At 45.5% G+C, this 144,179-nt stretch overlaps 1 protein-coding gene and 1 long non-coding RNA gene across 3 annotated transcripts; one reads left to right on the forward strand and one right to left on the reverse strand.

Moving 5' to 3' along the window:
* Positions 1-9,642: 9,642 nt before the first annotated feature.
* On the reverse strand, positions 9,643-93,847 carry PPP1R14C (protein phosphatase 1 regulatory inhibitor subunit 14C). The gene is made up of 4 exons (XM_026505043.4): positions 93,398-93,847; positions 37,781-37,864; positions 36,396-36,428; positions 9,643-11,225 (listed from the first exon to the last, which is right to left on the reverse strand). Exons 1-4 carry the CDS (start codon positions 93,713-93,715, stop codon positions 11,151-11,153), a joined length of 510 nt encoding a protein of 169 aa, XP_026360828.1. The 5' UTR covers positions 93,716-93,847; the 3' UTR covers positions 9,643-11,150.
* Positions 93,165-113,176, forward strand: LOC113259557 (uncharacterized). Of its 2 annotated transcripts, none has more exons than XR_006410175.3 (5): positions 93,165-93,393; positions 95,159-95,328; positions 98,486-98,644; positions 108,097-108,204; positions 111,269-112,682. It is a non-coding gene; the product is annotated as an uncharacterized LOC113259557 (long non-coding RNA). The 2 variants fall into 2 exon arrangements; XR_006410176.3 differs by having other exon boundaries at positions 93,173-93,393; positions 95,239-95,328; positions 111,269-113,176.
* The last annotated feature ends 31,003 nt before the right edge of the window (positions 113,177-144,179 follow it).

Below are 144,179 nucleotides of genomic sequence, written 5' to 3' on the forward strand. Positions count from 1 at the left end.
AAAGAACGCAAGCTGAGGCAGCAAGAAGAAATCCTACAGATGACGCTTCCAGAGACTGAGCTGACAGAGAGAGGCAAGACCTGTGAATAAAACCTCGAGGCCAGAGGGAGGTCTCTGCTAATTGGAGTGTATAATTTAAGAGGTGAACACAGCCCAAAGCCCTCGAGGGACTGACTGCAGGTTTAATTAAAGATGATCTTCCATAACCTTGTCCTTCTTTTAGGAACGCTGGCCCGGAGAAATGCTGGGAAAAACAGGTATGCCTTGTTACATGAATCTCTCTTTCTGTGAACCTCGGATACGGAAGGCCATTTCCCCATCTATAATTTGGCCCACTGGGATGGCTGCTGGATTTAGGATTCTTCTCAACTGCCACCTCCATACCCCGGCCAAATATGGCCCAAGAGGGAGAAATAATATAAATACATTTCAATATTAAAAAGCAGAGAGTCTAATACGCAGACAGCAATGATCAAAACATGAGTTCTTTTCAGGTCCTCTAAGCATCTACAGAATTGGAGAGCGTGTCCCTCACAGGCCAGGGCTCCTGACTGACTTCGGATGACCCTCCTCGGACGACCTCAGTGCCTTCAAATGTGCCATCAACTCCACTGAACTTCCTCCGGCTTGCACGCTTGTGGGCTAGCAGAATCAGATGAGCCACGGGACCCAAGCAAGAAGGAAAAGGGAGGAGGAAGACGAAGAGCCTTAAGGGTGGCGATCGTTATTTTTCAAACTGAAAATGAGCAAGAGAAGTATTCTGAGTAACTACGTACGTGCAGTGTCTTCCTAATTATAGAACAGTAATAAGGCGTTTCTTATATAACAGGCTTATATACGTGTAAAATCTAATCCTGTTATTTTCCTAATTCATAGATAAAGAAAGCAAGGGGCGGGCACCAAAAATCACGTAGAGAGTAGGCAGCGTGCAGGACGATTCCAAGCCCAACGCTGCTGAGTGAGGGAGTGACAGGCACCACATCTTTGCAGCCACTCAAGCTTCCAATCTGACGAACATCCTCCCTTGTTTCTACAGGCGCTTGCCCAGTGCTGGACCTTCTCGCATTCATCGCTCCTTTGCTCCTTTCTACGCCCGGGCAGAATCACTTGTCCTAGGACACCAGGCTGGGTTGTGATGGGTGCAAATGTTCTTCTCACTCTATCAATCTCCAGGGCCCACCTGATGCCCACAGGAAAATCACAATAAAGACCATATCCTTCCCCACCTACTCCCTGGCCATTTTCTGTCTCACAGCCCCAGGGGTATTTTCCTGAACTAGGCCTTTCTCTGCGATATTTGCATTGTGCAAAGTGTCTTGTGAACGAAATATTCAGATCAATAAACCAGAATCACAGACTGCTTAATCTAGCCCCAGGGCCTACCTCAGTTTATGCTTCGTTTTGTTATGTTTTATTTTCAATACAGAGGGATGCCCAAACTTTGTCTGGGGAGGCCTAAATCACAAGATGGGAGCCAAAAGACACGATGGCCCCTACTTCCCTAGCCCAGGTCAGTGTCTCACTTGGAATCTTAGTGAGAGCTTCAGCTTCGACAGGGTTTCTCTGCACAACGAGCACGTCATGGTGGGAGCCGGACAGGCAGGGCCTGCAGAGGCTGGATGCAAGCTGGAGGAGTTACCCAAGATGAACAGCAGAAGAGCCATCTTGCCCCTGCTCTAGCCACCACCGCTTTTCTGGAGAAAAAAATAAACCTCTCCGCCTCTCCCCAATTCTTCACCGTGTCTTTAGGGATATAGTTTCACCCTCTGCAGTCTCAGGGTCTGCCCTAACCCTTCCTGCTGGAACTGGATGCTAGTTTTGTCCTGTTTTCTCACATTACCCACAGGTGCCCTTTGGGGATCAGGAAATTGGGTTCCAACTGACCTTCGGCCTCTTCTCTCAGAGGAAAAATGCCTCTGGCTAAACCTTTCCTGCCAGGCCTGTTGGAAACTTCCAGACTCTCCGTGCAGTCACCCAGGCCCAGGTACACAGTCCAGGCCGTGCGAACCACACTCAGCCAGCCATGGACACAGGTGTGAGGCTCACAGAGGCCGTGGGTGAGGCACCTTCCACAAACGTGTCTTATTCAAACTTTGTTTCCTCACTAAAAGTGAATATGGTCTCCTTTTCAGAAAATACTCAAATGTGGGGTACCGGGATGGCTTAGTCAGTTAAGCATCTGACTCTTGGTTTTGGCTCAGGTCATGATCCGAACTGAGCCCCTCGTCCAACTATGCGCTCAGCTTAGAGTCTGCTTAAGACTTTCCCTCTGTTCCTCCCCACCGCTCGCTCTCTCTCAAATAAATAAATAAATAAATAAATAAATAAATAAATAACTTTTAAAAAAGAAAGAAAATACTCAGACACTACCGAAATGTAATCCATAGTGAGGGGTCTCCCCAACATCTGACCCTATATTCTTACCCCAAGATAATGATTGATGACAAAGTATTATTCTATTTTTTAAATGTATATAATCATATGTATATACCGTTTTTAAAAAGTGGGATTACATTAAATCCTCCCCTGTAATTTCCTTTTCTGCCTTGGTAACCAAAACCATGTTGGTGTATTTTTCTTCGAAAACCTATATAATGTGTATCGAAAGGCATGAGTTGGTTTCCATTTTTCTCTATTACAAAAACACTAATAAAGAAACTTCATATATTTGTACAAATATATAAACATATGTATATTTGTACAAATATATATACATAAGTATATTTGTACAAATACTAGGTACATTTTTAAAAGTATAACTATTGAATCAAAAAATATTAGCATTTTATATTTTAATGACTATTTCTAATTTGCCCTCCTAAAGTGTGGTATCAGTTTATATGCCTACCTTGCTCAGTCTTTGGGCAAAGAGTTCGGCCTTCTCTCAGCTTGGCTTCTACGTGTAAATGGGCCATTAAGCTGCTCACATCACAGGGTTGCTGTAGGAGGTAACTGAAATTCGAATGACATTCAAAAGAACATTGGTGGGGTCCCCATTCCCCAACTTTAGCCCTCACAACCTCACATGCCCAGACCTTCCCCCAGTAAGGAACTGGACGAAAGCAAACGTGATCACTGTTTAAGGCTCCATCCAGGGGTATGTGCGGGTTAACCCGAAGGAGAATGGGTGTCTGATCGTGGGGCCTCCAGCACTGGTGTGGTGGGGGGATTGCAGGATTCGAGAGGAAGGAGGACGGGACGAGAGGCCTCCCGTGGCTGCTGAAAGCTCACCTTCTGGTGCCTGCTGCCTCCACCAACTCTACTAACCTAAGCTTGTTCCCTAGAAGATTCTTTCTTTTGAAATCCAGGGCACATAGCTCAGCCTCCGGGCCACCATTTAGGGAGAGGACGGAGGGAGCCAGGGCATTCTTTGAAAAACCTGATATGCAGTATAGTGGGCAAGTTTCATCCACCTTCTTGAGGAAACAATCCGCTCTGACAACTACAGGTAATTTAAAAGCTTTTATGGAGCCTTGGGTGGAACCCAATGAAACTTCCAATCTCGGGCAGTTCAACACAGGTATCTGAAAAGTCAGTCCTAAAGCGTCCTTCCCTCATCCACCGCAGACGTTAACGTTGACTTTCCCAATGACCGATGAAAGACCCTCAAGGCCTTTTCGCTATAACTGACAACACAAAAATTATGAGCCCCTTAGTAATGAAATCAGTATCTGAGGGAGACACTGGATTGATTCTTGGTTAGGGTTTTAAAGCCCCTTCATTTCCGCTTGGTTCTCCCTGGACAGTCGTCACCGAACGACTGTTAAGTTTGATGTTTATTGTCGGCAACAGAATGGGAATTCCAGTTCTTTCGGGGCTCTGCAGGCTCTGGAGCTCGTTAGAAATATCGCTTTGGCTGGTCCGCAATATGGATGGATGAGTCATTCTGAACCTCAGGGGATGGAAAGGTGAGAAAGCACTCAGGCTGGGGCCATTTCTGCTGCTAACGTGACGTGTGCAACTGATGTGTGCAGAGGCATTAAGAAGGATCTTTAGCATTTCCGCCATACAAAGATCATAAATCATGGACCAGTGCTTTGGATTCCATGAGACTCATGATAAGACACGAGCAAAACAAACAGTTAAGAGCTTCCTTCCTCCTAGAAGGTATAAAATACTTTATGGGATGTAAATTCCCAGCCCCAATATAACACAATAGCTTTCTGTCTTTGCACACTTATGAAACAACAGAAGAATGCTCAAAAGAAGAGGTTTGTCAAGGAAGAAGACATTGCTCTTACCTTCTTTTCCTTTTCTCCTGCCTGTTGCCCTGCCCTCTACGCCAGCATTCACGTGCTCGTCTCAACGTGTTTGTTCGGTAACCTAAACAAGATGGCAGCAGGGAGTGGGAGCAGGGGTATGGTGAGGAAAGATCTTCCTGCAGGTGCCCTTGCACACCAGCGTGCTGGTTAGGCAGTGGTGTTGGCAGTTGAAGCGGACCGCGGAGCTGGGCGTGTGGGAGGTGCATCTGCTCCGGAGGCTTGAGATCATGGGAACCGCTGGGCAGAACCCAGCACGGAAGGCGGAAGAGGAAAGACACCTGGAATCTATCTCCTAAACAAGCCAGTGTGTGCACGCGAGGGGGCGCGGGACCAGCCCCCTCCCAGGCTTCTCTGCCAGGCAGGCCGTCACTTGCTCCTGGGGCAGCGTGTCTGGGAGAACCTATCATCCGTGGAAGGAATTCGGCAAAGTGGAACATCTGAGTGTGAGGTGGGAAGGAAGGAGTTCGGGCAATGCATTCAGGGAGGTCTGAGGCCCAGGAGGGGAGCTATGCTGAGACTCCTGGCAACCCTGGCTTCCTGCATGGCCGTGGCCTCCAAAGTTCCAGGCCCTGGCTCTTCACCAGTTCTCGGTATGGACATTTTGAGAGCCCAGTTGATAGCACAGACCCTCTCTTCCCCAAATTGTTTGAGCCTCTCTGCCAATTTCTGTGTCCTTCTCCTTTCTGGCACTCTCTCTGGCACACGCTCTCTCTCTGCTGCTCTGGGTGTGGTTCCGTCTCAGTCTGTTCTCCTCTCTCTCTCTCTCTCCTGCAAAGTTTCAGAGGTTTCGAGGACCCCAAAGCCTACAGGAGCTGTAGCCGTAGGAACACTTAGCTTAAAGATATTGGCAGTGAGTTCTCAGCACACCTGTTTGCAACAGAAGGGCCTCAGAGGGGAGGGGGGTGAGGGAATGGGATAGACCAGTGATGGGTAGTAAGGAGGGCACGTATTGCATGGTGCACTGGGTGTTATACGCAACTAATGAATCATCGAACTTTACATCAAAAAATAAAATAAAATAAAATAAAAAAACCCTATGCCGTTTTGTTTTGTTTCCAAACTGGGAGGTTTGTTCAACTTCTCACTCACCACTAATTTTAGAAAGAGGGAGGTCTCTAGGGCTTTGGGGTATTCTGTTCCGGTGATGCAAGCCTACACTATAGATCGTACATTTTGCCTCCCCCATTGGAATTATAGCTAAAAAGGGTAAGGCTCTGTGCTAAGTGCTTTAAAAATACTTCTTAAAGATAAATTTTCTTATTTATTTCTTTATCCGTGAGCGATCAGAAAGGGGGTTTTGTCAGTAATGTCCCCTTTCATGAATATAATCGGCAGCAAGGGAGCATTTTCCTGCTACTAACAATAGAAAAACCAGATAGCAAACCACTTAGGCTCAAGCAACTTGTGACCCAGAAGCCTGTGTTGGGTTACACTTTCTATGAATCATCCTGCGAACTGACAGGAACCAACCTGGTAGGACCAGATATTCCATGAACTCATCTCCTATTTTTGGTTTCAGAAGCAACTGGGTGGACTGAGGTACACAAAGAAATGATGAGCACAAACCTGCCGTTGGAGCTGAATTTGGGAACTTCAGAACAACAAGCAATAATGTGCTATTTGTATTTTCCCGGCCCTGCCCGCTCTTTGTGCTAGAGGGAGAAACGTACTTCTCTCTTCCGATACTGGCATTAATTAAAGCATGCAGAAACATGAGAGACCTGTGTAGAATTGTCTCCTAACAACGATCACACTGAATTAAAAATATGCATATAAACGAGACCAAGTCTATATAGCCGTGACATTAAAAGTGCACTTTTCTTTACCCTCATAGGCTTGCTAGGACTATCTACCTCTAGAATCCACCAGAACAAGGTCAGCCCCAAGAAGGCCATCCAGCAGAGTCACATGACACCCTCCTTGAAAATCCTGAAGATGACGGAAAACTGTGCCAGAGATAAATCTGGTCTTATTTCTCCAATGGATCCAATGAAAACACTAGAAAACCAGATTTCCAGGATCTAACTTGTAGTTGCTTTAATATCAGTGTGTCATTGAAATGCCTTATCTGCCATGTTGTAGTGAGAACAGCCATGAAGCCAAGGGAAGTGGGGAGCTATCCAGTCTTATAAAAAAATTCATCCCCAGCCAAGATACACTGTGATGGCGTAAGGACACTAAGAAAGTGAAACATTTCCAGCACTTGTGTCCGAATAGGGCTGGGAGGAAACTCCATGAAGTCTGGATAGGTCTCACTCACAGAGGACTATGAGAAGCCACCCAATTTTTCACAGGCAAATTGCAAACACACAGTAAGGGATATCTTGAATCCCAAAGGAAATGGCACCAATTCTTAGTAAAAACTCTGTAGGCTCAAAGTAAATTCAAGAAGAGGAAAACAATGGGGGAGACTACTGGTATTCCTGTCTGTGTCCAGTTTGAAACTGGCTTTTCACAAAGTTCCAGATTCTGAATACATTGAATTCTTTTGGTTTTTTAGACTGCAGACCAGGGGTCCCCTCACCCCAAAGTACTTCCCACCAGCCCTTCTTAGGCCGTTTGTGCCATGAGAGGACCCTAAGTCTAATGACCAAAGACAGGGGAAAAGGAGGAGACAGTGGGTTTGGGAAGAGGGGAGACAGCACCTCCAAAGTGGCTGATGTCAGAGAAGTTTCCTGAGAAGTGGAGGGAATCCCCAGGATCTTTGACTCAAGCAAAAATGACGTAAGGATAGAGAAGTGTCCATCAGCTGTGGGGCCTGCCTTTCCTCAAGCTGTTAGTCACATGAAAGGCTGGCTCAGGGCCCAGGAGTCTTGCTGAGCAATACTTTAAGATTAGCAGAAAGTGGCCAATCCCAGCAGGCTGGGCGGGAGCGGGGCCCACCACAGAACTAAGCCACAGAGCGCATTTCTGGACCCCACTGGCAGCCTCGCCTGCGCCATGAAACGGGAAGGGGACATCTCCCAGATGCTATCCCACCTGCTTCTCCAAGTGGTGGGCCAGGTGCCTGGGCCAGACTGGCTGCTCTCGTTGGTGGCCCCTTCGGTCAGTGTCCCTTGGGGACATGGTAGTCATGGCTCCAAAACAGCTCATGCTCCCAACCGCTGTGTCTTCTTGGAAAGAGCCGATGTAATCGCGTACTCGTCTATTGTTGATGGCTGATTCTGCCCAGCACACCATCTTTTATGGGGATTTTAGGGAGTAAATGAAAATCAGGTATCTCTGTGTTACAGACATTGAGAAACACCTTTCTCGAGCTGTTCTTCCTCCCAATTTTGCCTCCTCTGAAAACTGATGGGAGTTACTCCCTGCTGAGCCTTCAAGGTCAAGTCCAGGAGCTTTCTGTCAGGGGAGAAAGCAAGAAGAGCCTGGAACTGGGGGAGGGGCGGCAGCAGCACAAAGCCTGGGAGCCCCTGTTCTCAGGAGTGAGGGAGAACCCATAGGGAGCTGAGGACCCGCTCCAACCACAGAGCCTCCCACACCCCACCTCTCAGCTCAGGGGCTCGGCTCGCTTTCCATGCAGCTGCTGGCTTTCACTCCTGTGGGGAGAACTGAGAACAACCCCCTCTAAGGGGCAAGAAAGCCTCGTGGTCAAGGGGCTTAGAGTCAGATAGCCGCACTGGGTTTGAATGGCAGCCCTGGGACCACGTGACCTCCAGGAAACTGCTCAACGTGTCTGAGCTTACTTTCTCTTCTCTAAAGTAAGGGTGATGCAATCTACCCCTTAAGATTAATGGCAGGATTAAACGAGATAAGGCAGGTAAGCATTCAGCACAGTGATCAACAAATGGGGCCTATTATGATGATTGTTATAAATGGATCAAGTTTAAACTTCGATTTCTCAAGGCTCAAGTGGAGCACTGAACTAGCAGTTGGGTCCTTTGGAGTCATTCCCCTAGTGCTGGGCTGTTAACTCCTCTCCAGCAGAAGAGAAGACGAGAAGTAGTCGATGTGTTAACACCACAGCTGCCACCTGCTGTAACAGCAGCCACGGGGGGTGGGGGGTGCTGAGGTCAATGAGGTCAGACTTGTGTGCCAGACTCTGCGAGAATGATCCAGTGGCCCAGCGGTGCTCAGTCTGGGAGCTTGAAAAAAATGCCTAAGGTCTGCTCCTGCAAATCTGTGTTTAAAGCTTCCCAGCTAATACAAACACACATCCAGGCCTAAGAACCACTATCCCCGCCAGAAAGGGAACAGTTGAGTTCTCTTGAAGAATCTTTTATCATATTGTTCAGTTGGCAAACATGTATTGATCCCTTTGACGGGCCAGCCTCAGGACTAGGTGCTTGATTTATAAGACTCAGTCTCAATCTCAAGGATCCTAGAGTCTAAATGAAGAGACAAATAGGTTCATAGGCAGTTTATTACTGTCGGGTACATGCTGTGATGGGGTAAATACTAGAAGCTCCGGACGTACTTAGGAAGGGTTGTAGACCAGCTTTCCAGAGACAGCCTGCGCATGATGAGGGCATTCCAGGCCCAGGCAACAGTTTTTGCAAAGCCTCAGGGGAGAAAACACCAATGTTCCAGAAGCCCTAGTTATTCAGTCGGACTGATGTCAATGGAAGGCCAAAAGATGAGGTGGGAAAGGCAGGGACTAAATCCTTGTAAGGAATGCAGAGGAGTTTGGGTTTTAAGTAGGGGGTGGAGTGATCCCAGCTCTCTTTCAGAAAGATTATTCTGGATACTGGGTGGAGAACGGATCAGAGGTAGGCAAGACTGGACGTGGGGAAGCCAATCCCAAGACAGCTGCAGATATCAAGGCAAGATTTAACAAGGGATAGGTATGAGAGGCATTAGCAGAGGAGGAAGAGCCTGGTGTTTGAGGGTGTGTTGAGGGCAGAGATGTGGAGTCAAGGAGGAGGTCCCGCTCAGGGGGAGTCAGGTGATGCCAGGCCCTTGGCGAGGGAAGGAAGAGAGCGTGTTATGTGGTAGGATCAAAGGGCCTCTTGCTTCATCACCCCATAACCTGGGCTGATCAGGCCTAACGGAAATCCTGCAAATTCAGTATTTGTGTGTGTTTATAGGGTGCATGGCAGTCTCACATAACTGGAATATCTGATTAATTTGAAATTTTCTCGAGAATCTATCAGATGGGTAAAAGGGAGTTTTAATTAAATGCAAAGCACAAGGCCCAAGAGAGGGTTGGACTAGAAGCCAGGCGGGACCAAATACACAGAGCTCATTCTCAGTTTCCTTTCCAACACAGGAATGTGTCCCAGCAACTCTGCTCTCCTCAGGAGAGAACGAGGATCAAATGCCTGAAAATACCTGGGAATGAAAAGCTAGATATAGGGGCTCGGTCCCCCTGTCTGCGGAGCATCTCCCAAAGTAAAGTTATCCTTTGAACATGTCTTGCAATGCAAAGGTGTAAGCAGAGTTGTAACCAGCTCCATTTATTTGAGTAAATAGCTTGTAAATAAATCATTGGTAAACATTACAAAATTAAATACATTTTCAAAAGCTTGCCAGTATACATAAAATTCACAAACATAGTTCTTTTAAAAAATAAAATATGTTCAGAGCACCCTTGATATAAAACGACTGACCCCTGTCCCCTGACAGGGCCATTTAGAGACGCCTTACAGAGGGTGGGGTTTCCGTGGGAGGCGGTGGAGGCCACCTTGGGGGAAAGGAAGAGCTTCAACTCTGACCTTTGACCCAGCCCACATCTGACTGAATTTTGATCCTTCTCCAAGGAGCTGATAGATCACCGGGAGGCACGGGGCAGGCGCCCCACATCTAGCTCCAAGCAAGGAGACCGGGGTGCGTACTTGGGGCCAGGAGCCAGAATCCTCAGCACATGCCATTGAGAGGGGCCAGAAATGCAATCCTATCACCCTTCCAAAGCAGCCAGTGCTCCTGTAGCAACTTTCCTGACAGCAGGTGAGGCTTTCTCACCTCTACCGTGTCCAACCCTCAGTTCACCCGCTCGGGTCTGACGCTGCCCAGGCCCGGGGGGACCAGATCTACTTCTAAGGAGGAAGATACATGATTTGCTAACTTCCTGATGACCTGCTTTCATGGAAAGAGAAGAAGACACAGTATTTGGTTGAAAGCAGAGAGTTAATTGCTACACAGTGCTTCCTTTCTCTGCTGCAAAACACCACTCGGCATGGGCATGTCTCGACTTCTGAATAGTTCTTCAAATGAAGGGTTCATAAAACTTTAAAATACCATGAACGAGGCAAGAAGTACATGACCTGGCAAAGCATCCCAATTAATGAAATAATATCAAGTCCATGAATTAAGCCCTTGACCAACTCAACTTTCTGTGGCGTAGCTCGTTAAGAAAACGGATACACTGAATTTTTTCACTTTGGTGCATAAAGTGAACGCTGTAGGTCAGCAGCAGTCACATGAAGAATATCTAGTGGCCTCTTGAAAATCCATGTGCTGTGACCTCCAGTTCAAGGACAACCACAAGTTTCTTCCATCGATGTGAAATAAAACTCACGTCTACATTTTAACTTAGTCGTGTGTAGATATATACAAGTACGAGAAATTTGACATCTGAGACAATTGTACAACTCAAGAAAAAGTATCACCAAACTAGTTGTAAGAAAACCATCATCCCTGTATAGTTCGGTCCTAAACCTGCGATTTCTCAAAGAAAATGCTGGCTGGATCAGCCCATTCCTGCGTGTCTGCCTGGTTTGATAACCCCTGGTTGGGCTGAAACCAGAGTCGTGATGTTCTTGCTATTAAAATATTACACTAACAAAACCTTTCAAAACAAAAAAGGAACACTCTCAAATAAATGTCTAATAGACACCCCCCCAAAAAAAAGTTTCTCATAAGGGCAACTATGCTTTAATAAATGTCTTCATGAAGCCCAAATCCCAGGACCCTTCTTCGTCTCTGGGAGCGTTCCACCCTGTGCCAGAATTATACGGTCTTCTTCTGCGGAGGGCTCAGTTTCCTCATGCCTCTTATCCGAGAGAGCAGCTCCTGGATAAATTCCTAGAAGAGATCAGAAGAAGTTAATATGACCGGCTCACTCTAGTAAACTTGGGGATTAAAATCTGCTTGAAGTCGTTAAGGTCAATTGCAGTTAACTTGAGTTGACGAGTTTGGCTGGAGGTGTCAACCCCAGCGGCTTCAACAGAGGACATTTGTAAACAAGTGAAGCGTGCTTAAACCTCACATCACAATCAATAGGTCTCACGGCTGCTGTCTTTGGGGGAGAAACACAGGCTGCCTTCACTCACTGCCATTATCTACATGGCCTCTGAAGGCACATGTCGTTTAGATCAGCCTTCTCAACCTTTAAGAAACCTTTAATATGAGCATCCAAGTCACCCAGGGATCGTGTAGATTCTGATTTAACAGGCCCAGGTTGGGGCCAGAAATTCTGCATTTCTAACTGGCCACGAGGTGATGCCCATGTTAGTCTCTGGACCACGCCTGGAACAGCAAGACTTGACCAGTGGTTCTCAACTGTAAGTCCTCATCAAAATCACCAGGGGAACTCACGAAACCACAGCGTGCTGGGCCCAGGAATTTCTGATTCAGCAGTTCTGGGGTGGGGCCCGAGAATGTGCGCCTCTGACGTTCCCAGGTGACACGTGCTGCTGGCTCCAGGATCATTCTGAGAGCCACTGATCTAGATCTCAAAAGAGTCTTTTGACCTTTTTTGACTGCAAATCAGTTTTTTAAAAAGCCAAACACATTTTACATTTACAATTCTATATATTCAAACGCATATCCGAAATAAAAATCGAAAGGATGAATACTTAACATATAGACTCACCCTCTATTTTCTATTCTATTCTAATTTCATTTAAAAGGTAATGCAGAGGGGCACCTGGGTGGCTCAGTCATTAAGTGTCTATCTTCGTCTCGGGTCGTGATCCCAGGGTCTTGGGATCGAGCCCTGCATTGGGCTCCCTGCTCGTCGGGAAGCCTACTTCTCCCTCTCTCACTCCCCCTGCTTGTGTTCCCTCTCTCGCTGTTTCCCTCTCTGTCAAATAAATAAATAAAATCTTTAAAAATAAATAAATAAAGGGTAATGCAGAGGGAGATCCACTAAAATGATTCCATGTCCTAGTCATAGATGAACACCCAACGACTAAAGAACAATCTAGAATAGTCCCCATGTTATATCATCAGGAATCTTTTATTGTTGCCTTCTGTTTTAAATTATTTGGCTACCAAAACAGTCACATTTATTAGATAATAACTACTTTTTCCTCTTTTATATTTGTCACAAAGTGGACAGCCAGACTTTCTGATCAGCAAGTGGCAGTTGGTGGGTATATGAGGAATTTACTGAGAACAACAACACTAAGAAATCTTCCTCTCCATTTGGCCTTCTGAGAAACCACTCTCAGTCTCCCCTGCCAATCACAGCCCTTGGTCACAAGCTCCCAGGCCAAGTGATCCCCACAACTACTCTCCAGCTCTAAAACACAATAAGCTAAAACATCTAGTATTTTGTTAGCCACCCAAATTTTTTTGTAATGTTTTTGCTATCATAAAGTAATATGTACTTTTTCTAGACAACGTAGAAAATACAAGCCAACAACAATTACCCCTCAGAATGAACCACTAATGTATTTTCTCCTATGAAAATGGTTTTTTACCTAATTAAGATCACACCGTATAAATATGTCCTTTTCTTCAACTTAGCCAGAAGTTTTCTCCCACAACATTAATAGCATTCCCCAAAATTAACTTCAATGGTTATACAATCCTTTATTATACGGACATTCTACAATCTGTTTAATTCCTCCATTATTGGATATGTGGTTGGTTCCGGACTTTTCAGAATTAAGAAATGATGCCACAATTAACATCTCTGTGCAAAAATCTGCAGTTTTTGATTATTCTCTTTGGAGAGCTTATCCAGAAAGGCATCAGAGCACAAAAACGTTTTCATCACCACCATTTCTGACCTTGGGCAGAATGGAACACATATGAAATAAAATGAGGCCCTGTTTTAACTTTCTGAACACTATTTAATCTAATTTAAAGAATTTTCTAGAATAAAATAATGCCAAATTTTCACCTATATTCCATTTTCATTTTGTAAAGTTAAATGCATTTCCTATTTTTCCTCTTTCTATGTGGTTTTGACAATATAATGTGAAACATACAGTTTCAGTTTCATTGTTTTTGGAACCTACTACTCAAATGACTCCTGTAGAAAGTTTCAGCATTTGAGTGTAGGTCTCTTTTTTTTTTTTTAAGCAAAGGTCAGAATCACAAATCCTATCACTTATCTTGTTAATAACTAGTAATTCTTCTGCATTATCTCTATATTTTTCATAAAAATCATTATACAAAAATAAAGATTAAATATCCTAAGGAATAATATACCCTAAACTACAGACCTTTTTTCTTCAAGACCAAAGTAATTTGGTAATTTAAATAAAATTCAAATTATCTCAAAAAATCAATCATGATGTACATTAATCTCAGTGATTAAAAAGTTCAATAAATAACATATTTATAATAAATTAACATCAATGAAACTCTTAAAATGTTATATTAACTAGTTTATGTCTATAAGTTAATATACTGTATTACACATATTTTAAAGTGTTCATTAAATTTGCATAATGAGGTACTCCGCTAAGTTACAAAAAATAGAAAGACCAATACTTATTCCCCATATAGAAGCTTGCACAGAAGGATTTTAATGATTACAGATGATTCTTAGAGAAGATTCAAGAATCTCCAATCAAAATTACTTTGATGGCTTTTGTTCCTATTACTCAAAAATTCTCTACGCAAATAACAATATAGCTCATTTACTTCCAAAACAGATCACTGAGACTTGGGTTGCGGATACTAATTGAGTCAGAGAAAGGCTGCCCCTTTGAGGCAATGACATCTAATGTGAGACCTGCATTAACAAAGAGAGGCCAGCTCAGAGAAAGTCTGGGGGTCTGGGTCACAGCACATGTGCAAAGGCCCTGCAGAGAAACAAGCAAGGAAATGGGTGCTCCTGGCACAGAAAGGCCAAGACAAGTGGGGCAGAAGCCATGCTGAGGGTGCTAGGGTCAGCTTGCCAGGGCCTGGCTGGATGCGGGAAGGCGCTGAGACAATATTCTTGATGCAATGGAAAGCCACTGGAGGCTTTCAAGGAGGGAAGCAACACTGTCTGATTTCGGCTTTTCAAAGCCCCCTTTGACTGCCGTGTGAAGAACGGGTTGTAGAAAGACAAGAATGGTGGTGGTGATGGGTAGTAAGGAGGGCACGTATTGCATGGTGCACTGGGTGTTATACGCAACTAATGAATCATGGAACTTTACATCAAAAACCAGGGATGTAATGTATGGTGACTAACATAATATAATAAAAAATATTATTATAATAAAAAATAAATAAATAAATAAATAAATAAATAAGAAAGACAAGAATGAAAGAGAGGCCAGTTCGAGGCCGTTGCAGGGATCTATGGTGACCGGCCTTGAAGGTGATGGAAATCAAAATGGAAATTAAGTAGGATCCATTTCAGGGGCAGAGCCACTAGACTGTGCTGCTAGACTGAATGGGGCCTCCAGTAAAACAGTGAGAGGGGACAGGGAAAAGGGGGATTAAGGTCACCATTATGCTGAGATGAGGAAAAACCAGAGGGGGAAACAAAACAGGTTTACAGACTGAGGAGATCTCAGGAAGACAGTTGAACATGACTTGGTGTCTTGGCTCATGGCATCACTAGCACCTAAATCAGCGGCTTTCAACTAAAAAACGAAACTCCTTCGGGGCGCCTGGGTGGCGCAGGCGTTGGGCGTCTGCCTTCGGCTCAGGGCGTGATCCCGGCGTTCTGGAATCGAGCCCCACATCAGGCTCCTCTGCTATGAGCCTGCTTCTTCCTCTCCCACTGCCCCTGCTTGTGTTCCCTCTCTCACTGGCTGTCTCTATCTCTTGTCAAATAAATAAATAAAATCTTAAAAAAAAAAAAAAACTCCTAAAAAACTACATGTGATCTGTACATAGTTTTAGCGACCTAGTCCACAGAGAGATGAGACTGAAACTAAAGTTTCTTGAGAAGATATAACTCTTACTATATGTGATACCCCTTGATATTTCACTTTGAAAAAAAATAAAGGTCAAGGCCAGCTCATGGGTTACCACCCACAGTCTGTAAATACAATGATGTAGACCAAGGCTAAGAGATACTGTAGCCCCAACCACAGACACAAGTAGTAGAAATATAAATATACAAATATAAATACATAGTCACAGTATATTTATATGCAATACATATTTCTATATTCTTTTTTTAAAATTTTTTATTTTTATTATTCCCATATAATGTATTATTTATTTCAGGGGTATAGGTCTGTGATTCATCAGTCTTACACAATACACAGCGCTCACCACAACACACACGTCCATCACCCAGCCACCCCATCCCTCCCACCCCCCTCCGCTCCAGCAACCCACAGTTTATATTCTATAATATAAATGACTTAGTGTGACTACTTAACTGTAAATTAATTAAAATAAATACAATTTGAAATTCAGCTCCTTATTGACACTAGTCACATTTCAAATAGTCAGTAGCCACATGAGGCTAGTGGCCACCATAGTAGACACCGGGGCTACAGAATAGTTCCATCATTTCAGAAAATTCTATTGGACAGCGCAGGTGGCAACGCTTTGAATCGCAGGGCTCGTTGAGATAAGCTTGGAGGAAAGTGTAAATAGAGAGGAGAAGAAGGCTGAAGACCACGGCCAGAGGCCCCCTAGCAAGCAAGGTCTGGGAGAAGCACTGGGGCCAGCAAAGGAGACTGAAAAGGAGAAACCAATGAGAAGGGGGGAAAAACCCAAGAGAGTGTGCTGGTAAGAAGTCAAGAAAAGAACACATTTCTAGAAAGAAGAGGTGCTCAATCAAGCCAAGTGCCAATGAGAGGTTAAGTAAGTCAAGACAAATTCAAAACCATCGAGTTGGTAAGAAAGAGGCCATTGTGTCCCGGTTGGGAGAAGTTTTAGTAGAATGTCTGGGATGGAAACTCCCACCACTAAAAGGTTCTCAGTGACTTTTTTTGGTAAACAGCTTTTTCAGGTATAACTGACATGCCGTAAACTGCACATATTTAAGGCACCCAACCACCTCAAGCACACCGTCTGTGCAGTCAACATAATGGACACATTCATTTCCTCCAGAAGTATCTTCATGCCCCTTGGCAATCCTCCTCTCCTCCCCATGCCTCTCATTCCCGGGAAAACACTGTCACTATTAGATTAATTTGCATTTTCTAGAGTTTTATACAAATGGAACCAAAATACGATATACTCTTCAACTTTTTTGGTTTCTTTCATTCAACATAATTATTTTGAGATTCAGCCACATTGTTGGATTTATTAATAGCTCATCTCTTTTGTATTGCTGGGTAGCATTTTGTTGTATCAGAGTACCACGGTTTGTTTATACGTGCACCTGTTGATGGAAATTTGGGTTGTTTTCAGTATGGGGCTATTATAAACAAAGTTGCTGAAAATATTCATATAAAACTCCTTGTATGGAACATGCTTCCATTTCTTTTGGGTAAATACCCAAGATTGGAATGGGGGAATTCCTGATCTATTCGTTTGTCTCTACGGCAACACCACACTATCTTCCAAATATAGGTTTACAAGTCCTAAAATCAGGTAATGTTAGTCTGCCGCCTTTGTTGAACATTTTAAAAAATACATTGTTTTGGCTACTGCAGGTCCTTTAAGTTTCCTTAAGAACTCTAGAATCAACTTGTAAATTTCTACAAAAAAAACCAAAACAAAACAACCCAAAACCTGCTGGGGTTTTGGCTGAGACTGCATTGAATCTATAAATCAATTTGTGGAAAAAACAGTGAATGTTCTCAGCAACGTTTTCTAGACCTCCGTGTACAGACATTGCACATCTTTCATCAGATTGATTCCTCGGTGTTTAATATTGTTGCTGTTATTATAAGTGGTATATTTTTATTCCAGTGTCCAGTTGTTGCCAGCCATAGATTTTCATATATTTACTTCATATCCTGCAAGCTTGCTGAACTCACTTGTTAGTTCTAGCAGCTTTTTGTAGACATTTACCTTCTGCAGATGTTCTTTCTAGAGTTTAGAAATTTCCCTTCTATTCCTAGTTGGCTGAGAATTTTTAACCAGGAATAGAGAGATTGGATTTTGCCAAATGCTTTTTCTGCATCAACTGACATAATTATAGAAAGGGCTTTTTCCACCTAGTTTCTTTTTTTTGTTTTGTTTTGTTTTTTGTTTTTTTTTAAGATTTTATTTATTTATTTAACAGAGATAGAGACAGCCAGTGAGAGAGGGAACACAAGCAGGGGGAGTGGGAGAGGAAGAAGCAGGCTCATAGCAGAGGAGCCTGATGTGGGGCTCGAACCCAGAACACCGGGACCACGCCCTGAGCCGAAGGCAGACGCTTAACCGCTGTGCCACCCAGGCGCCCCTTCCACCTAGTTTCTTAACACAATGACTTACACTGATTGACTTTTGATATTTTTATATATATATATATATATATATATATATATATATATATATACACATACATACACACACACACACACTGTTACATTCAATTTGACAAAATTTTCTTTAGAAATTTTGCAGCTATGCTCATGTGGAATAGTGGTCTACATTTCTTTCTTTTTTTTTTTTTATGTCTTTGTCTGGTTTTAGTATCATAGTAGTGCTGGCATCGTAGGATGAGTTGGAAAGTATTCCTTCCTTTTCAAGTTTCTGGAAGAGTTTGTACAGAGTTGGTATATACCATTTCTTCCTTAAATATATCTGGTAAAAATTCCCCTGTGAAGCCATCTGGGTCTGGAGTTTTTTGTTTTGTTTTGTTTTGTTTGTATTGGAAGGATGTGTCTTTCAAGGCGTTTGTCTATTTCATAGAAGTTATTGAATTTATTGCCATGAGGTTCATAACATCTGTAGAATCTGTAATGATGTCACCTCTCTCATTCCTGATATTGGTAATTTGTCTCCTGTCTTTATTTCCACTTGGACTAGGCACTTATCAATTGTACTGTTATTTTCAGAGAATGAGCTCTTGTTTCACTGATTTTCTTTACTAATTTTCTGTTTTATATTTCACTGATTTCTGCTTTCACCTTCATTACTTCCTTTCTTCACCTTACTCTAATTTTAATTTGTTCTTCTTTTCCTAGTTCCTAAGGTGGATTCTAAAGCCATTTATTAGAAACCTATTTCCCAATATAGATATTTAGTGTTACACATTCACCTCTAAGCACTGCTTTGGCTGCATCTCATGAATTTTGATATAATGGGTTTTCACTTCATTCATTTCAAAATAGTTCCTAATTTCACATTTGATTTCTTCCTTGGCCCAGGAGTTATTTAGGAATGTGTCATTTAGTTTCCAAATATTTGGGGATTTTCCAGACATCTTTCTGTTACCGATTTCTAACTTAATTCCGTTATTCAAAGAACGTACTTTGTATGACTTGAATCTTTTAAAATTTGAGACTTTCTTTGTGGCCCAGAATATGTCTATCTTGGTAAACGTTCTGTGTGCATTTATAAAGATACAGGCTAATTTCAAGCAGACCTTTTACCACTGCACTTATACAGCCTCCTGCCATGTGACTTGTGCACATACAGAACATGCCAGAAGAAGGGATGAACAAAGTGGTTCCCCCCAGATACAACATTTACACAAGGAAATGATTCCTTAACCACAAAGGACGTGATCTTTTGTGATACTCAAAAAAGGTCATTCATGACTCTTTTTTGACCTTTTAATCCCCAGCTAAAAGAATGGGTGAGGATGGAGGCAGACTTCCTGTGGGCTCTGGATTAGGGTCTGGCTCTGGTCATGCTCAACCTAAAGAAAACAAAGGGAATGAACATTTAGGCCTTCTCTGTGTAGCCTACTTATACATATTACCATATTTAATCTAATGTAGTTTTATCCTCTCCTTTTTACAGATGCGAAAAATGGATGTTCTAGTTCATTTTAAGTCATTGTCCAAGGTCACAAAGCAAGTATTTGAATCCAGGTCTCCTGAAGCAAGTTGAGCTCAATAAATAGGCACCAAGCCCCCACCGTGTGGCAGACTCTACCCTACTTGCTGGGATGCAGAGGAAGGGAGAGGCCCTGCCTGACAGGGGCTCCCAGGCCGGCAGGGAAGGAAGACAGAGAAATAGGCTCTGTTGATGTAAGACACAAGCCACAGTGTTAACTGTGTACAAGAGTGCCCCATGGGCGGATGGACAGTGCACACCGCCCCTGACCAGCCCAGGCCTGGGATCATTCCTGCCTCTCACACTCCGCTCTCCCAGTGCATGACAGGCTAAAAGAAGGTCATAATTCCAAGAGACTGTGAAAGATGAGAAGCTTTGTCAATACAAGTAATCTAGAATCCAGAACCACTGCTCTGGAGTGACAGCCCAGCTTCCTCTCCCTCCTTCCCTTCTCCCTCCCCCTCACTCCTTAAAGGTACCCCTTTTATTAGCTGAACATCTCTCTACGAGGGTAAAAGATCTGGCCATTCCACTTTCCTAAGGTTTGAAACAGTATTTCCACAAACAGCCAGAATTTTAAACAGGCAAGCGGACACTGCCCTGACCCAACATTTCAAGACAACTGGCGTCTATTTTGTTAGGCCATCTCAGCAGTTTGGTCCAAATGCTCTTCCTCATGTTCCCCGAGATCCCAGTCTGCAACTCTGAGAGACACCCCCCAGCTATGATGTTCCTGTGGGCTGCCGAGGGCCAGGCTGTGCTCAGCCGGGGAGGGCCCCGAACGGCGGCTGGACAGACCACTTCACACAGTGGCTTTTATTTTTTATTATGTTTTTATAATAATATTTTTTACTATATTATGTTAGTCACCATACAGTACATCCCTAGTTTTTGATGTAATGTTCCATGATTCATTACTTGCGTATAACACCCGGTGCTCCATGCAATACGTGGGGGGGAATGAACCATGAGACACTATGGACTCTAGGAAACAAACTGAGGGCTTCCAGCGGGGGGGGGGGGGGGGGATGGGATAGGCTGGTGGTGGGTATTAAGGAGGGCACGTATTGCATGGTCCACAGCGGCCTTTAATAAGATGGGGGCCCTGTGTCCCCAGGACCGTGAATTGTATGAAGAGACAGAAGATAAAGACCTTGGGTTACAAACCTAAGAGGGCCCTTTGAAATAAATGCCTAGAAAGATCTCAGATGGGTTTATTCCTATGTGGAGGGAGTTGCCCTCTGCACACACAGCAGGAAGCAGTGTAGCCACGTGGTTAAGGGACGGACTCGGGAACCAGGGGACTGGGTTCGAATCCTTGTGCCCCACTGAAGGGCTAATTATGTTCTCTATGCCTTTGCTCACCATAAACGGAGAGCGATGGTAATAAAACGTACCCCCAAGGTTGGTGTATTTAACAAGTTAGCGAACTAATCGCTGGAAGAGGCTTGGGAAGGTGCTTGTACCACAGAGAGCGCCCTGTAAGTGCTTGCTGCCGTCTCCATCGTAGCCGTCGTGGCTATGCTGATAAGAAGAGTTCCAGTCTGGACACATTCTAAGCAAGAACACTGGGGAAAATGTGGCCATCCCCTCCTCCCCACACACACGCAGACACACACCACCACACAGCCCTGCAGCAAACGCTGGACAACTGAGGCAGATGAGAAGTACGTTGTGTGGCATCCAGCAAGAGCGAGGTGCTCAGGTCAGGGGGTAACACCAGGCTGTGAGCAACCCCAGTGTTTCCGGGAAGAAACCATCGGTGACCTCAGCCACGCTCATGTTTCTCCCTCTGTGGCTGTCGGGTCCCCAGCTTCAGGCAACAAGGCTGTAATTGCTGAGAAAAGCCATGCTAAGCCTCTCTCATCCTGCCTGGGCTGGGGTCTCAGGTCCCACAGAACCTTCCTCCAAGATTCCTGCCTTTGACTGTCCTCCCTGAGGTCGAGGCCGCGGCCTGCTCCCCCCGCCGCAGAGCCACTGCCACCGCTCGACCCATCTCGAAAGGCTGCAAGAGAGCATTCGCTCTTCACATCATGAGGTGTTCGAAATGGACTGGAAAACATGCCTTCAGTGCCATTTCCCAGCCACCTAGCTCCCTCTTCCACACACACACGCACACTCAGAGAGGCACACACACGCACTCAGGCACACGCACGCACACTCGGGCACACGCACACACAAACATGCCACCTCCTACCTCCTTTAGCTCTTCCTTCTCCTCCTCTGACTCCTCCGAGTCTTTGACCAGGGTCCCCATCACACTGCAGGCGAAATCCTCACCCTTCCCTCCACCTAACTATTCTCCCTCAAAACAAGGGGAAAACTTGCCTCTTAATAAACACCTTGTGGGGCACCTGGGTGGCTCAGCAGGTTAAGCATCTGCCTTCTGCTCAGATCATGATCTCAGGATCCTGGGATCAAGTCCTGCCTCAGGCTCCCTGCTCAGCAGGGAGTCTGCTTCTCCCTCTCCCCCTGCCCCCCAACTTGTGCGTTCTCTGTCAAATAAATAAAATCTTTTTAAAAAAATAAATAAACATTGGGGTGCCTGGGTGTCTCAGTCAGTTAAGCATCTGCCTTTGGCTCAGGTCATGAGCCTGGGGTCCTGGGGTCGAGCCCCACGTCAGGCTCCCTGCTCAGGGGGAGCCTGCTTCTCCCTCTCCAGCTCCCCCTGCTTATGCTCTCTCTCTGTCAAATAAATAAAAATATTTAAAATAAATAAACAAACAAACACCTTTCTAAATGACTTGCACCCCTATCCCCGACCTCAGTCCTGGGTACTATTTTTGTCTCGGAGAATGCTCTGCATTCACCTTTTCATCCATTAACTCATCTGGGGACGATTCTCTTCCCCCCCCCGCCATGTACAATTCTATTTTTTTTGGCATAGAGCCATGCTCTCACGGGCACTGAAATCCTGTCTGGGGTTCAGACACAACTCATACTTAGTGGGCACCCTTTATGTGACAAGCACTCTGGGCATTTTCATGTACTGTCTCATTTAATCATTGTAACTGTCTTGTAACATGGGCTCAGAGAGGTTTAGAGGTTTGCCCAAGGTCACACAGCTACTGAGTGGTCAGACCATTCACCTGCTGATGGACATGTAGGTTGTTTCAAGTGTTTGACCATGGTGAATAAAGCCACTATGAAGATACACGTGCAAGTATTCGTGTGGTCATATTTTTTCTTTCCTTTGGGTAAATCTCTAGCAGTGCCATGGCAGAGTTCTATAATGTATATTTAACTTTTTATGAAACCCCCAGTTTTCTAAAGTGGTGGTACCATTTTGCATTCCTGCAAGCAGGATATGAGAGTTCCACATCATTGCTAACACTTGGTGTTATCAGTCTTTTTAATTTTAGTCATTCTAGCGGGTGTGTATAGTAATGAGATACTACTCTTTTCTTTTCTTTTCCTTCCTTCCTCTTTCTCTCTTTCCCTTTCTTTCTTTCTTTCTTTCTTTCTTTTTCTTTCTTTCTTTCTCTCTTTCTTTCGGAGCTCGCCCACTCTTCCACACATTATCATTGTAAGTCTCTGACTTTCTCCCCTCACTCCTCTTTGTTGGCCACTTACTTCTGCCCCCTGACCTGCTGATGGAATGCTGGCATTCTCCAAAGCTTGGTTCCCAGCCTCCTTTAGGCGCTCTCAGCCAGCCATTTTCCTCATACTCTCAGGCTTCCTCTCTGTCTTCCCCCTTGAGATCCAGGCCTGCATTTCCTGTGGCTCCCAGAGGTCTCCACAGGGATGTTCCATGGGCACATCAGTCTCAAAATGACCAAACGCAAACTCACTGCTACCTATCCCTTCTTCAAACCTGTCCCTCACCCTGAGGAACTCACAGTTTTTATTATTGTGTCCAGAACAAACCGTCATTTAGATCCCATTTATCTCCAAATTAATCTGTAAGTTTAATGCACTTCCAATCAAAATATAAATATTTAAGAATAGTCAAGATATTTTGAATAAGAAAATCATGGGTTCACCTGGCCCTTGTTAAGAACTGATTATAAAGCCCTGGCAAGGGGCACCTGGGTGGCTCAGTCGGTTAAGTGTCCGCTCAGCTCGTGATCTCAGGGTCCTGGGATCGAGCTGTGCGTTGGGCTCTTTGCTCAGTGGGGAGTCTGCTTCTGCCTCTGGCACTCTACCCTCCTCCCCCACTCATACTTTTTCTCTCTCTCAATCTCTCTCTCTCTCAAATAAATAAAAAAAAATATTTAAAATAAAATAAATCCCGGGCAATTGTGACAGTGTACAGTGACAGACAAACAGCCAGTTCTGCATATTAGGAAAATTTGATACACAACACAAGATGATTACGTATCAGTGGGGTAAGGATGGACTGATTGTGCAATAAATGGTACTGGAACAATACAGCAAATGTAAAGTTAGATCTCTATTTCACATCATACACAAAAATAAGTTCACGATGGCTTAAATATCTGAGTGTAAAAAAAGGTTTTAGAACAAAATATAAGAAGATTATCTTTTTTTTTTTTAAGAGAGAGAGAGAGTGCAAGCTGTTGCATGGAGGGCAGAAGGAGAGGGAGAGAGAATCTTAAGCAGGCTCCATGCCCAGCACAGAGCCCGACCCTGAGATCATGACCTGAGCCGAAACCAAGAGTCAGGGACTCAACTGACTGAGCCACCCAGGCACCCCAAGGAGACTGTCTTTAAGATACTGGAGTATGAACGATTTCTTAGGCACACATCTTTTAAAAGCGTAAGTCATAAAGGATGTCACTGATAAATCTGATTTTGATCAAAATGTAAAACTTCTGTACACAAAAGACAACACAAGCAAAATAAGCTCCACCATGTGTGAAATATATTTGCAACCTACATAAAGGTCAAAGGACTGTCATCCACAATATATAAACAACTCTTAAAAGTCAATAAGAAAAACACAAACAAGTTGAAACAAAGTAGATAAAGGATTGGAAATGGAAATCCCCAAAGAAGGAAACATGAACAACCAATAAGCACATGGAGAAAAAAAATGTGCTCAATCTTACTAGGGAGCAGTCAGAAAAAGGTACGTTAAAACAATGAGATCTCATCAGATTGGCAAAAATTTTACCGTTTGGCAATACCAGGTATGGGAATGATGAGGTTAAAAGAGAATTCTCAAATCCTGCTGGTGGACATGCAAGCTGGTGCCGACCTTTAAGAGCAATTCCATTTTTGGTATATTTCTTGGAGAGACTTTGTTCATGAGTCAACACATCAGGAGTTTTTATTGCATCATTATTCATAATAATAAAAAATTGGACACAGCCTAAATGAGTCTCAGCAGAAGAATGGAGAAGTACATTACTACACTGGAAAGCTATACAGCAATGAACATGAATGAACTAGAGCCTTCTATATCAACATGAGCAAATCTCAGAAATCTAACATTGGGCAACATAAGCAAGGTGAAGAAAATCTGTAAAACATTACTTATGTAGCTGTAAAGCATGCAAGATAATCCACATGCATACCTGTCACTCCTGCTGAGTTGCAAGAGCCCCATTCCTCTTTTCCTAGCATGGTGTGTAATATACAAGAGGTGCTCGGCAAAGGTTTACAAAGTAAAGGAATACACGCATGGTCTAATTAAATCACACAACTGTGGCAGTTAAGTAAAGGAGCAGAGAGGAGACACTAGAATCTCTGTGCACTAATTGTGTGTCCATGCATGTGTGTGTGCGTGTGTGTGTGTGTGTGAGTGTGTGTTTGGGGGGATTGTACAAAGTATCTATTGGACCCAGCTACTATGGAGGAAGGTTCTAAAGGTTCTCCTTTAAGCACTGGAAAACTAGCCAACGTGGGGGAGTTAGGCAAGATGAGAAACATTTGGGGAAGATTGGAGCCTAGGATGCTTGTGTGCGTGTGTGCACGCACACACACAAACACACATGCACACACATACAGAGAGCTCAAAGAAGCAATAGAAAGAAAAGAAACAGTTCCAGTGACCTCGTAAACCTGACTCTACATAACACGCAGCCACCTGATGTATGAGAGACTGACTTCTAAGAAAGAGAAAAGCCAAAGCATGTTTCTGAAGGGATCTGGCAGCCGCTGTGAAAACAGAAGGTCCTTCCTCACTCTGGAGTCTCTGCCATGTGGCACTGTCATGGGGCATGGCATCCCAGTGCCACGTTCTGCTCTGAGCTCTCATCCCCCCATCCCTCCTGGGCCCCATGGCTTTCATCTTCCACCCCCTCCCGCCTGCCCCGGCCAGGGCCAGAGGCAGCAGATGGACACTCATTCTGTAATTATCACCATGGCCAGGCGTCTGGAGCCTTTTCCTTGTCTCTCAAAGTGATTCATCTGTTACACTCATTGATGTACTGTGTTGCTTCAACAAAGATGGGTCCATCAGAAAGTAGGAAGAGGAGAAACCACAGTATCTTTGCAAATCACTGCTTTGTGCATAAGTAAACCACACTTACGTCATTCTTTCATGCATTTAGAAGCATTTAAAAAGACAAATGGATATTATGTGGTAGCCCTTTAATTAGAAGTAATTGCTTACAAAAGGACTTTTTGAAAGATGTGCTTAAAACTGTGGCTCGGTGCGTGGTGTTGCCAATCACAATAATTGTGTAGATCAGGCGAGCTCCCATAAAGGGCCCCCAGCAGAACTCTGAATGCTCAATCTGCTTCTCCAAAAAATATCATCCACCCTTGATGCAGAGCCCAGGGTGGAGTGAGGAGGGAGACAGCAGGTGAAGATTCTGAAGGCTGGGATCCGCGTGGCTCAGTGATGCCCCCATGTACTGTCCCCTCTTTGTCACCCCAATCAATGCACCAGTCACGTCCTTAAAATCCATATTCACAAGGGCCATTTGCTCCAGGTGCTGAGTCCCATTGCCCAAGGACAGCAAAACCAAGTCAACCTACACAACTTTTACAGAGCTACCTGACACTCCAAAAAGCCCGACACGCATCAGAAGACATGGGGATCAGGCAAAGCGTTATCAGGGGGAAGGAAAGAAGAATTTCAAAATCTGCTGAAGTTTAGATAGGTGAGGGCGATGGAAGGGCAGTACTTGCCTCTTTTAAAAGTGGTGGCAACACCTGAGAACTGTTCCAAATGGCAAAATGTCCTCGCCCAAAGAACCAGCTAAGAATTTTAAAATCACTGTGTAAATTTTTTTCAGCTTGCATATCCGGGCCACACGGGAGGCCAAACAGGCAGGCAGTGAGTCAGCACCGACAAACAGCTCTGGGGTGTCCCCAGCCCTGTGCTCCCCGGCCAGGATTTGCTCCCCACCATCCTAGGCATTATAGCACCACAAGCGCCAATATCACTCACCAGTGAATACTGAATTTCCCCCCTTTTTTTCTGGGGGTGGGGGGAGTGTTGTTTATCTTTAGAGAGGTTCATTTGCTCACAGTGCACACCAGAACTGATTCTATTTTTCATTATCTGAAAAGAGGTTTATGAATCTGTTGCGGGTAAGGGTTTGTGCCTGCTGTCACTATAATCCCTGCTGCCAACAGAAATTCCAGAAGGTCTTAACGGCATCCTGGTTGTTTTCTCCTTTCCTTCCTTTAACTTAAAGCCACTTGACACAGTTTTGTCCATTTATTTTCTTGACTATCTGCCTTTAGAGATTAATTTGTTGTGCTGGTGAAAGCAGTCCCATCAATCTATTTTAGAGACTCAGACCACTGCTCTTAGACTAATTACTTTGTACCCAGATTCTAACCTTGATTCGCATGCAGCGGTACAGCTCGCCTGCGCTCCCCACATTCAACCTCACCGGCATGCAAGTCTTCCTTCACTCACTAATAATTGGCTTCTCAGAAACTGTACACTTGTCTTCGGGCACTGTAAAATAAAACCCACCGCAATAAACGATCAGTGGAGTAAATCCGGCAAAATTAAATCTCTAACTTTATAATCACTAAGAAAAACGACAGTAATTTTATCAAGGGCCCCATTATCAACGAGTGAGAATATTATTTGCTACAAATACCTAAACCTTGTTAAAATGAAATCTTACTGAATTTACAAACTGTGAGACTTGTTTTTGATTATGACTCCCTTTGCTAAAGACATAGAAATCCAAAAGTCATGTGTCAAATTGCCTTTAACTTGTCTTCTTTCTTCTGTCCAAATTAAGTCCAAACACAAGAAGAGAATGTGGAGCTGTTTCTAATTAGGGTTGGTCAGCTTTTAAAACCTGATCATTCGTTCTGAATTTAATGAAAGAAGAAAAGGCCATAAAATCACAATCAATCATCAAAAACACCAGCCACTTAAAGGTCCACTGTCCTTTAAAGCCCCTATCTCTTCTATCACGTGTTTTTAAAAAATAACCATTATTAATTACTGTGGGGAAAAAGCATCCAAAGCCAGACCTATGTGGCTCTTCCTATAATAGCATCTACCCCTTCTTTCCATATGTCACAATTATTGTTGTCATCATCGTTATCATTCTTCTCATGGTCATCCTGCTTCTAAGAATGTGCAGTAAAGAATTTCACCTTGCCCCAAAAGAGGTCTAGTCTTTGCCCTCAGTTCCTAGGAGGTGAGCTCTAAGCCCCTGGAATGTCTTGCCTGATCAAAGTATCTTTGTTTACCCTGGGGTAAATACACTAGAGAGTGTGATTAGGGTGGGGGTTTTAGGTCACGTGATATCAGCTCGATATACCAAGGGACTGGTGACTGAAGTCAGCCACATGGGCAGTCAACCATGTCTACGTGACCAAGTCCCAGTGAAAACTCTGGCCCTCAAGGCTCAGGTGAGCTTTCCTGGTTGGCAAGACTCTGCATACAGCGTCACACGTCATAGTTGAGAGAATCACCACTGTCCAGGACTCCACCGAGAGAGGACAGCTGGAGGCTCTGTGTTTGGAACTTTCCTGGACTCTGTCCCATGTCTTCTTCCCTTGGCTGATCTTCGTCTATAGCCTTTGACTGTAATAAAATGAAATTATGGCTACAGAAACTCTCAGTGAGTGTCATGGGTCCTTCTAGCAAATTATCAAATATGAGTATGGTCTTGGCGATCCCTAAACTTACAATTGGTGTTGGAAATGAGTATGGGCTTGTGGACTGTTCCCTAACTCTGCAAAGTGTGCTGCATAAAGACCAAGAGAGAAATGCGTAGTTTTGCCTCATAGTCGACTGCATGTCTTTGACAAGCTTACCTAACCCTTCTGGGTTGATTTCCTCAAGGAAGACAATCTTACCCAGGTTTATAAATATTCCAAAGGGGTGCTGGTGCTGACCTGGTAAGAATTCAGAGAAAGGCAGTGACAGGGAGACAGAGCACAGATGTGGACTCAAATATGGGTCCCCATGCTAGCTCCGGCACCTGCTGGCTCCTTCTCCCTGGGCAGAGGAGGCATGGTGCATAAAAACCCTAAGGAAAGCGTGGGATCAACACACAGACAGGGACCAAAATCCTTTTGGCTACTTGGTAAAGTTACTCTTGTGTCTGGTTCATAAATCCCAGTCCTTTATTACTTACCTGCCTAATTACGCTAAAACATAACAAGTCGTTCCTAGCCAGCGGCTATAACCTCTAGAATGTCATTTTCATTGATTCCAGGCTTTCTTCGGAAGCTCCCAATGCTCTCACTCTTTGGAAACATTGTTCTGAATGTGACAGCTTCCAACAGGTGCATTTCAACTCATTAATCCAGCATTCTAGCTCTCTTTCTCATCCTAGCCCCAAATCGCAGTCTTTTTTGAGGAAACCCCATGAGAGCCGAGAAGAAAAAAGGTTCCTCTGCATGGAGTCACTCTGACCCATTTAAATGGAGTGAAATGGCTACTTCCTTGTCTTTCTCTAGCAAGTATGGTTCCGCTCAAGTCACATTCCATTAGGCAGTCTGTTAACTAACTTAGAAAACCATGGGATAAGCTGACATCTGGTCTTTCTGTCCTTTTATTCCTATTTTAACATCTTTTGAGTGCTTAATTCTCACCGTAGTTAATTGTGAATTTAGGAGAGACTATTTTTCCAATGGACGCCCGGGGTTCACTTCTTTACCTAAGTCCCTACATTAGTTAAAGGCACAGAGATGTTCAATAAATATCTGTTGAGCAAATGAATAGAGAGAAGATAGCAAAATGCCAGGCCATGTCTCCTCCAGTCACACACGCAGCCTTTCTGTGTTATAAATACACAGTTTATCTTTTCTCTCCACTATAGTCAGCTCAGAACAGGAGCTCTGAGCACTACCATTACTTCCACGTAGACACAGCTGAACAATATTTTGCAGAACAGGTTAAAATGCTAAATGGAGCAAGACTGACGTGAGCAAGATGAGCTAACAATGGCCCCCAAAGAAGTCAGTCAGAAAAGTGAGCTGCAGTCACCATGACACCATGGCGAAAGAAGGCGATCCTGCCTTCCTGCCACCAACACGGGAAGAACAACAAAGCACGCCTGCCTTCCCAAAACCACTGGTCAATTTCTACTGCAAACCACGATCGGACATCCATTTCCTGCACCATCATGTGTCCGTGACATTTCTGTGACCCGACAGATTATTGGGACCCAGAAATGCCTCTCACCACCTACTCACAGACTGAGTCATCCTGCATGAACCCCTGATGCATATCAACCTACAGGCTCTGATTGCTAAACGCACAGAAAAAAAATATATGATGTTTATCAGGGAACAATGGCACAGCCATCATCAACTATAAAAAGAGATTTCTATGAGTCTATTGACCGGACTGACAACTCCCCTAAGAGATGGTAAGACAGATGCCCTCAAGCCCATATTAAATGCATTTTCTGTCCACCATACCAGTATAATGGAAGTGCTCCTATGTGATCCTAAGATTTGAAAACCATGCAAAGTAAGAATAAGAAATAGGAAAAGCAGCTCCTCCCTAGCCTGGCTAGCTGGCCCCAACACCTCACCTCAGATTTCTATAATGTCCACCAGGCTGTCACTCCTGACCATTTAAATCCAAATATGAACCAAAATTAAATTACTCCTTTTCTTCTTGCATTATATAGAAACATTTTTTTTCTACATTTAAATCAGCTCTGTTTTAATATCAGCTACAACGGAAATGTCATTTACTCAAGGGGAAAACATTAAAACACCATTCTTACTAATCAACCACAAATACATTATTGTGGTGACCACAATTACATCACTATGTTTTGAAAGGTCCAAGTCAGAAAAGATCTGCGCATTGAGTCCACAGCTAGGAATATGAATCAAAATGAGAAAATACAAGTTCTTTTCTGATTAGACAGGGTCCCACCTAAAATGAAACCATGGACCCAAAGCACACAACACACCAAAAACAGTATCACTTCTGTGAAATTAGCAAATTCTTTTAAGTGTACTCTTCAAATCGAATAATTCAAGAATATCATTTTTGGTGAACTGGGGCATTTTGCATATTTAATATGTAATGGAGAAGTATTACCTTATATAGACCAGATTCGACCAGCATGTGCATATCCTGACTTCTCCAGTTATTAACTATATCACCTCAGGCAAATGACATAGCCCTTCTATGTCTCAAATTCCTTACCTGATAACAATAGTGTCAACTTCACAGCTTTGTTGTAAAGAAGAAATAAGTTAATACATGTGATGTACTTAGATGATTCCCTGACATGTGCTTAGTAATTATTTAGCTATTATTATTATTACTACTATCTCTAAAATTATTATTAGTGCAAATAACTGCACTAAAACCCAGAGAGGTAGTTATTACCTCCATTTTATAGAGGAGGAAATGGAAGCTCAGAGAGTTTGAGAAAATGGCTGAAAGTCACACGTATGCAGGGCTGGTGCTCACATCAAACTTGTCTTATGGGGTGCCTGGGTGGCTCAGTCAGTCCAGCAGCCATCTGACTCTTGATTTTGGCTCATGTCAAGATCCCAGCATCCTGAGTTTGAGCCCTGGGTGGGGTTCCACGCTCAGCAGGGAGTCTGCTTGAGGATTTTTCTCCCTCTCCCCCTTTCCCACTCACATGCACACTCTCTCTCAAATAAATTAATTTTTTAAAAAAGACTCTTGTCTTAAAGTCCAGTCTTCCCACCACCCACCCCACTTCTGCAAGGAGACTATAAATAAATCTCCCTGAATCAGCAAAGACGTCTTCCTTACTTTTGTAACTTCAAAGCGACATAAAATAGTATGCAAAATCCTTTGATCAAAAAATAGCGCCTTCAGGGGCGCCTGGGTGGCACAGCGGTTAAGCGTCTGCCTTCGGCTCAGGGCGTGATCCCAGCATTGTGGGATCGAGCCCCATATCAGGCTCCTCCGCTATGAGCCTGCTTCTTCCTCTCCCACTCCCCCTGCTTGTGTTCCCTCTCTCGCTGGCTGTCTCTATCTCTGTCAAGTAAATAAATAAAATCCTTAAAAAAAAAAATAGCACCTTCAGATAGGACTACTTTAAAAAGAACCTTGTTATCTGGTAGGCACTTAGTGAGACAGGACAAAGTCCTTTTATGTCCTAAATGACTTTCCAAGTCAAGTAGCTTAGGAAGCCAGGCAGGGGGAAAGAACGAGCACAAGGTCAAGTGTCTGAAACTCGGGTTGAGTCCTCCCTTTGCTCACTGCTGTGAGGTCATAGACAAGATAACCTCAGTTTCTTCTTCAGGTCATGACTGTGAGGATTATATGAGATAATGCTTGTTATGGCGATGTGGACTCTAGAGCTTTGGGAAAAGAATAAGCTATGATTTTTATCATCATAACCCAACTGCCAACCTTTTCTGAAATCACCCCTTTAATGGATGAATGAACTTGACTGAAATTCCTTAGCATTTTTCACCATTTTCATCTCAGGAAACCATGAGCTAAAGAACACAGAGATGTTCACATGTAAACACCTTTCCTTCTTTCTTCCTTTGGAACTCCAAAGGGCATTCAAATATTTCATCTTTCATCTTTTAAACCTCCTTATAAAAACCAGATGAGGAATACTTTTGTTCTGGGGGAAGCAAGACCCACCATTTTCATTTAACTGCATGGCTGTTAACAAGTGTGAATGTTTTGCTTTCTAGATACTGCAACAACTGGAAGAGAATAGGGCTCATGAAAGTCCAACCTTTCTTACCTAAATTCTACCAGAACATGAACTGTCCCTCTAGGAGAAGAGGCGAAGAAGAAGGGAATGATTAAGTGAGTAAATGGCATGTCTACACCTACCAGTCTGGATCTACTCTCAGCAGCAACCCTCCTACCCCACATCACATGTGAATTCAGTGACACAATCTACCACTTTTCTCAACTATTCTACTATTCTTGTTTAATCCTTCACAATAATTTAATATAACTCTCCAAATATCTAATCAAACTCTTTTTAAAGATTTTATATATTTATTTGAGAGAGAAAGCACAGAGGGAGAGGGAGAGGGAGAAGCACATTCCCCACGTAGCAGAGAGCCCCAATGAGGGACTCGATCCCACGACTCTGAGATCATGACCTGAGCAAAGGCAGACACTTAACCAACTAAGCCACCCAGGTACCCCTAATTAATTTAACTCTTATATTAATTCCCCAGATAACTATAAGAAAGTTCTTTTCCCAAAAAAAGCTAATGTGAGTTCTCTTGCCTCTATCCTGTTCTTGTTTCCAGAAAGCCTCTAATGAAACTATCAACTCCTCAAGCAGTTTAGACAGTCAAATTCAAAAAACAAAAACAAAACCCAAATCTCTTCGGTAGAAAGATGTTCAAATAGCAACATTTTGAGTGGAGACCACTTCTTACACACATACACACACACACACACACACACACACCACCACCACCACCCAAAAAAAAAAAAAAAAAATTTTTTTTGGTTTGCAACCTAGTCACTCCATGGGGAGACCCACCAATAGACAAGCTGTGCTCATGCTACACAGATTCAATCAGTTTACTAGCTCCTAACACTCACGGACACACTGCCAAAAATGGGCAAGCACAGAGGAAAACAGAAAGAAAAAAAGTGAGATTCAGAGAAAACAGAGACAATGCAGAGAGCAGAAAAATCTTAAAAACAAAAAACAAAGAAATTAAACATCTGATTAATATCCTCAAAGAGAAAAAAATTATAAATCTGTCCATGAAACAATAAGAAATAATAAAACATAATAGTGAACAGAGATCAAGAAAGTGCTCTTAAATATTAAAAATGACACAGCTGAAATTTTAATATATCAGTAAAAAGTCTAGAAAATAAAGTCAGAAATCTTTCAGAAAGGAGAACAAAAATCAAGGAAATGGACAACAAAAGGAGAAAGATAAGATATTAGAGGCTCCACCCAAGAGATGTAACATCGAAACAAGAGGAGAGCCAACATTATAGAATACTGAGGAAGAGATTGATAAAAAAATAACAAAAAATAATAATTTTTTAAGAATTAAAAGACATATATCTTTAGACTAAAAGAGTTTGCAAAGTACCCAGCACATGAATATAAAAGGACCCACACTGAGGCATATCACGGTAAAATTTCAAAGTGTGGAGATAATCCTAAAGTTAATTGAGGGGGAGAAAATAGGTCACATACTAAGGTCTGAGAATGGAAGTGGCATCAGACTTTTTAATACAAGAAATTACAAAATAGGGGTGCGTGGGTGGCTCAGTCGTTAAGTGTCTGCCTTTGGCTCAGGTCATGATCCCAGGGTCCTGGGATCAAGCACCACATCGGGCTCCCTGCTTGACGGGAAGCCTGCTTGTGTTCCCTCTCTCCCTGTCTGTCAAATAAATAAATAAAATCTTTAAAAAAAATGACAAAATAGGATAATGCCTTAAAATTGAGGTTTTTTTTTTTTTTAAGATTTTATTTATTTATTTGACAGAGATAGAGACAGGCAGCGAGAGAGGGAACACAAGCAGGGGGAGTGGGAGAGGAAGAAGCAGGCTCATAGCAGAAGAGCCTGATGTGGGGCTCGATCCCAGATCGCCGGGATCACGCCCTGAGCTGAAGGCAGACGCTTAACCGCTGTGCCACCCAGGCGCCCCCCAAAATTGAGTTTTATCAATAAATTTTATCCCAGAATTCTATACCATCCAAACTATTAATCAACATACATTTTCATACACAAAAGGATTTAAAAAATTTACCTTCTATGCATCTTTTCCCAAAAAGCTACTGGAGGATGTACTCCCACAAAAATGAGGAAGACTGGGATTTAAGAAACAAAGCATCTAACAGGACAACACTGAACAGAAATCTTATTACAGTAGCTACTCAGTAGACCCAGAGACTAACTTTTCCTGATTGTTAGATAGGGGCACCAGGGGGCACCTGGGTGGCACAGCGGTTAAGCATCTGCCTTCGGCTCAGGGCATGATCCTGGCATTATGGGATCGAGCCCCACATCAGGCTCTTCCGCTATGAGCCTGCTTCTTCCTCTCCCACTCCCCCTGCTTGTGTTCCCTCTCTTGCTGGCTATCTCTATCTCTGTCAAATAAATAAAATCTTTAAAAAAAAAAAAAAGATAGGGGCACCAGGAGGAAAGTTTGGGGTGGGGGCATAGTAATGACAAGTTTGAGTATACATTAAAGGTACTACATGTTTGACAAAGATACTGAAAAGTTCAACAAAAAATAGCAACAGGTACTAGACAAAAATAAAAGACAAGACAGTATCAATTCCAGGAAAAACAAAGAGCTATAAAAAAGGAGCCATGGTCATATTTCACTGTGGTTTAGCAGTGAAAAATATCTGTTTAAACCATAATACTATAAACCTTGACCACTTACTCAACAAAATACTGGTCAATACCTTTATTAAGGGGATGGAGGGAAATGAGTTACGTGGAGAGTGAGAGAGCTATCACATTTCCCTTTAAGCCAATACATGAAAAAAATAATTAGTAGCAATTTCATATTTAGGAATACAAGAGTAAAGAGTAGGAAAACAGCCAACAGTGTTGATCTGTAAAACTATTTGGATATAATATATAAATATAAAATATATACCTTTAGGAAGAGGGACTAAAGAATGGGAGAGGCAATGTTACTTTTCTTTTATAAGCCCAATTGTATTTTTGGCTTTCAAAACTATGAAAGTATACTACATTAATTTTAAAATAAATTTAATAACTTTATAATTTTAAAATTAGCATTAAAAATCTCTGTGACTGCAAGATGCAATCAGCATAAAGGAACACTTGGGACTATAAGAATAAAGCTCAAATAAGTAATTGGCCTCAAGCCAAATGATCACAAAACACCCAAATCTTACACACTCTTGTGAAAGTATGCTTTCCTCTCACTTTGTAATTGTATCACTTCAAAACTCAGAAGTCCTACCACCATTGCTTTGATGTTGCAAAAAACATCTGATGGATCTTCTAATTCCTCTGATTTATCCCGGCAACAAATGAATAGGATTTCCTTTACCAATCTTTTCATGACTGATCAAATCCTTAATTTCTACACCATGCTTTCACTCTTTGGAGTACACCTTAAATGCTTTGGTCTATGATGTAAAGTTTACATCAAAAACCAGGGATGTACTGTATGGTGACTAACAGAATATAATAAAAAAATATTATTATAAAAAAGAGAAATGCAAAAAAATAATAAATAAATAAATAAATAAATAAATAAATAAATAAATGCTTTGGTTTAACCAAACTAATACCCACTGTTTTTATACTAATATTTATCCACTTGATGATAAATATACAAACAAAGCATAAAATTTCTTCTTCCAATAAAGGCAATTCTTCTGAATGACAGATTTCACCTTAAGGTTCTTAAAAATGCATCTCTATATACTAAAAGAATGTATTCTCCAGTTATAAATCTAACCCTTTTACCAAAGTGATTCCAAACCCTCTCACAATTACCTTCAAATTTGGCTTTTAGGGACAACTGGGTGATGGGCATTAAGGAGGGCACTTGATGTAATAAGCACGGGGTGTTATATGCAACTGATGAATCACTAAATTGTACCCCTGAAACTAACAATACAGTATCTGTTAGGTAAATTCAATTTAAATAAAGAATTAAAAAAAAAAAAAAAGACAAGCAACACACCCAATTCCATCAGTTTGAAGTCTTCCTGAACCAGATATGCGTGGGCGTACGTTTAAGGGAGTTAATACTAGTCGAGCATGCACTTCACTTACGGATAATCACCGCTACTTAGTACATACATAACCAAACCATGTATTGTTGTTCGGCTTTAAAAAAACACAACTTGGTTTAACAAAAACAAATTCAAACACGGGATTTAGGAAAAGCGATCTGTTTACCTCTGTTGGTTTGTAGCAGTCTACAAGAGCTTCCTAGAATAAAACACACAGAAGGTAAGTTTGATTATTTTACAATTCAGTATCATTTTAAAAGTGAAATTAAAAATCATTTGTCTTCATGGTGTTATTCTGTACATGGTAAATCCAGATTTCATATCAACAATCTAGAATCGCACTTTATTTCAGCACCCGTTAGGTCAGCTTGAAGATATCAAAAGTTGTACCTTCTATGCACGAATGCCTTGCACTCCTCAGAACACACACGCACCCCTTTCCTTCGGCCGACCCACTGGTTAATAAGAAACTATATGCACTGACGTGGAGACAGCCTGTGGGAAATGGTAATAATCACCCCGGACACGGAAAGCCAGGGGCCTGGCTGTGATTCAACCACAAAGCACCTTGTCACACCTCTGCACGCCTCCGTGTACTCGCCTGGAAACCAAAGCTACAGCCCCTTTGAGGGTCTCAATTTAAAAAAAAAAACAACCTTTTATATGTTATCACATCTACAGACCTGGTGCCTGCTTTCTTGTTTCTAACTTTCATAACTAGATGCTATCGTGTCCCAACTAGATTTACCAACAAGAAATGATCACTAAGCTGAGACTGTTCACCACACGAGGGACACTAGGAATTATTAACACATGGAACACACTCAGACATTACAATGTGCCCTTTAATTGCCTTTAGAGATCACTTGCCATTGGTGATAACCAACAGCCATTAATAGTAATTATCAGTGAACATTAAGAACAATGACAGGTCAGAAGCTAATTGCTTTTAGAAACTCCCAAACGCACATTTTAAAATGATAGATCTGACCTCCTGTGGGAAGGGAAATAAACGCTGCATGGCTCTGGACAGAGGAAACAGGAGACATCCCCACACCCATTGCTGTATTAGAACGCTACCCGGTGAGCAGACTCTAATAATGTATCTTTTATTATGTTGTAAACAATTTAATCTGGAAACTGATTTCCTGGGTGATATAATCCACGACCATGGGACCAGAGTCCTGGGCCTGGGTACCCCAGGTCTGGCTCAGCACTCCTTCCTCTCATATAGCTGTGGGACATCACTTCCTCTCCTGGCAAATGCACTCCTAGAGGCAGAACCGGCTCTTCCTCCAAGAAGATGCAGCCACAGAAGCTCACACCCGTCGGGGGGTTTGAGAACTGACTGGGGTCAAGAACTGCTTTAGCATCAGAGACGGAGTGCGGGAGAGCAGATACCCAGCACCCCTCTGCTTTCCTCCCGGCACACTGCTCGATTCCTGGTGCTAACACCGCCCTAGGGTAGGATCCGTGTATGCCAGGTTCTGGAGATCCAAGCCCATTCAAGCATCCGTGACTGGCAAGTTCTAGATTTTGAAAGCTGCTTACCCGTAATTTTAAAGCTCTCTCTTCTTCACTGTCTGCGTCAAGAAGATCATCAATGTCAATTTCTACTTCTGGCATTTCTTCTTCCTGGGGGAGCAAATGGGAAGGCATTCTATTTACTGAGAAACGACATGACACCGAACCAATTTAGTTCACTTACATAAATAACTAGATCATTAATTAAGGGGGGATTAACAATTGGGTGGAGGGGAGACCAGAAGTAAGAAGAGGGAAAGGAAAAGACGTGGAGGAAGTAGGAGAAAGAGAGAAAGACGGGGGAAAGGGGGTAAGTAGAAGGAAGGAGGAGGAAAGGCAGGGACGGGGAGAGGGAGCAAAGAGATCTAAGAGTCACGAAGCAGTAGAAAGTAATATTTCAAAGATGACAACTTCTTGCGTTCTGGTAGAAAACTACAATTATGAGTATAGCATGGGAGTCAGCAGATGACAGAGCAGTAAGAGTTGCAGTTTCTTACCCACCATCTACCCTTTGCTTGGTGGCTACCTGATCTTTATTCTGGTCCACATCTCCCTTCACAGCTCTGGCTCTGGGGGGAGCCTGATTCTGAAGATTTCTGAGGCACGGTGCTTGGGTCAGGATCACCCCAGTTCCAACTACTGACTCAGAGGATGGGAGATCCAACTGAGACCCGTGGGGGTGCTGGGAAAAGATGCTCTTTCCATGAGAAGCATCCCTGCTCGCTCCTTCTAAACTGCGAGTGGAAAGAGGACGCTCTTAGCCATAAATTACTGGCAGCCATCCTGCAACTACAAAGAAAGCGAGCCTGATTCAGGGTGGGCAGAGTTAGGAGAAGAACCCAGGGTCCTAGACAAGTCGGTCACTGAGTCACTGAGTCAAACCACCTCTGAAGCCCGCCTACCTTTAAGTAAATCCCTATTTCTACTTCAGCCAATGTGAGTGAAGTGTAATATTCCTGCAACCAGAGACATCCAATCCAGAACAGAGGGCAGATGAACAAAGTCCATCTGGAATGTGGTGAAAGACGTCCCCAATGTGGAATCTGTACTTCCACGCCCAGGTAGGTCTTTGCTACCTCTCACTTCCTGTTATCTGATCTGCGCCATTCTGAGAACACGGAAATACAATCGCATTTTGGAAAGCGCTGCGATTTTGCCCGTCACCTTCCCAGTAGGAGTCACCCCCTCCCCAGCTCCTCCCTGTCGCAGGCATGTGTCTGCAGAAGCTAGAGAGAGAGCTTTACGAGGGGTGTCCGGGCTTAGCTGCTCGGTGCCGGCTACATCACCTGGTCTTTGCGGGCAAGACTCACTTCCTGAGTATCTTCTTTCTAGTAAAATGCATTTACGAATAATGCACAACCATTCTTTTTTTTTTTTTTTTTTCTATTCCAACACTAAAGAGGACCCAAGCGTTTGGAGGAAACTAAGGAATGTGACACACTGCTGTGAAATGGTAAGAAATGTATATATTGGTCTCTACCCCTGGTTCCTGGCACAGAGCTCCTAAAACCCTTAGAACTCCCTGGCTGGTAGGAACCTCTTGAGTTCTAATGAGGTGACTCTTGGTGGGCTCCTGGGTGGGGGCTGGTCACAAGAAAGACCAAACCATGATTAGAAGCTTGGAACTTTCCACCACACCCCTCACCCATCCTTCTGGAAGGGGAGAGGGGCTGGAAATGGAGGTAGGTACAAATGTAGCCTCTATCCAGGCTGAGGATGCTGGGAGGAGCCCAAGGCTGCACTCCATGGTCAGGATGCTGGGAAAGACCACCCTGGATGTGTGTGCTGCTTCCCTCCATCCATGGCTACCAGCTTCCGTGGCCACCACCACGCGCCCCCCCACCACCCTTGCTGGCGCTCTGTCATTCTGAGCCGCCCATGCCCCACCTCCTATTTTTGTGTGTATGTGAAATTCCGCCTGAGTCACTTAGGAAGCCACAAACAGATGGTGGTACAGCTCTCAAGGGTCTACCAGACTCTCCACAGTGAAAGGACAGGTGGGGACTGAAACACCAACAGAGAATCTCACTAGATTATGAAACAGCCAACAGCCCATGAACACAGACCACAGCTGGGGAGCCACAGTGTGGACGGAGCCCACAGGGAACCTCCCCAGGCCAATGAACGCCAAACCAATGGCCATCGGCCCCTGGAGCAGAGCCCAGTGCACACTGGCTTATGTTCTGGTAAATGTGCTTAGAGATTAATCCAGCTACATCCACAGCATGGTGTGGCTTTAAAAACTCCCCTAGAAGGCCCAAATCCCCATAGCCAGTTTCAGCTGATTCTACTCAAGAAAAGCTAAGCAAAAGAGACAAACCCACAAGTTCCTATCTAACCGTCTACACAGAATCCTCCTCAGTTTCTCCATGCCTCCCCCAAATCAGTCACTTGGCTTTGGCATTAATATTCGGTGTGGACACGAAGTCTATACTTAAGGTTCAGTGTCCTTGAGCGCAGGAAGCAGGATAAAGAACCTCTTCAAGGAATCACAGCGAAGGGAAGCTCAGCGTCTGCTATTCTTAAAGGAAATGAAGGACTAAGTAAATAATGCTCTCCTCAGAGCGGTACGGCGACGCGTTTCCCTGCGAACGTTACTCAGCTTTGCTGCCCTGCCAGATTCAGTCACATGGGCCTCACTTGTGGAGCAATGCCGAGTCCCACCCGTGCGGGAGGCATGTGCAACGCTCTCACTAGGAATGCACTCGGCTCTCCCGCAGACACCACATTTGACCCATTTTCTCCAGCCCTCAACATCTGGGCTGTCTGATATGGCAACCGCGTGTGGTATTTTCATAAAATTCACCACATGAAACACAATTAAAAATTCAGTTCCTCAGTCGCATTAGCCATGTTTCAGTGCCCAGTGGCCACATGGGGAACCTTCCATTCCAGTGGACATGACTGCCCTAGAGTCCACTTACCCCCTGGACCAGACATTGGGAAGCAAAGCCTCCTTCCCTCTCAAGGGCCCTTGACAGGAGTAAAGAAGACACCCAGCATCACAGGGTCACTACCATTACCAAGGGTACACGGCAGGGAAAACCTAGGCTTAGCTTTCCTGATGCAAATTGTCTCCATCGACTAAGTAATTATAACAATCATTGGGCATGGACACTTTCTACCAACCTATGATGCTTCTCGTGACCCCAAGGAGTCTGAGCTCAGTGTGCACACGAGGAGGGGGGAGTAGGGGTGTGTTCTGAAGGTCGGTGATGCCGAAACCAAAGTCCGGGGCACAACGACATAGAGACACAGGCCATGGAGGTACACATGGGAGGGTCCTGGGGGGCAAAGACTGATCTAGTGTCAAATAGAGAATCCCATGTATATTTGGTATTTAAAATTTTTAATGAGGAGTGCAGAAATATTCTACATTTGGTTGAAGTTCTCTTTAGCGCTATTAAATGTATGGAACGATATCACCAAATAATTAACTTTAGTGATGGATCACATTGTTGACAAGGGAGTAACCACAGCCTCAGCTCACTCTGATGTCCCAGAGTTTAGTGGTATTTGAGAATTTCCCCACTTTAAAAACAGACCAGTGGTTATGGTGACGGTAAGTGAAACCATCTCTTCAGAGTCCCTGAAGGGGACCTTGAAGGGCTAAGTCACCAGCTAACATATCCCCCTTTTAGTCAGAGGCCTTCCTGTTGGCACCCGCAGAACAAGCCCCTTGATCACGACCATGCATCTTCCTGTCATACACCTGCTGAAAATCCACTATATGCAAGGTGTGTGGTCAGGCACTGTAAGACTCTGCCTGGGAGGGACCGTCAGTCTAAACTCGAAACAAAATAACATACCACAGCACCAAAAGAGAAAGACAAACCCAAGGGCTTGAGTAACTAAGGAGAGGAAAACCTTCCACCAAGGGCTGCCCGGGAGGGTTTCACCAAGGAGTGTGTAAGCTGGCCTTGAGGAGTGGCAGGATTTGGACAGGATTCGAGGGGGAGGGAGATCACCCACCAAAGGCAAAATGGTACACAGGAGGCAAAAATACAATGTGAGTTGTAAACATGGCGTGTAGAAAGGTCTTGGCCTGGGAGCCAGACAGCTCTGAGCTGCCAACTTCAATGCCTGTGGTGAGCAGACAGGTAACAGCAATGAGCACTAAGGCAGCCTGGGGGGGTGCTATAAGGAGTAGTGGGGAGCATGGGAAACTGGAGAAAATATGCCCTGAAGAAAGACAGCAAAGAACACGCCATTCCTGCCAATTGTGACCTTCCTTTTAGGAATGTGTGCTTAGTGCTGCCAGATTTTCTAACTTTTCAGGAGAAGTTGAAAATACAGATTTTTAATATAAAAAATATCACAATATTTTAAAAGTTGGTTAACAATTGCTTAAAATCCTGTAAAGGACCAACAAAATCCATCACCCTGCAGGCCACAGTTCTTCCTCGTCCTGCAGAGACTAACCTACGGGGGGCTCCAGAGCAAGGGTGGGAAATGCCAGCAGGGAAGCCAGCCGGGCTGCAGGGCTGCGGGCTGCGGGGAGGAGGCGAGGAGATGAGGCCTCTGAGAAACACACACTCACCCCAGCGTGAGCTACCCGGGCTTGAATGAGTTGTAGCAAGAACGAAAAGATCTTAACCGCTGTGCCACCCAGGCGCCCCTAGAACGAAAAGATCTTAAACCATGATTAACAGGGAGGGAAAACAGAGGGCACCTGGAGATGAGCTGGGTGGCGGATGAGCGAGAAGGAAAAGTAACAGGAGATCCAGGTTTCAGGCCAAGAGGTGTTGGAGGAAAACGCAGTAATAAGGGGCGCATCTGGGACCCTGAAGGCAGTTCACAGCCAACAGGCAGTTCAGAGGTAAGCCATCGGCAATGCCCTCTCCCTGCCAGCTCCCAGCGCGTGAGCAGACGGGACCCCCACGTCGCCACCACAAAGGGACACGCTGCAGGGCTGAGCGGCAGAGGCCCAGCCCCGCGCAGGCAGAAGCTGCAGCCTAGAGGAGGCCGCCACGGCGGGGAGCGCACAACAGGCCCGGGCACAAGGATGCACTCAGGCCACCCATGCAGGCTCCCGGAGCACGGCCGGCCTGTGGACACACACACACACCCTCACACACATACACACACTCTCGTGTGCGCACACTCTCACGCATACATACACACCCTCCCATGTGTATACATGCACACTCACACGCACACTCGTGCACCTACACTCACATATGCACATACTCTCATGGGCGCACATGCACATGCTTGCACGTGCTCGTGCACATTCTCACATATGCACACGCTCACATGCACACGCTCACACACACCCACACCCAGTGTTACACGCACACGCACTCTCTCACATGTGCACACACTCCTCATATGCACACTCACGCACACACACATGCACAAACTTGCACACACACTCTCACATGCACACACTCTCACATGCACACACACTCTCACATGTGTGCACACATACTCACATACCATATGCACACACACTTCTAACTTGCCAGAAAATTTACACCATGAGCCCTGTCAAGTGTGATGTCAAGTGTGTTTGTATTAAAAAAAAAATACAAGTGCTCGCTTCTCTCCACAGCAGTGACGGGGGCAGGAATGCTCGAGCTAAAACAGCTGGGACACGGATTCTGGTTTTCCAGCTCTGTGACACTCGGCCTAACGGCTCCCTGAAAGTGCCAGGGGCTCACGGTTCTCAGCAAGTCTCCAGCTTCAATAGGGCTGTGAAGTGCCGCGGGATCAGAGCCTGTGACCCTGGCTGCCGCCCACGGACACACGCGGGGCGGGACACACGGGGCGGGACACGTGGGCAGCAGGGGCAGGGGTGGGCAAGGGCCCAGAGCCCGCACTTCCGAGCACTCCCCCTGCTGTAGGCGCGCAGGGGAAACTGGCTCAGGAAGAACCTAAAAAGAACAGAGGCGAGCTGAAGCCAGGGGATTCCGTCAGCTCCCAAAGAAAATACTTACATTTCATGTTTTCATTTTAATGACGATCCCAAAAATTTCTGTAAGCAAGCATACTTATTCTAAGAATTGTCTGGATGGTCATCCTTTAACCTTTAATTCGACTCTGTGTTTGCACGGTGGCATCCAGCAGAATTACTTTCACTGTCACGGGCGAATGAGTAAAAGGCCAAAGATCTGATACCGAATAAATGTAATACCCGTTAGATCCATACCTCAGTGACCTAGGCCCACCGGGTGAAGCCAGAGGGACGTCTCTCACAGGACATGCAGGGGCCAGGCTGGGCCTCCTTCCTAACCACACGAAAGGAGTGACAGGAGGCATCACACTAAATTCATGTTGTGGGCTTGAATTCCATTGGCTGGGTGCTTTACGGCTAATCTGCAATTGGGATTTGATTTTATAACTGCAAAAACCATAAGCATCAGGAGTTACACCTGGTTTTAAGTGGTACATATTTAAATACTATAATATTACATGCTTCAATCAGCCCTGGAAACTGCAGGAAATCTTTTCCACTTAAAAAGGAGCCCAGCCTGCCCTATGGCACATCGCTGTGGAATTTCAAAACACTGGGGACGAAGAGGAGATCCTGGAAGTTTTCAGAAAGACACAGGTCACAACGAGGCAGTCGGAGAATTGGTGTCATCAGGCAAGGGAGCAGTAATTTCAAAATCCCGAGGGGAAACGATTGCCAAACTGGATGCCTCCATGCCCACACACTGCCAGCTAAGAGTCAGAGCAAGACCACAGCCATTTCAAGACACATCGGGTTTTACATCTTAATAGATCTGCCTCCCATTTGGGGACGAAGTGGTCCAGTAAAACAAAGGAAACACATGGGGTTGTAGATGGTGAAGACCAGAGGGCACACACCCGAATCCTGCCCGAGGAGGGCATCTGGGAGGCCAGGAAGTGAAGAACAAAGCACGGGGGGCCCCAAAGCTGGGAAGCTGAGCAGAAAGAATGGAGCCGAGCCTAATGGGTAACATGGGCATGGGGACCAGGTCACCCCTGCCTGGGTGGCCAGGCATTCAGAGGGGCTGGCAGAGGATGGCCTCACGTGGAACCAAAATGGGGGAAACACATGTGGGTCACCCAAGCTCCAACACCCTTGGTCAATGGTATGGTCCCATGTTACCAGTCTTTCCCCAAGACCCACTTATTTTAAAATTTAAGTGAGCTTCAAGGATTGAAGCTGGCTCAGAGCCGCACAGCAATATCTCCCAAACTCTTCCTTTAAAAAAAAAAGAAACAGCTTAACCAACCTTTATCCTGTGATGAAGGGATGGTTAAGATAATGTCCACAGAGGATGCTATTCTTGCTGCCCAGAAAAGCTAGTCTGTGCCTCCCTTTATCCCACGCACCCCACTGCTGAAGTTCAACTCCGGAGCGCTCAGCACACCCATTATTGTCACCACCCACATCCACCCAGCAGCCCACACAGAGCGCCACCCCTTTCCTCTCAGTCAAGGAAACATGATGTGATAAGGGTGAGCAATACTGACGTTATTTTATAAACACCATAAATCATGTTTTATTATGTCTATAGTTCACTTGCTTGATTTGGTATCTCTCACTATTATCATTGAGCAAATTACTTGTCACACAGCCTCATGTCATAGCAGCCCAGGGGAGAGCTGCTGCCCTAACAATCAACAATATAAAATGACTACCAACTCAAAGACAGGAAGATTCACGTTACTGGTCTTGTGAGATTATTCTAGAACTAGGCACGTCTACAGCAAACGCTAAGAACACCAGGCAGATCCATACAACATCTATTGACTGAATACCTACTACCCGCCAAGCACTTTCTAGATGCCAGAGAGAAGGAACAGACAACTGACAAAAATACCTGTTCTTGTGGAGATCAAACCCTGGTAGGGGAAGACAGACAATAAACACGAAAGGACCATATACAGCAGAGCAAACGGTGATAAATACTTTGAAGAAAAAATAGGCAGACAGGAGAGACAGGGAATAGCAAGGCTAGCATTTGACATAAGGTGAGAGAAATATCTGAATAAAAGACCTTGAAGAGAGTGAGGGAAGCCAGGTCAGATGTGTGGATAAGACATCGTGGGGGGGGCAAGCGAGGCCCAGGTGTATCTGAGACGCTGCAAGGAGTTGGGGGTCACAGTAGTGGGCTTGGGGTGGGGTCCCTGTAAAGACTGACCTGTCCCCTGAGAGAAAAGCCATCAGAGTCTGAACAGAGTGGTGGCCTGATCTGATTTACCCTTTAGAAAGGATCACCCTGCACTGTGCGAGGTAAGGGCGTGAACAGTCCACCAGAAATCACCTGGTAAGAGACAACACTGCCTTAGACCAGGCGACAGTAGCGCAATACCTATTCTCTTCTTACTTGGGTCATGGCTAACCCAGACCTCGAAGAGCGGACTGCATACGTGCAGCCCCACTGGTTCCTGAGGCTGCTGAGCTAGAACATTCCGCAAGGTGCAGGTATCAAGGGCATGCCTATCAAGCAGGAGCAGGTGGGCACAATCGCAGGTGGTAGCCACTGGGATGCAGACTCGGGTGTTGGGGGCCAGCATTTAGGTGAGGGGGTGCCCAGGCTGAGAAGTCAGGGGTGGCCACTGAGATGCTAAGGAAAGGAGCTGTGTGGGAAAGCAGCAGGACAGCACCGAGCCAAGCCAGGGAGGTGCTCTCCCAGATCTGAAGCCCGTTCCCCACCCCAACCCCCCAACCTGTGTCAAGTGTTCTTCTGCTGAAGGGCTATGTGGGGCAGGCCTCTGCCACCCCCCAAATCCCTGCCCCCCCTAAAACCAGACATGCAGCAATTCATTTTCACAAGTGATCATCTCTGGAGAGGGAGGTTGGAGACAGACAGACCCAGGTTCGACTGCATTCCTGCCACCTGCAACCTGTGTGAGCCGGAGCGAGGTAACTCACCGTCCTAACCCTTATTTCCCACGCCTATAAAATGCGGCTGAATATAAAAAGCCAGCGCGATGGCGCCTGGACTTGTTGCACAAACTGAAGGACCAGTTACACGACCTCAGACAGGGCTAAGGCTTCTGAGCACACGTGATCAGCTGATCCCTCTTCTAAAAAGTTTAATGTAAATGTCTCTTCCAGGGCATCTTTCACTCCTTTTGCCTGAAAATTGCACGTAAAGACCTAACACATCACCAACTTACTGAAAATCACAAGGATTAAAAGGGGTAGGGGAAGAAATGTAAGCAAACATCCCCAGAGGCAGAGCCTTCCAGAACAATAACACTTTGCTCTGCATTTCTGCATATGAACGCTAAACATGCACGGCTGGTCGTGAACAATGCCAGAGTGACAAGAAAACCTGAAGTCGTTATCCTAAGAAGGTATCTGACAGTAAGTGAGAGCTAAGGCAGTTCACAGCGATGGCAAGGACGGCCTTCTCAGCCACGGCAGAATGGATGTCCCGAAGGTTCTGGCCGCACTGAATAGATGGCCACCATCCTCATGGCCCCTGTGCTGGTTCACAGCAGTGGGACCCCCTAGACCCCCAGTCCCCCAGAGCAGCACCTGCAGCCCCAGGAGCATCACGCAAGCTCCCGGGCTGGTGCTGAGGGAGCTGAGGGACACACACAGTCAGAAGCACATCCAGCAGAAGACAGGAGGGGTCAGGCGGGTCAAGAGTGTGGACAAGACAGCCGGGCAATGAGCTCAAATTGCTACGGGGCTGCAGGCAACAGCTAAGGACACTGGGAGACACTAAAGGGCTGTTCCAGAAGAGAGGCTGTTCCTTGGTGTCACCCAAGGAGAGCAAGAGGCAATGGGCGGGCAGCCACACACGATTGTGCCCACCTGCTCCTGCTTGATAGGCATGCCCTTGATACCTGCACCTTGCGGAATGTTCTAGCTCAGCAGCCTCGGGAACCAGTGGGGCTGCATGTATGCAGTCCGCTCTTCGACGTCCGGGTTAGCTATGACCCAAGTAAGAAGAGAATAGGTATTGCGCTACTGTCGCCTGGTCTAAGGCAGTGTTGTCTCTTACCAGGTGATTTCTACCACCTTCTGCGTGGACTGTTCACTTCGCTAAGAAGTCACACTTGGCCATGTTCTGCTTCTCATCCATTTTGTAATACAGCCGAGACGGTCTTCTTGATGGAAGATGATCCATTGGCCCCCAAGAGGGCCAAGCAGAACTCTTCAGGCTGGAAACACACAGACCCATGGTGTCACAAAGGCAGACGCCTGTTCTAACTCAGTTCTTAGAAGGCAGTCCTCCCACACCACCAAACCCACACTACCACCACATTGCTCGTGCCTGAATCATTCCAATGGGAATCCGGGGGACCAGGTGTTGGATTTTGGGAACACAGAATATTGAACCCGGGCACTTTCCTATCTCCTATCTTGGGAAAGCTCTTAAATCTGCTAGGGCTACATGTGTTCAGGGTTGACAGGCGCACAAAAGAGTAAGACTGATGGGGCGCCTTGGGTGGCGCAGTCGTTAAGCGTCTGCCTTCGGCTCAGGGCGTGATCCCAGCGTTCTGGGATCGAGCCCCACATCGGGCTCCTCTGCTGGGAGCCTGCTTCTTCCTCTCCCACTCCCCCTGCTTGTGTTCCCTCTCTCGCTGGCTGTCTCTGTCAAATAAATAAAATAAAAATCTTAAAAAAAAAAAAAAAGAGTAAGACTGAGAAGATGATGTGGAGCTGCCATTTGGAAGAGATGCCAGGCACCAAAAAGAAGTCGCGATTTGCATCTGGAGATGTCCAGGTGCGGACCAGCAGGCACAGTGCACTTGCAGTGTGGAAGAGTATGGGTGAGACGAGCTCTCAAGCCACAAAAAGACATGGAGGAACCTTATATACCTATTGCTCAGTGAAAGGCTACATACCATAGGATTCCAACCATATGACGTTCTGGAAAAGGCAAAACTATGGAGACAGTGGAAAGATCCGTGGTTGCCAAAGGCTTAGGGGAAAGGAGGGATGAACAGGCGGAGCACAGGGCAGTTAAGGGCAGTGAGATTGTATGACATTGTAATGGTGGGTAAATGTCATTAGTGGCAAGTCCACAGAAGGGACAACACGAAGAGTGAACCCTAATGAAAACTCTGGAGTTTGGCTAATAAAAATGTATCAAAATCCTTTTTAAGTGGAAGGCATGCAGGCAGGGACAAGGGCTACCCGCCCAAGGAGGAAACAACCCTTAAAAGGATTTTATGTCGCCCTGGAAGGAGCCCTCCACCCTGCCCCATATGATAGAAGGCGACAAAAACCTGATTGGATGACAGGTGCAGGGAGGATTAATCAGATTCAAACAGCTGCCAACGAGCCCATAAAAACCCCTGGTCTTAGAAACTCTGGTGACAACCCCTTCGGGTCCCCTTCCTCCTTGGGAGCTTTGTACTATCACTTTGCTATCGCTCAATAAACCTTGCTTTGCTGCCCACCAAAAAAAAAAAAAAAAGTATCAATACTGGCTCATCTGTTGTAATAAATACACCAGACTAATACTAGATTTAACAACAGCGGAAGCAGGGGGAGGGGAGGGGACACCGAACGGGTGTATGGGGGTACTTTTCGGAAGCTCGGGTACCTTCTAGGGTACAGGTGAGAGCTCAGGGCCACCCACCCACCTCTCTGCCTGAAGAGAACTTGCCAGAAGTTCCTTTCATTACCTCCCTCACACGGTAGGGGAGGGAAGGGAGAGAGGGCCACACTGAGATCAGAGAGCAGGTCCCTGGGCACATTTGGCGCAAACGACTTTGGTGAAAGTCTAGTCTTAGAAAGAAAGGCCAGCCAAAAAAGGTGACTTAACCAGCACTTCTGTGTGACATGAGCAGACCAAAAGGAGTGCTGCTTTGTAAAAATCGCTGTGATCATTTCCATGTAATGAATGCTACTCTGCATAGGCAAGGTCACCATCCCAGGAAGAGTGGCCCCAGCCCCTCCTTCCCCTCCATCCCCCTCATCTAATCCATCACCAAGTCTATCAGTTCTCTGGCTTAAACGGCTTCTGAATCTGCACTTTCACCTCCTCCACTACCCCCATGTCTAAATCATCTCTTGCCTAAATTATTACAGGTTTCTCCCGATGGCTGCCACACACCCATTCTCATCCTTCCCTCAGTCTATTCTCCACTTGGTAGCCAGGGTAGCAACTTTAAGAACACAAATCTGTCACTGCCCTGCTAAGACACTTTTGGTGGCTTCCCATCAGTCCTAAAACCAAAATTCCTAGCACAGCCTACAAGGAGTGCACCCCGCCCCGTCCCCAATCCCTCAACATGCTCCCCACCCAGGCCTCCACAGGGCCTTTGCACATGCATGTGTGGTATGCTCTTCTCATTATCTAAGTCAACAGTCACTTCCTAAGGGAAAACTTCCTTGGTCTCACTTGGGCCAAGGTCACCCTCCCAACTCCTGAAACTGTATTCCTAAGACCACACACTCCTTTGTTGCATGTACCACACAGGTAAAATTTTACATTTGTTGGTGTTCCTCCATAAACCGTAAGTCCCTAGAGCAATGCCTTGCACAGTGCCTGGCACACAGGAAGCCCTTGATAATTTCTTGAATTAAAGAATGAACAATTCACTGAGTTAGGTATTATCCTCACCGTGATTTCACAGAAATATTTGAGTGTCTTGACTCAGGCTGAGGGCTGAGTTTCAAACTCAGACAACCTGACCCCAGTCTGCATGACTTTATGCTAACACGTGTTCTACGCCTTTCAGGATGCCGCCGTACTGAGCAAAAGATTTGTCCCTGCTGATTTCAGTGACTCTGGAAGCAGCACGAGAACGGCAGAGCCCTTCCCGGAGTGCTGGATGGCAGCCAGAGAGCCCTCCGGGGACTGCCTCACTGCCACGGCTTCGGCCGCTCCCACACATCAGAAATAGCCAAGGCGCTCACCAATCTGGAACCCAGGAGGTGATTCCAAGTTTCCATGGAACACACCCTCTGTGAACTACACACGAATGGACTGAGGGTTCTAGGGTAAGTTTGGGAAATGACTTAACCGTTTCCAGAGAACGTGCTAAACCCCCAGCTGGAGACCTGAGCCTCACTCTTTATAAACATGGTGGAGATGGTCGATGTAAGTACTGCTATTCCCTGGGCCTGTCACAGAAAAGCCCACATCCACACCGGAGGAGCTGATCCAAGGGGCCAGGCAGCCGGGGTCTGGGCAAGGGACCCAGTGTCTGCACTAGTCTACACTACCTGCCAGTCAGCAGTGGGGAAGGAGCGCTCCCCAGACTGGGAACAGGAACTGGACAGATCTACCAAAGGGCACCAAGGATAAACCTAAGTCTTGGACAGGGAAGGATTCAAGATTATAAGGGAGGGGGGAAAAGCCACTTGTTCCACAGAAGCAAGTAATTAGCCTGACGCCTTGAGAAGTGGCTGTGATACATTGCCAGTCTCCTGGGGCTAAAATAGAGTTTATTTAAGATCTGGTACTTTGGAAACTTAACTGATTTTTAACTGTATGTCTCGTTATTTTTTCTGTTACTGCTCTCCTATAAAAAGTACTCGATTTCTAAAATGTCAACTGGTTTCAACCATGGCACTGAGTATTTGGAGTGTACTTGAAGAGAATGGTAAAGTGCCCCCACGGGACTCGACTGGGGCAGCAGAAAAGAAATCAAAGGTGTGGAAAATTCCGGGTGTGTGATCAAAGCAGCGGAAATGAGTCAGAATTCTTCTCGGATTGTTGACTCCCCACTTGAAGAGCCTCCTTCCAGAGCACTCCACAGCCAGAAGCAGGAAGTGCTCTTTCTCAAGTCCTGACTCAAGAACACCTGCCTCAGAAACCCCTGTGAAAATGCAGATCCCTGGGCACCGCCCCCCCCCCCCAGAGCCATTGGACCCCAGAGGGTAAGGAGGAGCTTGGAGTCTACACAGGTTACCAGGAGACACAGAGGATTCACTAAAGTTTGCAAACCACTACTTCATCAGGCTTCGAGTATCTTTGCAGAGAGGGAAGACATGCCATGACAGAGGTGACAACGAAAAGGAAGAGCCACTCCTCACATATGGTCGCTGATCTCCACTCCCCGGTTAGAACCTTCATTCTGCCATTATGGGCTGGGTGCTGAGGATTCCACCATCAACAAGACATGAGACCCCCCCAGCTGCCATCTGGGGAACAAGACAAAGGCAGATGGTAGCTACACAAAAGAACAATATGCAACACTGCTTGGCTGTGGAAGCAAAGCTCAGTCACGCAAGCGAGAAGTGGCAGCTCCATCCTGACTTAATCGGGGGCCACACAAGGACCGATCCCTGCCCAAGGCCACTGTTGCTCAGCCATGGCTCATCTCTGCTTCTCCTAGACCCTCTGTGAACAGATGGCGCTGCTGGGTTCACCTGAGTGTCCCTCAGCTCCTGCTGGGGGCTCCATTTTGAAAATGCGTCAAAAAGCCCATCTTCCACAGCGTTTGTCATTGTACAGGTCTTAAACCCAGGAGGAGGCGAGATCAGTGAGAATGCCAAGGAAAAAGAAAGTTCTGGCAAGGGAACTGAGCCCTATACAGCTCTCACCAAGGAGCAGCCCTCCTCTCCCTGTGGAGGGAGGTCTTCTGCCATCGGTAGCCAGCGCACACACAACACCCTGGAGCCAGTCCTCCTCCTCCTCACAGCCTGTGGCAACAGGGGGACAGATGTCATCACCAGATTGTTTCCACACTGGAAAGCAATGCTTCAACCACTTGGATACCCACCACCAGACATCCCATAACAGTCTGGAAATCAGCAATTTGCCAGTCCTATAAAACAACCCGTTAACCCTGGGGCCACCTGCACCCATCTCCCTAATCCCACAGATCCCAGGCCAGCAACGCCCATTCACTTCAGTTCACTTAGTGCCTTCCCCACATGAGCCAAGTGCCCCCTGGAGCAGGAGATCCGCCAGTGTGGACCTTCTGGGAGCGACTGCTGATGGAAGGAGGCACACGGCGTCACTTCCCAGACAAACACCAGCAACTAGAAGGTCAGTCCTCGCCTGAACTGGATCTGTAGTGGGTCCTGCTTGACTTCAACAGGCCAGAGCTGAGCCTCTTACACGGGGCTCGTCTTTTTCCTCCCCAAGAAAATACTCCCCCATCCTCCACCTCTCTGAGGCCTGAGGAAAGCGAGCTCAGGAGATAGTCCTTGTAAACGCTGGACTGAGATGTGAGTGGCCCCCTCGGGCAGAAGTGTGAGCTTCGGTCCGTGGCAGGTGGGAGGTTATGTGTATGTGAAGGGGCGGGGAGGGAAAGAAAGAGCACCCAGACCCTCCTTATACCTAGAAACTCTAGAAACATCTGTCTTCCAAAATGCTTTCAGCCCTACTTATGAGAGAGTTTTACCTTCGATTCCAGGCAAGTAGCACAAAATACAATTCCAGTCATTCTAAAAACGCCAATTCTGTTATTTTGATTCATCGCAAACTACCTGCGACTAGGAAGACACCCAGGTGTTACCTCTTCTACATCTGTCACTTGCGCTACTGGAATAGACGCTCATTTCTGAACACGAGTAATGGCAGACGCACAGAAAGGGATGCCGTGCTTTATTTTTAATTTCCACAAACGGACTGACTGAACTCCAGACCTATTTTTCAAAGGAAAAAAGCAGTGCCAAATAAGAAAGGTGCAAATGCCTCACGCTGATCTGCGGTTTTATTCCCAGGAAGGGGTGTGACATGATCAAATCTTTCCCCAAATCCTTATTTAGTTTCTTCCGGGCAGGGAATGATTTGGATTGAAGATGACTTCCTCAAAACCACCTTGCAAATTAAAAAAACAAAAAACTAACAACAACAACAACAAAAATCCTTGGAACAGAAATCAGATCTAAGAACCCGATGCCCTGCTACTCTGCTAACTTCTGACATCAATGAGAGAGGAAACAGAATGCCGCACACCTAGTGGGCGCTCCATAATTGTCTGTTGAGTGACTGACCGCATGATTTATTCTGAGCCCTGATGGCTCTTCGCACTAGCAAGCTAATTCAGTTGTTATAAAAGCAAGCAGGGGGGAAGATTTATGATTGCCCAGTTACCCCGAATGACCATAAATCCTTGCCAACCTCTAGGCTGTTCCAAACAGCCCAGCTAGTAGTTCAGCAGGCAAAATGACACTATATTGTGATGATTCCCTTTGGAAGGCCTTGGTGGTACTCTTATTTAGAAAGTGAAGGTCTACCAGGACTACGGTTCTCAGCCACCCTCTGTAACACAGAACAAGAGAATCCCATCCCTCCATTCACAGAGACGGACTCTTCAGCCCAGACAGGGACCAGGCTGAAGACTCCCAGGCCTTCTATCCTCGGTATTCAGTGCACATCAGGAGATGGGGTGAAGCTCACTACGGCTGACCTCTGCCCATGACCTGACACTGCACTGGGACCTGGATCTCCTGTCCTCTGGCCTCCCAAAGCTCTGTAGTCATGGGCACATTAAATTTCATCATGATCACTAGCACATTAAAACCCTAAACCCCCGGGGCGCCTGGGTGGCACAGCGGTTAAGCGTCTGCCTTCGGCTCAGGGCGTGATCCCGGCGTTCTGGGATCGAGCCCCACATCAGGCTCCTCCGCTGGGAGCCTGCTTCTTCCTCTCCCACTCCCCCTGCTTGTGTTCCCTCTCTCGCTGGCTGTCTCTATCTCTGTCAAATAAATAAATAAAATCTTTTAAAAAAAAAAATAAATAAATAAAAATAAAACCCTAAACCCCATCAAGATGTGTATCTGTTGTCTCCACTAGCACAGTAAGAGCTCCTTGAAGGCAAGGACTATGTTTTGTTTATTTTGTAACCCTCATACCTATCCAGCCCACATATATGCACAGTGAATTTTTACTGAGCGAATAAACCGAAGCTCTCACCAAAATAAAATACTTAGGCCTGGAACGACCTTTAGACACATTTTCTAGAATATTCAGGTTAAGAATAAGAGGAACTCATCTAACTGCATGAATACTTAATTTCCTCTTGAAATTGACCCAGAATTGGAGATACAAGGGTCGTGCAGGTTTATGTAAGAAAGGCTGGTTATAAATAGCAGCTGCTCTAGCTGTGTAACGAAAGAAAATGCAGAGGGAAAGTAGACATACATTCTTTTTATAACTCTTGCCTTCATTGATTGAGAGACAACGAGACAGACAGCCTCTTGAATCAATTATTATATTTATGAACTGGCTCCATCTCACCTTTAAATTTCTTGTCAATAACTGTATTCCACGTGCATGAGTACTTAAATGAGTAGACGTCCCCCTTTACTCATTGAGATGTCAAGAATAGCAAATATCTACCACCAAGCAATTTTTTTAATTTATTTTTTTTTTACCGAAGTATTGTATTAGTTTCAGGTGTACAACACAGTGACTCAACAGGTATATACATTACAAAGTGATCACCACGGTAAAGGTAGCTACCCTCTGTCATCATACAAACCATATTACTAACTACATTCCTATAGGCCATACATTGTATCCCTGTACCCTATTTATTTATTTTATAACTGGAAGTTTGTACCTTTTGCTCCCTTTGCTCATCTGCCCCCTTCCTATCCCCACCTTGTTCTAGAAACCACGGGATTGCTCTCTGTATCTATGAGTCTCTTTTGTTTTATGTTGTTCGTTTTGTTTTTTAGATTCCACATATAAATGAAATCCCAGGGTATTTGTCTTTCTCCTACTTATTTCACTTAGCATAATACCCTCTGGGTCCATGGTAAACGGCAAGATATCATTCTTTTTTGTGGTCAAGGAATATTCCATTGAATATAAATACCACATCTTCTTTATCCATTCATTATCGATGGACACGGGCTGCTTCCATAGCTTGGCTATTGTAATAAGGCTGCAATGTACATAGGGGTCTCAGGCTAATCCCTGAGACCTCTGATGGGTAAAATTAGAAGTGTGAGAACCCCCGAAGGGACTGGAAAGAGTTCGGTGCCTCGGAAGCCAGAAGAGGAACGTGACTTAAGGAGGAGGGAATGAGATCAACTGTGTCAAACTCTGAAAGTAAGACAAGGACCAAGCCTGGGCCATTGGGTTGAGCAACACGGAAGTCACAGTTACCTAACAAAGCAGCTTCAGAGTGGGGCTGGGGCGGAAACCCAGAGTCAAGACACCATGGGAGGAGACTGGGACTGGTTTGATGTTCAAGAATGCAGTTGTCCCACCCACCACCTGCGGTTTCAAATACCTGTGGTCAGCTGTGGTCTGGAAGCAGATGACCCTCCTTCTCACCAAGCAGCAGAAAGTCAACAGCAGCCTAGCGTTACGTCACAACACTCATGCCATTCCCCTCCCCTCATCTCATCAGGCAGGCAGCATATCGGCTTGCACCATCACAAGAAGCAGGGTGAGCGCAGTGCAATAAGATAGCGAGAGAGAGAGAGAGAGAGAGGCCACCTTCACAGACCTTTTATTACGGTATATTGTTGTAACCATTCTATTTCATTATTAGTTATTGTTGCTAACCTGTTACTATGCCTCATTTATGAACTAAACTGTATCACAGGTAGGTACATACAGGAGAAAAACATAGTAGACACAGGGTTTCATGCTAGGCACAACTGCAGGCATCCACAGGACATCCTGGAATGTATCCCCTGCAAAAGAGGGGTGCAGAAAACTTTCTCAAGTTGGTTTGAAGAGAAGGACAGGGTTGCTAACTAACAGGAGGAAGTGGGGGCAAGAAAGGATTTTAGATTTTTTTTTTTAAGGATGAAGAAATAATAGCATGTTTATACTCTGTGGGGAACGAACGAAGAAGGGAAGTGAGGAAAAATGACCAGAACAATATCCCTGAGTAGGCAAGAAGGGTGGAGTCCACTGCAGAAGGGTGGGTCCCTTTCTTGGGCCGCAGACAGCTCACTTGCCCCGGAGGAAATGAGCAACGTGTGTGGGCACACCAGCCGGCCGGGCACGGGGAATGCCCTCCAACTGTTTTCTCGAAGGGAAACCCTGTTTTCTCAAAGGGAAACCAGAAAGCAGAGGCGAGGCCTGCGGACAAGGTGGCGAGGAACATAGCGGCCGTTGCGGAGAATGGGAAAGCAGCCAGCCCGGGGCCTGCATCCCGTTCGTCATCATAATTTAGTGTGTCCAGGCAGCGTGGTAAGAGTGCATGAGTGAGTGAATTCATCTTTCAGAAGAGAGCCACAAGCCAGAATCTACACAGAAGAAAATTTGGCTGGCTCTTTTTTCCTCCAAGATGAAGTCCCAGCAACACTGGGGACAATATGTAACTGGGTCCTTTCCAGTGGGCCTCAAGCACCTCCTTGCACATTGCCATCCCCCCAACTAAACATTTGCTCTCAAGGAAACAGGCAAATCCAACGTCACTTCTGTCTTCGAGCAGGAATAGTACTTCAAGAACACAGACCTGCAGCCAAGCAGACCAGGGGTCTGGTCCCAGCTCTGCCAATTACTCGCCATGTGACCTAAACCGCTCTGCACCTCTATTTCCTCATCCATAAAATGGGAATAAATAAGAATAGAACTTTCCACACGGGGCTGTCCCAGGGATTAAATAGTATGTCCTGTACCTAACACAGTGTCTGCCTCACAGTAAGTGCCTCACCAACCAGGGCTACGATGAGTCTGAGGAAGTCAACAGCAGACCCAGGCCACGGAAAAGATTAGTCTTGATCCAAATTCCTTACCATACCTGAGCAATGCCTTTGTTTGCAGAGCTCAAAATACAAGTTTTATTATGCAGTTGTTCAGGGTTACTGGCCTCTGTCCAGACGACTGCTTAGTAACCACCTGATCTACACCCTCTCAGAATCAGTAAATCAGTCCCAGAGCAGAGACTATTATGTCCATTGATTAAAAATAAAAAGACCAAGTCTTGAACCATAAATCAGCTACGAATGAGTGACTTAGAGCCCACGTGCACATTTTCTTTAAGAAACGTGTGTAAAACACAAATTATCACAAAGCGCGTTCCTAGGTCTGGTCAAGAAGTACCAAACTGGGTAAGACAGTCCTCTTTTTTTCAAAATAGGAACAGTTCATATTTATGAGTACAACTGTACCAGCTGTGCCAATAACTTTTACAATCAAGAGTTCAATTACTGCTCATCTCAACCCTTGTAGCAGGTGCTAGTGTTACAAACGAGGACATGAAGACTTTGAGAGGTTACAGGACTTGTCCTGGGTTGGGCAGCTTGAGCTAAAGGTCGTGGGAACCAAAACCACCTTTCTTCCCTCTCTGATCTGCAAGCGAAACGGGAAACTAAGATCCGGCTAAGAGTCTTGCTGAACAGTGACCCTCTTGGCCTTCACCTTCCTGTAGCTTCCTGGGGGTGTTCTTGTCCAGGAGAGTGGGGGACTACAACCCAGAGCAGGTAGGATTCGATTCAAGCCCACTAGCGGGGTGGTAGCTGAGTCAGTAGAGAAGCAGCCAGAATTAAGATTCCAAGCTGCGGTTGTCGACGTTCAGGTGTCTATGGCTTTCAAACTCTATCCAGAGGTGTATGGGGAAAATAAAACATTCAATATTGGTCTGAAGGAAGGTATAAAGTTTCCAAATGGGAGTAGCCTAGAATGTGAAGTCAATAAATGTTCCCACTGCAAGAGAAGCTAAAACAATCAATATCAACATGATGAGCTTAGCCATCACCGGAAATCCCTCCAACATACAAGATGGTTGGGTAATATACTGCAGATGAGACTTGGGTATTTTCCTAATCCTCCACGAGGAGACTAGAACTGTTGCCAAATTCAATCAGGGACCCCCAGGTGTCTTCCTTATCCAATCAAGAGACCAGAGTCCCCCTCAAATCCAATAACTGTGACCATGAAAAATGGGATGAGGATGTCAATTAAGTCATCAAAGAACATTGCAAATCTTCTCTATTGCATTATGACCACTGTCTGAGTGGGCACTGCGTCAACAGAAAGAAATATGGGAGGATGGGGAGTGAACGCAAAACACTTTAAATGTATCACTCTTCATCTGGCACTTTTGGGGAAAAGGGATTGCACAGACCTCAAGGATTGATTTCAATTATACCCAGAAAAATGAATTCAAAGGAGTGGGAATTTCACGAGCGAACAAAGGGTAATTTAAATATCCCATGAGAAGGTAGCTCCCTTTGTTCTGTTCATCAGCAATCAAGCTTCTGATCTCCATTCCCGTCTCCCAGGTGCACTGTCTCCCAGGACAGCATGCCCTGAGCAAATGACCACTGTTGCCTTCCTGCTGGACATCACACGCAGCCACTGGCAAGTCCTGTCCATCCTACCTGCAAAGAGCACTGCATCAGCCCACCCCACCCCATCCCCACCGCTAACACCTTGGTGTTCCCCCCGCCCCCCACCTTCACTCTCTCTTGACCATTCCCCACACAGCAGCCACACTGGGCTTTTCAAAATCCTAATCTGCCTTCAATCATTTAGGACCAAAATGAATAGTTTCAGAACGTGTTGTGTAAACATTTGTCTGATCATCTGATTAAGCTATTACCAAAAGAAGAAAGATTTGAATAAATATATGATCTCACCATAAAACCGACAAAACCAGAAATAGATTGATGTATCCTAAATTAGAAACCCTTAACGCTTTAAATCCATACGTCCAAAGTTAAATTTTGACAAGACGACAAACTGTAGCAATCACCTAATGAAACAAACAAGCCCTGAGAATAAACAGGTCTCTCTCTCTGCTGTGACTGAACTATAATAGCCAACTTCAGTTTTCTCACATTGCTAAATTTTCTGTGTGAGTAAAAAAAAAAAAAAAAAAAATACTGGAAATGATCAGATTTAAATGTGGGTATTCCGTGTAAAATAGAACTTGAGGTTTAAAACAGAAACACTGCCGAGAGTAATTAGTTGTGGAAATGTAAATCACACCAAGAAGTAAGGCATGTAAAAAATAATGAACAAATCAAGCATAAGTTAAATTTAAAAATTCAAGGCATTTTGTTTCGAGGCATCTTTGAGCTCGCCGAGCAGACACGATACGCAAAACTCCTCTCCTGAGATGAAAAAAATTACAGGCAAGAAGTTACGGTCACAATTAAATGGTGGCAGACGTGGCCAAGGACTATTGAGGGGACTTGGTCCCTTTACGAATCTTTTGATGGATGAACGTGTGGGGATGGCGCAACCGAACAACGTGGGACTGATGGGGATGGGAGGAAACAGCACCACAATCGTAGAAGCCTTGGCTGGAGCACAGACGATGGCTGTGTTCACCAGCGAAATCCACTACTTCTGTGTGTCCCCCTCCACAGCACCTGTTTTTTCTAGAATATAAAAATCAGGTTGTGTACATTTTCATATTGAACTTTTTTGTTTAATACACTTTTGGAATAGTAAAAAAAATAAAATTCAAATCTGACCACTAAACTAATCTAAGTTTAGTTAGAACTAAACTTAAAATTCTGACTCCCCGACTTGGCCCACAAAGTTCTCATGGTAGGACCCCTCTACGGTCTCTGGCTTCTGCGGCCCTATGGCCTGGAACTATCTCCTGACCACGCCCCTCCTCTTCACCTTAGGCAAGCTGATTTCTCGGCCTTCTAGAATCTTCTTGGGGAGGCCCTCCCCTCCCTGATATCTCCTTTCCTTATTCTCAGGCACACTTCTCTTTGCTTCTCTTTCTCTCAAGCTGCCACCATTTTGCTTATTAGCCACTCTACCACATAACCTTAGAACCCCAGCTCCCAGCTCAGTGCTGAGCACAGGGGCACCAGTCCCCAGAGGCTTATTTATGCTTCCTACAACGATTATCAAAGCAGGAGCTTATCCACACAATGGCAGCCCACGAATGAGTCAGGATTGAAGGCCATATACACCCTGAACACACGAAGGGTCTCAACAAAAGCTCAGTAAAATAACTGAGTGAACTGAGGGTCTTTCCATGTAAATCACTGCCCTTGGAGGCCCAGCTCTAAATTACTTAGGACATTTTCTCTTCAGACATAGAGTTATTTCCTTCAAAGTGGATGAGTTCATTGTTCCTGAGAGCTTTGGAAGACCATCCTGAAGGAAGACTCCACTTGTGAAGCTTCCTGGGATTCATGCCTTTTCTCCCTGACTAAATAATTATTTTAAATGAGGCTGGAGACGCGGCATGGAACAATCCTTTTGAAGAGTGACAGTAACAATAAGGCAACACTCCCGTTGTCACAAAATCTCTCTCTGGTCACAAGCACTCCAGCGGCTCCTTCAGGCCCAGGGTCGGTCTGTGCTCTGCTGAGCCCTCTACAGTTAGACGTGGAGTGAGACTCGCTTTGGCCAAGGAACTAAGAGGTGGGAGTGATGTGTGCCCTTCCTGGTGGAAGCTTTCGGAGCCAGTGGGTGCCTCGCCCTTGCCCTGCCTTGCTAATTACAGACGCATGTTTCTAGACACAGCCTCACGGGTCTGGGTCCCTGAGTGCCAGCGAGGAGCAGAACCCCACACCAGGTCAACACCGGGTACACAGCTAGAGTAGGAAATCAGATGTTATTATTTTTAGCCGTTGAAATTTGGGGTCACTCCTGACTGCCACACAACCCAGCCTATCTTGACCGACACAGCGAGCTGACTTGTCACTGATTGCTAGAATTATAAATAATCATTCGGTTCCTATCACCACACAGCAGCAGCCTCAGATGGGGGAGCCTGGAGCCCCCAGGAGAGGGCAAGGCCAGAAGCTCAACGTCTTCCAACCAACGAGTGTTTATTGGTATGTGTTCTTCGTCAGACACTGAGGTAAGTGCTAGGGAGACAGCGGACTGTTACTAGAAGATTCCTATGGATGCTGTGAGGAGGGTCCACCCGGCAAGCAGAACAAAGTCAGGAAAGCATGAGGTGGCTGGCAAGGCCGAGAGTACAGGAGAGACGGCCTGGGAAGGGCGGCCGTGTGTGCGCACAAGACAGTGTGGGTGACTCGGGGATCGAAACGGACTACGGCAGTCACTTTCTCAAGTGCTTCCCATGCAGTCACTCCCTGCATCCCCCCAGAGCCTAGGCGACAGGCGGCACCACTGCTGTCATTTCCTAGGCAAAGAAAGTGACACAGAAAGAAGTTAAATTAAAAAGAAAGAAAGAAGTTAAATAACACCCCAGCTAAACCGAGAGGCAGGGAAGTTAAGAACACACACATTAGAAATTAGGAACGGGTCATAATAATCTGGAATGGAAAGGGGGCGAGGCCTGCTGCACAGGGTGACAGCAGAGACCCAACCACAGGTAGCACGGGAGCTGAGAGAAGCTGCTGGCGGCCCAGCCAAGGAATCAAGCGTATGACAGGGGACTCGGCCAATCTCCCCCCTGGTGGAGGAGTCAGGACCATGACTCCTTGCTCACGCGTCTCCCAGCTGCGCCATGCGTGCCCGGCTGTGGTCTGCGCAGAGGCATAAATTCATCCATCCATTAACTCATTCACAAATCCTCTGGGGCACCGGCCACGTGCGGGTCACTGTGCGCGCTCTGAGATACCCCAGTGAAGGAACCAGGGCCATGGCTGCTCCAGAGAAGCCTTTCTTGCCAGTGGAGAAAACAGCCCTCGACTGTGGGGGGGGGGGGGCTCCCACACAAAAGGGGGGGTCTCTTGTCCACATCTCTGGCAGAAAGAAGCTCAAAACATGGGTAGAGCTGACGTCGCCCAAAACGCAAGCTATGGTGAGTCACAGCCTGTGAGCAAAAAGGGAATGAGGCAGGGGAGGGGACAAAGGGCGAGGCATCCCTAGGCACCGGGTGACAGGTCGCGCTCATCCATCAGAAGTCAGACTGGGCTGTGAGCAAGAGGCGGAGTCAGGGAGTGAGACGGCTCCACGCTCAGTAAGAGCCACCCCAGCTCAGCACCGTAACAGGCCAACGGCGGAGGACCACATGCCACATGCTCCCTGGGACACCTGCTCACAGGTCCAGCACCGACCGCACTCCGACGTGTGGCCACGCCTGCTACTTAGCTCCTGGACAGCCGAGACATTCAACTTCTGAGTCCATCTAGATCAAAGAAGAAAATTATATTTAACCTGCCCGATTTAGCTCATCAAACGTTAACAACTAATCTTCTTTAAAAGCCTGAAGAAGCGTGTCTGGGTGGCTCAGTCGTTAAGCGTCTGCCTTCAGATCAGGGCCTGATCCCAGGGTCCTGGGATCGAGACCCACATCAGGCTCCTCCGCTATGAGCCTGCTTCTTCCTCTCTCAATCCCCCTGCTTGTGTTCCCTCTCTCGCTGGCTGTCTTTCTCTCTGTCAAATGAATAAATAAAATCTTAAATAAATAAATAAATAAATAAATGCCTGAAGACTCCCTCACCTGACATCAAAGGGGACCACTCAAAACAAGAGAGATATGTGAAGTCAAGAAGTGAGCATTACACCACAGCACATCGCTTCACCTTTTCTAAGGTGTTTAAGATAAAGTTTGCATCAATATGAATCTTACATAAACCACCAAAACTCTTCTATGTTTTTACTTACTCATTTCAAGAAACTCCCCAGTTTGATGACTCAGGTAGAAACCCACCCTCAGATGTGAGACGGTAGGTTTGTGATGACTATACTGTGACATTTGAAAGCACTTTTCTGAACATTGAACTTGCCTGAATTCCTAAGACAAAATGCAAAATTTTATTTTCCATTCTATTTCTTTTCTGTCAAGGTAGAGAGAGAAAGTTGAATTTATAAACCCATTTTCACCAACTCATTTTCCTTTTTATAATTTTAGGCCTAACTGTACTACGGAAAACTCAACTGAAATTTATAACTAACATTAACCATGGTGGCTTCCTGATAGTCCAAGAGAACTCATAAAAAAAAAAAAACCACTCCCTTTCAAAACTGAAAAGTCTAAGTTTCCAGCAATCATGAAAGCCATAATCCATAAACCAGCAGAATATTTATGTTTTAGGGGCGCCTGGGTGGCTCAGTCGTTAAGCGGCTACCTTTGGCTCAGGGCGTGATCCCAGGTCCTGGGATCGAGCCCCATGTCAGGCTCCCTGCTCTGCTGGGAGCCTGCTTCTTCCTCTCCCGCTCCCTCTGCTCGTGTTCCCTCTCTTGCTGGCTGTCTCTCTCTGTCATATAAATAAATAAAATCTTTTTAAAAAGAAGAATATTTATGCTGTAAGGGGGTATTTATGCATTTCTACAATTACATTGTGCCTCACTGGTGACAGGTCATACTCTGCCCTTTACATACACCGTATCATCCCACTTACTCATCACGGTGACCCTATAAGGTACGTGCACACCTGTGTTATTTCCATTTTACAGTTGGAACAAGGCACACAGCCTGGAATTCACAGAGCCGGATTCAAACCCAGCAGGTCTGGACAGAGTGTGTGCACCCTTGGCCACTATACAAAGATTGTTCCACTGTCTACCACAACCCAAAGATCTACACACACCAACCAATTTGGTGAAAGTGGCTGAATTCAGTCAAATAACAAAACTAAGTTTTCTTTTTCTTTAATATCATTTGCACCCGGGCCAGTTAGGTGTACAACCCATATCACACTGAGCATTTCCAAAAAACTAATTTGTACTCTACCCCTGCATCCTATTTCCCACTTTATCTAGCAATGGCTATGGGAGAAGAAGAAGAAAGGGCTAAACATATTGCAAACCATTTACTGCATAAAGTAATTTTATTTCAAGTCTCAAATTAGAGAAGCAATGAAAAAACCTGTCATAGCGCCAAATCAAAAATAAATCAAGTCACATTAATGAAAGATCTTAACAAAGATACACTCAAAGCGTGCTCTGCTTGTCGGAGAGAGGGCTCACGCAAGCTCCAAGCAAACCCCAGGGCACAGCTCTCCAGCGCGCTACAATTAAGGCGAAGGACAAAGCATCTTTTTCTATCTAGAAACAAGACAACTAGGCTCATATGTGACATATTTCCTAATTAAGGTTTAAGCAAGAAAACCATTGTGTGCAAGAAACCATTCTGTAACCTGGGAAGTGGGATACCTGGGGACACAGGAAACGGAGTAAAAGGGAAGAGCTGGCGCGACAGAAAAGAACAATGTTCATTCACAGTTAAATACTCAAGACAAGATTTTTCAAATGTGCTGCCATACTATTAGAATGTCTCCTCTCAGGACAACCCGAATCTTAAGAGCGGAAAGGAAGAAAAAGGTCCACGGGCACCACCCCCTCCCTGAAAAAGCACCGATTCACCGCGGCCGCGGAGGAGCTCGGGTGCATGGCAGGCTAGGCAACGCTCCTCCAGAATCTCTCCTAAAACGCCAGCCTCGCCAGAAGCAGCCAGCCGCTTCCTGGCAAATAGATGAAAATAGAATAAAAATTGCAATTCTGGGGATGCCTGGGTGGCTCAGTCAGTGAAGCATCTGACTCTTGATTTCAGCTCAGGTCTTTATCTTGGGGTTGTGAGATCGAGTCCCGCGTCAGGCTCCACACTGGGCGTGGAGTCTGCTGAAAATGCTCTCTCTCCCTCTGCCCCTCCCCACCCTGCATGTGTTCTCTCTCTCTCTAAAAAAAAATGTAATTTAAAAAATTACAGTTCTGAAGACAGAGTCACTTGATTTCACCTAAAATACACACACACACACACACACATATAAATCACTTACTACTAAATTTAAAATGATCATTAGTTCCTAAGGGGGAAGTTATAGTTTCTCTACCTCCCTTTCACCCAAATCAACCTACACTTTGACATTCTGCCCTTGTTTCAGATGCACGGTGACAAGCATGTGGACACTGACGCATGTTCCCAGTGATGATGCAGGTTGGCACTGTCGCCGCCTGCTTTACCCAGAGCCCCTCTTACACCTGCGATGTGGTCCCGAATCACTGCTCAGCAGCAAACACGCATCGCTCCCAACAGCTCCGCGCCCAGGCTTCCTTCAAATTCAGACCCGCGGTCTGCCGACTTCCCACACCCCTACCCCAGCCACACTGGTGGTGACGGTCCTAAATCTCCACAAAATCATCCTCGTGTCACTCACCTCGAGGAGCTTACACAGACGGCTCCCCCTGTGTCACCCGCCGAAGGGACCCCAGGGAGGTCCTCAAGACACACACTTAAACCAGCTATTCCAAGAAGGGCTTGTGTGGCAGCGACAACACGTACAGCAGAGAAAAGATCCAAAGGCCAACTCAGGAGCTTGCGAGATTTATCTGCAAGTGTAGAGTACCGTACCCAGCACCGGGTAAAACGTGAAGCTACACCGTGCCTGACACCCCAAGGGGCTTGTGTTTCATTAAAGCACCTTCCCCAAAGACGACAGGTGTAGCTCTCACGATTATCCTTTCACGGAGCAGAACTAACATCCCCATTCTACAGATGAAGAAACTGAGTCCCTTATGTGCCCACAGTAACGCAGCTAGAGGGGCAGCCCAGGCCTGTCTCAGTCGGTACTCCTCTGCCTCAACTCTAATAACAGCTAATATTTCCTGGGTGCTTACTGTCTACAAGACCCTGTGATAAAGCCTTTATTACATAGAACACCTTGGTTCATTCTCACATCTCGTTACCCCCAATTTGACAGATGGAGAAACCAAACAGAGAGGCCAAGTGATTTCCCCAAGATCACACAGTTAGTATGTGACTCAAAGCCTCGTCTTCCTCACACACTATGCCTGCTGTGATTCTGGGGTTTCATCACACTTATTCTAAAAATAATAATAAGGTTGTCTCATCTCCCGGATGTAAGAGTCATCATGGATAGGACCAATTATTTGTATCAGTCTGAAAAGCAACAAGATTTAACATGAGACAAATATCTCAAATTCAGATGCTAACAAAGGGTAAATCTGCAGTTAGTTTTCATTTATAAAGACAGGTCTAGACCCTTACTGGGACTCTCCGCACCTGGGCAGTCCCTCCTCCCTGGGTCTCTCCCCACACCCCTCCCCCCCATGCTGGCTCTATGCTCAGGACTGGCAGACACCACAGGCCTCTCTCTTCCTCTCCAGAGGAAGTGGATTGGGAGGGTATTTTGGGAAGCAAAACAGAGCTTTGAAAAGGACTGCACTCATAGTAACAAGCAGATTCTAGAAAGCTAACAAGTACGGCTGGCTGACTTTCCCTGGAGCGCTCGCTTTGCCTGCAGCATTCCCATTTGGAGCCCGTCATCCAAGAGGTACCTCCAAGAGGATCTCATTTTTCTCCTTCTCGTGAATGAAGAAATGAGTCACCTGCGAGATTTGAAAATCCACGAACCAGAGAGTACACCGAGATGCCTCCACGCCTCCCCGAGCTGGGTCGGGGGCTTGAGACAAACCGCCAGTAGCTGTGTCTTCCTTAGATGATCACTTCGTGCATCACACAAGAGCCAATGGCATGAAGATCCTCTGTGGTATTTCCGACACAGTAGCTTATATCACCACGATAATTTTGAAAGCCGGTATAATTTTATCTTTAATGATTCCAAAAGACAAACGAGGAAACAAAGCAATCAAGGTGATGCATCATTACTATGCTTAGGTTAGACACAGAGTCATCTCTTTGGTTGAGATGTTTCCAGTAGGTCTATGAATCAATCATGTTGACTTTACTTAAATCGAAGGAGTGAACTAAAGGGGCTGTTCATGCATATTAGGAGGGTAACGAATCTCCGCCTGCTGCAACTCCTTTCCCCTCCAGGGACAGCCCAGGGTCTCCAGAGATCCCTGAGCTGGTCCTATCGCTCTCTGTCATCCCACAGAGAGCTTCCATTGACCCTGTGGCCCCAACACATGCCCTTGCCGACAGGTGCATTTCCTCCAGCCTCCTCCATGAGCGGGGTTATCAGGCAGACCATCTGGACCCTTCCTCTGGGTCTCCCCACAAGGCTCCCAGGTGGGCCCAAGACAGGTCACGTAAGCCTTTCCAGGGTGGCGGCTGTCCCTGATCATGGGACACACATAGACAAGGACAGCACAAAGCCTCTGCACAAAAGCCCCACAGTGTCTGCTGGTGCGGGGAGGGGCCGTCCTGGGCACCAGGAGACACACACGCAAAGCCCTCTAGGAGATGACGGTTGCAGCACTCAGTTGTGGGGGAAAGCACGTTCACGAGCAAGGTAAAACACGAGACTGATGAACAACCGGACACTACACAGAAAGGAGGGAAAACACAGAGAGCAAAGAGAAGCCCATCTTCACAGCTGGAGATGGGGCCTTGGTGGTGAGGTCTGTCCCCATCTCGTCACTGGAGGAGTCACTGGACAGGTGGGCCCCTGGGGTTCTGATGCAGAACCGATCGGTCCCCTTAACGTAGCTCCCCCCCCACTCACTCTCTAGTTCCCTGTCCCAGGAAGAGAGGGACAGGAGCATACAAAAAGGAGAAGAGAAAGCAAGCCTAGGCATGACACCATTCCATCTTCACAAAAGCTCCATTGCCCCTGGACACTCCACACGTGACCCTGTGTTTACACTCTTTGCTGTCAACAGACAGAGGCCAGTCCTCGGTCACATCAGCAAGAATTCTCACTTCTTATCTACAAGATAGTTCCCTTCCCAATATAAACCGGCCCGAAGGTGCCACTAAGTAAGACCCATATATAGGCCGTATTATCATTTCATTTTCCATCTCTTCTCCCCAGATCACGTCACAGAAACAACAGGTAGAGAGAGGTGATATATCTTAGTTCTTCTGGAACGGTCAAGATACCTCTCTGGAAGCAGAAGCTCATTCCCATTCTGGCCAGCACATGGCGTCAGGGAAAGACCTGCATCCTTTCCGCTGAGCGTTGAGACTGGCTGACTGGTGTCTGGAGGGCAATGTGGTGTCGGAAACTTCTAGAACAAAACCACCCAGAGAGAGATTTGGGGAAGTAGGTCCAAGTTGCAGGCTGGGTGACACAGACATTAGAATTTCTGGTACAGAGAAGGCTGCAAACAGGACATGGAGTTAGGAGCACAGGAAGCCAGAAGGCAAAGGCTAGCTGACACACAGGGCAAAGGTGGGCTACCTGCCTGGTGGGACTGCCTTAAACAACTGGCTGTTCCTAGCAATCTGGCTTCCCATCTCCCAGGGTGGCCTCATCCGTCAGTATGAAGCCCACCTCCTCACCCACAGGGTCCTCCACACCACAAGGTTCTCCTGATTCAGCCCCTCCTTCCAGACCTCTGTGAGACAGACCCTGTGGCAATGACAGGGGCCTGCGCTTCCATGGGCCTCACTCCCAATGGCAGCTTAAAAGAAAATCTTGTTTCTATGAAATGAAAGGGTGGGTCTGAATGGGAACAAGTTGAAGATGATCATAAAACTCTACTGACTCCAAGACATGAACCCACTGATGCACCAAAACATCACAGAAAGAAACAGATTATGAATCAGACCAAGAACAAGTCCTTCAAACAAAGGAAGTTGTCACAATTAATGAGCCCAATTACTTAGTTGGTATTTTAAATAAGATTGCACGGATAGGGGTGCCTGGGTGGTTCAGTCAGGGAAGTGTATGCCTTCAGCTCAGGTCATGATCTCAAGGTCCTAGGATCGAGCCCCACACTGGGCTCCTTGCTCAGTGGGGAGTCTGCTTTTCCCGTCCCTTTGCCCCCCCACCCCATTGTGTACTCTCTCTCTTTCTCTCAAATAAATAAATAAAATCTTAAAAAAAAAAAAAGATTGCAGAGATAGAAACAGGATCTTGCTTTTCTGTCATCCCTTTGGCACCAAGACCTACAATCAAGGGGAAAGGTCAATTTCAACTGAATGATAAGCCGTGACACAGGAAACAAGACAAGAGGTAGTTGCCGAGGGAGCCAGACACAAATTGTATCAAGGGTATCCTGCCTCAAGCTTAGTTTTTGGGAGCAATTCCTGGCTCGGTAACTCAAGGAGGCCATAGGCACCCCTGCAGAGATGGCACGGCTCCAGACCGTCCTGCCGAGATTAGCCAATAGGGTGGCTTCGAGCATTGCATGGGCTCCACGCCCAAACCTCCCCGCCCAGCCCCTTACCTACTAGAGCCCCACAGGGTCCCTGTGTTCGCTGCTACCACAAGAACTCCTTCCCCCCAAAACCAGGTAATCAGTCAAAGGATAAACATACAAGAAAGGGAAAAAAAAAAAAAAAGTACAGGCCATGTAGGGCCAGCATGCTAAATACCCACAGTAGAGTTTTGAATTCTTCTTTAGTAGAGTAACTTATGACTTAGGTGTGGCAGGTTTGGGGATCCTGTTGCCAGAGAGAGAACCCTGGAATGTTCAGGACCCACTGGAGCAATTACGACCAGCAAACTGAACATCAGTTAAAAATACCATAGGTATGCTTGTGGTTAAACTGCATTTCCCCAAACAGGCCAGCGGTATGACATCCAGGTTTTATTTTAACTGATTCTAAGAAAAACACCAGCTTTAAACCTAGCAGAGTGAAAAGCCATGTGTTATGGTTACCCAGTAACACACGGTTAGATGCTGTAAAATGATTAAGCATTAGAACAAAGAGAGCACACAAAGTAGGAGTTCTGATAACGCCCTACCCCCCTGTCCCGGGGGGACCAAATCACCACCCAGAAAATGTCAGAGCAACTTTCTTGCATTTAGAAATGCTCCACACTTGGGAGCTTACCTTTATTTGGGCTTTTAATTGGAAAAGTAATATTTTACCAAGGAAATTACTAAGCAGTTGTAAAGAGCAAGGAGTTAAAGATTTATAAAGGCTCACACTGGTAATGAACTCACTCTTTTCAAAAAAAGACACTCAGCACATCAAAGTTCTGTGGTCCTAGTAAATGACCCCTCTGACCTCACTAAAAGCCGAGGTGAGGTCTGTGTCCACCGTGACCCCACTGAGGCAGATCCAGGAGACCGAGCCCACAGAGGACAATCCTTCCTGCCCCACCAGCACCGCTGTGCCTCTCAGTGAGTTACTGGATCTCTCTGGGCCTGGTTCCCACCCTTTTAAAATGGGACTGGTGAAAATACCCGCCTCAGAGATTTGTTAAAAGGATGAAGAGTTAATGTGGGAAAGGCCTTAGAATTGAGCCCAGAACCTAATAAACAGTACATGCCCATTAGAGTTGTTGGTTTGGGTTTTATTTGGTCAAGACTGATCCAGTGCCATAGCACCTCCATAAGCAAAGTTCAAGCCATTAATAAAATGTTTCAAATAAAATGAGACTCTCTTCACTATTTATTATCAAATGACATTCCAGGAAATCACACTTACTTAAAACACATTTATTCAACAGAGACTATATGCTGGACTCTTTGGGGGACACAATATATTATAAACCAAAGTTCCCTGGAAACAGTATTTTCAAAAAGTTGAAAATAGACCTACCCTATGACCCAGCAACTGCACTATAGGGTATTTACCCCAAAGATACAAATGTAGTGATCCAAAGGGTCACCTGCACCCCAATGTTTATAGCAGCAATGTCCACAATAGCCAAACTGTAGAAAGAGCCCAGATGCCCATCAACAGATGAATGGATAAAGAAGATGTGAGATAGATATAGATAGATAGATAGATAGATAGATATAGGTATATATATATAGATATATATACACACACACACACACATATATATATGATGGAATATTACTCAGCCATCAAAAAAAGAAACCTTGCCATTTGCAAACACATGGATGTAACTAGAAGGTATTATGCTAAGCGAAATAAGTCAGTCAGAGAAACACAATTATCGTATAATCTCACTGATATGTGGAATTTAAGAAACAAAACAGAGGATCATAGGGGAAGAGAGGAAAAAATAAAACAAGACAAAACCAGAGAGGGAGACAAACCATAAGAGACTCTTAATCATAGGAAACAAACAGGGTTGCTGGAGGTAACAAACCAGAGATGGGTGGAGGGATGGGTAACTGGGTGATGCACATGTGATGTAAGGAGCACTGGGTGTTATATAAGACTGATGAATCACAGACCCGTACCTCTGAAACCAATAATACATTATAGGTTAATTAAAAAAATAAAGGTTAAAAATAATAATAAAAAATTAAAATAAATAAACCAAAGTTCCTACCCTCTAGGAGCTTACAGTCAAATTGGGAAGATTAGATGTATACCCATAAGAAGCATAGGGTAAGTACCAGCTGAGAGATAAAGCATTTATTCTAATTGATTTATAAATATTAAGAAATCCTGTGTAAGCAGATTGGTTTCAGCCTAAAGTGAAAAAAATAATTCATGGAAATGAGATTTCAATTTGCTTTTGGAGGATGAGTAGGATCTTCGCTGAGAAAACAGAAGGGTTTGGTGAAGGAATGTCGGATGGCATAAGCAAAACTCATGGGGCCATCTTGAATTTGAGATGAGAGACTGGAGTGCTTAAGAACCTAAGTTTACAGTCAGACTATCTCAGTCCAAATCCTTGTTCAACCACATGATGGTTGTGTGACCACGGCCAGTTACTCACCTTTCTGTGCCTCAGTTTCTAATTGGTCTCCCTCATAGGTACTGTCCTAAAGACTGAGTAAGATAAAGCACGGAAGGAGAACACTGTTCTTGCACACAGCAGGACTCGAGGTTGGGCAATTGTGAGATAGGAAGCAATGTTAGGGAGGCTGTCAAGAGATCCCCCTGTCTGCAGAAGAGGGCCGAAGTTGAATCTGGAAGGTGGTGCAAAATCATGTTGGAAGGGCTAGAAAAGAGGCCGTGGGGAGCTCAGCTTTCAGTCAGGAAGAGATTTGAGCCACCTCATAGGAGTCCATTTTCTGATGGTTCCCCTGGCAGTCCCGGGCAGCTCCCAAGAAGGTCAGAGAATCTGGGGACAGGAATCCAATAATAATATGCCAGGGTCCATAAGTGAGTAGTAAGGAGCTGGGGCTAAATCCAGGCACTTTCACAAGAATGGAAAAGAAGTTTGGGTATAAGGAACTGGATTAGGTGGCTCAGAGTGGGTGGGACACGAGAGGCACCAAAGACAAACTCCACTAGATGTGATAGGATATCCTGGATTAAGTTCTGCTAGAGAAAAAGGCCATTAGTGAAAAAAAAAAAAAAAACAGGGAAATCCGAATGAAGACTATAGTTTAGCTAATAGTATTATACCAGTGTTGACTTCTTGGTTTGGCTAAATGTAATAAGATGTTAACACGGGAAGTAGGTGACAGGGAAATGGGAAAACTCATCCGTATCGCTGCAACTCTTCTGTAAACCTAAAATTCCTTCAAAAACAAACAAAACCCAGGTTTTTTGGGGGTGATTCACCACACCATCAATAAAAAGAGGGAAGCCACTGCAAGTGCCAGTTTGGCCTTGAAATGTTTTGACTGAGTGATGTAGACAGCAATATGGCTGCTGCAAGACCAAGGAGATACCCAAGCGTGGGATGTGAGAACGTGACCTCACGCCCACGTCTGGCCACATGATGAATCTGGATGACTCTGGCCTCTTAGGAACCTGGAGTGGCCTGACTGTCCCCTCAAATTACCGCACTCACATTCCTTGTCAGGAGCCCATCTCCCCACCCATTACACACAGCACCCACACACCCACTGCCTCCTGTGACAGCCACTGTGCCCACCACCAGGAGAGATGTCAGAGAGGATTTCCAAAGAACTTTCTCTGCAGACTAAGGAGCTTCTTTTTTGAGGCCCATAATAAATCAAGTCTTCTTAAGGAAAGAAGAAATATCCGTTACACCAACTCTCAACAGTCCAAAGGAAGAAGAATCACGAGCTGGTGAGCAGCAGAGCTGGGCTTTAGATTCAGGTCCGCCTTGCTCGGCAGGCCGTGTCCTTCCCACCACACCACAGGGCCTCATACAGTAAGCCTCGTGTGGTCTGCCACATTAACAAACACAAGCTAAAATACAGCTTTACAAAAGAGCTCTACCGTGTCATAAAGGCACCAATGCCCCAGGGTTAGAAAGATCTTCTAGAAAGTTGTCTGGTCTCACTGGCCCAAGAGAATCAAATATTTCCTATCTATAGCACTTGAACTATTAGTTCTCAAGGTCAGAAATACTATATAATGAGTATATATGTGTATATATACATACATATAGGTTATATATCTATATGTATGCGTGTGTGTGTATATATATACACATATATACACACACAGACAGACACACACACCTATGAATAAACATATCATAAGCCCTGTATAATAAGTATCCTTTATAGATCGGTGATGAATCAGTAAAATAAATTCTTCATCAAAAAATCGGAGTTACTGAACACCTATCACATAACAAGCACTAATAAGCATTTGTTGATTTTACTTAATGACATGGCAGTCTTTACATTAATCCCCACAAATAAAACATGTCTTGAGCTAAATTATGAAATCAGGAATCGGGTATGGTTTCCATGAGAATGAAGCTGGAGAGCAACAGGAGACAGAGACTACATTCCAGTCCTGGTTTGGGGCCGGAGGAGCCCGTGTCCCTCCACCTTCAAACGTGTAGGTCAGGGGTGGATCGTGTCCTAGGACATGAGAAATCCGAGCAGCGGAAGCCTGGGACTGTCCTTTCACCAGGCTGTAGATGGAATTAAAGTGGCAGGTGGAGAGGTCAGGATAGATGACGGGTCTCTCTTAACTACAAGCCTCTGGGATTCTCTTCGGGAGTTCTTCAGATTGTTGTTATGCTCAGATAGGACAGCATAGACTCCCTCAGCCCCGGGGGGCTGCGTATGTGCTGGAGGGGCTCACGGCTCACGAGAGACAACTGTTAACCTTCCAGGAATTTTATGAGCCAGCTATTAAGCACAGTCATTAAAAATTAAATTATACAAACATACAAGTAAGTTAGTTACAAGTAAAATCAAGTTAATAAAGGCTCAAAATTTATCACTTTTTAATGACTTCATTACATTCCACTCCTGTCTACACTCTGGCAGCTACTTACATCTACTGCCTCTGTATGCAGGAAACACTCGTCCCTGCTCCACAGTCAGGGACTTCACAATGGTAGCCGGAGACCAACCACGGAGGGGCAGCCACGCCAACAAAAGGCACAAATGCTATAAATCAGGGCTGGTTGGTTGGTTTCCTGAGAACCAGTTGTTGAACATTTACCAGCAACCCACTGGGTATCTGTGTCCTTCAGAGACAAATGGGAAACTGCACTGTGTCGGGCAGGGGTGGGGAGGGGAGGGAAAGCAGTTAAGGGAGAGAGGGAGGTGAGGAGGTGGGGGGAAAGGGAGGTAAGGGAGAGTGGGCAGAGGAAGGGGAGAGAGAACAGCAGGAAGGAAAGCAAGAAGAAGGAGACAGGAAAGGGGAGAGAGAGGAAGAGAGAAGGAAGACAGACAGAGAAAGAAACAATACTGGCTATCCTGAGGGAAACAATGGTTCTCTATAAGCAAATTATTTCAGAGAGTCAACACCGGGACTCTTTCCTGAAAACCCCTCTAATGTATTACTCATGCATCTGCCCTCTGAAGCAGAGGCTACCAACAGAATTAATATTTTCTTAATGACTCAGGTCAGCCCTGTGAGCAGACGTTCTATTGTGCGGCATTACCCTCCAGGCCACTGGCACGCATAGAGCTCTTTTTGTCTTCTATGAGATGGCTCCAATCTTCTGAGCTTTTTATAGATTCTCTGTCAACCCCCTTACTGTCAGGCTGTCAGCTGTCACTTGTAGACTTTCTCCCAGTACTTACAGCGAGCAGCCTGGTGTGCTGCTTCTAAATCCTGGTGAACTAGAAGTCAGGAGGCCAAGCTTGTTAGAATTGTGGCCAAAGTAAGAGCCAATGTGTTCCCCCCCCCGCCGCCCAAGACTCTCTCCAGTAAATAAAGAACATGAACGCCGGGGCAGCTCCTCAGGTTCTCAAAGTTCCCCCATCTGCTTTCTCCCAGGTTCTTCGCTGTGTTCCAAAGGGTTGAGGCTGCAGTATTCATGACCTCTGGGTAGCTGAGGTTTCACTAAATATATAGAAGTTTCAATGAGACAAACTAAAAACGGAACAGAGCCGACATTCACTAATACGAAAGCAAATAAAAGTTGCCTCATCTAAGTGACAGTTGATAGCACAGACACCCTGCTCTCTTGCCAGTCTCTTTCCTTCGCCTGAGGCACAGGGCAGAGCCGGCCATGGCCCAGCTCCATGGCTGTCTCTTCCAGCGTCCACAAAGGGCTCTGATCAGGTGGAACTGGTAGCCATGAGAAACAGGCAGCAGCGGGCCAGAAAGAGCGGATAGAGGGAGCCCCACCTTCCAGCATTTAATGCCAAGGGCTGGCCCCAGCTTAGACCATCTGCCCACCTCACCACTCCTCATGCATATCCCTGGGGGGAGGCAAGAAGCAGAGAGGTCCTGTGACATGAACCAGGACCCTACCATAACCGAGCAAGATGGCGGCTGCGGAGAAACCATCAACAGACAGGTCCCCCATGGACGGGTACCAGAGCAACAGCAGCCCTCAGCATGCCACCCATTTGTAGTGCAATCTGATGTAAGGACACCGACTGGCCCCTTCCGGGCACAATGCCAACCTCCTGAAAACACATGTCTCCATTTCACTGGATGTGGTCTTTGCACTGGTGCTAAATTCTGAAAATAAGAAAAGTATTTAACTGCTCATTGAATTCACTAGATGAAATAATGTGCTTATTTTTTTAAAAAAAAGTAATCTCTTTTCTTTTGTAGGGTTCTATTTGTTTTAAAATATTCCAATAGCAACATAAAAGTTCTAATACTTAGGCCTATTGCCTGTTTACCCAGACTGTCACACAAAAAAAATTTTAAATAACTATAATAGAACAAGCTATCCTAGAAATAGAAGAAAATTCCAAAAATTACCCTTCTTGTACTGAGTATTGTAACTGGTAAAGAGAGAAGCATTTAACTTGTAAAGAAAGAAAGAACAAATATTCTAAAATTAAAAACAGGAACTCTGGAAAGAATCCCATTATTTGATAGTTCTCCTTTACGCCTGGTACATAGTAGGCCCATAACAAATATTTATTGGGTGGCTGGCTGGATGGTTGAATAAATACAATACTACAGACTGGATAGTCTAAAGTTAAACCACCCTCCCTAGGACTCTCTCTCTCTCTCTCTCTCTTTTTTTTTTTTTTTGACAGAGAGAGACAGAGAGGGAACACAAAACACAAGCAAGGGGAGTGTGAGAGGGAGAAGCAGGGTTCCCACCAAGCAGGGAGCCCGATGTGGGGCTCGATCCCAGGAGCCTGGGATCATGACCTGAGCTGAAGGCAGACGCTTAATGGCTGAGCCACCCAGGCACCCCATCCCTAGGACTTTCATCAGCAGGATGGGTCCAAAACCATATTGGGTCATGTTGAAGAAATATAATTAACTAGTTCAAGTAAAGTCTTCTCTAAAATGAAATCTGAGTTATCTTTTCTTTGAGCCTGAGCCTAGGGATTTTTTTTTTAAGATTTTATTTATTTATTTGACAGAGACAGAGACAGCCAGCGAGAGAGGGAACACAAGCAGGGGGAGTGGGAGAGGAAGAAGCAGGCTCATAGCGGAGGAGCCTGATGTGGGGCTCGATCCCATAACGCCAGGATCACGCCCTGAGCCGAAGGCAGACGCCCAACCGCTGTGCCACCCAGGCGCCCCATGGGATTTTTAATACTCTTGCCTAATGGCAAGTTCAGACCTGCCCCTTGTATACTTAGTTGCTATTTACTAACCATTTACCATTTGAGTGCATGGGCCATTGTGCCAGGAAATGAAAATGGGAATATTGTGAGCAAGACGGGAAGGCCCAACTCAACATTAAAACACACTGACCAGAATCTCTAAGAGACCCACACAGATGAGGTCCCCTGATTTGTGACTACAGTGCACTGGGGAGAGAAGGATCTCCAATAAATGTCACACGGTCAACTGGAGGGGAAAACGGATCTTGATCCCTACCTTACACTATACACAAAAATCAATTTCAGATAGATTACAGACCTAAATATAAAAGGTAAAACACTGAAGCATCCAAAAGGTAACACAGGCGAACAGCTTCATGACCTTGGAGCAAAGATTTCTCAAACAGGATGCAAAACACCCTGACTATAAAGCAAAAAACCAGTAAATTGAACGATATTAATATTAAGAACTTCTATTCACCAAAAGACACTTAATGTTACAAGAGTGAAAACGGCAGCTCTCAAGGTGGGAGAAAATAAGCAACACGTATTTCTGACAAAGGACTGAGATCCAGGATGTGTAAAGATTAGTAGCCAGGATACATAAAAATCAGTAAGACAGACAACTCGACTCAACCTTTCAGTTTTTAGTGGGCAAAAGCTTTGAACGGGCACTTCCCAAAGAGGATCCCCAAAGTATCAATAAGCATATGAAAAGGGGCTGAACTTTCTAAGTCCTCAGGTAAATGCAAACTAAAACCACAATGTGATGGTATATGTAAGAGTTAAAATGAAAACGAGAAAACACCAAGTGTTGGCAAGGGTGTGAAACAACCGGCTCTTTCCTATACTGCGGTGGGGGTGTAAGTCAGTATAATTACTTTTGGCTGCCATATACAATCATCTGGAAATACGCAGCAAAGCCGAACATATGCACACCCACTAAGCCAGCTATCTCACCACCATGCATATAACCCAGCAGAAACGCAGGCATATGTTCCCGAAAAGACATGTGCGGCAATGTTCACAGCACCTCGATTCAGAATAGTCCCAAACTGGAAACCTCTCAAATGCCCATCAAAAGCAAAACAGATGAAAAAGAAGTGTGATGTACTCACATGTGGAATACTGTACAGACCAAAATGAGCAAACCTCAGTGGCACGTGCTCCCAGGGCCTTTGCACGGCTGAGGTCATCTCTTATCATGTAGGTCCAGGTGCACGTGTGACAGCTTGTCCAAAGAGGTGGGACTAACTATTCACCCTTTATCCTATTGGCCTGTTCTAGTCCTTTCACGGCACTTCTCATGAGCTGAACCCACTGTGGTTTGCTCATCGTACTTGTGTTCAGAGCACAGGGACTTGGTCTCTTTGGTTCACTGCAGGACCCCTGGCACCTGTACCCTCAACATCTAAAACTATGTCTGGCATATTTACCCAACTGATTTGAAACTTATCTCCACATAGGAGCCTGCCTGCACATGTTTATATCAGATTATTTATAATCACCAAAACCCTGAAGCAACCAAGACAGCCTCCAACATTATACAATGGGATATTACCCAGTGATAAAAAGAGCTGAGCTACCAAGTCACAAAAAAGACATAGATGGAATATCAAATGCCTATTGCTAAGGGAAAGAAGCCAGTCTGAGAAGCCTACATACTATCTGGTTCCAATTCTATGCCATTCCAGAAAAGGCAAAACTATGGCATTGCTAAAAAGATCAGTGGTTATCAGGGGCCTGGGGAGAAGCAGAAAGCATTGAATGGATGAAGCCCAGGAGATTTTTTAGGGTGATGAAATTATTCCATGTGATATTATGAGAGTTTACGTGACACTCCGCATTTGCCAACACCCACAGAACTTCACAGCACAAAGAGTAAGCCTTTTGTATGCACACTTTAAAAAAATCATTTAGGAGATTGGGGGATCTCAGGAAGGGATGCAGTATGTGACAATGTAATCTAACTGTATTGCAAATGTAGGACACAACCTCACTGAAGGAGGGGAAAGGTGATGACCTAAGGAACTGGAAATGAGTGGCGTCTATAAGACCAAGTGCAACAGAATTTGCATGTGGGTCTGTGCTCTCCTTGATCATGTTGTTTCCCCCATGGTGGTCTAGCCACCCAGAAAGATAAGGACACCCTGACTTCCCAAAGTGTGATTAGCACTTAGTCAGCAAAGGTCAAGGATCAAATATGAACAAAATTGTTAGCTTACTTTTCCTTGATTATTTGCAATTACAAATAGAAACCTCCTGGCTGCCTCAAAAAAGAAGAGAAGGCAAAGCCCCACGAGAATTGGTCTTCATATCATAAATCCCTGTGAAGGGGAGCTGGTGTCCTTGAAGAGCAGGGAGCCCTTTTCTTACCGGTAACAACAGGCATATCCACGCCCACCTCTTTTTTAAAATAACCTTAGCTTTCTCACATAAAAGGAATACGTTCACTGGACAAAGCGTAAACAAAATAAAAATTACCCATAATGACACTAAAAACACTACTAATATTTATTACACATCTTTGCAGCCCTTCTTCCAGGCACATATGAAAGATACCCTATGAAAAAGATTTTTATCCAGAATGAATGTTATATGATAATAGATATATTATCACTTAACTCACATGCAATAGTTCTCTTGAACTGAAAAGGTAATTCTCTTGAAGCAGCCCAACAAAATTTTTCATTCTGAGACACTGGCGAGGTTATTTCATATTCATAAAACCTGGTGTGTGCCCCAAATTTTCAACCACGGCTTAAACCCCCTCAAAAATAAAAAATAAAAACCCCAAACGCCTCTGTTCTCTTTTTGGCCAAAAAATGTACCTTTAACATAAATATTTGTAGTAACAAGGCTGAATCAGTCATGGCAAAAAGAGCATAGATGCTGCTAATGGTACTTTCATACATATCGTGGGCTTTTCCTGAGACGATTTTTTAACATTATTAATCCTCAAAACGTCCCTGAGAGGACTGTGTCATTTAAAAGGGGAGACTAAAGGAGGCCAAGGATGACGACTCATACCCACACTGCGGATAAAGGCAGGTGCAGGGAGCCGGCCTCATCCTGCCAGGCAGCCCAAGCCCACTCCTGCCCCAGCGAGATGCCCCATCTCTCTTATAATGCAATGCCCTGCACCAGGCCAGGCATTTATTTTTAAGGTTTTATTTATTTATTTGACAGAGAGAGAGAGAGAACCCAAGCAAGGGGAGCAGCAGGCAGAGGGAGAGGGAGAAGCAGGCTCCTCGCTGAGCAGGGAGCCCGATGTGGGGCTTGGATCACAACCTGTCCTGAAGGCAGACGCCCAACCGAATGAGCCACCCAGTCCGGGCATTTAGCATTTAAAAGGAACCCAAGGTTGTAACCAATAAGGGATCTCTGAAAGGAGACAACCTATTTCCTACCACCAGCAGGAAGCCATATCTAGGAACTTTTCCATTTGTTGAGATTTTGCAAAGTGGGGCCAGAGAGAAAAAGACACGCTTCTCAAGGAATTCCTTGAGAAGAAGCCTGGTCCACGCCACACCCACCAGGCCTGCTCAGAGCCCCCGGCCTCGCACCTGCAGAGGTGGGGGGCCATATGCACGTCACTAAATGTTTTCTATGGTCTCTGTATCTCATTCTTTGCCCTCCTTCACTGCCTTAAACTGCTCTATGCGAGGCAATTCACAGTAAGGTGTCAATGATAAACAGACCAGTTCCTCATTTTCTTCTTTAGAGCTATGAGTTAATTCAAACTTGGGATATTGCACTTACAAAATGCAGCCCACTCTCCCTCTCTGAAGTTTAATATGCAAACCTCCTAGAGGTTTGAGACATGACTGGCAGCTAAATGGTTTTAAAGTCTCAGGCTAGTTTAGATGATGTTCTATTTACCTAAATACACACGTTTTTATTTAAACATCCATCCATATAAACTGCTTCTGGCAGAAGATGACTGAATGCTGAACCATCTGGGGCTTGATGAAGAAATGGAATATTCTAGCTTAACAAAAGGCACTTGTCTACCAGAGAGAGTACATATTTTTTTTTAGTAGTAATATTTGTAGGCTCTTTTCATTGCGGCAAGCATAATCATGTTTTAGCCCCAAATCAATGACTCATTTTCTCTTGACTTGTCAGAGAGCTGCCACACCCCGCCACCAACAGAAGAAAAACCAGTTGACTAATTAGAATTGTTATGTCGAGTATTGGCTCATAAGCACTAAACAGAAAAATCATCTTTACCAATCTGAAATCTCAACAACTTCCCTATTTGGCTTGAAACAGATTTGATTCTTTTGACATCTGCAGAAATGAACACAGCATCTACACCCATTGTACTACTGATATATAAAATATAAAAGATATTAACAGATGATTGGACAAGCAGCTCAGGACAAAAATATCCTTTGGCAGAAGCAAAAGAAGTTGTTAAGGCGTTTACGCATTTTACTTACAAGCATCATTTCTTTACTTCTATCATGGGACAGGTGACAGCTGATGCTTTCAAACAGGTAGGATAAAATACCCACTCTGTAACCAAAGTTTTATTTAAGGTGAGTTTCTAACTTTTAACCTCAAAACTCCTAAGTGTTCCAATACTGTTTGTGCAGACTTGACAATCCAAGAAACAAGTAGTACACTTCCTATGATGCATACTTGAGAACTGCTGGATTTGCATGTTTCTAAAGACATTGCTGAATCCTGCTGATGGCTCATCTAATAAACTGCAAACAAACATAGAATGGAATCCTATAAACCGTTCAACTAAGATGAAGCATATTCGAAAATGTATCAAATAATTAATCGGAGGAGCTTTGCCCGGTGTATGGCGCAGACATGATAGAACAGGTAGAAATGACCAGGGTGGGGGAGGTGACCCTTATGGTTGCTGTTTCCAAGTGTGAGTCTGCCTCTTTTTCCTGCTGACAACTTAAACTCGGGCATGGAAATAAGCCTCTCTGAGCCTCAGTTCTGTTGTTTTATTTTTTTTAATTTTATTTATTTATTTGAAAGAGAGAGAGTACAAGTGGGAGGAGGGGCAGAGGGCTAAGGAGACTGCCCCCTGAGTCCCAGGTGGACTCGGGGCTTCATCCCAGGGCCTTGAGATGATGACCTGAGCCCAAGTCAGACCCTTAAGTGACTGAGCCCCCCAGGCACCTCCATAGCAACCGCATTTTTAAAACAACAGAACTGAGGCTCAAGGGCACCTTGATTTCGGCTCAGGTCTTGGAATCTCAGGGTCTTGGAATTGAGCCCGCACTTGATAGGGAGTTTGCTTGAGATTCTCTCTCTCCCTCTCCCTCTGCCCCCACTCCATGTGCATGCGCTCGCTCTCTCTCTCAAATAAATAAATCTTTTTTTAAAATTAGGTAGCAATTTATATCACAGAGTCTTGGTGTGGATTGAATGGGATTATCTGATGGGGCTTTATGGACTCTATCATCATACAAAATAAACAAATATTATTAAGAGCAAAAAATTCTGCTTTCCACTTCCCACCAGAACTGTCCATGAAAAATCTTAATTTCTTTTTTCTATCCCATCATTCATTCTAAAACTAACTATAAAATGACATTCTAGGAATAAATTCCCCAGGGAAAATTAATTTGTTTATACAGATTTGTTCAGCCTCTTATTTAGGCTACTTTACCCTTCACCTTTTAAAATTTTTATTTCCTAAAGCTGCTACTATTTTCCCTCTCAGATGCTCATTTTATATCTCAACACAAGTTAAAAATAAATACCTCTATTAGTTAATTATGAGCTGCGAAGATAAAGGACAAATAATAGGAAGAGGAAAAGCCCTCCAACAGCCAATATTATAAGTTATACACTGAAAATTTTAAGTCAAATATGCCAGCTCTTCTTAAAGGTTAACCCAATTAAATTTTTCTTTAAAAGGCAGATAGGGTACCTATGATATCTGCAGTGTCAAGATTTCAAATTTAACTTAGAAGTCAACAGGAGGAGGAGGGAAAGAGGGTGTTTTTGGAAGGTTTCTCAATCTGATTCTTCCTATCCAAGACACATCACACAAGAGGTCATGCCAAGGGAAGGATGGATATACTCTCACTTCAGCTACTGGAATTAGCTCTGCGATTAGATGATCCTTTGGTGAACTAGCCTAATGCTTGTCTCAGGTTTGCCTTAAGAGAGAAAGACCCTTCTATGACGCTTTAAATATCACCCTCTCTTTAATAAATCCCATTTTCTGCAGGGTAGGGCACCTTTATCATAGAAGTTCTAAAGGGTGGAGTTTCAAAATCCTAGACTACCCTCATTTTTCCAGATAAGGAGAGAAAACCTGAAAACAGAAGTCTATCATGAATATGACTTGCCAAGGTCATCAAGCTAATTAAGCAGCAGCCTAACGACATCCAGTTCCGCAAGCCAGGGTCCCTCCCATGACATCCTGGGAACAATGGACATGCTTTGATTCCGTAGATTTCATAGATGCCAACAAGGTCCCAGAGCCCCCAAATAATACATCCTGCCCTGTTCATCGATTCCTGAAGTTCGGCTGTGAAGAGATTACTTTCTCTTACTTAAAACCTTACTTCCTATTAAAAGGAAAGATAATTAAAGTGTGTTCAGTCATTTACATTATAAAGTGAATAAATTAATCATACCCTTTCCTGAAAACAGGCTTTGAGTAAGGGAAGAAGCACGGAGCCACTAGGCAGTAAATGAACATACCGAATACACTAATACAATACGACTGTGAGCAGGACATAGTCTCTGCCCTCGAAGGGCTTTCAATCATATGGACACCTCCATTTTTCTCCTATAACAGAAAGGGTTCCTTTCTTGTTCTTTTCCTCTTACCCAATTTTAAAGGATGAAGGTTGCAAATATCCGTTGGAACGAATGCACCAATCGACCAACCAACCAACCAATCAATTCTCCAAAGTTCCTTCCACAGTTTCTTTAAAAAAGGAAAAGCCCTTCTTTGATCGCTTTTTCCTCAACCATAAAGTCATGTTTTAGAGACGAATCCGCACTCTGGTCTCTTCTTTTTTCTAAGGTTTTACACAGTGAAACAGATTTCCAGAGCACCAGTCCTGACTCAGAAATACCTGGTGAGACTTTATTGGCCCAAACTTGGAAGCAGAGGCAGGAATCCTGGCTCTCATTCCTCATCTTATTAAGACTTGTGTGAGCCTGTCGCTCTGAATCTTATCTGCTGATGGAAAAGCATTCACCCCTTCTTGGCCCAGCAAGCACAGCCACTCTCGGGGAAAATGAACAGTGACTGTGCAAATAAAATAGGACTCTTGTACATACTGAAAAATTAAAATTATAGAGAAGAATGGCAGTAAGCTGTGATTACTTCCTTGGAAGACTCTCCCCCCTGCCCCTGGGCTTCATTCCACTGCCACTTCCTCTCCGCTCACAGGTTCAAAGCACAGCACAGATATAATTGACAACCAGGGGAGAGAACCGAAACTTCGAGTCAACGATAAAAAAGTAGACTTATAACCCAGGCAGAGCCGAATTACATTAGTGCAGCTAATCTGAGCTATGTGTGTCTGAAACGCACAGCTCCAGAAGACGGTCTGGAGGGCCAGTTTCCGTCACGCTCATTGACGGCCAGGTGCTGGACACCTCAGGGCACCCAGGTGTGCGAGGGACACTGGGGCTGTAGGGACCACAGGACCCTACCCTCATGGAGCTTCGAGAGACAGAATTACAGGAAGTGTTCCAAGAAGGGGATAAATAAGCACAAGCCAGCGAGGGCCTGCCAGCCAGCCTGCCAGTGAGGGGATGTTGATTGGAGAAGCTTCCTAAAGGAGATACCCCAAGGGTGAGCCCGAAGAACTGGTAACAGGTGGGCAAGGTAGGAGAGTTAGGGGGAGATGGTCTGGGAGATGGAAGAAGCAAGCCTGGGGGGTTCCTGTCTGCCCTGCATTAGGATCTCAGGGGTAGGGGACAGGGGCAAGAGAGGGGGCTACAGAGGCGGGCAAGGCAAGCTCCTGAGCTCTGGCTGTAGCCTAACGGCTCATGCTTTGTCGTGAAGGCCGTGGGAAAGAACAGGATCCAGATTTCAGAGAACACCTGGAATTGCCACAGCGAAGGGCAGCTGGAGGAGAGGACTCAGCGGGGGAAGGTCCCAGCCCAGGAACCAGAGACAGGTGTCTGTTCCTGACTGTGCCATTGAGAGGGACGTGGCCTCTGACTGGGGCCTGTGGCTCAAGCTCTCCGCACCTCAGCTTCTTGCAGAGTTACTGCAAGGATGGGGTATCCAGTAGGAACGCAATAAATGGGGAGCTGCTGGGCACAGGCGCAGCGTCGCGGCTAGGTGCCTCTGGGGTCAGCACGGCCTTAGACAGGGAGAGGTCACAATGTCTCTGATCTCGGTTTCCTCCACTACAAAATGAAGAAAGGAAGATAACACCACCACCCCCTTCTCCTAAAGTTATTATCAAGTTTGACTGTAGGAGACAAATGTACAAGTCCCCCGGCCCTCCGCGGGGAGCTGTGTTAGTGGCAGAAGCAAGCCGCCCTCCCTGCAACAAAGCAGGGGCTGCTGCTGGGGGTGGGTACCAGGACTCAGGGTGGTAGTAATTGGAGAGAACTAAGATGGAAGCATCTATCGGTGAGAAATGCTAAGGGGCCGCACGAATGCGGTGGCAGCGAGAAGTCAAGGCACCAGGTCGCAGAGCCGTAAGGAGCGAGTGTCCACAAGACTCCGTGGCAGCCGGGCGTGACGTGCAGGGCAGAGGCAAGAGAGAGGATGGCAGCAGCATCTCTGGCTGGGACATCCATTGACCGCAGCACCTGCTATTCACCCACGAGGGAACGAAGGACACGGAGGAGGTCTGCAGACGAAGGGAAACTCATTTGCAGACCAGTTAACCTCGAGGCTCCCATGGCACATCTAAGTGGAGTTGTCCATTTCAAAACTCTCTGAATATGTCTGATCCTCAGAAAACAGATCTGGGCTAAAAATACAGATGGAAGAGTTGTCAGCATATGGCCAGCAACTGAAGCCGCAGGAATATTCGTATCACCCAGAAAGAGCGTGCGAGAGCAGGGAAAAAAAAAAAAAAACATAGAAGGCAGAGCAGGGGCCCAAAGACAGACCCTGTGCAACGTCAGACCAAAAAGACAGGCAGAGAAAGAAAGCCCAGAAGGGGGCTGGAGAAGTAGCTAGAGAAGAGTGTGAGACCGGGAGAGGCGGCCCAGAAGCCAAAGGCTTCCCTAGGGAGTGGCAGAGGGCACCTACGGTGGCAGGAGGCCAAGGCAAATAAAGACTCACACAATCCCCCTGGATTGAGAAACAGCAAGGCCCTCGGGGCAGCTTGGTGGATAAACAATGTCTGGAGAAAGTTCCAGAGAACTAGATAGTGTGAGTGGCAACCAGAGGGGATACAGGATTGAGGAAGGGACGTGTTCTTCGCGGCAGGTGATGGCTATTGCTATTTCTAGCAGGGAGCCCAGCTGCAAACCCATTCCAGGCAGGAGGGCGATGAAGGGAAGAGGCCCCTGGGTGGCCTCACTGGCTGACCCAGGAGGAGGCCAAGGACTGGGCTGCAGGGAGGGAAGAACATGGAAAAAGCTGCCTTGAAAAGACAGGTGACAGTCTGAACTAGTCACGAAATAGCCACGGACGGCCTGGGGCGATGGAGGACACCGGGAAATGGGATTGTGGGCAACGTGTGCACGCACCACGTGGGAAGAAACAATGCAGACTTTGCTCTGCCCTCATCTAGAGAGGCTCGTCTGAGGACAGCTGTCAATGAGGCGAGGTTTGCCATGTGCAGCCGCGTCGTTGCAGAGCTGGGAGAAAAGCAAAAGACCCTGGAAGCACAAAAGTGAGTCCCAGGTGAGAACCACAGGCAGAGCTAGTGTGGCAAGGGGCACAGCAGAAGCAGAGGAAAAGAGGGTGGGCGGGAGATACCAGGAACAGCAGATTCTCGAAAGAATTCTCTCCGTCTAAGCTGAAAAATCAATGCACTGCAACCACGATTTGTAAACTCCTGTTGGGAGCAAGTAAGTCAATGAAGGTAGGTGTACTTTTCAACAACGCTGAAATAAAACAGTAATAATCCAAGAGTGGGATGTGGATTACTGTAACAAAACCAGAAATCTACTTTTTTTTCCTAGCTGTGACTCTAATAAAGAAATGCCACTAACTCATTCAATGCTAAAACACGTTTTCTGATGCTTGACTCTTTTTCATTCATTCAAATAGATGCTTAATGGTGGAAGAACTGTGCTCTACCATAGTAGGACATACACGAAGAAAATGAACACAAATTAAAGTCTAATTTCCCCATACATACATGAAAACCCACAGGAACTCCCAGAATAAGGAAGATTCTAGGAGAAAAAGGAAGGATATAGAGACGATTTGCCCACGTTCAAGTTCAAACACATACCAACATCCCTAACCCCAAAGTATCCACCCGTCTTCTCCAAATTCTATCACCAAATAGATGTGAATGTCTTATTTTTTCTTCCTTCCTGTCCTCTGCGCACATCACAGAGAATAAGCGATAGTAGTGGCTGGTTATGGTTCAAGGTACAACAGTGGCTGCAGACCTACTGTGTTCCAGCTTCTCTGTTCCATGACTTTCCCATCCCTGCAAAGAGGGCAGGGAAGGTGAGGCTCAGAGAGGTTATTATGGAAAGTGCCTCCGCTCCCACGACTAGTCAATGCTGGCGCCACGATGTGACTTCAGTTCTTCTAGCTACAGATCATTTACTCTCTTAAGCACCGCCTCTACCCCAAATTTCCCTAACTACTGTTCCAAAGGGAAACGTGTGAAGTACTTTTCTTCCCTTGGCAACTGAGAATTCTTTTATTCGTAGACTTCTAAGATATTTAATTTTTTCCTTAATATTTTACAGATTGAGTTTATGGAGGTATTTTTTTAAAAAGCAATTCTTTAAAAAGCCTTATTCATTCTGCAATACCTAAACAGATGGAGATTCACCTAATGATCCACAAACCAAGTTCTAAACATTCTACCTTCTGGCTCAGGTACTAAGAAAATGGCAAAACAGCGAAATGTGGTGTTGCAGAGTGGGAATCTATATGCAAAACAAGGACTTGAACTTGTAACTAGAAGCCTGATCCACGTATAAGAACAACTCCCCGATGGTGGTATTTCTGCAAGATCAGTGAACTTAGAGATTCCCACAGCCACTTCTGGGGAGTGGACGATATATGGAAGTTCACAGAAGGTCCTGGCACTGTGCTGCCTTGAGAAGCACTCGGTGCAGGCGGAAGGTGCGTCGGAATTCCTGGACACGGCCCTGCACTGCCACGTTTCAGCTGTGGGCCCTGGGGCAACTTTCTGGCATCTCCTTGACAGTTTCTATATCGACAAAATGAGCATATCAGGGATTGTTACTAGCACTACACGAATCATATCTGATGCACACAGAGCATTTATTAAGCACCAGCTAACTCTATCACATAGTTTAGGCTTTTCCCTTTCTGGAGAAGTACTTTTTTTTTAAGATTTATTTATTTATTCTAGAGAGATGGCAGGGGGAGGGCGGTGGTGGAGAAGGGCAGAGGGAGAGAGATGATCTCAAGCAGACTCCCCGCTGAGCACGGAGCCCGATTCGGGGCTTGATCCCACAACCCTGAGATCATGACCTGAATGGAAATCAAGAGTCAAACGCTTAACTGACTGAGCCACCCAGGTGCCCCTGGAGGAGTATTTTTAAAACTGCATGCCACTGTCCAAAAATGTTATGGAATCTATTTATTTTTTAAATTTATTTATTTATTTTAGAGAGAAAAAGAGCACAAGCTGGGGGAGGGGAAGAGGGAAAAGGGAGAGAGAATCTTATGCAGGCTCCACGCCCACTGCAAAGCATCAGGATATGGGGCTCAATGTCACGACCCTGAGATCACGACCTGAGCCAAAATCAAGAGTCAGACACTTAACTGACTGAGCCACCCAGGCGCCCCTGAAATCAATTCAGAGGGTCACAACCAGCAATTCTGGAAAAGGAAATAGAGCAGAATATTATATTTAAACATTAATAAAGTCATATTTTACATTACCCTTGTCATTTTTTCTCTAGCATACGTAGTAATATTAAGTGGTGCTTTGTGAATCCATGTGTCTTTCATATATCCATGAGTCCGTGTGTCAGGCAGCAATCTAAATCTTTCTAGGGTCACCATCAAAACATTTGGAAAAACACTGATTTACAGAACGAGCAATGACAGGGAGTCAGGGAAGATGCAAAGGTATGACATGACTGAAATCGCGTTTTAAAATGCAGACAGCTGGGGCGCCTGGGTGGCTTAGTTGGTTAAGTGTCTGCGTTCGGCTCAGGTCATGACCCCGGGGTCCTGGGATCGAGCCCCACGTGAGGCTCCCTGCTCAGCAGGGAGTCTGCTTCTCCCTTTCCCTCTGCCTGCTGCTCCCCCTGGTTGGGCTCTCTCTCTCTCTCTGTCAAATAAATAAATAAATTTTTTAAAAAAATAAAAATAATAAAATAATAAAATGCAGACAGCTGCAACAAAGGGAAAAGCCAACCGGACCCTCAGGGTAACCCAGGAAATGCCCTCCGCGCACAAGTCTGTTTACGGTGAGGCTGCTACAGGTATTTCAATAATCTGAGGTTAACAACAGGCTTTTATTTCCAAAGCAAAGCAAATTGCAAAACTGGAAGTACAGATGTTATCTTGATGCTGGGAAAGATGAGAAAAAAATGATATCACTTATCCAGTAAGCCATCTTGCAACACTTGTCAAAGGAGACGCGATGCCAGATTTCAAATGCTCTTAAAAACTGTCTGGGTTTGGACGAGATATGAAAACGTCTCAAAACAGAAATTCTTAAATGTGGATACAGATCCATCCTAACTGTTCCCTTATAACCAAATCCCTAGCTGAAAATTTAACTATCTGTACAAGAAGATGAAATGGAAAATAACTATAAACACAACTGAGCATTTTAGAATTTATAAAAACACTTAGCTCTACAACCCAAAGGCTGTTCGATGTGGCATGCAGCGATACCGCCCTTAGACTGGGTTAAGAAGGGCCGGGGTCCTGGGCCCTAATCCTCCCACACCCATCTTCCTGCAGAGTTCTTAGGACCAACTGGACCCAACTACCTGGAATGCCTGTCCCTCTGTCTGGTTTTAGGCTCCGCTGCAGAGGCCCGGAGTTTCCTGATCCAATACCAAGCCATTTCCAGGGCATGAACAGACTCCTCCCAGATCTTTCCCCGCAAGGGGGCCTTTGCCACTGGTCTGAGCCAAAGGTATGATGAAGGGGTGACAGAGCTTGGATAGGCGAGTGGACACAATGCTCTTCACCAGGTGAGACTGCACCATGGGTGGGAAGAAAAGAAAGCAGACCCGAGGCCAGGGGATTCTCCGGCAGCATGCCAGCTGTGAGCTCTGGGAAGTCTGAGAATTCAAAATTCAAACCTAGCCTTCCAGGCCCCTATGGAGAGATCATTGTCAAGGTAGGTAGACAGAATAAATTTTATATCATGCTCGTTACAAATGCATTATTTTTAAATATTTAGACCTATGCTATGAGGGCCTCCAACTATTCTCTTGCATAGACCCCTGCAAACTTAAGAGGCAGCCCCGGAAATTAGCATGTGGGCCCAGAGCCACACGGCCATGGTTCATACTGCCGTGCCCACGCCCAGCCATTCACCAGCTCTGTGAGCTTGGGAAAGCCTCTTCCTCTGTGTCTCAGTTTCTTCATCTGTAAAACAGACAACAGCACCCTGTTCGTGGGGTTGTTGTAAAGACTAAATTAGTTAGTCCATACGAAGTGCCGAGAACAGCACCTAATAAGCACTCCCAGATGCTGTCTTTAGATTATTCTCCAAACAAAATTGACTGGCCACTGCAAACTTCTAGATAAGACCGCAGCCAGGAAGGTATTCTGTGTATTTCTTCTTTCCCACTCCTAATTTTAATTATCATGCTTTACGCCTCTCCCAAAGATCACTATTTTCTATCCCGAAAAGGACAGGTCATCCAACTGCTGACCGGCCTGATATAAGTTCTTCTGAAATTAAATATGTGTTCATCATCTTCCCCAACTTGGCAGAAAGCTCAGGCCTCCGGCCAGTTTGAAGTCTGACAAATTCGCTTTCTGTGTCAACTGCATGCAATAAAAATTTGACAACATTACCAATTTTAAGTGTAAAAGGAGCATTCCCTACCCTCTATATTCATGAGACTCAGAGCTATTAGCCAGGGCAGGTCCTTCTCGATTAAGAAAGCAGAGGCTGACATAACTTGAAGCCATCAGCAGGGAAAGGCTACCAGACCAGAGAAGCTAAGCTAAAAATAGAACCCGACCAGTGCAGAAATAGATGGAGGAAAACAATTCTATATATGCCTACTTAGGAGACCACATGCTTTTTATCATTAAAGGAAGGTGTATCATCAGCTTGGTAATTACAAACTGCCAACAACCTTCTCAATGACCAATATTCCTTCCACCTAAATGACCGAGCAAACAACTTGAAGAGAAACACTTCCCACATTGTAATGACATGCTGGCAGCATATAGCCCTCTCTCAAATCTCTAGTTTGCTGTACGTCAGAAGGTCTAAAATAGGAGAAGAGATGTACAAGGAAAAGATTCAAGGTGATGTTCACCCTTTAAAACACGCATGTAACCCACATGTTCAATACAGTGAACATCCAATCCACCATTTTCCCCCAATTATTCTGAAGAATTTTTAAAATGTTTGATTTGCCCACCTGCTAAGGGGCTGAACTCTCTAGTTTCCCCAACACCTAATTAGTCTCCCATAAAAGGAGCACTGTTAAAGCACTGTTAATTTCAACAGTAGTTTTTCTATTAAATCTTCTCCAAATCCAAAATGGAGTATAAAGGTCAGTATGAAATAAATGAAAATTAACTGGATTCTACAGAGGCAAGACTGAGCACATCCGTCCACCCCAACAGTAACCCCATTTAAATCAAATACAGTGTTTCTTGAAAGAGTTTTGCCAACTTCCTACCAAAAAAAAAAAAAAATCCCAGGAACACTTCCTATGTTGGCCAGTTTTTCTTTATGCAATTAAAATGGCTTTTCCTAAGAGCCAGGCTGGAGAAACAATATATTTTTACAAGCCCATTAGTCATATAGTCCAGCTTCATTATATCCTAATCATTCATCAGTAGTCCCTAATGAGGATGCTGTTGACTCCTGCGATGAGAATGTTAAGGAAAGGATGTGTTCACAATAGGCCATAAAATGTGTGAAAAACAGAATACCCCAAACCAGGAGAAAAGCCAATGAGTTCATCTGGCTTTCATTTTTGCTAACAGCGTTAACAGCTGTATGGACACAAACCTGCTTTAACTTCGAAGCCGTATCCTTAATTATTCATTCTCTCCATTCTCCCACCCTTCCCAAACTCCACGCCCTTAAGAGAAGTACAATACTTCATTCAGAATCGCTGTTATTAAAGACTCTCGTGGGGAATCATTTTGGCTTCATTCTTCTAGCAGACGTTTGTAACCGCTTATTCTAAATATTTCTCCTAACATCAAGCATCTACACGGCCGTCGGACTTGTGTGTGAACCTTAGCCGCTGAACCGTGGGAAGTCACAGTGTCGTGGCGGAGGGGAAGCTGGTGGATTCCGGGCATCCTGCACACCACCCGCCCAGCTACGTTCCTTTCACCCAGGCACCTTTCCAGGTTGCCAAAGGCTCTCACTCTGCGCCCATCCACGGGCGTACCCGAGCTTGGCTAGTGGGGGGAAAAAAAAAGCTGCTTCAACAAAGCCCAACGTGTGCAGCCTGGGTAAATGCAAGGATGAATTATGGGGACGCGCGTCGGGGCCGGCTGCAAAAGGGAAAGCGTTCATCTCATGATCTTGATGTAGAATTTCAGGAACCGAGGGGTCCTCTGAGATCCCCAGAACCTCTCCTCTCCGTTAAGCAGCTTTCAGGTCCCTTCCCTGCTCCCTCTCCATAGAAATCGGGATTGCCAGGATCTCAGCAGTGAGCACTGTTCCTTTTGGGTTAGGCGCAACTGGGGTGAGCCCTTCTGAGCCCCGCTGCGTGTAGATGCAGCTGGAGCCTAGAAGCGCCCCGGGCTCCGAGAAAAGCAATGTGCTTAGCAAAACCCAACCCTCCCCACTGCCATCAAGGCGGGCCCGCAGCCCTGCGGGCACCCGGCATCTGGACCCAGACAGGGGCGTCCCAACTGTCGCGCCCCGGCGCCAGAGGGCACCCAGGAGAGAGAACGCCCTGCGCCTCGCTCCCAGCACTGGGTCCCCAGGAGTCAGGGCTGTGCGCACCCGAGAGCTGGAGCCCTGGAGAATTCCTGTGCGGGCACAGTGGGGCGAGGGAGGCCCCCGACCCTCCCGGCCCAGCGCTCAGGTACCTCGCAGCCATACAGCTGACCCAGCTGCTCCACGATCCACTCCTCCAGCACGAGCCGCTTCCGAAGCTCCTTGCGATCGTATTTCACTGTCACTTTTCCCTGCTGGTGGCGCCGCTGCTGCTGCTGCTGCTGTTGCTGAACCTGCCCCGCAGCGGCCGCCGTGGCCACCGGCGCCGAGTCCTCCCGGGAGGAGCCTGAGCCACTGCTCGAGCCCGGGCTGCCGCCGGCGCCGCCCCGGGGACTCTGGAAGAAAACCCGCGCACCGCCGCCGCCGCCGGCCCCACCGGCCGCCTCGCTGCTGCCCGTCGCCACCGACATGTCCCCGCGCGCGCCGAAGCCCGAGTGCGGCCCGGAGGAGGGGCGGGCGGAGCGCGCCCGGCGCCGCTACCACCTCCGGCCGGGCAGCGGCATGCGAGGGGCTCGCCCGCACCTGCTCCGCGCGCCGCGCACGCCCGGCAGCCCGGCTTGAGGGGAGGTCGGGAGGAGCCGCGGCGACACCGAGGAGGACGGGAGGGGGAGGGCGGGGAAGAGGGAGGGGCGGGGACCGCAGCCTTAAAGACGCCGCCGAGGACCCTCCCGGTCCAGCCCCGGGAGGCGGATCTGGCGCCTGGCAAGCAGAGGGCCCGGGGCTTGGGAGTTGCGCGCGGAGGCGGGAGTGTGTGCGCGTAGGCGCGCGCGGCCGCCTGTGCGTAGACACCGGAGAGGACCGGCTTGGATCTGCTGCCAGAGATGGTCCTCCGCGCGGGTGACCGTGTCCTCTCCTCCCGGAGACGCAGAATTGCGCTTTTCGCCCCCAGCAGTGCCCGAGCTCACGAAACCCGCCGCCTCCAACGGCCTCGGCCCGGCGCCGCCCCGGGGGCAGGGGACCGCCCGGAGAGGGACGCGGGGAGGCACCTAGCCGCAGGTTCCTCGTGAAGGTTTTCTTTGCCCTCCCGCCTCTTGGGATGTTGGGGAAGCGTCTCTCTCCCTCTTGTCCCCACCCTCAGCTCCAAACACATTCCTATTCATGCCACTTCCTCTCTGAGATTGTGAGAAAAATTGACGAGGCGATGTTTGTGCAATCAGACAATCAAAGCGCCTGAGAAATTCTCTTCAGACCAGTTTTTCTCTCCTTACAAAGTGTCAGTTTATTCGCAGGCTGAGCATTCATATATCTTTGTATCTAAAGGGCTGAAGGCTTGATCCATCGCTTGGCTAAGAGGCTGGGGACATCCAGACAGCAAACATTTCTCTAAAGGAGTCAATGCTGTTTACTGGTCTTACATTTCTAGTATTGCATTCCCTGGCTAGTCAGCTTTCCTCTCTCTCAATACCACTGCCAAGCTACCTCTTTTTACCAGGGAAAGCAATTGCACTAATTCCACTCTCAAAACATCAGGCAGCCAAGTAGAGTTACAAATGAATGAGCTTATTATAAGGTTTAGGGCAAAGAGATGGGGAGGGAAATCATAAACAGAAAACTGCATGTGTATGTGTGTAAAATTATAGGGAGACACTACTCTATGTCTCTTGTACATAACATTACATTTCTGTTCAGGCAACTGAGAGAAACCGCAAAGATGCTCCAACACAGAGAGCAGCTTTTATGAACTTTTTGAAAAAGCTGGTGAAGTTTACCAGCAATTACTCCAAAAAGTTTCTCGGAAGGAAAGTAGATAAACCTGATTCCTTCTGAATATTTTCTAGGGCATCCCTGTGTGGGATTCTAGACCAACAGCTGTAAAGGGAAATAAAAGAAGTAACCAGCAACTTTCTCCCCAGCTTTTCCAGCTCTGCAATCCACCTGTGTGCAGGTCTGCTCTTCCCAGATTTATGATCAGCTTTGTTCCTTCCCTTTGAAGTTTTCACCAAGAGCCTGAGGAGGGATTTTCCCAAGGAGTTCCATGCCTGAAGCTCATCATCAGGACAGGGCAGGCCCTGAAGAGTGAAAGGTAAGAATCTAGTGGGGGATTGTACAAAATGGGATGGTTGGTGTGGGAGCCCTGGGGTCCTATCGCAATTAGAGGGGGTCAAGGCTGGAACCTCTCTGCCCCATGGAAGAGGCCAACTGTCCTCAAGGTAGGTTCCCCACCCAACTTTTCCCAGACAAAGGAGACAGAACTACCATGATTGGCCCCTAGAGATTGATGACTGTTTAACACCTCACCTCCACCCCCACCTGCCTGGGGGATCAGAGGTTGTTCAAAAACCCTGAACACATAGCCAAGAGGGTGAGTACCTCTGTTGGCCAGGAGGAAGAGAATGGAAGGCAGTGGTGATCAATGTCAGAAGAAGCTTGTCTCCAGCCATCTGGCACTGGTCCAAGTTAGCTAGTACCCGCTTTAACCAACCGAACCAACGAGGAGAATTTCAATCAAAACAAAAACAGCTAAAATTATAGTTAATGAAGGAGAAACTATATAAAATCTCTCCCTCATTCTGGCACTAAGACCTGGCTCTACCAATATTTTGAAAAATTGTGCCTGTGATCCAGGACTATGGCAAAGAGTGGAAAATTCCAACCAATTCCAACTCCTTTGAGTCTTTGGACAATGAATTCAGTCATTCAAGAACAACTTCAAAGAATTTATAAAAATTCACTAAGTTCTTTCTGAGAAATTCTTGTGTCAATTTTTTTTCACTGTGTAGGATCCTTTTATCCTTTGTGCTTAAAACTCAGTTTTCACTTCCAACTTCAAAAATGACAGGTACTAAGAGACATTTAAGAAGAAACTTAGGGTTTTAGGCATCTTCACTTGTAGAAAAAATGCCAGTGAGGAGTCAGTCAGTCTCTTTCCTCACATACATCAACCTTCAGTTGTCCAAATGAGTCACCTTGACTTACAATTAGGAGTTGAACTAACACAAAAGTTCTTTTTCCTGTAAACCCACTTGCTCCACCCAGGACCTGATTACACTTAAAGTGAACTCCCCGCCACACGGACACACACAGACACACGCAGACGCGCACACACACACACACACACACACTTTAATTCCATGTTTTGAAATATTTGGGAATAAGGGGTTTATTCTCAGGCCAGAGACCCTTTCCATAGATGTCTAAATTCAGCAAAACCAGCAATATTTCTCATCTTCAAGACTATACATTTTTGTTCAAGGCAAAGACTTTCTAACCCATTTAGGCAAGATTCTTCACATGCTGGTTAATCAAAAACAGTGGATGGCTTTTAGTGACTTGAATGTTCTGAGAATTTTCTCAAACACAAGAGATGAGCTTTTACCTTAAGGCAATTACTCCCTGCTGTGAAAGCAACCTAAGGAAGATTCGTCAATATCCTTTCTTCATAGCTTTGCATTTTCTTAAATTGCTCTCTGATTTGGAGAAAGTTTCTTTTAGGAATTATACATAGTTCCTTCATCTCTGAAAACGATCTTTATGCCTAAAGTTTGTTCAATAAGGTGACTTAGTCAGGGGTCCCAGCTTTCTTCACTCCCCCAGGGAAACAAAGATTAAATACAAATATTTATACTCAGATGCAGATTTCCTTACTCCTTACAGACTAGGTGTCGCAATAATTATGCAACATCTCGTAATCTACCTTGAGGCTGTGATAATGACAGTCCCCAAGGCCCACGATCCTGAACAGAGAATTCTTATCTTGACTAGTAAATGTCAGTGATAAGGCGCCTACATCCGAATTCTCTCAAGCATGTGGTAAAGCCAAAAGACAAATCAAAAGTCATTTGAAATCTGGTTTTCATCATAAAAGTAGAAGAAATTTAATCTGTCCCATTGGATTCTATCAGTTACCTGTGGCATTTTCTGTTTTCAGAAAACGGTCCATTATTTCCTTATTCCTTATGCAGTGATAGCACTAATGTCGATAGCCTGTCAATGTCATTTTTCTTTTGGCTACTGTTTCATGCTCTTTTTCTTTTCCTCCCCCTAACTCTAGGATTTTGATTGTATTGTCCATTACAATTTGGAATCATAATTCCAAAATAAACTTAGCCATTGCTTGTATAAATAACCAGAGTAACAGCAGTCATTGTCACCATTCTTAAATTTTGTCTCCACAATTACCAGAAATCCTTACCCTACGGTTCAGAGAGGAAGGGGGTAGGGGGTGGGAATCCATAGCTTTACCTCATCCCTTTTAACAGAGACTAAATATCCCACACCTTCCTATAAGCCTAGCTTGTAAATATTTTGTCTTTCTGTAACATGAGGGCCAAATCTGTTTCTGGAGGAACCCGTTATCCCCCATCTGGCCGATACCTTCTTGCCCTCCCCATTTCATTGCCAAACATGTTGGAAGAGCTGCCCATTCCCCCCTGTGTCTGTCTTCCCCAGTCACCATTCAGTCCCCCACAGTTCAGCTGTCTCCACTGGACTGAAGGCACCAGCCCAGGTCTCCAGGGAACTCCATGTTGCTCAATTCAGTGTGTGCCTTCCCACTCTTACCTAACTTGACCTCCTGCCACATTTGACAATCTTGAACCTCTCCTTGCTTTTCAGACTCTCTCCTCTCTTGGCTCCCCTGCCAACACCCTCCTGGTTTCCCTCCCACCTCTTTGTCCAGGTCTGGTGAGCTCCTTTTCCAGTATCCCTGCCTTAAAGGTTAATGGTTCCCCAAATTCTACCCTCTTCTCTTTGCTCCTTCACACACTCTCCAGGTGATTTTGTCTCCTGCTAAAGCTTCCATTTTGACAACCTACCATCCACCTGCCACCAACTCCCCAGATCATAAGCCGGAGCAGTTTCTGGTCCAAGCTTCAGATCTGCAGGAATTCCACACTTAGCACCAATGCACTATGCCCCTATGTTTATAATTAAAGTACGCAGATGTATGCCTCTATCAGTTCATTAGAGAAGAAAATACAGTAGTCCCCCCTTATCCCAGGGGATACGTTCTCAGACCCCTGTGGGCCCCTGAAACTGCAGAGAGTACCAAACCCTATATTTACTATGTTTTTTTCTATACACACATACTTGTGATAAAGTTTACTTTATAAATTAGGCATAGTAAGAGATTAGCAACAATAACTAACAATGAAATAGAACAATTATAACAATATACTGGAAGAAAAGCTGTGTGAATGTGGTGTCTCGGTCTCAAAATATCTTATTTGTACCGCGCTCAGCCTTCCTGTGATGATGTGAGATGATCAAATGCCTGTGTGATGAGATGACACGAGGGGAACGATGTCGCCTTCATCAGGCTGCTGTCGACCTTCTGACATGTCAGACGGAAGATCATCCACTTCGGGACCGAGGCTGACCCTGGCTCACAGAAACCACAGGTAAGGGGGCCGTAGTAGCACAGTGAGTATGTTTTTGGCCACGGGCCGCACAGTGAAGGGCGCTCTGGCTCCGCACGTTCCAGACATGCAATAAGAAGTACATTTATGGGGGCGCCTGGGTGGCACAGCGGTTAAGCGTCTGCCTTCGGCTCAGGGCGTGATCCCGGCGTTATGGGATCGAGCCCCACATCAGGCTCTTCCGCTATGAGCCTGCTTCTTCCTCTCCCACTCCCCCTGTTTGTGTTCTCTCTCTCACCGGCTGTCTCTATCTCTGTCGAATAAATAAATAAAATCTTTGGGAAAAAAAAAAAAGAAGTACATTTATGTCATCACCCAAATATATATCCACACACGTAACTTGCCCATATTACACGTGATACACCCTCCTACGTGTCCTAGTCTATTCTGTTCTGTTTCATTATTTGGAAGGAATGCTGGTTACAATCTACTGAACGGATTTCCCAGCCCACTGAAGGGTTGCAGTCCAGAGTTTGGGAAGAGCTGCCGTCAGCCAGAGCTGTGCCTACGAGAACAGATCCTGGCTCTGCTCAGTCTTCATGGCACACTGCGGGCTGCTTGTTTCTTCCCCTGGCACTCTCCTTCTGCCATGATGAGGTTATCAAGTGCTCTGGTAAACAACTTCAACCCAAAATGGCTGACCTCGGGCCTGTGTGTGATCGTCCCAAAGGTGCCACAGAAGAACTAAAGAGGAAAACTATTCTGGAAGTGAAGCTAGACCTTTTGCCAGACCTCCATGCTCCTCCTGCAGGAAATGGTGAAAGGCCTGGAGGATAAAGATCAGGAGGACGCTGGGGATTGGTAGACCCTCCAGTTTGAGGACAAGCGTGTTGTGGTGGTTAGCAGCACAAGCCCTGCATCCCAACCGCCTGGACTGAATCTGGCCTCTGCCACTTAGGCACTGTGTGACCTTGGCAAGTCATTTTACCTCTCTGTGCCTTCCTGTCTCCATCTAGAAAATGATCACGTCTCCAGTGCTTGTCCAAAAGGTTATTCTGAGGGAAAATGAGTCACTGGAAAGAAAGCACCTAAGACAGTGCATGCTGTTACGTGTGAACATAACGTGCCATAAACATGGCGGAGAGGACTGACTCACTATTGTTCCAACAATATCCCCGAGAAATTATGGCCACAGGCACATCTTGACTTCAGGGATGTGAAGCAAGCAGTGGGAAATCATCCCCATAGGCTTCCTGTTGCAGCTCACCCTATAGCGTGATTCAGTTATCATCCCCACTGGCAAATCCCAATAAAGGAAGGTAAGCATGTAACTCAACTGCTTACTCAGTTGGGACCTGCACCTCGATGTCTTGTAGTCACCCCAAATTAACAAATTCAAACCAAAACACCAGCTTCCCCAGCTGAGCCTACTTCACTTCCGGTTTTCCTTCTGGAGGGACTGTGTAATACCATTGTTACACCTACAAATTCTTGGTCTTACCCACTGTGTCCAGCCCATCAATAAGCAAACCCTAATGATCCCATGCTTGTCTGGGTCCGATCTGCCCCTCCTCTCTGTGCACACACTCTCGCCTGGGTTTCTCCTGTGGTCTCCTCGCTTGCCTCCACACCCTGCCTTCCACCCATTCTTCCTGTTGCTCCCACAGAGAGCTTTCTTTTTTTTTAATATTTTATTTATTTATTCATGAGAAACAGAGAGAGAAAGAGGCAGAGGAAGAGGGAGAAGCAGGCTTCCCATGGAGCAGGGAGCCCGAAGTGGGGCTCGATCCCAGGACCCCAAGATCATGACCCAAGCCGAAGGCAGATGCTTAACCAACTGAGCCACCCAGGGGCCCTGCACAGAGAGCTTTCTAAAGCAAATGTGATCATATCATATGCTTCCATATTCCCCGTTCCCTTCAGGCCACAGTCCAAACAACTTCACATGGCCCATAAGGCTCTCCTTGCTTTCTTTCCCAGCATCTGTTCAAATACTCCCCACCGCACCCCCAGACACACACACCTCACTCTGCCCAATACCTTACATAGCCTGGGGTTCCCAAATATAGAACGCTCCCTGTCTACTTTTGTCTGTGCCTACAACCTCACCTCCCAGTTCCCCGTGGCGCCAGCCTAACCCCTCACACCCCCAACTGGGGTTAGTCACCTCCCTGACTAAGCTCTCCCCACTTTCCTGGCAAGGTGTCACTCTCATGTCTGCCCCTTGGCCACCATCTATCCAACACATCACCCATCAAGCCTTTCTGTGATCAAATCTCTGCTCAAATGTCACCTCCTCAGACAGGCCTTCTCTCTGAACCTCTGACCCCTTACTCTCTTTATTTCTCTTCCTCCCTCTTATGACCACTTGAAAATTATATATATAATAATATAAGATACTATATTTTATATATCACATATATATTACATAATAGTATATATTATATGATGACAGAAGGATTCTATTGGGTCAGCTGTCCCTCCCACCACATTATAAACCCCTGAAGATAAGTATGTGACCAAGTGGGGTCCGTAGTCCCAGGACCAACAACAGTGCTTACAACGTGGTGGGCACTCCAAAATAGTGCATGAGTGAAACAATCTCCACTTCTGGCTCGACACGTGTTTTTCTTGATCGTCCAATATAAACATGCAAAAATGCAGATCTCATCACTCCTCAGTACAGGCCCAGTCTGGTGCTGGCTGTTCTTATAAGTCATAGGAAGTCACACTTCTCCCCCCAGCAGAGACACTCCAGGATTCTTACTAGGTTTCCCTAGTAAGTGGAGGGAAAAGGTTGCCCCCCGGACCTCCCAAGATCCTACACTCGAGCTGGATCTCGAGTCACCTCTTCCTGCAGCATTTAGTCTCGGCTTTGGAGCACCTGGTTGGCTGGAGGCTGTTGTGAGACATGGCTGAGCCATCAGGTGTAAAATCAAATTGTCATTCCAACTCTACTCCTATCACGACTCTGCCATCAGCTGGTCAGAGTCTCCCCCCAGGTGTTGTTTTCAAACTGTAAAAGTAGAACTGGTCAGAAGGTCACCACCTTAGGCCGTCTCTGGGGCCCCACCAATTCTGTTCTTTCCCAGGGCATTGTGGGCGGAGGTGTGGTCCTGCGGCGCTCGGCTGACCTGTAGCTTGATCCGCCTTCAACACACCTAGCAAGTCTGAAAACACGCCGACTGGTCTAACCCCCGCCCTCTGACCCCGGGCTATACCACTGGTCCTACGACAATGACAAATGTCTCTAAAACTTTCGAAGCACCCATTCTTGAGTTCTGGACGTACCTTGGCACGGACTAGAAACACACAGGTCAGGGGCGCCTGGGTGGCACAGCGGTTAAGCGTCTGCCTTCGGCTCAGGGCGTGATCCCAGCATTATGGGATCGAGCCCCACATCAGGCTCCTCCGCTATGAGCCTGCTTCTTCCTCTCCCACTCCCCCTGCTTGTGTTCCCTCTCTCGCTGGCTGTCTCTATCTCTGTCGAATAAATAAATAAAATCTTAAAAAAAAAAAAACACAAAAACCTCGGTTTAAAAAAAAAAAAAAAAAAGAAACACACAGGTCACCAGCCGGCATCAGGTCAGGAACCATGCCTGACAAAGCACTGTGCCATTTTGTAATTACAAATGGCTTATGAACTTTAATAGCTATAATAATAGCAATAATAATTGGGCATTGTCCTCTAGCTAGAGAGAATGAGACGCTGGTTTTATTTCCTCCTCTAGAAATCTTTGACAAAAATCGAGCTGAGTCCAAAGCTATAAGCAATTAAAGCAGTATGGTATTGGCATGAAAACAGACACACGGATCCATGGAACAGAATAGAGAGCCCAGAAATAAATCCACATATATATGGTCAATTAGTTTATCACAAAATAGCCAAGAAAATACAATGAGGAAAGCATGCTCTCTTCAATAAACGGTGCTGGGAAAACTGGACAGCCACATGCAAAAGGATGAAACTAGACCAGCATTGCATTATATACATAAAAATTAACTCAAAATGGATTAAAGACTTGAATGTAAGACCTGCCACCATAAAACTCCTAGAAGAAAACACAGGCAGTAAATTCCTTGATATCGGTCTTCGTGATGTATTGTTTTTTGTTTTTTTTTAATCTGACAGCAAAAGTAAATAGTGGGACCATATCAAACTACAGAGCTTCTGCACAGCAAAGGAAATCATCAACAAAATGAAAAAGCAACCTGCTGAGTGGGTGAAAATATATGTAAGTCATGTAACTGATAACTGATATATATCCAAAATATATAAAGAGCTCCTACAACTCAAGGGCAAAAGAAAAAGAAAAAAGAAAGAAAAAATCCAATTTAAAAAATGGGCAGAGGGGGCACCTGGGTGGCACAGCGGTTAAGCGTCTGCCTTCGGCTCAGGGCGTGATCCCGGCGTTATGGGATCGAGCCCCACATCAGGCTCCTCTGCTATGAGCCTGCTTCTTCCTCTCCCACGCCCCCTGCTTGTGTTCCCTCTCTCGCTGGCTGTCTCTATCTCTGTCAAATAAATAAATAAAATCTTTAAAAAAAAAAAAATGGGCAGAGAATCTGAACATTTTTCCAAAGAAGACAGACAGATAGCCAGCTGGTACTTAAAAAGGTGCTCAACATCATTAATCCAGGGAAATTCAAAACAAAACCTGGAGGTATCACCTCCCACCTGTCAAAATGAGAATATCAGAAAGACAAGAAATATTAAGTTTTGGTGAGGATGTGGAGAAACAGGAACCCGTAGTGTTGGGGGGAATGCAAACTGGTGCAGCCACTGTGGAGAACAGTATGGAGGTTCCTCAAAAAATTAAAAATAGAGCTACCATAACATGCAGCAACTTCACTTCTGGGTATTTATCCAAAGAAAACAAAAACACTAAAAATACCTGCACCTCCATGTTTATTACAGTGTTATTTACAATAACCAAGACCTGCAAACAACCTAAGTGGCCATGGATGGATAAATGGTAAAGAAACCGTGAGAAAGATGCGCTCGCACACCATTGCTGTAGAGGATGGCGTGAGAATCCTTGCTTTAGAAATCAGCATCCCTGTTCCCATATGCGTCTCTCATCACTGTGGGAATTATCATGCGGTGTTGATTGTGCTGTATTGTATGTTGCATTGTGTTACCATGGGCCCCATCCCCGTGGACAGGGGGTGGTTATTCAGGAAGGGCTTGACATTCCCAGTGTCAATTGTCTCAAGATCTGGAAGGTCCTTCTGGAAACTGAACTCTTCTAGCTACTGCACAGGGAGATGAGAAAAAAGCTTTTTCCTTGGCCTTGTGATTACACTGGAAAAGATGTCTAGAACTAATTCTGCTCTGCTTATGGTGTCCTCCATGGGGAGGTGGACCCACAACAGGGCCAGCAGGTCCTGAGTTAGTCTTATGTGGAACAGACGACCCAGGGTGATAATATTTTGAGTCTGACAATACCAAAAGCTGCTCGTCACTGGCATCTATTAGGCGTCAGGCATTTTATTATAAATGCTATCTCATTAAACGTCCCACAATCCCACATGATTATCTACCTTGCAACGTTGATGGCCATGTTCATTTGAAAGATAAGGAAATCAAGCTACAAGAAGTTAAGTAACTCCTACTTCCAACCTAAGGTTTTATAGGACGTGGAGCTGGGATCTTATTTTGCACCTGCTGGCCTAGTTAATAATAAAATCTGACTTGAACGTCCCCAGTCTGCCCTCAGTTCTATGCAGGGGTGTTAGGACAGGGCTGTGTTTAGGGCAAGGCCATAGGATTGTGGGCATACAGCGTCCCCTCTCCTTCCATTCAGCCTTGGCTCAGTGTAGCCTGGAGTCATTGTGAGAGACTCTCGGGGGCCAGTCAGCCTCAGAGGAGCATGAACCCACCCCTCCCAAGATTGCTAGTCTACTTCCAAGTCTAGAGGAGCCAAGTTCTGTTTTCACTGATGAAGGCAGTTTTCCTTTCCCCTCCTCTGCTTTGAAAAATGATAACCTCTGAGATAGATCAGCAATTATAAATAGCATCTGCTGGCTCTTCAGCTCCGTGGTCCCTGCCAGGTGGGAGGCAGATCCGATGCTGGGCCCACCCCACACCAATTAAGCCAAAGCCTACGGAGGCCAGGACTGGGTGCTGGTGCTGCTCAAAATTCCCTGGGTGACTCCCCTGGGCAGCTAGGTTGAGGACCACTGTCACAGACCATCTGGGGACAATCTTATGTGTGACAACTTTCTCAGCCTTCTTCCGTTCTTTCCCACTCTTAACTCTCCTCTGGAATTTGTTCCACAAAAACCTCAGAATCATCATCATCAACCCTCCAAAAGTGCTTAATCAAGTATGTCAATTTCATTAAAAAATGCACAATTCAGTCACAGTGTGAATTTCACTGTACAATCTGAAACTGGTGAAGCAATTTCGCAACTGTTTTGAAATATAAAGAGTAGATATTTATTGGTAGACAAAATACCTTGATTATAGAATAATAAAGGGATTAGATATAATTATATGATTGTATAAATAAGTAAATCTCTCATACCACCAAAAAATCTAATTACCTAACTAAAAAAAAAAACAAAAACAAAAAACAAACCAACCAACCTTACAGAGTATGGTCTGTCAGAACCTTGTGTAGAAAATCATATTGATCCTAGGAATCATAACATGTTGAAAAAGTAGAGAATGGCATTTCTTTCTAGCTTTCTTATTTAAGATAACAGAAAAATCCATCGCACTATGTTGCATATATAATGTTTGAAAAACAGACCAAATTATAATGTTCTATGTCATGGTATAGCAATAACACTACAGCCCGGAAAATGAGCCAAGCAGTAAGTGTGCATAATGCCCGCCATGTAGACAGCAAAGCAATAAAGCTTCAGAATAAACCCTAAATGGCATTAACCTCCTCTGCTCCAACTGCCCAACCCCCAGAGAGAGAAAATTATTAAAAATTCCACAAATGCCCTTTGGCTGTCTGAACACTTCTGCAGGTTTCATATAGAAAAGCCCAGAAATGCTGTAGAGCATAATGAATAAAGGTAAGCCTCAAGGTACTTCCAGAACTGTCACTGTATATATCATAGACCTGCGATTATAATCACGGCCACCATTTCAGAAAGTACAAATGCTGGTAAATTCATGGTTCTGGTGAACCAAGAAATGTGGAGTCTTTTAGGAAAAGAGGGTGAGACTCTAACATATCTGTTGTGCCATATCCCCTGTTCTGTCCTGTACAAGCCGTCGGGCTGGGCCACAGGGCAGACCCCACACATGGGGAGGTCAGCTGGGCCATCTACCGTTGCTAATCCTGGCATGTGGTTGTGGGTGGGTTCCAGGCTGTGAGCCAGGCTGTGAGTGGGTGATGTGTGTCCCTCTTCCCGATTTCTGGGTCCCCTACCTCCTCCTGGTGCATATTCCAAGCGCCCCCTCCATCACAACCCTTCATGGGCAGAGCTTCTCACAAGGCTCTCCCATGCCACATGCCTCCCATTCCTCACCTCCTCCCTGCCCCCTGACTTCCCAACTCCCCCACCCCTGTTCACCCATCTCCCACCCCCCATCCTCCACCAGCCCTCTCTCTCATCCTTCAGCACCAAGGTGGCAACTACTGACTGGGATAAGCCGGCTGTATGATAATGACACAAGGCAACAAGCCTGTACTGAGCTGAATAGTGTCCCCACTCCCCAAAATTCATGTCCTCCCTAGAACCTCAGAATGTGACTTTATTGGACAAAGGATCATTGCAGACGTAATTAGTTAGGATGAAGCCATACTGAAGTAAGGTAGGCCTTCAATTCAACATACCTGGTGTCCTTCTAAGAGGAAAAGAGACCCAGGGACACAGACACCCGCAGAGGAAGACTGAAGAGACACAGAGAAGACCTTGGATGACAGAGGCAAAGATCGGAGTGATGCATCGCCGAGTCAAGGAATGCCAAGGACTGCTAGGAACCACCAGAAGCTAGAAGAGCCAAGGAAGGCTCTTTGCCCAGAGATCATGGCCCTGCCAACAACTTGATTTTTTAACTTTGAGCCTCCAGAACTGGAAAAGAATAAATTTCTGTGGTTGTAAGCCACCCAGTTTGTAAGACTTTGTTAGTCTAGCCCTAGGAACTAATATAGAGCCTTTAAAAGCAAGTGTGTACCTGGTGGCGAGCTAGGGCCTCCTGCTGAGGTGGAAAATAAGTTTCTTCTCAAATGGCCACTCATGTTGCTTCATAGGGCCACTTAGCACGAGGCTTGGAGCTGGACTGTGAGGCCATGTCCAGGCTCTGCAAGGAAGAATGACATCAGGCGCTAGCATTGTCTGCCATGGACCGCAAAGAGAGAGTGACAGCTCAGGCCCGTCCTGCTGGTGGCACTTCCCAGGCTCATAGGCCACGTTTTCCGGTAGGCGACTCCCACCATCATCCGTGATCCTACCATGTTGCAAAGTTTTCTATTTTTCACTTTATAGGGAAAAAAGGAAACAAATACAAAATAACACACTTAGAATTAGAAGTTAACTTTTTCAAATAAATCTAATCTTTAAAAAAAGGTGGAATCATTCATTCTTATACAAATACACTGCATGTCAGCTGATTTCTTAATTAATGGAAACCAGACCCACTACCTCTTTAGTAGACTAAAGAATGTTACAGAAAGGTCCGGCAAGAAAGGACCAGCTTGTAAAAGTTTAAATAGATAAGATACAAAGTCAAAGTGGTTCTATAAAATTTGTAAGGCTGGAAAAACATAGTCTCTAACCAATAGGGTTAAGATGATAAAATCTCGGAAGAAAAACAAAGAATGATCTGGCTTACTGTATTAGCTTTGTACCCCTACTACCTAGCATGGTATTTGGCGAGTGGTAGATATAATAATGAATACCTGACTACATATGTTAATTTAAAAGAAACATATATTTAAATACCAAATGCTATTTGGACATAAAAATACCATCTTGATAAGCTGTAACTCACTATACTCTTCCACTCAAGCTTATTGAGAGAGGAACATTGAGAATCACGTCAACATTCCAAAAGTCAATATCAAAGAGAATGGTAATACTATCACTGTAATAACAACAGCAATACTCATATAAGCTCCTAAATGCCAGCTACTCTTAGGATTGCTTCTTTTACATCTACTAACTCTTCAATCCTCACAACTCATCATTTTGTAGATGAGGCCATGGAAACACAGAGAGGCCAAGTAACTTGCCCAAATCACACCGCTGGTAAGAGCCAGCTAGCCAGCGTAGCCCCCGATGCTATGCAGCCTCTGATCAGAGTCATTCCTCCAGCCAGTGTTTGCAAAGTACTCATTCCATGCAAGTCTGGCCATCGCACTGAGACAAAGAAGAACCATTGAGTCCCTGCAGGGGAAATTCTTCCTGATCACAACACACTCCTGTCCCTGCAAACCCCAGATTCTGACACTCCACAGTGTCCTTCATAAAGCTGATATTAAAACTCAGCAAGCTGTCACTTACTCAATTCTTTCTCTCCACTGAATCAGGCAAGTTCAGAGGAGCCTTTGCATTGTAACACGCCATGAACCGAGTGCGAAGCATGGTGTAATTGGAAAGGACCTGGAGATGTGGCTTGTCTTCCTACAGGAGAAAAGGTAGTGTTTGCAAAAAAATTAATTTAGTTTGTTTAAAAAGCTGAACTGTTTGTTTGCTTAAACAGCTATCTTTCCAGATGTCACATTTCCCCTGGACATGGACATAACCACCCCTGGACATGGTTAGAATGGATAGATGGAAATTAAATTGTAAACAGGCAAGGGCTCAACAGTGATGATTCTATCTGCAGGATCAAGTGATGACTTCCTTTTGCCAAACCTCCTGGAAGTTCTAGTAAATTTTTTTTTAGTGCAAATGAGAAATTAGAATGGTCTTGAGGGGTTTTTGCTAATGGGGATGCTTTACCTGATGTGGCCACCATAATATGTGAATCATGGTTATGTATGGACTCCTTGAACCGCCCCCAGACACCTTCTAGGGTAGAGCTAGTCAGCTGAGCCTTTATTGGCATTAAATGATGTCTTAAAACTATTCAGAAATACTGTAATCAATACATTTCTTTTCTGGGAAATAAACACCACGCAAGGATTTTATGTGGCACTTGTCCCCATCTGGCCCACGAGCTACTTAGCTTATGTACCTTCTTTTACATCAGTCATGCAGTGTGTGTTCATTAGAGTAGCTAACTGCTATGGCCAAGATCCAAAATACGTACCGGGTCCACCGCTCTAGAAGTCTGTGCTGTGTTCTCATATTAATGCTGGGCGGACGACAGCCCTCCTCCATAGCGGCCCCCCTCCATGCAGGCACTTAAGAGAGACTCAGGCTATGAAAATTCTGTCATCTTCAGTTGTGGTTTTCAAGGTGTGGAAATCAAGCCTTCAGAAAAGGAAAGCCTGGAAGACAGCCATGGGGTAGGTTTCCAGAGACCAGGCCAGGAAATGTATCACATCACGTTCTATTGGGCAGGAGTCCGTCACATGCGCTCCTCCTAATTGCAAGGTAATGAAATTTTGATTTATGAGAAATATATATTTGGTCACGTAGAAGGCCAGCATATATTTCTCATATTTATTTGGGTTTCCTCCACAGTTCCTGTCTCAACAGCTCCTAAAACCTTTCCAGTGTCCTAAGTGTTGAGCATGATAAAGGTATCTTTTGTTACGTTAATAAGACGGCTTTGGAATCTCACCTGGGGATGGGGACGAGTTGCAAGAGGAGTCAGCCCTGTGATTACAGGGGTGGAACTTCCAGTCTCACTCCCTGACCTCTGGGGAGAGGCGAGAGGCTGGAGGTTGAATCAATTGCCTATGGCCAATGATTTCATCAGCCATGTCTGGCTAATGCAGCCACCATAAAAACTCCAAAGGGCAGGGTTCGGAGAACTTCCAGGTTGATAAACACTTGGAGATTTGGGGAGAGTGGAGCCCCAGGGAGGGCATGGAAGGTCCATACCCTTCCCCCCATGCCTTGCCCTATGATTTTTTCCCATCTGTCTGTTCCTGAGGTATATCCTTTTCCAATAAACCGGTGATCTAGTAAGTAAAATGTTCCTCTGAGTTCCCTGAGCCAGTCTAGAAAATAAATCAAACCCAAGGAGGTGTGGGAACCTCTGATTTATAGCTGGTCTGTCAGAAGTACAGGCGACAACCCGGATTTGCAACTGACCTCTGTAGGTTGGGGTGGCGGAGGGAAGAGGGACAATTCTATACGACTGAAGACTGAACCCTTAACCTGTGAGATCTGATACTATATCTGGGTATTGTCAGAATTGAGTTGAGGGCACCTGGGTGGCTCAGTCAGTTAAGCATCTGCCTTCTGCTCAGGTCATGATCCCAGGGTCCTGGGATGGAGCCCCACATTGAGCTCCCTGCTCCCTGGGAGTCTGCTTCTCCCTCTCCCCTCCCCCCAACCCCGCTTGTATTCTCTGTCATGCTCTCGCTCTCTCAAATAAATAAATAAAATCTTTAAAAGAAAAAGAAGGAATTGACTCGAGTTGAATACTCAGACACACTGCTGGTGAGAGAGAATTGCTTGGTGTTCTATGGGAACCTCTCTCTCTCTCTCTCTCTCACACACACACACACACACACACACACACACACACACACGTAAGGAATTGGGTCCAGGAATCCAAAAGGCAAGGACAGCTGGGAAATAGAGTTCAGCCATGAAGTCTCCAGGAGGAAAAGGAGAACATGGGTTTTGATGAGCCCCTAATGGTCTTTGCCACATAGAGCTGTGAGATTATGAGTAAACCCTAAAGCTTATTTCCCACTTGCAATAAAGATGTTCCATTCTGAACAGTGTAGGCTATAGGAAGAGTTTTGGTTACTACTTTAAAGTTCTGGTTTTAGGGCTTTTCTGGACAAATAAAAACTGACAAAAGCCTTAACTATGGCAGTAATCCATATTAGGCCCTGGAGTCAAAGAAACCTGGATTAGAATCTAGGCTTTGTCACTTAGTAGCTGGTTGATCTGGGCAAGGTAATAAATTTTCTTAGCCTCCGTAAAATGGGTACAAGAATAGTAGCTGTCACATCGAGGTCTTACGAGGATGAAACAAGATCCTGGGATTAGTTTCTGTACTACGGAGTGATTAACGTGGGGCCGAGCACAGTTGTTCCCACATTCTCCCAGGAGATCTACCACCAATTGACCGGATTCTCTAATTTCTCTGATTAGCACAGTATTACACAAAATCACTCCAGGCTCAACACCAGAGCTACAGGGCATCCTTCACACTTCACATCTCTTTAAAGCATCCAGTCTCAGAAATACCCTCCTGATGAGGGAGGGGGTCCCGCTTTGGTCGAGCTCTGCCAGGACCGGCTGTATCATCAGGGGAGGGTGCATGGTGCAAAATGCGACTGTAGGCCCTTGTTCAAAGATCAGTAATCATTTCAGGACGACGCCAGCAGACCCCACCTGAGGCCCTTCTAACCGCGGGTGCTGTGCGACTGCTTAGGCCACAGGGGCTGAAGGCCGGCCCTGAGCTCCACCCCTGCCTCCCCAGAACTGATTTTCTGTGACTTCTGAGGAATTTCCCGAGCAATACAGCTTCTGGGTTGGTTGGAAGTGTTGACATCAGCATCATTGTGAAACCGTGTCTCGTCAGGTGCAAGTTCACCGCTTACTTCTGTCACTTTCTTTGGATTGCAGGCATGCAGGCTCTGAGCCGAGAATCCTGACTCTGACTTCCTCCAGAGTGTCTCCAGGCACCTGCTCCCCAGGGGCCCGGTGGCTCCTCACGCCTGGCAGCAAGGCCTTCCCCAGCGTGCAGCCCTCAGGCGCCGAGGATGGGTGTGCAGTCTGCGCATTTGCACACCAAATACAGGGCGTGTTCTTCACATCGACTGAAATCTGTTCGGGCCCCACATGGTCACGTCTTCAGGTTTTCAGCAGAATCCAGAAGTACAGATTTTTTTAATGTGAAATCTCCTAATTCTAAGATGTTGACAACTTAAATAAAAGTTTAGGAAAACTGCAAGGAGAACGGAAGATGTCTGTGAGCCTGAAGCTCCAGCTCTCTGACTTCACCTCATTGAAGACCCGCAGCACCTTAGAGATGCTTCCCGTCACCTACCCACACCCATGCCCCTCCTACAGGCCGCACTTGTCATCCCCCTGCCGCTAGTGGGCTGCAGAAAGCACACAGTGTTCCCCGTGCACACCCAGCATCTTAGGGTGTCCGGGGCTCCCCCGGAAGCAGATGAGGCCATGGGGCGCTGTGGTCTCTTTGCTCAGCCCATGAGCCAGGGGAGCCTGGAGGAGGAGGTGAGAAGGTGAAGCCTGCGGGGCCCTAACAGACCCAGGGGGAGCTGGTCTCGGGTGAAGCCTGCTGGCCTGGGAAGTGGGGGGCCGGTGGTGAGAAGGGGTGGTGCCAGGAACAAGAGTGTGAGGGCACCGGTGTGCCTGGGACAGAGAGCAACAGGACAAGCCCACCCACCTCAGGGCTTTGCCCCAGGCCATCCTCGGGTGTCCAGGCCGCGTCAGAGAACTGGTGACAATAAAAGGCTTTTGGCCCCCGTAGATGGATTGTGTGCCTGGAGAACAGTGTTCCCTACGAAGAAGTGAGAACGAGACTCCTGACTATGAGTTTGCGTCCCTCGCTGCGAGCTGGAGGCCCCCAGTGTCTTGCCCAGGGTAAGAGGCACAGAACGCTCTCCTACCCCAGCAGCCCCACAAGGAGCAAACACTTTAGAATTTGTTCATACTTTCACTGTGGGTTTCTGTTTGATTAATTCCACGTTCCCAGGAAGTGCCCGTGGCAGTTTCAACAACACGATAGCTCTTGTAGGGGTGTGGGCGGAGTGGAAGGGGGGGTGACAACTTTGTAAGGCCCCTGATTGACACCAGGAATAGGAAAAGACCGTTGGCGCCATTCTGTCCCAGAAGCGCGCTGTGCCACTGAGAGCCAGTCTGAGCAGGGGGCCCGGGGACGACGGTTCAGGAGCTAGAGGGCCAAACAGCTGGCTCCGCCCCATAGGCTCAGGCTGGCGGCTTTCTAACCCAGACTGTGGGGCCTAGGACGTTAGGACAGAGAGGTTAGGGCCATGTCCAGGCAGCGTGGAGGTGAGCACGAACCTCAGAGAAGATCTGAGCTTGCGAGGAGGGCTGAAAGGACTAGAACCTTCTGGGACCCTTTAGACCCTTGGGCTCAGATAAGCTATCAGACTGCCTAGGCCGCTGGTGGATAGACACTTAGCCAAGCATGACCTGCTCATCCTAAGTGAGCATCAGTAGATTAACATCCGGAGTGATGTTAATGTGATTTGAGGTGGGCAGTGACAGGTGTTGTATGTAGCCTTATACTGGAATTACTGATATCTTTACCAAAAATCTATCCGTGCGATACAGAGCCAAGTGCAAATGTGGCAACTATGGCATTCTGCAGATTCACTCAAAGTAAATGAGGTATATTTTCTTGCCTAAATTACCCAGTATGGTTTGAACACTGACTACATTAGCCGTACAGATTTTAACTTTCATTTCTCTCTAAATTGTATAGCTCCGTGGCAAATGTTTAAATTCGAGATGGCTTGTGTTAGCAAACATTTTAAAAGAAACATGCATACCCTTAAAGTATTTGTTTCAATTTTCATCTTTCTAAAGTAGTAGAATGAGTCCTTACAGAGTTTCGTGCGATGTTGTCCATAGTCCTTGCCTCTGAAGCAATGCAGAATGTCCGCGAATTCACCGAGCGCTTCAAATGCACCGCTGAGTATTGCAAAGATCTGTTCTATAACGGTGCCGGCATGCGAGAGCGAAGAGAAGGAAGAAGGCAGAGAAAGGAAAAACAAGAGAAGGGAAAGATTCAGTGTCTCAGGCAGGTGATGCGGACGTCCCCCGTCAGCCAGGGGCCCCTTTGGAAGCAGATGGCAGTGGGCCAGGCCACCGTTTTCAAGGCCAGAGGGAAGTAGCCCACAACCACATTCTAGCTGTGTTTGTCTCCAGGCGTACTTGTCGAGGCGACACTCTGCCACGTCAGCATGTGCGGCCTGTCTCGTGCAAGTCAGCTTTGGCGGTTCCCCTGCTCATTCAGGGTGTGGTGTCAAAGAGGCCCCCCACGTGGGGTCCCGTGTGTCTGGGGCTAGACACATGGGGTCGTGTGTGTTTGGGGTTAGTTTGGTCTGTGTGTCTGAGGTTAGTTTGGTCTATCGATGTTGTGAATGACTCATTTTCCCCCCACTTCCTACCCCCCTCCTCCCGACTTCCAGCATGAACGGCCTGTCTCGTGCAAGTTAGCTTTGGTGGTTTCACCTGCTCATTCAGGGAGTAGTGGTGTGGGGTCAGGTGTGTCTGGGGCTAGTCTGGTCTCTTGGTCTGTGTGTCTGGACTATTAGGTCTATTGATGTTATGAATGACTCACGTTCTCCCCACTTGCTACCCACCACCTCAGTAAAATGCAGACTTCACTGCTTTCGGTGGTTTTGCCCTTGTGTGGGCTTCTCAGCATGGTTTCTCCCCTGGGATTGAGGAAGACTGTCTTCCACAAGGTTCTTTGAAGTCATGATATCCCCAGCAGAGCTATCAGGATAGTAGACATAAGAGGCATGGAGCTCCAGGTTGACCTGGGGCTGGTGGGTGCCTCTGAGTCCTGATGGCAGTAATAATGCACCTGGGGGGCAAGGGGTGAGGGTGGCTCAGGGGAGGGAGCAAAAGGAGTCTTGGGGTGAAGCAGGTAGGGCAGTTCCAGGGGTCCAGGCACAAGTGAAGCAGGAAACTGAGGCAACCTCTCCATGCTGAGCATTTGACCAAACCATGGTGATTTTTTCCCTCATACCATTGATTTTTACTTCTACCATATGAATAGTCATATTCTATGTATTGCTAAAAATCATTAGAACTGAAAACACAAGACTATGGATTCACAAAGAACCAGTAAAATCAAAGTGCACATGCCGTGTGTATCAGCTATTTAGTGCTACACAGCTAATTACCTCAACACTCAACACGTAGTGGTTTAAAACAAATATAAGTATCATCTCACCCAGACTGTGTAGGTCAGGATTTGGGGAGCAACTTGGCTGAGCCGATCGAGCTCCAGGCTTCCCTAAATTAAAGACCAGATGTCAGCTGAGGCTGCAGTCATCTGAAGGGATGGCTAGGAATGGAGCATCGACTTCCAAGAGGGTTCACTCACGTCGCTGTCAAGGTGGCGCTGGCTGTTAGCAGCAGGTCTCAATTCATTGCCACACGGACGTCTCCAAAGGGTTACTCCAGGTCCTCACAACCTGGAGCCTGGCTTCTCCCAGAGCCAGTGATCTAATAGAGCAAGGTGGAAACCAGAATGTCTTTTATAATCTAGCCTGGGAAGCTGTACCCGATCACACCTGCAGTTATCTTATTGTTCAACATGAGATTGCTCCCTTACTCAGTGTGGGCGAAGAAACAGAAATACCAGGATGCAAGGACTGTTGGAGGCCATCTTGGAGGATGGCTGCCATACCATGAGAAATGCATGCCTACGTAAGAATCCAATTAACACAAACACATTCTTGAGGGAAAATGATCACCTCAAATCTTCAGAAAATTTGTTCAAGCTTCAATTCCATCTTGCATCTGAACCAGAAACACTGTGGCAGGAGTGACCAAACTCTACGTTCCTTTCAGCTTCCTGCCCACCCGTGAGAGAAGAGGGCTGAGGCTTCATAGACTCCTCAAAGGTGATTGCAGGGGAAAAGGCAGGAACACCACCCTTGTCTTTCCTTTCGATTTGCTGGAACGTATATCACCACATGCTTAAAAGGTACCACCAGGGGGGCGCCTGGGTGGCACAGCGGTTGAGCGTCTGCCTTAGGCTCAGGGCGTGATCCCGGCGTTGTGGGATCGAGCCCCACATCAGGCTCCTCCGCTGTGAGCCTGCTTCTTCCTCTCCCACTCCCCTGCTTGTGCTCCCTCTCTCACTGGCTGTCTCTATCTCTGTCAAATAAATAAATAAAATCTTTAAAAAAAAAAAAAGGTACCACCAGGATAAAAGACAGTTCTTAATCAATAAATCAAAGCTAAGGAATAATTGAAATCCATTGAAACTCAGTTCTAATATAAAAACCAAAGGAGAAATTTGCTAACATAACACAGATGAGAAGCGATAGCATCAAACTCAGGGAAATGAAAGCAGATAGAGGAATGAAGAAAAAACATTCTGATGTTAACAAAGTCACTTTCACTCCATGTGATTGGGAATTCTAAGCCATGGTGGCCCAAGTGAGAGGGGGTAACATCATTATACCCTGTTAAGTAGCAGTGCATTCAAGGAAAGTTTCAATTGATTGCAACTGACATCTATAACTCAACAATTATGTGCAATGCCCTGGTGCTCATTACCTATAGAGGAGATCTAAAGACAAAGAAAGCCCCCAGTGCTCAGGGGGTTTATACTTCGGGGAGAGAGCGAAACACATACACAAATAAGTGAACCATGAGTGCCCAAAGGAAAGTATAGACAAAAGATCTGGGGAGTGTTGAATGAAGATGACCCAAGGAAGTCTCCCCAGAAGAGGTAGCAAATGAGGGAGGCGTTGCAGGATACACAGGATGTAGACAGGGAGGACCACGGAGGAGAGGGAATGGGGAATAGAGTGATTCTGGCAGAAGAGCTTGAACAATGAAACAGAGGTGGGCAAATGCAAGATTGATTTGGAGAAACAATCTAGACGGTCAATCGAGTAAGAGATTGGAAGCAGTCGGGGTAGAGGGTTGTCCTTGATGGGAGAAGAGAGTGAGAGAGTGCACTGGGATTAGGACTTGAAAGGACATTAATGCCATGAATTTATGTGAAAGCCAAGGAAACCAGATTGACAAGATTCAAATCCCAGCTCTGTCACTTACCACTTGTGTGAACTTGAACAAGTTACTTAAACTTGAAAAAGGGAATGAAAATAGTACCTACCTTATAGGTTATGCGATTCAATGACTTCACATATGTAAGGCACCACATCAATGCCTGGAACAATGGGACATCATCATCATCATCACCATCATCACTATCATTTGTTCTGTGAATGGAAAGTAGGGACAGATCCATGGAACGTTGCAAAAGTAGTATGGAAAGGACTAATGACCTATCAGATGTGAAATTATGCAGTGAGAGGAGTCTAAATGCATGGTTAAATTTACATTCCCAGATGAACTAAGAGGATCAAGATTGTACTGGTCATGCATGATGAACACAGTTAAGCTGAAGAAACAAATTAAAGCCTCCAAATCCTAGGCTTAATACAGTAATGAATTACTTCTCACCTGGGAGACATCCCCTACACTGGTTGGTGGGAGGTTTTGCTCCACTCAGTCTGCCAGGGAGATGGAACGCCCACCATCTTGGAATAGTAGCCTCCTTGGTGACTGTGACAGGGGATAAGATTGGTGTCACAGACCAGAACTACTGCATGGTCCCACCTAACTGCAGAACCGCAGGGCTTTCAGAGGACATTATATGGATATTCAGTAAGCAGTAAATGCCTCTGAATGAATGAATGAGTTTGAACAAGGAAATAATAAACTTGGTTTTGGATGTTGTGTTTGTCTGCTAGGGCTGCCGTAAGAAAATGCCAAAGATTGGATGGTTTAAACAATGGAAATTTGTTTTCTCACAGCTGTGGAGGCCCAAAGCCCAAGGTCAAGGTACCAATAGCTTTGTTTCCCCTGAGACCTCTCTCCTTGGCCTCCCTCTTGCTGTGTCCTCACTTGGTCTTTCTTCTGTGCCCATCCCTGGTGTCTGTGTGTGTGTCCAGATTTCCTCTGCCAATAGGAACACCAGTCAGGCTGGATTAAAGGTTCACCCTACAGCTTCGCTGTAACTCGATCACCTCTCTAAAGGTTCTCTCTGAATATAGTCATAGTCTGAGGAATGAGGGGTTGAGCCTTCAACATATGAATGCTCGGGGTGGGGACCACAATTCAGCCCCTAACAGGTGTGCTGAGTTTGACCTAACTGAAGCAATCATCTCATGTTTGCCTTAAGAATAAATCATTTTTGTTAGATGTTGGGAAGTTCTGCCCTAAATCAAATGAGTCCATTCAACCTAAGAAGCAGTGATCACAAATGTGATTTCTGTTCAGTTTTTGACAGAACCCACAAGCTAAATATCCTAACCATGCAACAAAAGGAACAATTCCTATTACGTAAAGAAAGAAAAACCTGACCTCTGGAATATGCCCATGTCAGCGAAGAATGGAACTCATTCACAGCTGGGAAATAAGTAATGGATTTAACCTGGCATTCATTAAAGAAATTGAGGCCACACTGATGATTCTAATTAAAATAAAATTAATCTCCATGTCACACAGTAAACACTGACAGAAGGCAACACGTCCATGCTCATTTCCTTATGGCTTTCGTTAACCCAGGACTGGAATCTCTAGCAGAGATTTGCCCTCAGTCGACAGGCTGCCTACACTTGAAAGAACAATTTAAAATTCAATCTTGAGTAATGTATAGAATTGTCCAATCTATACGTTGTCACAACTGAAACTAATATAACACCCTATGTCAACTGTTCTTCCATAAAATAAACAAAAATTAAAAAATAAAAAATGCAATCATGCAAAGTAAGCAAAAAACGGACAGATGACTGAATTTCTCTCCCTTCATTCACATGTTTTGGCATCACAGAAAAAGAGCTGGTAACTAGAATTACAGGAAAAGGTGCCGCATGAACTTTCAGAGAAACTTCAGTCAGGTAAAATATCCTACTTTAGGAAAACCAGGCAAATACACTGGATATGTTGTGAGCTAGAATTCCAAAATACACTAAAGGCCAGGGTGGTTCCTTTGTGCATCTTTTTCCATGACTGGCTCTTAAGGATGCTGCAAGATCTCCTCCAACAGCCTCCATCTCTGCCCTACATTTCAGCCCTGGGTTCTTGGACCTTGTCCTCGGTCCCTGTACATAGTTTGCCCCTGTATTTTGAGGGGAATGTATCTTCCACATTTTACGTCTCTCAATGCCTCCGCTCAAGACTGAACACAGCTGGCCCCTGGGAAATCCATATAACTGCAACATTAGGCAATACTTTACATGTCAAATGCTTTCCAACAGTCACTCAGTGAAGTCTCCACCCCCCTCCTAAGGGAATTTGACCAAAATCATCTTTTTTTCCCCCTACTCAGCAAGTGAAACAGGAAATTAAGGCCAGGCTAAGAGCCAGGAAGGCCCTGCTGGACAGTGACTGTGTTCTTTGAGTGTGCTTTCCTGCGGTATTTGTGAAGAATGTTCTGTGTTGTAGTCCAATATCGCTGCCAGACCTCCAACCACCACCGAATGCATACACACAGTCACACTGCAGCCCATCATAAACACTTGCGTATGGGGGACCAAAAGCAGTACTGAGTGTCCAAGAACCCACCTCCCAGAAGGTTACAAGTGGATATGCCATGGCAGGAAGGAGTGGGAATCACATAACAACAACAGTAGACTTGATGAACAAGCAAGAGCCAATTTTGGTAATTGTTATAAAAAAAACCTCAGGTCTCACCTAGACTTCTTTTCTGTTGGTTGAGGATCACCAGACCACGTGACTTCTCCTGTTCCACCCACCCCCACCACCACACACACACACACCCTGCCCCACCCCAGGTCTCTGGGCAGTGAGTGACATCCTCCCAGACAATTGGCAGAAGAGACTAAAAACAGAGCAACAGTCGGGAGACCATTTGTGGCTGCGACCCAGGGCAGAGGAGATGAGGGGCTGAACTAAGCCACCTCAGTGGAGAGAAAAGAGAGGACAGATTCACAGCTAGGAAGGGGTGGACTTGGGACTTCACAGCTGGTTGACTGTGGGAAGGGGTTCCGGCCTTGTGTGTTCCAGTCATATGACTGACAAGGCAAGAGGGCAAGAGGTTGGTGTTGATTTCGGTCTCCAATAGGTCATACGGCAAGTTCCAATGCGAAGATTCTTTTTTTTTTTTTAAGATTAATTTATTTATTTGAGAAAGAGAGAGAGAGAGCAGGTGGGGCTGGGCAGAGGGAGAGGGAGTGAGAGGATCCCAAGCCGACTCCACACTGAGCATGGAGCCCAGCATAAGGCTCAATCCCATGACACAAAGATCATGACCTGAGCTGAAACCAAGTGTCAGACGACTAACCAACTGAGCCACCCAGGTGCCCTTCCTGTGGGAAGATTCTTAAAGATAATAAAGTAAATGGACCCTCGGCTCAGAAGAGAAGCTGAGATGGAAATTTCGAGGTGGGACTCATACAGACATCCAGGCTATGGATAGGATCTCGGGGACAACATGTGCCTTGCGAGACACCACCATGCGATGGCATTCAGAAGTGAGGTTTGTCGGTAAATCCTCAACTGGAACATGGTGGTGTTTTTTTCTAGCTCTTAGCAGATATGTTAAGAAGACTTTACTATATAAGATTACTACCAGGAAGAAATAAAACTCAAGGCTGAAGCCAATGTCTAAATATTTTCAGTCTCTATCTTGCTGACCAAACCCTGGTCCCGAGGAATAACCTTGTGTGGTGTTACTGCTTCCCCGTCTGGACATCTCTTATTTACCGCTTTGGACGCCCTCACCCTCACCTGTCTTCTGTTTCGGCCTCCACTGGGGCACCCACTGATGGCTCCAGTCAGTTCCACCCACACCTCAAGGCTCTTACCGCCCAAACCAGCAGCCCTCTGTGGACGCAGAGCAGGATGCCTCAGGAGCCCACTGGGTGCCCACAAATCTCTAACCCAGAAGATGGGAGAGTTAACGTCTTCGGGCAAACCCACAGAAGTTGCGGGGCAGTCCTTCCCTTTCTTCCGCTGATGAGCTTGAGATACATTTCAAATGGCTCCTTGTTGGGTCCCACACGATCCAGGGACCAGTGACCACTGCTGCAGGCAACTCAGTAACACAGCCTTCCTTCTTTCCCAGGGGTCACGCTCCCCAGTAAAATCCTCCATTAGCCTTCCATGCCTCCTCTCCTTCTGCAGTCAGCCCGTTCCTTCTCTGCCTTCTACTCAGCCCTCTCACAGAAGCAGGACTTGGCCAGAGTGATGTCCTGGCACAGATCCTGTTTTCAGGGGTCCCTTGGTGAGCTCACATGTGGCCTCCTCTCTAAAAGGTATTGTCTAGGGACAAGAGCCTCTGTAACCCACTGCAGAGATCTGGGAAAACCACCAACTCCCACATGTTCTGTTCCACCCGTCTGCGACCATCCTGTCCTGTGGAATCAGTGACTTCCAGACTTTTTCTTTTTTATCCTGACCCACAGAGAGAAAAATATTTTATATAGTGTTTAGGAAACTTTTTATCAGTCTAATTATGAACACGTTTCAGAGTTATTTTTACAGACTTGCTGTTCAAAAAACCAAAGGCCTCTAGTGAGCCATTCAAAGATTTATTTGTGGCAAGGACATTTCATGGAAAAAGAAAATGGTTATTCTTGGGGGCGCCTGGGTGGCTCAGTCGTTAAGCATCTGCCTTTGGCTCAGGGCCTGATCCCGGCATTCTGGGATCGAGCCCCGCATCAGGCTTCTCCACTGGGAGCCTGCTTCTTCCTCTCCCACTCCCCCTGTCTGTGTTCCCTCTCTCACTGGCTGTCTCTCTGTCAAATAAATAAATAAAATCTTTAAAAAAAAAAAAAAAGAAAATGGTTATTCTTAGACTAACAACTAAAAGAACAGGAATGTTTGAATAAAGGTCACTAGATTCTTAACTGATACTCACTGACAGTCCATTGGGTGGATAGGTAACCAGTTTCCTTGAGCAAGTCTTAATCCCATTAACTTCAGAAAATTTTCAATGTTTCATCAGGAATGTTAGTTCCTTCCCAGAAAGGAGTTATAGATTCTGTCACTTTGGGATGCAGGACCATTTTCTCTTTATAGTTACAACCCAGAAAATGCTTGCATGTATCATTGAAACAGAAGTCTGAAGATAACGATTCTTGCCCTTACCAAGCTAAAAGAGTTTGAATTTTCCTCTTATTTTCTATTTCCTATATATATATTTTTTTCTTTTTTCTTACTTTACAACACACTGGTGGTTCCCAATCTGCAGTATGCAAAATGCTGCTGGGAACTACTCTGCTTGTGGGCCCAAGGGAAAAATAATGTCAGGGACTCGCTTTACGACGTTGTGATTTACTTACAAGAATGACGGCATTTGAGATGGTCATTGTCCTTGAAGTGTGGAAGCCCTCATTTCAATGTTTTATGTTTCCTCTTACTTGTCAAGGTCAAAGTGTCTTCCAGGAGACACATCTGAAATTATATAATAGAAGCCAATATTAAAAGATAAGAAAGTTCATAACAGCTTTACTTATGATAGCTGAAAACTGGAAATAGCCCAAATGTCCGTCAACATTAGAATGGTTGGTACAGACAGAAGAATTGTGATAAACAAAGGAATGCTCCTCATCATTTCAAAAATAAACAAACAAATGACTGGTCCCACAGCCCAGATGACTCTCATAATCATTATGAAAACAAAGTAGACATGAATGAGAACACACTGTGTGATCTTATGTATATGAAGTTACAGAATGGGCAAAAATAAATAAAAATAAATAAATACATATATACATACATACATACATACAAAATGGGCAAAAATCAGTGGCGACAGAAATAGCCACCTCTGGAGGGAGGGTATCGGCTCGGAAGGGGCATGATGAAACCTTCCAAGTGCTGGAAACATTGATTTTAATCTGGATGGCACTTGCATGGAAATAAACACACAAAATTGTGTACTTTCATATATTATACCCCCCCCCAAAAAATTAGAAAACAGAAGGAATATGCTCTAAAGAAATTCACTTTAAAGACAACTCCTAAGTTTCATGAACAGCATCTCACGCTTCATAATGCCACACGCCTTTGCAGCAGGCTTTGCGTGTGGTCCCCTCACCTAACTATGCATGGCTTGTTACTGGCTCATTCCATCCTCACCTAACTCTGTGTGGTGCAAAGAGCCAGGCATTCTCATTCTGATTATATAAATAAACAAATTCAGGCTCAGAAAGATGAAAAGGCTTCCTCAAAATGACACAATTCCTCAAGACCAACCAGGACTATACCTCAGTCACCTGACCCCAAATCAAACAATCCTTCCACAACTATCAGCCATCTCTCCTTCAGCCAAGAATGCAAGGAAGACCCTAGGAAGACCCTCGTTGTCATCTCCCTCTGATTCCCCCTGGACTCTTACTTAAAGGAATGATTGGTGGGTGGCAATTATCTGGTAACAACTCTGAAAATGAGTAAGGGAAACCTCATTTAAAATGGAGTCTGCAAGCCTGAGGGGGAAGCTTTCATGCACTACCACTTGCCCAGAACCCAGCAGGAAGAAGCCTTGCCTGCATTTCTCAGTGGGAGGAAAGAAGAGTTTCTCCTGACCCAGCAACAACCCAGCCAATAAGAGCTGCCATAACTCAGCCAATGAGAAGTCACCACAACCCCAAACTCTTGCTCTCCTCCAATGGACTTTCCTTCCAAACAGCCCTTCCCACCTATCTTTCCTCTATAAAAGCAAGTCCCTGTCTTGTTTTCCGGACTTGCCTATAGGTTACCATACTTTACCTAACCTGGTTTGCAAATTGCTCTGCTTTTCGTGAATAAATGCATTTTGCTGCCAAATTAAATGGCTATTTTATGTTTAAGGTTGACACTATAAGTTGAACTACCACAGATTACACACATATTACATGCAGATAGTATGTTTTCCATTGTCATGGTTGGTTTACTCCTCTCAACAAACTTTTAGGTATATTTATCACCACTTTTTAATGGAAGTAACTGAGATCCACAGAGACTGGGTAACCTGCCCAAGGTCACAGCAGGTAAATGGGAGGTCTGCGATGATTCAAATCTTCAAAGTCTGAGTTTTGGGTTTTTGTGTTTATTTTGTTTTAACAAATCATTTTTCCCCACAGGATGAGGAAGTTATGTTTTTGTTTTTGTTTTCTTTTTAGATTTTATTTATTTATTTATTTATTTATTTGAGAGCGTGAGTGAGAGAGAGAGCACGAGGGGGAGGGAGGAAGAAGCAGACTCCCCACTGTAAGGAACCCAACACAGGGCTCCATCCCAGGACCCTGAGATCGTGACCTGAGCCAAAGGCAGTCACTTAATGGACTGAGCCACCCAGGTGCCCCCAAAATCTGATTTTAAACAGTAATTCTCCTGCCTCTATTAGGACATTCCTGCTTCCTCTACCAAGTTTAAACAGGCAGCAATTTTCCTCAAATGCATGCAACTGTGTCCCATCGCAAGCCTGTTTGGTAAGCTCCAGGTCTTCAGCCTATGGACGAACTGTCACCTACTAGATCTCTGGTGTTTGGCTCCCAAGAGAAGAAATCCCTTTTGATGCATCACAAAGATATTGATGGAGTTGGAAGCAACAGAGAACTTAAGAAGGCAAGGCTCTTGTCGACATGTAAGTAAACCTGTTCACTTGCACAAAATTAGAGAAAAATTATTCTGTGTTCCCATACAGGCAGTACCGACTAAAATGTTAAATGCAAATTTCACCTTCATAAAATAATTTTTATGTGTTAAAAATGGAGCCTACACTTTAGTACTGAGAGTTTTGTGGTGCGACTTTTCCATGTGTTGCTCCAATATCATTCGCCTGGCTCCCGTAGGCCATCTAAATCGTGACAGAGGCCTCCCCTCAGCTCTCTGCGATTTGCTGGTAGGAAAGAGAGAAGCTCTTGACCTCCAGGAGTGGTCCTGACATGCACAGCTGGGCCCCAATGTTCTTCTGTTGAACATAAACAAATTCACAGACATCGACACCAGACAAAGCCTTTGTGTGACCAGGATGGACCAAGACAAAACCAAGACCGCCTCATAATCATGTCTGAACACAGACAAAAATAAGAACATTGCTTAAACAAAAACGACCTCCATCTTCCTGTCCCAGGTAATGTCAGTAACTGCTGCTTCCTTACCGGTCCTTACAGCTCCAGCCTCCTGTTCTTGTGGCCTTCTTCATGGGAATTATTAAGATACCCAACCACAGAATTGCTCCCACTTAGTGGCAGCATCCAATACAAAGCAAAGCTACCCTCCCCAAAAACAATGAATGCAAGACCAAATGCTATTATTCCTTTCTCACACCCTCTTACTGAGATGCCTCAATATTCCCATGGTGTGTGTCCTTCCCACCACAACGAAAAACAAACCCAACCTGTTCAACCACAGGTGAGTTCCTGGTGGTCTCTGGCTCAAGAGCGATGTCATCACCTACCCGCTTTCCCTTTCCCGTCATTGGGAAGAATAATAAATTTAGAAAACAAGATGAAACATATTTCAGTGTAAATTGACTAATCCTTCTTTGAAGGTTGAGACTTCTCTGTAACCATATTATAAATCAATGTCAAAGGGCTTTACCTACGAGCAAAACTCTTAACGAGGACCTATTTAAGCAGGTTCTCCTTCCAGCTTCTATGTTATATGAGACTCAACATAAGATGAAGGACAGAGGGGGATGATGAAGAGTGTTCACATCTGGAGGCCAGACCCCAAGGAGGGGCATGCAGAAAGCCTAACCTCACAAATGGAAGGAAGTAAATTGTAGGTCCCCCACTGTTCCAGGCATGGACACAACAATGAGCCAGGTGGAAAGTTCCTGCTCACTGGAGGCTTGCATTCTCGTGAAGGGACAGATAATCAAGAAGCAAGCAAATAAACAGGTTAATGTAGATAATGAAAGGAAAATGAGATTAGGGGATAATGAGAGACAGGCTCCCTTCCATGGGGTGGGCTCATAAAAGATCAATTCTAAATAGCTGAAGAGTTATCAAAAGATCATGAACTGTATCTTTTCTTTATGTTGCATCAATGCTGGCTGGATGCCACCCGACTTCCGGGAATTTCTATGAAGAATTCTAAGTAACAACACTTTTTAAAACCATATCTTATCACATGACTAGTTGGGGCCGGTTGCCCGGTTGCCCACCGGGAGCTCAGCCAGGGCCATCAACCTGGGACCCAGTCTGATTGACCACAGTTTTAAATACGTGTGTTATCCACCCCTCCTCAAAATGAGTATTGATGATGGCATGCTGGCCTGCCCTGTGACTACGCAAATATTCAGCTTCTAGGTAACACTTCATTGTACTACGGGATTGCTCACCCTGTGGGAAAAACCCAACACTTAGGAACACAAATGATTTGGTAATGGTTATCTGGGATTGTATTTTTCCACAAATTGGCTCAGAATCACTTCATGTAGTTCTTCAGAATTCCATTGCGGAAGGTCAGTGGGACGGGGAAGGCAGAGCTGCCATCCCAAGAACAGCGATGGTGTGTGTGTGTTTAGAGTGTATGCCCTACCAGCAGGCAATTCCCTCACACTGCACATGGAAACTCTTCATAAAAAGGGGGCTGTTCGGGGCGCCTGGGTGGCTCAGTCGTTAAGCATCTGCCTTCGGCTCAGGGCGTGATCCCGGAGTCCTGGGATCAAGCCCCACATCAGGCTCCTCTGCTGGGAGCCTGCTTCTTCCTCTCCCACTCCCCCTGCCTGTGTTCCCTCTCTCGCTGGCTGTCTCTGTCAAATAAATAAATAAAATCTTAAAAAAAAAAAAAAAAAAAGGCGGGGGGGAGGCTGTTCATCTTCCAGATACCAAGCAAGTAAAGTCCGAACTAGACCAGGATTCAGCACAAACCACCACACTGAGAAGCAGTGATGGGGTCAGAAGAATCCATCACACAGCATCACACTGAGTTGCCTCCCAAGGGCCCTGACTTTTGTAACTTCTCTCTCCCTCGGAGTTCTCTTATCGGCAGTGGCCCCTGCAGCCCGCAGCAGCCCAGTGGCTCCTGGTCGCACTGATGATTACTTGGATAACAGGGGGAGGAGGGCTTGTGCAGTCACGCTAACCCCAGAACGCTACCCACAGTCTGCACACCACTTCTTTCAGCCATCTATGAACAGGCCCAGGGCTCCCTGTGTCTCCTCATGGACCAAAAAGGAATTCCAAAACCTCCAAACTTGGCTCAGAACTTTATTCCAGCATAATCTTCTCCCAGTCCACATCAGGCCTCCTTTGGGCCAGGCTTTCTCTTCTCACCAAGCCCTGCCCTGTCTCATGCTGTGCCTTAGTCCTTGCTGTTCTCCCCACCAACGACGTCCCACCAGGTTGACATGACCAAACCCCACCTGCCATGCTTCAAGGCCCAGTCCTCAGGCTTCCTTCCCCCCAAGCCCTTCCCCTACTGTCCCAGCCAAGATGGGGACCCTGCCTTCTCCGAGTCCCATGCACCGGCTCTGGACCTCCATCTCCCGCTTGTCACCACCTGCCTCTGTCAGGTAATTCAGCTCCCCTAGAGGACCTGGCTTCTCCCAGTCTGATTCCTAGGCGTCTCCTCCAGAGCAAATAGTGCAGCTCCTAGGCATGCTGGAGTATTTAAGAAATACCTATTGAATAAATGGAAGACTGCAAAGTCATTGCGCACGACAAGACACGTGACACGGAATAACGTATCCAGTTCTCTCTTCACTGTTTCTTCCTTTCTTCGTTTGTTCAGCTTATTTATATGTGATTCTCTTCTTTCTAAACTAAAACAGCCTCTGTTCCCAAAGCTCCACCTTTAAAGTCCACCTGTTCCAAGAAATGTTTCCTTCTTCTCTCCACCTTAGTTCCCTATAAGATAACAATCTTTGATGGGGCGCCTGGGTGGCACAGCGGTTGGGCATCTGCCTTCGGCTCGGGGCGTGATCCCGGCGTTGTGGGATCGGGCCCCACATCAGGCTCTTCCCCTATGAGCCTGCTTCTTCCTCTCCCACTCCCCCTGCTTGTGTTCCCTCTCTCGCTGGCTGTCTCTCTCTCTGTGTCGAATGAATAAATAAAATCTTTAAAAAAAAAAAAAGGTAACAATCTTTGACAAGAACAGATTTTTAAAAGCCACAGTTCAGGAGTGGTGGGATTTTACTAGGGGTATGTCAAGATGCTGTGAACTTTACTAAGAGTTGACAAGTGTGTTGGAGAACACCCTGGGATTCATACCAACTCTCATCTGGTCTTTCCACCACTGAATGTCAGGGTCCTTTCTGAGACCCCAAATCACTCCGCATGCTGCTGTTCATTAGTTCACGTGGCCAAGACTCAGGCTGTCTCCTCCCTGGACAGAGCGGCCCTCCTCACCTGCCCTCGGCGCTGTTCTCCCCCAGGTTCCTAAGATTCAACCATCACCTTGCCACCTCCTTCTCCTCATCTTTTTTGCTGCCCAGGAAGCAAGCATAGATGGACAGCCTTTCTTATAAAGTATTTTCACAGTGAGAAAACTAACTAAGCAAACACTAAGCAGAACATCCACAGAGATTCCAGAGCTCTTATGGCCGTGGTTCCTGGTCTCTGGGGCATGGCGCTCCACTTCTGAGCTTGGGCTTGGGGCTCACCTCTCCCCTCACCCCCCTCTCTCCCATGAAGGCCCAGAAGCCTTTGCTTCCCCCACAGCCCCTGTTCCTAAGACAATAAAGTAGAACATCTGTCACCCCCTGTGCCAAGCGGGCAATCCTTTGTCCATTTCTACTTAAGTAAAAATAATGAGAAATGAATTCACGGTTGAGCTTGAATGGGGGAGGAGCGGGGGGAATTTGAGTTGCTACTAGAAATAATCACTCAACTGTTACACACCAGGGAAGACTGGGATCTCCTTCTCCATGAATGCAGGGGAGGGGCAGAGGGAAAGAGAGAATCTTAAGCAGGCTGCACACCCAGCACAGAGCCTGATGCAGGACTCGATCTCACAACCCTGAGATCATGACCTGAGCGGAAATCAAGAGTCAGATGCTTAACCAGTGCCCCACCAGGAAGCTTTTGAATCTGGTAGAATTTCATGTCTCTGGATCCATTAGAGATGTCTGCCCAAAGCCAAGGAGGTAAATGAACCAGTTGTGCCGTCCTCCCACTTCTCAGTAGCTACCTTTTATGTTGACAGTTTTGTCTTACCTCTTTGAATATCCAGCCAGCCCAACACGGTGTCTTCTCCAACACTGATTTGTCGTAACACACGTCAAAGCAGTTGGGACTATTCCAACAGAAACCCCTTTAGGAAACCAGGAGTCGAAAGGTGACGGATTCACCCTGGCAGATGGCCCAGTGGGTGGGCTGGCAGTCACTGAGGAAGCCGTCTCGGCCTGGATGGCTTCCGGGGAATCAGGCAGAACGGCGCAAAAGAGGGGAGACTCTGACCCCAAGAAGGGGAGGATTTACCCTAATCACTCAAACGTGAACTCAATGTTCAACTTCCCACCAGGCTGAAAGAACAGAGGAGCTCTGTATCCAGGGAGTCAGTCGTCTCCCTTGTGAGCAAACACGTGGACATGGCTGTAGAGACATTCGTGGTAAGGAATAGGAAATTCGAAAAGAGGAGAGAGTTTCTGTAGCACCATAGTTAAGAGCTCACAGAGCCCTGGCTTGAGTCCGGCTCCAGCCCTACTTTGTGCCTCGCACCAGTTATTAAACCTCAGGAAGCTTCATTATCCCAGTTTATAAGTAAGCACAAAACCGTTCCCACCCGACAGAACTGTCATGGGATTTTAAGGCCAGGAATCCAGGTACAAGGCTTAGCCCAGTTGCCTGCACAAAGTCCGGGCTAACCAAATGTTGGCTGTTAGTATTGTCATGATCGCTATGGTTATGATTTTGTCATGTATGTGATGTTCCCTGGAACTTCCAGCTTTGGGGTGGGGGTGGAAAGAAAAGGAGGATTTGTCCTTAGACTAAACTGGAAAGTAGCAGTGAATTAAGAAAAATCAGGGGCGCCTGGGTGGCTGTTGGTTAAGCGTCCAACTCTCGGTTTCGGCTCAGATCTTGATCTTAGGATCTTAGGATCCTGGCACCCAGCCCCGCAGTGGGCTCCGCACTCAGCACAGAGTCTGCTTAAGGCTCTCTCTCCCTCCCCTTCTGCCCCTCCCCTGCACTTGCACGCACACCCACACTCTCTCTTACTTCCTTGCTCTCTCTCAAATAAACAAATTTTTAAAAGATTTTATTTATTTATTTGGGGGGGTGCAGAGGGAGAGGAAGAGCAGCCTCCCCACCGAGCATGGAGCTGGAAGCAAGGCCAAGGCCAGGCTAGGCAGGCTGAGAGGCTGAGGCTGCCAGAGGTGGGGGTGGGGAACGCGGGCAAGCCTGAGTCCGTGGAGGCATGGGCCCAGTGGGGGGCCCAGGCGGAGCGCGATCCCAGGACCCCACTGAGCCACCCAGTCACCCCAATAAATAAATACTTTTTTTTTAATCAAAATGGCCACACATGCTTATATACAGGCCACCAGCTACGTTCCACAGCTGGACTTCTTGGGACTAATTATCTCACGGTGTGATGAGTGAGACCTGTCCTGGACAATAGCCCCAAACCTTTAAAGAATTTTCTCAGCCTTTTCTGCTCAAGGAGCTAATTCTCAAGTTAAAAAAAAAAAAAAAAAAAAAAACAATAAATAACACAACTGTAATTGAGCACCACGTTAAAAGCCTTGCATTAGGGGCGCCTGGGTGGCGCAGTCGTTAAGCGTCTGCCTTGGGCTCAGGGCGTGATCCCAGAGATCTGGGATCGAGCCCCACATCAGGCTTCTCCGCTGGGAGCCTGCTTCTTCCTCTCCCACTCCCCCTGCTTGTGTTCCCTCTCTCGCTATCTCTCTCTGTCAAATAAATAAATAAAATCTTAAAAAAAAAAAAAGCCTTGCATTAAACTAGACCTCAGAATCTCAAAAAATAACCTAACTTTACACTCGCCCCTCCGAGATGCTAGCAAGCCATGGTTGGAGTAGCTGTCTCCCTTCCAGGGTAAGCAATAAACCCAGCTTTGTCTTATAAGAAAAATAAAAAATAAAACAGACTTAACATAAAACAAAAAACACAACAGTTGGGTATGCATTAACTCTGGGCATCCCTGTTTCCCCGACTGAAGAGAGTTGGGTTGTCACGGCCTCCTGAAATGCCCCTCTTTGGGGCCTTGTAAAAAATATTTCCACATTCCACATCACTTTTGACAGTTTAACTATGAAATGTGTGGGCAGATTGAAATGGAGCCCCAAAACTGGTTGACTTCCAAAGAAAATTACTGTAAATTGGAAACCTGAATATAGCTATTCATCCGTGGGTCTTGGGATATGAATGGATCATTAATTAGGGCCAGGAAAAAAAAAATGGTGCTGTCTTGGACAGGACGGCAAAAAGGAAAGACTTTCCCTCCCCAGCAGGAGTTCTTTGCAGGCAGGGACCATGGCTGGTGCCCGCCCCCGCTCCAGTCCCATGGAAGATGATCCACAGATGGGGAATGAATGAAAACAAGACGGGGGGAGAAGGAGATTTGGGTTTGAGCCCCTTTTCCAGACAGCACAACCCTGGAAAAATCCTTCCAAATTCCAAATTTCCACCTCTATGACACAGAAACTAAAAGTAACACACATCTCTTAAAAATTATTATGAGAATTATATAAGCTAATTCAGATGAAATTTTTTGACAAGCCACAAAAAAAGTTTGCAGAAGAAAGGGAGAAGGGGAGTTCACATGCCCGTAATGCCTGTTATTTGCTAAGCATACTGACAAGGACTTTTTGCGTAGGTTACCTTGTGTAATAGAATACAACCTGAATGACTACCACATAGTCGCTAGTGAATATGTCTTGACTTATTTTCCAAGTGGACTCAGTTCTGTCTTCCAAATCCATCGTCCCTTTGCTGGTGAAGTGGTCTCTGCTCCTAGATTGGTACTGCTCAAAACCGGCCTGTGGCTCCCACAACGTGGGATAAGCGGCCTCCGACAGTGGGGATGCTAGGAGCTGGGGCCCTCGCCCGAGTGTATCAGGCACCCGAACACTGGGAAGCCAGGGATAACATGGGTAATGCAATTCAGGGGAATTGTATCATGGTTTCTCATAAAATGCGGAGGGCCCTTGGTTTCCAACAGCCTCTTTGAAATCTAAATTTGTCTCGGCAGGTGTAATGAGCGGGTCAAATCAGCTGTGAACAAGCAGTTCAATAAGGAACCTGAAGAAAGATAACCCAACTTTCCTTTTAGGCTCAAACAGAACTTTTATAAGGATCTGTTTGTCTTCCTCCTCATCTCACCTGCTTTTCAACCACGCCCACATTCCCCTTCTAGAAGGTGGTGGAAGGATATGTCAGCAAGTGAGATTCCTAGATTATTCAAGAAAGGATTACCCCCCCACCAGCAATGCCGTAAGAACTAAACGAGGCAATACATTTAGATAAAAAGAATAACCCCCATGTACTAAGCTCTTGCCATGTGCCAAGCACTGTGTGAGGTGCTTTATGTGTCCCAAGGGACTCTCCCTGAAATAGCAATTATCTCCATTCTACAAATAAGGAAACAGAGGTTCAAAGAAGATAAATAATCTGTCCAAGGTCAGCAAGGTATATTAAGTGGGGCCCGTGGGTGGCTCAGTCATTTAGTGTCTGCCTTCGGCTCAGATCATGATCCCAGCGTTCTGGAACTGAGCCCCGATTCGGGCTCCCTGCTCAGCAGGAAACCTGCTTCTCCCTCTCCCACTCCCCCTACTTGTGTTCCCTCTCTCGCTGCCTCTCCCTCTCTGTCAAATAAATAAATAAAATCTCTAAAAAAAAAAAAAAAAAGAAAGAAAAGAAAAGAAAAGAAAGAAAGGTGTATTAAGTAACAGACCTAGAAATCAAATCAGACCTGACTCTCAAATCTGTTCTTTACCAATTCCCCCACGTCTGTGGCCTACCCAGGGCCCCTTGCACTTAAAACCACTCAGGAAATGTTATGTCTGCGCTCTCCCCTTGGAAATGCCAGCAAGGGGAAGCTTAGTCACTTTCGTTCATGAAAACTTGCCAATCAGTTTGAACGTGTGTGTGTGTGCATGTGTGTGAATGAATCTGTGGGTGTGCAATCACTACTGATCTCCCTGATCACTGATGTACTTGGAAATCCTTTTTCTCACAAAGGCACAAACTAGACAGGGTTTGGCAGTCCCGCAGACTCCAATCACTTTTTTGGGTATAGAAGAATACATAATGGTTTACATTATTTGCGTTCTGATGCTACTTCCTCCTGGCTACATCAGTAGGCTTTCCAGCTGCACACAACTGAAACCATCTCAGCAGAAAGAGCCTGTTGAACGGGAGTCCCTCAGGACCTACGGGAGGGCTGCAAATCCAGGCTTAGCCGACGGCAGAGACCAGACTGCACCAGGCCCAGCCGGGCTCCCCCACAGAACGTCCTGCTTAGGAAGCCACACACTTGCCCCACTGGGCACTCACCCCACGCTGCTGCCGTGAGTAATCCCGGACTCTCCCTGCACTCAGGGGCCTCTCCTTCCAAGTAGGAATCCCAGGCAGAAGTATTAGTCAGCTGGCTCGGGCCACAAGCCTGCCACCTCGCTGCCAGAGAACAGGAAGAGAGAATCCTGTTCTTGCAGTCTCCACTCTTCCCACTCTGCGGCTGGATAGGTTGCTGGTGTTCCATAAACGTTAACTCCCTTCCCACCTTTCCCCTCCCTTTTATGATACCTCGGGCCACCTTTTTCTCAGAAGCCCAACTTTTAGCTTAAAAAATAATAATTTGTATACCCGTCCACACTCTGAATTCCAAGATGCAACGTCATACTCGCACTTTCTCCTGGTTTGTCTATTGGAATCAAGGAATCTGGCAGCTGCACATCAGAAAGGAAATAGGCAGAAAACAAAGGGTCCACAATTGCTACTCAAGTGCGTTTTTAAAACCACAATTTTCAACAATATGGATCGTTTCAAAACCCAGACTTTAAGAATAAACAATGACCTTTGGGAGAGGTGGGGAAAAAAATCACTCATTGGATAATAGTTTCATAAATCATCTTCAGAAAAGCTCTGGTATAAAACTTTGCTTTAGGACAACCCTCCGGGGGCCCCTCCCTCTCAGCGAGCTTTGTACTATCACTTTACTATCACTCAATAAACTTTGCTTTGCTGCCCTCCAAAAACAAAAGAAAACAAAAACAAAAACAAACTCTTTGTTTCATACATAGGATCAAAGACGTTCAGAGCCGAATGAGGCCTCACCTCGTATCTGGATGAGCAAACTGACTTGTAGCGGTGGAACTACTTGTCCCGCTGTTACCGAAACGCACATTCGGCGGCCCGTGGCTCAAAAGGCCAACACTCAAGAGACGAGTTTTGATTGGGAACGAATATGAGCTTTATAGAGGAGCCCAGCCACCTGGGGAGAAGGCAGACTCTTCTCCAAAGACCAGCTCCGAGGTTTCTGCCTGGCCCGGGGACTCAAAGGGGCTTAAACAGTTAAGGGAGTGCAGTGATTTCTGACATTTCTTGATTACCTGCAGACTGATGACAGCTTCAGAGTTACCTTGGTGCTCGGAGGTTGTGCGAGAAGTTCTAGTTCCTTGGTGCCAGGGGAGGGGTTGGAGGGGGCGTTATGCAAGAAGGTCTGGTTCCTTGGTACCCAGGGGTTGTGTAAGAGTCCTCTGTTCTTTTGCAAAGGAGGGCAAGGTCTACGAATGCACAAAGGAGGGTCGCTAAAGTCATTTGTATGACCTTAAAAAAGAAAAACATTTTGCAAACAGATTGCTGGGCTAATCAGAAAGCTAAGGGGGCTTTGAAAAGACTTGCTGGCCTCTAGCCTGGGGACATTCTGCTCCTTCGTTCCCCAAGGCCAGTGGTCTGCAAATCTCAAAGAAAGTAAATTAATTCTGTTACACATCAAAAGCCTTCAGTCAGCAAGCAAGCAGTGTGTTACCTTGAAGCAAGTTAATCCTTAAGACCAGCGGGACTGCTGTTACACCAGGTCCCCTAGCAATAGAGACCAAGGGAGAAAAGGGACCCACCCACTGCTGACACGGGTGTTCTTCAGTTGCCCCACCTGTATACAGCAAGAATTAATTTATTACCACCCAACTTGCTGAATGGACGGGGAGATACATCAAAGGCACCGTACCAGGACAAATGAAGCTTACCTAATAAGGAGAGACAGGTAAGAAAACATTTGGCTGGGACAGAGTCATTTCTGGTGGTGCCAGATTTTAGTCTAATTTGTAGTGGAGCAAGAAAGATGCATGGGTTCATCTTTGCTCTCAACTCTGTCAGACCACTATCTTTTCATTGTCAGATGGACCCATTTGTTGAATGTTCTATCCAACCCTAATTTGTGTTTATAAGTATTTCAACAGTTAAGATCTTAAATTTGTTTTGAACCTAAAATCATTAATTTTATTATAACCTCAACTTACAAACAGGTTGCATTCAGAAGTTCATCTGCCTGCCATTTTTATTTTTATTTTTTTAAGATTTTTATTTTTAAGTAATCCCTGCACCCAATGTGCGGCTTGAATCCACAAACCTGGAGATCAAGAGTCACCTGGTCTACCAACTGAGCCAGCCAGGAGCCTCTGCCCGCCATTTTTAGAACCCGGAACTTGCCTTCTATCAGAAATCATTCTACAAGTGGGAACTGGATTTCCTGCTCATTCTTGCCAGGGGCTTAAATCCATATTGCACTGAAGCAGCTCCACTAGCTCACTGAGCACATAGCACCCTGGAATAGAAGGCCCTTTCTCTCCCAGGCCTTCATTCCTATGGAGAACAGCACTATTCCCTTCCTTTCCCTCTCCCAGCCTTCACTTTTAAAAAAATTTTTTAATTAAAAAAAAAAAAAAAAACAGAGACCAAATATGAAATTCCAACTGTCTGATCAAAGCAAGAGCCAATTCTACAATGATCATGCACCAATTTTTTTCATTGGGATTCCTCCTGCTGCTGGGTGTAAGAACCTCCCCCAAATTCTCCTTCTGCTCACATCAATGGGCTGTGGACCTTGTGCATTAGAAATTGAGGAAAATTTTGTATTACAAATCTGGTAGACAAAGAAGATTCCTGAAAATTTCACCACTTTTCTCCTCACTCCAAGATATTTAGTTCAATAGCTTGTACTTGCTGCGGTGTATAAGGTATATACCCGCTTACATAGGCTTCAGAGCCAGACCAAGCATGAGTTTAACTCCCTGCCCTACCACTGCCTAATGCGCCACGTATGGAAGGTAATGAACACTTGCAAGCACTTAGATCTGGCATTCGTGTTTCCAATGGTTTGGCGCCAATCTCCCTTTTGAACTTCACCTTCTACCACTTTGCTGCAAGGAGCTGTTACAAGCTCTTCCCCAAACATGCTCTGCTTCCTGTATCATTTCTTTACTTTGGCAGGAACCCTGCCCCATCGTGCTGACTTGTCATCCAATTCCCACCCCCAGTCTACCTCCCTGACCCTTGTCTGATGTCTCCAGGCTATCATGTTCTGATTGCGTTCTAGTTGTTTATGTTATTCATGTTATTTATTTTTTTACTAAATATCAGTTCCTTGAAGACAGAGGCTATGGCTCACCTATCTTGTTCTTTCGGTAGCGGCTCGCGCATGGTCTTTAATGCCATGGCTGTTCACTACATAGCTGCTGAACTGAACTGAATCATGAATTAAAGACTCCTAATTTACACTGCAACTGGTAAATGCCCTGTCACCAATATGTTCATTCTAATTAGAAAGTAGAGGAAGACTTTTTAAAAAGTACTCACCAGGGGCGCCTGGGTGGCTCAGTTGGTTAAGTGACTGACTTCAGCTCAGGTCATGATCCCAAGGTCCTGGGATTAAGCCCTGCATCAGGCTTCCTGCTCAGTGGGGAGTCTGCTTCTCCCTCTCTCTCTATGCTCCTCCCCCGACTCGTGCGCACTGTCTGGCTATCTCTCTCTTTTTCAAATAAATAAAATCATAAACAAACAAACAAATAAATAGTATTTACCAAAGGACTAGCAATTTTCAAAGATTTCTTTTAAGTCTTAATTCTTCATGATCTCATGGGGCGAAGAAAAGGGATGTCAGCTCCCTTTCATAGGAGGATGGAGCAAGAATGCAGGAAGGGCAAGCGCGGCTCTCCCACTTTGATTGGGACCCCCTGCTCACCAAGCCCTAGTCTCATTACAGATTGGTTTCCCAAGTATGCTGAAAGGAACCATCACAAATACTTTCTGCCCCTACGGGTACCTTGAAAACCCCTCATCGGCCTATTCTCCACCCTCAGAAGAAGCAGGGACTGAGAAATGAAATCCCTTGTCCAAGTCACACAATTGGTTAGTGGCAGAGCAGGGACTAAAATTATGGACAGCACAATGTTCTTCATTCCTACCAGATCATGTTTTTCTGAACTTTTTAATTGGCTAGTGCTTGGGTTGGGAGCAGGAAGGAAGAGTCAAGGTTAAATCAAGAAGGAAGGTATATAAAGCCCAAACCACATTCATAAATTACAAGTTTTCGCTTTGTGCTTTAGTTTCCTTGTTTGTCAAATAAGATTATTAAGCAAGAATTCCAAATGTTTCCCCTAAGGTATCACTAATGGCAGAAAAATGTGACAAGCATTTGCTTTATATCTAAGGACCAAGAAACCCAGCTCTAACCAGGCCTCTGCAAGATAGAAGCTTCTTTGAAATTCCGTGTTTTCACTGAAAGAAAAAAAATCATGTGCTGGTCTGCATTTTGCTCCATAATATACTTGGATTTGTTTATTATATTAGGAAGCTTATCCCATACAAATTTCTGGGTAAAATAGATTCTCCAGGGTGATCCATGGCCTTTTCCTGTGTTTTTTTGGTACTCCCTGTCACTCAGCAGTGTACTAACAGGTGCATATACCCCAGTGTGAGATGCAGGCAATTATAAATCTCTTAAATCTCCATCCCCACATCTTATCATCCTATACTTGGGCTTCAAATAAAAAGCTGTGAAATCACACTCAAGTTTGATAATGAGTACGGAGGAGTGAACAATTGAAAGTAATGATTTTTAGATTTATATGAGCTCCCAAATGAGGAGACCCCACTTGTACCCACATCAGCCTGGCCCAAGACCTGAGTATCTCCTGAGCATCAGTCAGGTACCAGGTAAAGAGTTGTCTCCCTGAAAGTCACATCTGCTCCATGCTGAATGGACGAGTATCCCACTGGTCTTCAGTGTAGCATGCGACAGCTAGGACTTCAGATCAAATGTGAACCACTACTCCATCACTTCCTAAGCACCAAGCAAGGCTATCGTCAACTTCTTATGAAAAGCATCCAGCTTCTTTTGATAGCTCTGAGTAACCAAAAGGATTTCTAAAATTGTCCTTAAGCTCGTCCTTTCATGGAAGTCCCTAGTGCATGGATAGGCATCTGCTCAGTTTGGGCAATTTTCATATGTCAAAGCTACAGTTATAGTTGCTGAGACATTCCAGCTTTCCAATTTTCTAAATGCACAGCGCTGAGATTAAGATGGAGGGCAACAGTTAATGCGAAACTTTTTTTAACCTATGAGATGTTTCATTTGCCTAGATTTTCATTATTTCTGAACTATAGGGCAGTTTAGTGTATTAAAAAAGGTCATTTGCATAAAGACATTTATTTGTTCACTTGAAATTACGTTAACTGGGAAAAAAGAGTATAGGACAGTATATAAACCCTTATCACAGAAACAGATATTGAAAGGTAATGTACAAGCCCTGCTCTATGAAGTTGCTTGTATTTCCAGTTTTTTTAAAATATCATCTCTGTGAGAGTTAAAAACGATTCAATTAAATCATATCATTTTAATTAATCATATTTCAATTATCACCCATCCATCTTTATCCATGTCTGATATTTATTATGGTCAAATGTGCATTTCTTTGCAACTAAATTTTCCTTGGGGACTGAAATCACTGTGTGTATCCTGCCACAAGGTTAATTCATTTCCAGGGGTCATCTCCCCTAAGTATTCTGAAAGCCTACAGGGTTGACAGACTCTGTAAATAAGGACATTTTGTCATTCACCAAATACGAGAATCCCGGAAGCACTTCTCATTGCATGAGAAGCCACAGCAAAAAATAGTTTTTTGTTTTGTTTTGTTTTGTTTTATTAATGTGACTCATTATACTTATTAAGAACAATTCAGAGAGGGTAACAAAACCATCCACAACCACTTTCCCAAGCCATGCACATGCAGGTAGTTGAGGACTAAAGAGCATTTTTTCACTTGGTTGTCATGGAAGACTACTTTCCCCTGCAGGCCTCTGCTCAAACTCTTAGCCTCTGAAAAGATAGGCTACGTTCAACCTTACGGTCTTCCATTTCACCCTTTCACAGAAGTGCCCTCTGGTGTTATTTTTGATTTCAGCAACCAAAATCATTGCCTTCTGTGCCCTGTTTCAAAGCGCTTAATGGCGGGGCTTTTATACTGTTTCTCTTAAGTGGCATCTAGAGATAAATTAGAACTATAAGACTTTGTAAAAAATTTTTAAAAAAGAAAAAGGAAAAAAGAGAAAGAAAGAAAAGAAAAGAGGAGGGGCGCCTGGGTGGCTCAGTCGTTAAGCGTCTGCCTTCAGCTCAGGGCGTGATCCCGGCGTTCTGGGATCAAGCCCCACATCGGACTTCTCCGCTGGGAGCCTGCTTCTTCCTCTCCCACTCCCCCTGCTTGTGTTCCCTCTCTCGCTGAATGTCTCTCTGTCAAATAAATAAATAAAATCTTAAAAAAAAAAAAAAGAGGAAGAAAAAGAAAAAGTGCCTAAAAGCCAGACTCTCTAACCCGCTTACCTAATAAAACGCTGATAAATACCTTCTTCTAGTTCCTCACAGTCTCCAGTAACGGACTTGGAAGGAAGACAACTCCTCCATCTGAAAGACAAAAAAATCAGGACCCAGAGAAATTAAACGACTTGCCAAGGTGATGTAATGTGTGTGTTTATCATGTAGCCCCTCTGTTACCACAGAATAAAAAGAGCTGAGATGTCCTAAGTACTTACCATGACCACTATGCTAAGTCTTTCACACACATTCTCTTATTTGAGCCCCACAGCAGATGTTCTAAGTAGGTACTGTCACTATACCTACTTTACAGAAAGGGAAAAATAAGCCACGGAAGAGGGGTGGAGGAAACTTATATGCTCAGGGTGACACAAACGCAGGGTTTGAATTAGGCAGCCTGAGTCCAGAACCTATGCTTGAAACCACTGCGAATCTCACTGCCTTTACAGAAATGTGTGCATCGATGTAGATATGTAATTATACAGATACAGACGTGTGGATATTCATACAGTTATGAATGTCTGAGATACCAAAAAGTAAGACAGAGTATTATTTGGCATATTTTAAAACTTTAAACAGACAGCATCATATTTTAGAATGAAAAAGAAAGAGAAACAGATGAAGGAGGAAACTCTCGGATGGAGAAGGATTTAGTGGACACAAGCGGGGTTTTTTTTTGAGTGGGCAACTCTAAACCATAATGCCTGTGAATGTTCGCACTCGGACACAAACATAAGGAAGTGGAGACTCTGGGGGAAGGGAGGAGGTTAGGTTGGGATGGGGTGCTCGGGGAGCTGCTGGGGCGACTGGCAAAATTCTGCTTCTTAACCCGGATGGTGGATACGTGGGTGTTTGCCTTATAACGACTCATTCAACTCATTAAGCAACACCAAAAAATAAATAAATAACATGATAACTGCACGTACCTGAGGTCGGGGGGGGGGGGGGGGAGCAGTGCCTAACATTCGTTCCATCCTCTTTCTAGCGTGCCTTCCTCCTCCACCGAGGCAGGAAAAGCCAAGACTCTATTTCCCAGACTCCTTCACAACCAGAATCCCGGATGTGATTTAGTCTGTCAGTCAAATACGGCAGCGCTGGAGCAGAGGCCAGGCTTCCGTGTTTCCTGCTGACCAGCCTGGTTCTGGAGACATGCGGTTCTTCCGGAGGAGCGTCCGCAGAGGTCCTGGGCTCTGATCGCTGGCTTTGAGGAGCGGAGAGCGGGGCCCGTGGCCCCCATTGTGCGGATCGCCGCAGGCACCGTGTGGTTCTGGAGATGGCGACAGCAGCCGTGGCCTCTGATCGTGGTGACCTCCTGGTTACTGTCGTTTCTTATCCTCACCTTGGTGGCTTCCTAATTGTGGCCGCCGTGGTGTGGTAATGGAACCAGCAGCTTTTTGATCATAGAAGGAGGAGCTCTCTTTGTGGCTTCTGCAGGCTTTGGACAGACTTCCTGGGGCAAAGTAAAGGCATATTGACGTCCAGGGCTTGCCAAGGGTAGGGACGCTGATCAACCCCCTGCTCTTTGGGTGGCAGTCCTGACAGAGTGGACCCTAGGCTAGGGTGGACTGCACTAAACCAGTCCTTCAATAGCCTGCAGTCCAGCTTCAAAGCGTCTACATAGCCAAAAATATCTCAATTCCTACAACGTAATGAAAGCGATTCTGGATTCGGAGCTACCAAGTGCCCGATAGAAGTCGTTTCTGGAGGAAGGAAATAATCATCCTAGACTTCCAATTCTTTCAGCAACAGTTTTCAAAATATAATGCCCAGCACACTGACAAAGATAGCCAAGCACCAGGGGAAATAAGACAGAATGAGAACCAGCAGAAACCTACAACAGAAACAGGAAACACACGGAAGATCTAGATCAGTGCTCTAATGGAACTATAATGCAAGTCACAAACGTGGGCCACACATGCAACTTTAAATTTTCTAGTAACCACACTGAAAAAGTGAAAAGAAACAAGTGAAATTCTTAAAACCGTTTTTATTTAAAGCAGTATATTTTAACTCAAATTTTTATCTAACCTAAATTTTTATTTCAACATGTAATCAATATATAAATTAATAATGAGATAGTTGACGTTTTCATACTAAATCTCCAAAAATGTAGTGTGCAATTTACACTTACAGTACATCTCAATTCAGACTAGCTGTATTTCAAGTGTTCAATAGCCGACTGTGGCTAGTAACTACTGATTGGATCCTGCAGCTTTAGGTTTTAAAATGATCAGGCGGGAGTGTTGAAATAACTATGCTCGCTATGCTTAAAGAGCTTTTAAAAAGTGAGATTGAGGGGCGCCTGGGTGGCGCAGTCATTAAGCGTCTGCCTTCGGCTCAGGGCGTGATCCCGGCGTTCTGGGATCGAGCCCCACATCAGGCTCCTCCCCTAGGAGCCTGCTTCTTCCTCTCCCACTCCCCATGCTTGTGTTCCCTCTCTCGCTGGCTGTCTCTCTCTCTCTGTCAAATAAATGAATAAAATCTTTAAAAAAAAAAAGTGAGATTGAAAAACTTCAACATAGAACTGGAAATTATATAAAAGTGACACAGGCTATTTGAACTAAGGAATCATCTATAACTATAAAATCCAATAGCTAAAATTAAGAGCTTGGTAAATGCCTTAAATAGCAGATTATACATGCCTCAAGAGAGAACCATCAACTGGAAGGTGAATCAGAAGAAATTATCTAGAATAAGGCACAGAAAGACCAAAGAATGGAAAAACACAGAAGAGTGAGAGAGACAGGGAGAGGAGACCCTGTGAAATGGTTCAGCCCTCGTTTAACTGCCATCCTAAAGCGAGAGGTAAAAAAAAAAAAAAAAAAAACAGGGAAGAAGTCATATTTGGAGAAATAATAGTTGAGAGTTTTTCAAAACTGCGTAGAACTTTGTTGTCAATTTGATTGTCTTCCCACTGAAGGTAATCATATCAATAGTTGCTTTTAAATTTTTTCTCTTCTCTCTCTTTGAAGATCTTGAAGATTTTCTGCAACTTCACCATATTGTGACTTCGAGTTAATTTATTTTTCTATATCCTACTTGGGATTTCTTGTGTTTCCAGAAATTGAGGATTAATGTCCTGAGATTCACATCATGACATGATTTAATGTCCATTCAGTTGTGAGTTTCCTTTGGCAGGGCTTCCTCTGTAGGAAATGTCTGCAGCCCCTTGGAGGCTGTGTTCTTCTGGAGGAATATTATGTTTGATTTTGCTAAACACGCGTGGGTCTCTTCTAGCCAGAAATTATTTTTAGGTTATTTTGTGGCTTGGAGATTCCTGGATCGGTCAGGCAGATTAAATTCTAAACTGAAAGCCAAATAAGGACAGCTTATAGTCATGAATTCTCAGGAGAGTCTTTTGTTTGTTATTTTTGTACACAGGACCCAGGCCAAGACAGAAATGTGCCTGCTGTGTCCTTTTAAATTATCTCCTTGTGCTCCTGAGCAGACTAGTTCCTAATCCACCTTGTCCTATATCTCGGTTTTATATGCCGCCTCGGTTCCAGCTCCTCACCTTGATAAGGCTCATAACCTAATCTCTGGTCCCTGAGTAGGAGGAAAATCTAAACCTCATGCATACCAAGGCCAACAACCTACCTACCCTATGCTTCCACCAACCTGGGAAACCACAGTGTCCACCCTTGGCTTACCACTCTGCTTTTCAGTTCTTTTTTTCATGTTTTGCTCTTAAAAATTTCCCTCTCATGTAAACTCAGTTGTGCTTATTAAAAAGGATTTATATATTCCTCTCACTTTGGAGACCGAGAGCCAAAACCCTAAACCTAAAATGTCATACCTCTCAGTTAGGGATGGATAAATTCATCTTGAATCTTAACCAGTTAGGACATGTAGGAATAGCAGCAATGAATGATTTTCATGTGGTCTTATCCAGGTTAAACTTCAAGAGAATAAAATCTAACCTGACCTATGTCAGCTGAGTGGACTCTATTACAGCAACATAAAGTTAAACATTAGATTTTTCTCTGTATTTCTCCCTTCCCTTCTCCCCACCTAAGAAAGTAGCTTTGGGGGCCCTTTTCCTCAAGGGAGATTCATGGCAGAGTAGAAAATAAAAAAGACCCCTTTCTTTTTTCCAAAATCCTAAGCTCTGAGAGAAAGGCCTAAACAGTGTCTTCAAGAAACATGAAGAGATTGGGGCGCCTGGGTGGCACAGTCGTTAAGCGTCTGTCTTTGGCTCAGGGCGTGATCCCAGGGCTCTGGGATCGAGCCCCGCATCAGCCTCCTCCGCTGGGAGCCTGCTTCTTCCTGTCCCACTCCCCCTGCTTGTGTTCCCTCTCTCACTGGCTGTCTCTCTCTCTGTCAAATAAATAGATAAAATCTTTAAAAACAAAAAAGAAACATGAAGAGATTTTCCCCATACCTGGAGGGAGCCCAAGGGGGTGGTGATATATGAGTCAAAGAATTCTTAGAAAAGTGTTCATCATACACACGGCCACCTGATACCTGTTTATGATTCACATAATTCAGCCACAGATTTCTTCCCTTTTTTCCCCTCTTCCTCCTCCTCTTTTTCCAGGGCATGTTCCTGACTACTCAGCAACTACCAATGGCTACCAAACAATGATTACCCCCGACATTGTAAGAAAATGAGCATCAGTTGCAGTAAACTTTGACTCAGTCATGGAGTACCACTAGCTGGTTTAATATTTTCTAGGAGGGGAAGTAGAGAGGTTATTAAAATTGCAAAGATGAGGGGTCCCTGGGTGGCTCAGTCGGCTGGGCATCTCTTGATTTTGGGTGGGGTCATGAGCTCAACATCGTGAAATCGAGCCCCTCATCAAGCTCCACACTGAGCACGGAGCCTGCTTACGATCTCTCTCTCCCTCTGACCCTCTCCCCCATCCTGCTCACATGCTCTTTCATAAATAAATAGATAGATAGATAGATAGATAGATAGATAGATAGATAGATAGATAGATAAATTGCAAAGATGAATCTTTTGGGCTCAGAATGGAGACCAAAAAGCGTCCTTATAAAAAAAGAGAAGGATAAGGGAGAATTCAAATAACACCGGATAAGAATGTTCTCTGGGCAGAAACCAAAC

The sequence above is a fragment of the Ursus arctos genome, unplaced genomic scaffold (assembly GCF_023065955.2).
Source record: "Ursus arctos isolate Adak ecotype North America unplaced genomic scaffold, UrsArc2.0 scaffold_13, whole genome shotgun sequence".
Classification (NCBI taxonomy): Eukaryota; Metazoa; Chordata; class Mammalia; order Carnivora; family Ursidae; genus Ursus; species Ursus arctos.

Excerpts from the sequence above, each read along its gene's own strand:
- PPP1R14C (XM_026505043.4), bottom strand. The coding sequence starts at position 93,715 with ATGTCGGTGGCGACGGGCAGCAGCGAGGCGGCCGGTGGGGCCGGCGGC. Across the intron at positions 36,429-37,780 it reads AGAGAGCTTTAAAATTACGG|GAAGCTCTTGTAGACTGCTA; the intron begins GTAAGCAGCTTT and ends GTTTTATTCTAG. Across the intron at positions 11,226-36,395 it reads ACTGCTACAAACCAACAGAG|GAATTTATCCAGGAGCTGCT; the intron begins GTAAACAGATCG and ends GATCTCTTCTAG.